Raw genomic sequence first — 128,659 nt, forward strand, 5'->3', positions numbered from 1 at the left:
GAGGCAGGAGGATCGCTTGAGGTCAGGAGTTCCAGCCTGAGCAAGAGTGAGACCCTGCCTCTACTAAAAAAAGTAGAAAGAAATTAGACAAACAACTAAAAATAGAAAAAATTAGCTGGGCATGGTGTTGCATGCTTGTAGTTCCAGCTACCCGGAAGGCTGAGGCAGGAGGATCGCTTGAGCCCAGGAGTTTGAGGTTGCTGTGAGCTAGGCTGACACCACGGCATTCTAGTCTGGGCAACAGTGTGAGACTCTGTCTCAAAAACAAACAAACAAACAAAAACAAATAAACAAACTATAAGAAAAGGCCAAAGGATGGGAAAGGGGAAGCCCAACAGAGCTAGGGCTTTGTGCTTCACTACCAGGCCACTGAAGTGAGGGCCAATCAACCCACCAGGCAGTGCCAGTGGAGCCTGTGTCTCCCTGTCCTCCACCAAATGCCATAAGAAGCCTCGGGCTCAGTGGAAGCATCTCAGGCCGCAGCACCAGCACAGTACTGCAAGGGCTATGAAAACTAAACTGCTTTGGAACTACAACCCACAAAAGTAGTCCAGATCTGTACGTTAAACCTAAAAAGGGTGACTGCTTGCTAAAATAGAAGACCTAAATAGGAGTAAGAGTCTCCTAATATAACAACCAAAGTGTCCAGGATATAATCTAAAATTACTCATCATACCAAGAACCCGGAAAACCACAATAATGAATGAGAAAAACAATCAACTGATGCCAATGCCAAGATGAATCAGATGTTGGAATTATCTGACAAAGAATTTAAAGCAGTCATCATGAAAACATTTCAACAAGCAATTTCAAATTCACTCGAAACAAATGTAGAAATAGAAAATCATAGCAAAGTTTTATAAGTTTTTTATAAACAAATGGAAATTATAGAACTGAAAAATACACTAACTAAATTAAAAACTTTGCTGAATGAACTCAATAGTAGAGTGGAGATAATAGAGGATAGAATCTGTACACTTGAAGACAGATCAATAGAACTTGCGCATTCCGAACAACAGAGAGAATACAGACTGGAAAAAAAATGAACAGAGCCTCAGGGATCTAGGAGACAAGACAAACGATACAACACTCATATCATCAGAATACCAGAAGGAGGGAAGAAGAAATGTGGGGCTGAAAAAATAATAACAGAAATAATGTCTACAAATACCCCAATTTTAACAAAAGATACAAATCTACAGAAGCTGAGAAAATCCAAATTGGTCCATACTGAGGCACATAATGATTAAACTTCTGAAAACTAGAGACAAAGAAAAAATCTTTCAAACAGCTAGAGAAAAATGATATATTACCAATAGAGAAATAGTAACTCAAATGACAGTAGATTTCTCACCTGACACCATGGCAGTCAGAAGTGAGTGGCACAATGTTTTTCAAGGGCTGAAAGAATAGAACTGTCAACTGCAAACTCCATTACCAGTGAAATTATCCTCTAGGACTGTAGGGGAAATAAAGACACCCCTAGATGAAGAAAAACTAAGAGAATTTGTTGCTAGCAGAACTATCCTTAAAGAATGGCTAAAGGAAGCTCTCCAAACATAAAGAAAAGGATAGCAGAAGAAGGTTAGAACCTTCATCAAGGAAAGAAAAAAAATGGAAAGGATAAAAATAAAAGTAAACATAATAGACTATTCATCACTTTATCAATTTCTTTAATCATATTTTATGGCTGAAGCAAAAATACTAACACCACCTGATGTGGTTCCTCAATATAGAGGAAATACTTAAGACAGTTATATTTTAAGTTTTGGGAGGATAAGGAGACATTAATGAGAGTAAGGTTTCTACACTCACTCAAAGTGATAAAATGTTGACACCAGCAGACTGTGACAAGTTATATATATATATGTGTCTGGTAATACCTAGAGCAACTGCTAAGAAAACTATACAAAGCAATTACTAAAAAATTACAAATAAATTTAAATAGCATTGTAAAAAAGGTTCAAGAAATCTACATGAAGGCAAGAAAAAAGAAACAATTAGAATGACAAACAAAGGGAACAGACAGAAAACAAGTAATAAAATGGCAGTCTACTGCCTAACATATTAATAGTTTTAAATGTATATGGTCTAAATACATCAATTAAAAGACAAAGATTGGCAGAATGAATTTTAAAAAATGACCTAGCTATATGCCATCTATAAGAAATTCACTTCAAAATAGAACACTGAAGGTAAAAAAATGGAAAAATATATATTATGTAAATATTAATCAAAAATATAATTTTGAAATTTTTATTGATATAGGAGTGGCTATATTAATATAAGATAAAGTAAAATTCAGAGCAAAGAAAATTACTAGGGACAAAGGTTGACATTACATAATGATAAAAAGGTTACTTTACCAAGAAGGTATAGCAATCCTCAATGTGTATGAACCAAACAACAGATCTTCAAAATACACGAAGCAAAACTGGTAGAGCTGAAGGGAGAAATAAACAAATCCACAATTGTCTTAGTCTATTTGTACTGTTATAACAAAATACCTAAGATTGTGTAATTTATAAACAACTGAAATTTATTTCTTATAGTTCTGGAGGTTGGGAAGTCCAAGATCAAGGCACTGGCATCTGGTGTCTGGTGAGGGCTTTCTTGCTGCATGCTCACATGGCAGTGGGGAGAACACTGTGTCCTCAAATGACAGAAGGTGGAAGGACAAAAGAGCCTGTCTAGTTCCCTCCAGCCCTTTTATAAGGTTGCTAATCTCATTCATGAGGGCTTTGCCCTCATGATTTAATCTCCTCCCAAAGACCCTCCCTCTTAATATTATCACATTGAGGTTTAAGTTCCAACATGAGTTTTGGAGGGGACACAAACATTCATAGCAACAATTATAGTTGGGGGCTTTAGGAATTCCACTGTCAGAAATTGATACAATTACTAAATAGAGAATGAACAAGGATACAGAAGAACTGAACAATACCATTAACTAACAGGATCTAGTTAATATTTATAGAACATTCCCTCCAACTAACAGTAGTAGAACACACATTGAAGTTGTGTGTTCCATTGACACTCACCAAAATAGACCATATCCTGGGTCATAAAACAAACCTTAACAAATTTAAAAGAATTGAAATCACATAGATTATGCCCTCTGATGATAATATAATTAAAGTAGAAATCATTAAGAGAAAGACAGGGAAATCTCCAAACATTTGATTAGAAATTTAACATCATACTTCTGAATAATCCATGGGTCAAAGACAAAGTCCCAAAGAAATTAAAAGATATATATAGAACTGAATGAAAATAATCAACGTTTGTTGAACGCAACTAAAACAGTGCTGAGAGGGAAGTTTATAGCACTATGCTTACATTAGAAAAGAGGAAAGACTTCAAATCAATAATCTAAGTGGCTACCTCAAGAGACTAGAAAAAGAAAAGAAACCCAAAGCAAACAGAAGGGAGGAAATACAAATGACAAGAGCAGAAATCAAAGAAATTGAAAACAGGAAAACTATAGAGAAAAAGAATAAAACAAAGATTCTTCAAAGAAATTAATAAAATTGATAAACCTAGAGCAAGAATGATAAAGATGAAAGGAAAGAAGACACAAATCATCTTTATCAGGAATGAAACAGGGTATATCAGAACAGACTCCACAACCATTACAAAGATAATGAGAGATTACTATGAACAATTTTACACTCATAAATTCAACAATTTAGAAGAAATGAACCAATGTCTCAAAAATTACAAACTACCATACCCAAGCAAGATGAAATAGACAACATAAATAGTCCTAAAACAATTAAAGAAATTGAAGTTATAATTTTGAAATTCCTGAAAAACAAATCTCCAGGCCCAAGTGGATTAAGAATTAACACTAATCTCACACAATCTTTCCCACAAACTATGAGAGGAAGGAATACTTCCTAACTTTTTTTATGAGGCCAGGATTACCCTGATATCAAATCAAAAAACACAGCATAAAAAAATAAAGCTAAACAGCAATCTCTCATGAACTTTTACACAAGAAGCCTCAACAAATCAAATCCAACAATGTATAGACCAAGTGGGATTTCTTCCAGATATGCAAGGCTGTTTCAATATGTAAAAATCAATTATTGTAACCCACCATATAAAGAGGCTGAAGAAGAAAAACATATGATTATATAAATTGATTCAGGAAAAAACAGGTGACAAAATTCAACACTCATTCATGATAAAAACCCTCAGCACACTAGAAATGGAGATGAATTTCCTCAACCCATAAAGAGCATCTACCAATAAACTTACAGTTAGCATCATACCTAATGCTGACAAACTGGGAGCTTTCCCTCTAAGTTCTAGAGCAAGTAAGGAAAATTCGCTGTCATCCATCTTTTTCAATATAGTATTGGAAGTTCTAGCCACTGCAACAAGAAAATAAAAATACATAAAAGGCATCAAGATTGGAAAGGAAGAAATAAAACTTTCTCTATTTGTAGATGACATGATTGACAACATAGAAAATAAAATCCCAAGGAATCAAAAAAAAAAAAATTCCTGGAACTAATGATTTTAGTGAGGTCACAGGATACAAGATCAACACAAAAAAGTTTATTTCATTTCTATATACTGATGATGAATAAAAGGAAACCAAAATTTTAAAAATATAATTTATATAATAATTGATCCAAAGAACATGAAGTAGTTAGATATAAATCTAACTAAACATGTACAGAATCTATAAAACAAAAATTACAAAATTCTGAGAAAACAAATCAAAGAAGATCTAAATACTTGGAAAGACAAGCCATGTTCATGAACTGGAAGACAACACAGTAAAGGTGAAAACTCTTCCTAAATTGATCTATAGGTTTAATACAATTCTTACCAAAATCTCAGCAAGGTTTTTGGTATATGTAGACAAACTTATTCCCCAATTTACACAAAAAGATAAAAGACTATAGAATAGCCAAAACAAGTATGAAAAAGAAGAAAGTTCACTATGTGAAGGCTTACCATACGGCCACAGTAATAAAGATCACATAGATCAGTGCAATAGAATAGAGATCCCAGAAATAGATCCACACAAACATGCTTAACTACTTTTTGATTAAGGAGAAAAAGCAGTTCAGTGGAGGAAAGACAGCCTTTTCAACAAATGGTGCTAGAACAACTGGACACTCAAAAATGGACCATAGACTTAAATGTAAAACATAAACTATAAAACTTCTGGAAAAAAACACAGGAGAAAATCTTTGAGATCTAGGACTAGGCAAGATACTTTTAGACTCGACACCAAAAGACTAATGAATAAAAGCAAATTTTGATATACTAGATGTCATTAACATCAAACACTACCATTTTAGAAAAGACTATATTAAAAGGATGAAAAGACTAATTATAGACCAGGAGAAAATATTTGCAAATCACATATCCAGCAGAGGACTTTAATCTAGAATATATTTTTAAAATGTTCAAAACTTGATTTTAAAAAACAATTGACCCAATTAGAAAATAGGCAAAAGACTTGACAGGACATTTCACCAAAGATATATATATATATATATATACACACACACACACATATGTGTGTGTGTGTGTGTGTGTGTGTGTGTGTGTGTGTGTATCTCATGGCAAAAAGCACATGAAAAGATGTTCGGCCAGGCATGGTGGCTCATGCCTGTAATCCTAGCACTTTGGGTGACCAAGACAGGAGGATCACTTGAGGTCAGGAGTTTGAGACCAGCCTGAGCAAGAGTGAGACCCCATCTCTACTAAAAATAGAAAAAAAATTAGCCAGCCAACTAAAAATAGAAACAAAAAATTAGCCGGGTGTGGTTGCTCGTGCCTGTAGTCCCAGCTACTCGGGAGGCTGAGGCAGGAGGATTACTTGAGCCCAGGAGTTTGAGGTTGCTGTGAGCTAGGCTGACGCCACGGCACTCTAGCCCAGGCAACAAAGCGAGACTCTGTCTCAAAAAAAAAGAAAAGATGTTCAATATCATTAGCCATTGGGGAAATGCAAATTAAATCATGATAAGATGCCACAATTCACCTAAAACAATCAAAATAAAAAATACTGACAGTACCTATAATAGTTTCCTATTGCTACTGTAACACATTACCACAAATTTAGTGGCTTAAAACAGCCAGCACACACTTATTATCTTACAGTTCTGAAGGTCAGAAGTCCAAAATGAGTTTTGTGAGGGTGTTAGCCACCATCCATCTTCAAAGCCAGCAATGGCTGGTCAAGTCTTTCTCACATCACATCATTCTGACACTCTTTTGTCTCCCTCTGGCACATTTAAAGGACTCTTGTGACTGCATTGGGTCCATCCAGATAATCCAGAATAATCTTTTCTTAAGGTTAACTAATTAGCAACCTTAATTCCATCTGAAACCATGATTTCCCCTCACATAAGATGTTCCATAGGTTGTGAGGATTAGGACGTGGGCTTCTCTGGGGACCCTTTTTTTCTGCCTATTACAGGACCAAATGCAGGCAAGGATGCAGGGAAATTGGAGCTCATACATTGCTGGTGAGAATGTAAAATGATACAGCCACTCTGGAAAAGTTCTACAGTTTTTTATAGAGTTAAACATACACTTAAGTGTATGACCCAGCAATTGTACTCTTGGGTATTTAGCCAAAGAAATGAAATTTTATGTTCACTAAAATATATAAATATAAATATATACATGCATATATATGAATATTCTAGAAGCTTTATTTGTAATAGACAAAAAAAGGAAACTACCCAAATGTCCTTCAATGGGTGGATGGATAAACAAACTGGTATATCCATGTACCCTGGCATACTATTTGCAATAAAAAGGAATGAACTATGATACACACAACGGCAATGGACTTCAAGGTTATTATGGTGAGTGAAAAAGCCAATCTCAAAAATATACATACTGCATCATTCCATTTAGATAACATTCCTGAAACAATGTAAGTATAGCTAAGGAGAACAGACGAGTGGTTTCCAGGGAATAGGGATGGGGGATGTGCCTGTAAAGAGGCAGCTTGTGGCAGCTTGTGGGAGCCCTGTGGCCACCAAACTGTTCTGTATCTTGATTGTGTCAGCAGTTATACAAAGTTACATGTGATGAAATTGCATATAGCTACACACGCACACACACACACACACACACACACACACACACACACACACACACAAACGAGTGCATGGAATCTTAAGCTCTGTGGATTGACCAATGTCAGTCCCCTGGATTTGATGTCATGCCATAGCTTCACAAGATGTTTCCACTGGGGCAGGCTGGGGCAAGGGTGCATGGGACATTTCTTCACAACTTCTTGTAACTCTACAATTGTTTCAAGATAAGTGGTGATGGCAGCAAGATGGCTAACTGGAAGCCTCTCGTGCTCATCCCCCTCCTAAAGAAAGCCAGAACAACAACATTTTAATGAGAAAAACTGAGGGAGAGTGCCAGAGTGCATCAGAAGAATGACAGAAACTTTGGTGAGCACAGAAACTTGAAACAGCCAAATAAAGGAAGGCAGGATACGCCAGACCTGCACCACCCCATCCCCCACCTGGGATCAGCTGAGAACGAGGAGGAACTTCTCCCTACCACAAGAAGGTAAGCAGGAGGATTCCAGCAACCTTCATCAACACTTTGATCACCTAAAGACCTCACCACTGGGGTCCCCTGCAGTCCTCACAAGCACTAAACCCAGCTGAGGAAGCTGCCTGGAGTCCACATAGCTGTGTTCCTCCAAAAGAAGGAGACAATAGTGGCCCACATGGCTACTGTGCTACACCATCTTGAAATTGGAACTACAGCTGGAGTATGTCTTGCTCACAGCTCTCCATCCCTGAAGCTGAACCACCCCAGTTTGGTGGCCCAAAACCCTAAGCTGAGCTGTGGGCAGCTGTTACACCCTCCCCCAGGGGACCAAGCAGAGCTGCTCCACCTATCCCTCCCTCTAACTCTTCAGACCAGAGGTAAAGCAGTACCCTGACTCCTGGGAAAACAGTACCTTGGCTCCTTAGTCACATCTCCCTGGTGCCTAAGTTGAAGTAGCACCTTTCATCCCAGGAAATGAATGGTGCCTGGGCCTCCCATAACAGTCATGCTCCCCAGGCCTGAGCCCCTGGGGAAGTGGTGCCTTGGCTGAGCTGAGCAGCTATGTATCCCAGGGCTGAGCTTATGTAGTACCCCAAATCCCAGGGAAACAGAGCAGTGGTCAAACTGAGACACTCCACCATACAGACCAAAAAACTTTAATACCCTGCTTCCCTGGAGCTGAACTAGCTCCCTAGAGTCTGAGCTGCTGAGACATCCCTCTCCTTGAAGAGTGGCATCATTGCTGTGCTATTCTCTGCCCCCTTAGGTCCAAATGACAGCTGCGATCCACCATTCTGGGGTCACAGAGTCTGGGATACTACTGAGCCCTACCATCCCAGCAACTGGAGTTACTACTACATGGTGCTTCATCTCCTGGGACCCAAGTTGCCACTGAGCTCTATTGGTTCAGCTTCCCAAATTGCAGCCATAACTTGCTTCCCAGGCCCAAACCTCTAGAGCATCCCTTCTGTCCAGGAGTCTTCTCAGGAGTGCCCTGCCCCCTAGGGGTAGAATCACAGCTATAACCCAGCATCCTGGGCCCAAGCTGCTAGGGGCTGCCTCAGAGTCACAGGTCTTGGCTCTGTGGGCAACCTACATCCAACTGTGCCACAGAGAATAAATCTGCACTCCAAGACCCAGGTGCCACAATAGATTTACAGACCCTGAGCCTACGACCCCAGCACCACAGCCATTCCAAGCATCTGCAACTGGAACCCAGCATTGCTGCAGCTGCTTGAGAGCTGTGTCAGACCTGATGCCACAGGTCTCCCCATTGTGGTGAAAATGAGAATAGGAGGGCCCCAGAAGCCATTTACACTGAGGACATTAACATCCTACACTGCTGCCACTGCTACCACAAACTTCTACAGTGTAGGCTGCTCAGATGTCCACAGTTACTGCTGATGTTGAAAAAACCTGAAGAAGCTGCATGGAGATTATACTACTGCATCTGTGTGGAAACAGTCACCACACCGTTCCCAAATAGCACCTTAAGACCCAACTGCAAGTGAAAGACTTTCTCCTCAAAAGCCAGCCTAGAAAGTTTGGAAGTGATGATCATTCTACCATATGCACAGACATTAATGCGGGGACACAAGAAACATGAAAAAGCAAAGAAATATGACACCATCAAAGTGTCTAGTAACAGACCCCAGTGAAAAGGAAATCAATGAATTGCCAGAAAAGGAATCTAAAATAATGATCTTAAGAAAACGCAACAAGATACAAGAAAATACAAATAGATAATTCAATAAAATCAGGAAAACAATGCATGCTACGAATATAAAATTCAACAAAGATATAAATCATAAAAAGAACCAAACATAAATCCTGCAACTAAATAATTCAGTAAATGAAATAAAAAATACAATAGAGAGCTTCAACAGTAGACTTGATCAAATAGAAGAAAGAATCTCTGAACTTGAAGTTAGATTGTTTGAAAGCACTGAGTCAGAGGGGGAAAAAAAGAATTAAGAATGACAAAGGGTGAAGAAAGCCAACAAAACTTATCGGACACAATTAAGCACACAAATGTTTGTATTATGGGAATTCCAGAAGGAGAAGAGAAGGGAAAAGGTGTAGCAAACCTATTTAATGAAATAATAGCAGAAAAATTCCCAAGTCTGGGAGAGATATGGACATCCAGATCCAGGAAGCTCAAAGATTCCCAAATAGTTTAAACCCAAAGGTCCTTACCAAGGCACATTATAGTCAAATTGTCAAAAGTTAAAGACAAACAGATAATTCTAAAAACAACAAGAGAAAAGGGTCAAGTCACATATAAGGAAATCCTCATTAGACTAACTGAAGGTTTCTCTGCAGAAACCTCACAGACGAGGAGAGAATGGGATGATATATTCAAAGGAATGAAACAAAAAGAATTGTCAGCCAAGGATACTATACCCAGCAAAGTTATCCTTCAGCAATGAGGAGAAAATAATGTCTTTCACAGACAAGCAAAGATTTAGGGAATGCATCACCATTTAATTTATAAGAATGTTCAAGAGACTCCTGCATCTGGAAGTAAAAAGATGATAATTACTATTATGAAAACATACAAAAGTAGAAAATTCACAGTTTGAGCATATATACAAGGGAGAAAGAGAAAAGAATCAAATCTTATCACTACAGAAAACCACCAAACTACAAAAAAAAAAAAGAAAAAGAAAAAAAAAACAAGAGAGGAAGAAAGGAACAAAGGTACACAAAACAACCAGAAAACAATTAACAAAATGATAGGAGTAAGTCCTCTCCTAGCAATAATAATCTTGAATGTAAATGAATTAAATTCTCTACTTAAAAGATATAGACTGGCTGAATGAATAAAACACATGACTAAACTATATGCTGCTAACAAGAAATTCACCTCACCTGTAAAGACACATACAGACTGAAAGTGAAGGTTTAAAAAAAAGATATTCCACGCAAATGGAAACTAAAAGTGAGCAGGATTAGCTATACTTATATGAGATAAAACAGACTTTAAGTCAAAAACTGTAAAAAGATACAAAGAAGGTCATTATATCATGATAAAGGGATCAATTCAGCAAGAGGATATAACTATTATAAATATATATTCATCCAACACCAGAATACCCAGATATATTAAACAAACATTATTAGATTTAAAGGGAGAGATAGATTCCAATATACTAATAGGGACATCACCACCCCACTCTGAGCATTGGACAGATCACCTAGACAGAAAATCAACAAAGAAACACTGTATTTAAAATGCACTTTAGACCAAATGAACCTAACAGACATTTACAGAACATTTTATCCAACCATTGCAGAATACACATTTTTTTCATCAGCACATGGAACATTCTCCAGGATAGACCACAAGTTAGGCCACAAAACAAGTCTCAACAAATTTAAAAGAATTGATATCATATCAAATATCTTTTCTGACTACAATAAAATAAAACTAGAAATCAATAATAAGAGGAACTTTCAAAATTGTTCCTCTGGAACATGAAAACTAAACATGCTCCTGATTGACCAATGGGTCAGTGAAGAAATTAAGAAGGAAATTTTAAAATGTCTTGAAACAAATGTACCAAAACCTTTCGGATACAGCAAAACAGTATTAGAGGGAGGTTTATAGCAATAAATGCCTACAGCAAAAAAGTAAAAAGATTTCAAGAAATAATGTAATGATGCATCTCAAGGAACTAAAAAAGCAAAAACAAGCCAAATTCAAAATTAGTAGAAGAAATAATAAAGGTCAGAGGAGAAATAAAGCTGAGACTAAAAAAAATGTAAAAGAAAAAATAATATTAATGAAAAAGATCTATGAAATGAAAAATTGTTTTTTTGAAAAGATAAATAAAACTGACAAACTATTATCTAGACTAGCCAAGGGGGAAAAAAGACCCAAATAAATAAAATTAGAAATGAAAAAGGAGATATTACAACTGTTACCACAGAAATACAAAGGATCATTAGAGACTATCACACACCAACAAATTAGAAAACCTAGAAGAAATTGCTCAATTTCTGGACACATATTAATACAACCTACCAAGACTGAACTAAGAAGAAATAGAAAACCTGAACAGACTAATTATGAGTCACGAGGTTGAATCTGTAATAAAAAAAAGTCTCCCATCAAAGAAAAAAAGTCCTGCTGGGATTCTAATTGGGATTGCATTGAATCCATAGACCAGTTTGGGGCAAATTGACAGTTTACCAATATTGAGGCTTCCAATTCACAAACATGATATAGCTCTCCATTTTTTAAAGGCCTTATTTAATTTCTTCCAGCATTTTAAAAATAGGTTTTAGTGTATAGGTCCTATGCATGCCTGGTTAAATTAATTTCTATTTAATGTTTTTGATGCTTATAGGGGGACCCCCAGCTGGGCTCCACCTTGCCTGGTGTGGAGGTGACAGCGAGGGATGGGTGAGGTGGGGGAACAGCAGGGGCCACAAAATACCCCTCTGAGGAGAGGCTGAGAGGAGCCTCTCAGCTCCTTTGGTCACAGCCCATTCACCTGGTTGCCAACAGGTGCCTTTGTGGGACCTGCCACTTGTGTATACCTGGGCCCAGGACTCGACCTTCCCGCTGGCGCCTGCCTTCCCAAGTCCTGGTGGAGTAGGTCTTGGGGCCAGGGCTCCTACCTGGGGGTCTTTGGGGACCACGCGTGGTGAGCCTGTGTGCCTACAGGGAGAAGAGGAAGGAGGGAAGATCGGGGTCGAGGAGGAGCTTAGGGAAGGTGAGAGGAAGGAGAGCAGAGCCAGTCTGGGCCTGGGCAGGGCCACAGTGGTGGGGCTGAGGGCGGCCCTGCTCTCAGGGGCCTGGCCAGGTTGGGGTGTCCCTGTCTCCCAGTGCTCTTCCCTGCTCCCCCCTCTGCCTTCAGGGATTTCGGGTAAACCCAAGTACAGACCATGGCCTTTAAGATCTGGCCCCCCAGGTCCCCGGCCTCCTTTCTCATCTCTGTCTCCAGGGCCCCCTCCCCTCTGAGGGGACCCCCAGGGCTCCCCGCAAGCCCAGCCTGCTCCCCGGCCCTGCAGAGTCCAGTGGAGCCCAGTCCTCCGTGGCTTATGATGGCAGAGTCCTTCGCTTTATCTTTAGTCACTGCCTGAGTAATTTGGGGGGTTGGTGGCCTGTGTTGTTCAGTTGGGTCCCCAAAACACGGGCGTGGCTGTCTGTGGCAAGTTGGAGCCAGGCTGAGGCAGAGACAGCTGTCCACTTTGTGGCAGGATGTGGCATGTGTGGCTGTCCCACAGGCGCGAGTGCACGCCGGCTGGCAGACACACGGCCGGCCTCTGGAGCAGTGAGGGGTTCAACACCGCGCCCGTCTCCTCCAGGCCGACACTCATGTCTGGTGACAGTGGCAGGGTATTGACCAGGCCTGGGGTCTGGGCCTCGGAGCGGGGCGAGCTCTGAGCCCTGAGAGAGGTGGGGGCCTGGAGGGCTTCACGGCAGGTGGAGCAAGGCGGGATGGAGGGAGGGGGCCCCGGAGGGTCCCTCCCCACGGGGCAGGGGCAGGGGGTGGAGAGACGGCTCCTCCAACCAAAGCCCCAGCTGCCCGGGCTTCCTTGCCCCTCTTCCTTCCTTACCGGAGTGAGCCGCGGGCCCGCCCGTCTCTAACGCCGTGGGTCCGCAGGAAGCTCTTCACGGCCTCCCTCCCCTGAGGAAGCGGGGACTCTGTCCCACACGCAGCCACCCTGGCACAGAGCTCGGTGGCGCCGTGCTGTCCTACCCACCTGCTTGGCGAGGCTGTGTCCCGGGGTGAACCCGCGGCCCCTTCTTCCCGCAGGGTGTGGGTGACGGTGCCTCCTCCTTCGTGCGTGGGGCCCCTCAGCCCACCTTGCTGCCAGCACCAGACACAGGGCGCCAAGGAGACAGCCCGCCTTGGGGTTCTGGCACTTTCCACCTGCCTCGGGGTTCTCAGCTGTCACAGGAGGGATGGGTAGGACCCACCTTAGGACGTTGTTCAGGGCGGTGCTTCTCAAATGGGGCCCACCCCGGGGCTTGTGGTCCTGCAGGCGGGAGGCAGGGGGACCCGCGTCCCTCCCCAGCTCAGGTGTCGGATGCTGCGGCTGGGACCCCACGCTGAGAACCACTAAGGAGGGTTAGTGAGGAGATGTGCATGTGCCCCATAAACCCTGTGGCTGGCGACATCCCCTGGGAATCAGCACAAGCCCTGAAAAGGGGACAAGGGTGACCCCAGTTAGAGCTCTTTTTTGCTCCAAAGACAAAAAAATGACTTGACTTACCTTGGCAAAGGAGGGATGTTTATCTTGATAACAAAGAGAGTAGCATGCGTTCCGGCAGGGTGGCAGCGAGGACCCAGGATCCCTCTCCCTCCCTGTCCCTCTGTCCCTCTGGGAGTGTGTCCCTTTCCCTCCCTGTCCCTCTGTCCATCTGGGAGCGTGTCCCTCTCCCTCCCTGTCCCTCTCCCTCCCTGTCCCTCTGTCCATCTGAGCATGGCCCTCTCTCTCTGTCCCTCCTGTCTCTGCCTTTGTGTCTCTGCCAGCTTCTCACCCTCCGGCCATGGTCTCTGTCCCCACGCTGCTCCCCAGGTGCCTGCTCAGCCCTGACTGGCAGTTTGGGCACTGGTCCTACACCCCAAGACCAAGGCTCTGCTCAAGACAGGCCTCCCTGCTTCCCGGGGGCCGAGGGCGGGACGGCCCCTGTGAGGGGCAGTGGGCCTGGCCGGCGCCCCGCGGACAGCTCCCCAGCAGCTGAGTGGGTGCTTCTCGGGGCTTCAGCAGAGGCCTCCACTGAGCCGGGGGAACATGTATTTCTCTGTCCCCAGCTGATTCCCTTTCCCTGTCCCTTGCAGCGGGGCTCCAGCAGTGGCCTCTGCCCCCAGTGAGCTGTGACTCTCAGTGTCTGCCTGCCTGTCCAGTTCCGGGGTGACGGTTTGCTGTGTGATGCGCCGTTGATTCTCACTTTGCAGACACAGGTCCCTCCCCTGCTACCCCACAACTGTCAGCTGTTCCTCCCAGGCTGCGGTGGGGCTGGAGGTGCCAGGCAGATGCTGGCTGGGGAAGCAGCAAGGGACTCCCAGACTCTGGGCCCAGGTGACCTTTCCCTGAAGGCTCCTGGGAGGGGGCAGGGGGCAGGTGTGATGTGGAGGGCTGGGACACATGGCCGGCTGGCATCTCCACCTGTGTTTTCACCCAGAGTCAGCAGCAGAGAGCGCCAGACCCTACCAGGTGGCTGGACCTCTTGGCCCTGGTCCTGTAGCTGCCACCAGGCTGAGAGCCAGCAGGAGCCAGAGCTGCTGCTGGTGGGATCAGTCCTTCCTGCTGAGCCCATGGTGCTGGGGTTCTCACCTGGGGCCCCGGGCCGCCCTACTCACAGGGCCGAGGGTGATGCTGCAGGCAGGCCGGGCGCTTGCTTTCTGCTCTTGGCACAGCTGTGGGCTGATGTGAGACCATCGCAACCGCTTGGTGCTTTCTGCCTGCGATGAGGAAGTGGGCGGAGGGATAGACCCTGCTCATTCAGTCGTCCAACAGGTCATGAATGGGCACCTGTCTGCAGACCAGACAGTGAGTGGGGTGCTGCCCCCAGCCTCAGCTGGGAGAGCAGGTCCCTAAATCTGAGGAAACGGCCTTGGGCACAGCTGGCTTTGGTGGGGGGTCTGGGCTCCATCCTCGGAGTAGAGGCAGCTCCTGTCCCAGGTACCTGCCCTACAGCCCTGTCCTGCCTCTGTGTTCCACCTGGCAAATGTGGAGGAAATGCAGCCTGTGTCTGGGGACTCAGTCGCCTGAGGACAGAGTGAGGCGTGATCCCCAAGAAAGCCCCCACCCAGGGTGGAGGGAAACTTAGGGTGAAAAGAGAGGTTTCAGGCTAGGAAACTCTGGAATAAATACAACGGACAAAGGTTTGTATTCAGAATGCTCCTATAATAATGAAAGATGAACAGCTTAGTAGAATAAATGGACAAAAATACAAACAGAAAGTTCAGAGAAGAAACCTGAATGACTAATAAAAATATATAAAGATGTCCGACCTCGCCATGACAAGGACATGCATGGGCAATCCAACTTCATGCTCAGCATGACTGCAGACATTAGAAAGTCCAGGCCAGGTGTGGTGTCTCATGCCTTAATCTTGGCACTTTGGGAGACCGAGGTAGGAGGATCGCTAGAGGCCAGGAGTTTAAGACCAGCCTGGGCAACACAGCAAGACCCCATCTCTACCAAAAACAAGAGAAATTATCCAGGTGTGGTGGTGCATGCCTGCAGTCCTAGTTACTCAGAAGGCTGAGGGAGAGAGATCACTTGAGCCCAGAACTTTGAGGCTGCAGTGAGCTGTGATTGTGCCACTGCACTCCAGCCTGGGCAACAGAGCAAGATCCCATCTCTTTAAAAAGAAAAAAAAAAGCCCATTGAAATGGTGAGGAGCTGAGAACACCACACCACACTACCCCCTGTAGGAGAGCACAGGTTGCCTTGTGGCCTCGCAACTCCATTCACAGGATGTGCCCTGGGGAATCTTTCACACACAAGAATGACTGCTGCGTTGTCGTACTACTGAGAAACTGGGACCAACCTAAGTCCTCACCAGCAGAAAGTCGTTAACTGTGATGTTCACTCAGGGGAACACACCGAAGACAGCTCACAAAGGTAAGGGCAAAACAAAGGAAAGTAAGCGACAAAGACATTGATTTATACAGGTTAGAAATATATGTGTAGTAAAAAATAACATCATGGAAAATTCTGGATGGCTGTTATCTTGGGACAGAGATGAGGCGGCTAGGGGCTTGCAGGAGTCCCTGCTGCTCTGAAACTGTGAAGTGGGGACAGCAGAGCCAGCTCAGAAGGTTGCCGTCCGTTCAGGGCTTTGTACAGGGCCTCACCCAGCCACTGGTGGGTTGTTACCAGCAGAAGGGGCCAGGGTGCCCCGGAGACCCCCTGCAGGAGAGTCACCAGGGCCCTGTGCTTAGTAAATGCTATGCTGTTGCCATCTTGAAATTCTTAAAAATTTTTGTACAAGGTACCCCACATTTCCATTTTGCACTGGGCTGAACGAATTCTGTAGCCAGTCTGTGGGGTATTGGCATGCAGGATGAGGGGCTCCGCCGCCTTGGATTTTCCAAGGGGCTGCTACAGGTGCTGGGGAGGGGCGTCAGGACGGACAGAGGCTGAGCCTGCATGGAGGCTGCGGCCCTGTCCTGGGTGCCGACTAGGCCCAGAGTGTCGTCACAGGAGATGGGGTGCTCCGGGGATGCATCTGTGGGGGGTGGTTCCTGGGAGAGTCAGCGAACCTTAAGGGCGTCCTCCTTAGACACGTGAGTGCAAACTCCAGGGTGGGGCTGGAGTGGGAGCTCTTTAAAAGCAATTTGTGAAAAGGACTCTTTATTGGGAAAACATTTTTAAATTGGGTTATTGGTCTTCTATTTAGGGGAATCAATCAATACTGCCACTGTGGTCTTTATATACCACTACCCAAACTGCACCCTTCCCCAAATGATTTCTAAAGTCTGTGACGTTGGAGGAGTCCATAGAAGACCACCTCTGAACCTGACCTGCTTTTAAGAGATGAACCTCCCCAGTTGGCCCAGATTTTTTTTTTTTAGACAGGGTCTTGCCTCTGCCCAGGCTGGGGTGTAGTGGCGTGATCGCAGCTTACTGCAGCCTCAAACTCCTGGCTGCAAGTGATCTTCCCACCTTGGCCTCCCAAATGGGGGCATCACAGGAGTGAGCCATCACATTCAGCCTAAATCATCTTTTTAAAGCTTCAAAGTGTATTTTCCAAACAGCATCCTGCTAGTCTGCTCAGATCCTGGGGTATCCCAGTCTAGCCCCATCACTAACCTCATGTCCCCTGGGCACTCAGAGCAGACCTGAGACAGCAGCTCGTGGCTAACTCCGCACCCTACATGGCTGTGCAGGGCAGGATGGCACTCGCTTGGCAGGGGCAGAGTGAGGTGCTTTCAGGAGTCTAAGTCCTAGTGGTCTAGACACGGGGGCTTGAAGGACATTCAGGGAGGAGGGAAAAGGAGCTTGAAGGATGGGTCCCCAGGGACACCCGCCTTGGGAGTGAGGGGCAGGAAAGCCAAGCTCACGGGAGGGAAAAGCATCCACTGCAGGGAACACACATCCCAGGCAGTGGGTGACAATGTCTCTGTGAGTGCAGACACCTCTCCTAAGAGGACAAAATAGTTTCTCTCTTGATAATGTCACTTGACTTTTGGGTGTGCTAGTGCTGCCTTAAATTTCTGGGGACTTCCAAAGCTCAAGACGTGGTTCTCATCATTACAGGGTCGATCATTTCTGGGGTGAATGTAGAACTGTTTAGGGGTGCATGAGTTCCACCCACTGCGCAGAGCCTTGTGCATGGAAGACAGGCCGGACCCGGCTGTACCACTCTCGGAGGGTGGCGGGCAGACCAGAGCACGTTGCAAGGCTGAGGGGTGCCGTGGGGGTGTGTCTCAGCAGCAGGTGCTGCATGGGGGTGGGGAACGGTGGGTGCAGAGCTGGGTTAATGTCAGCACAGAGGTGTGAAGGTGACTCCTCTCTGAGCTAGAGGTGGAAGCAAACCGGAAAATGGTCTCATACGGAGGACAGACCAGCCCCAGGGAGGCAGATGCAGCATTCGGCACCACCAGGCCCCCTGCTCGGTGCTCACTTTCCTCCCAGGACACAACAGCCCATTGTGGCTGGGGTCTTGTCACCAGGCACCCTGAACACTTTGGGGTGGGCAGTTCGGACACCTCCTCGCCTGGCTGGGTCAGTCCAAGTGCGGACAAGCCATGGATTGTACACTTGACCACTGTCTGGATAAGGCCTGTCCCAGCCCCTCACCCAGCTCCTCCCTCTTCAGGGCTGCTGCCCTCACCCTTGGCAGACCCACGAGGGCAGTGAGCCCTTCTGCCTGGATGGCCCAGGACAGCCCCAGAAGGACGGTCACACACACTGGGCCTGAGTCTGCCTTGCACGATGTCATCACCCTGTGGTCACAAAATCTCTTCTCCATACTGTTGGACTGAGAAACAGGTGGTCACCCAGGGCTGCTGGAACCTTCCTCTCCTGAAGGCCTAGCTCCAATCTACACCCTCTGCCCTGACGGGCACCTGGGTCTCCCAGCCTCCAATGGCCCCAAACTATCTCTTCTTAAGGGCCACTATCTATGGGGTGTCCTGTGGGCCACCTGGTAAGTGAGGTCTCCCTACAAGCAATTGTTGGAGCTCAGTAGTCCCACCAGGGACCACCACTGGGGTCATAAGATGGCCCTGACCCAGCAGAGACCAAGGCTCACCTTTGCCTGCAGGAAGGGCCTTCTCCAAGCCTCCAGCCCCACCACCTGCACACCCTGTCCTTTGGCAGACCCCTCCCCACCCATGTCTTGTACAAAGTCCACGCTGGGAGGCGAGACCAGTCTCTGCAGTGCGAGGGCAGTGTCTGGCAGGCAGACCAGGCCCAATGCCTGAGTCAGGAGGCTCCTAACGGCTTCAGCACCCTCCACACCCTGCCTGGGGTCACCGCGGTGCTGATGTCTGGGTTGTTGAGGGTTTCAGTGGTTGAATGATGCAGTGTGTGTGTGTGTATGGGGCGGGGGGGTCCTCCCTGTCCCTTCCCCAACCAACAGAGTATCTGCCACATGCCAGGCCTGTGCTGGGCAACAAAGGGGACGAGAGAGTCCAAGGCAGAGTCCCATGATGAACCACCCGCTGGGACTGGGGTCTGCAGCAGCCCCTGGACGATCTCAGCCCCTGCCACTCACCTTAGGCATGGTGCTACAGAGCATGTGGCATGGCCAGGACTGCACCCGAGGCAGCTTTTCTTGCTCTTAGTTCTGGAGAGAAGGCAGGCACAGTGACCAAGCTTGGGCTAGAGGGACTGTCAGCCTCAGAAGAGCTGCTCCGAGAAGCAAGTAGGAAATTAGGAACCACTGGCCCCACAAAGGGGATAGGGCAGTGGTCTGGGCTCTTGGGCCCCCAAGCCATTGGCCACGTGGCCTTGGGAGTGTCACTTACTTCTGTGACCGTAGCACAATGAGGGGTTGAACTACAAAGTCCCTAAGGCCCTGTCTAGCTCTGGGCAAGAAAGCCTAGGGCTGAGAGGGGCAGCAAGGACACTGGCCAGGGTCACTCTCAAGGTCCAGGCATCTTTCCTGCAAGTGCCTCCTAACCTGCCCTGCTCTAGGCAGGATGGCCTTGACCCCACTTGGCAGGAGATGGCACCCCCGCCCTCAAGTGCCTGCAAAATGGCCTCATAAACCCACATAAGGGTGGCTACGTCCCCTCACCCACCCCACGTGCATCTGCAACTCCATCAACACCACCAGGAATATGGCAAACTCCAGCATGCCAGGGCTGTAGCCAGCAACCCAGCACATACCCACGTAGTGGTCCCAGCAGGCCTGAGGCAGCTGGGCTCCGCAGCAGCTGGCCCTGCCACGGGCTCTGGGTTGCCCAACCCCTCCAAGGGGCAGCTGGGCCCAGCCTGTCTCCCTGGCACAAGGCTCTCTCCACAGGCAGGGGGGCTCCTCAGGCACATGGTGTGGAGGGACGGTGGCAGATCTAAAATTCCTACCAGGCCCCTGAGACATAGGGGAGTTCAGTGATGCTGGGTCCTTTCTCTCCCTCTGAAGGCAAGGTCAGTCTGTTCAGTTTTCAGTATTAAATAAAACCAAGAAAATAAGATAAAATGAGTAAAACCATATTAGTGTGAGCTAAGGAGCTCAGTCTGAAATGGCGGAATATTAATTTTTCTCTTCACCCCTGAGACAGTGACTGCACCATCCTGACCAGGACCGGCAGGGGAGGCCCCGGGGCTTTCTGCCCACACCCACGCAGGGCGCCCCAGCGTTCAGTGGATCCTCCCTGGGGCCGCAGCCTGGGTCAGAAGCCAGTTCCCTAGACCCTTCAGACAGAGGATGGGAACTTCACTGGCCACAGGGAGTCCCGTGTTCTGGGGACACAGTCCAGTTCTTCAGGACCCTGGGCCACATGGGATGCTCTGTCTCTGACCAAAGGGGAGGGAGCTTATCAAGAGCTGGCCGGATTCCACGCTGACAACTTCTGTGCTTTCCATTCGCAAAGGAGCCATCTCGTCCTTGGCTGAGCGGGCTGCCAGCTGGCCCAGGGGGGGAGCACATTTGAGGTGGGGTGAGGGTCTGTTCCCCACGCGCATGTTCTGGGCAGTGAGTTCTCTGTGCAGCAGCTGACGCCTCCTGGACACATTTCCACACAAAACACTTCTCGACTGTTCTCCCTCCCTTACTCTTCAGGGGAAAATTATTGAAGATGCCCCTCTTTCTGATGGATTATTTCTGGGAGTTTGTTTGGCAATTCCACTCTTTAGCTTTTAAAACATTCTTCATTTAGCCAAGAAATACTTCTCACACCCCCAGCCCTGTCCCCTGTGAGGGGTCAGAGGAGGCAAAACGAGATGAGATGGATCCCCATGGAATGGGGCCAGGGGCACAGACAGGGACGGCCTAGGATGTGAGTGGGGGAAGGAGCAGGTGGCAGCCTGGGCAGGTCCTGTGTCAGACACCGGGATATTATCTTGCAGAAGCCGTGTTCCGAGGGCGCAGCGCAGGTAATGACAGGTGTGCACCTGGAGACTGAGGGCCCAGAGCCTGGCGAGTGAAGGCAGCCCCCCAGTGGAACTGATTAGAATTCTGCACTCACCTCCAGCTTTCAGGTAACAACAGAATCCCAGAACCTGCTTGAAAGCATGTAAGATCTATAGCTACATTCTTCTTTTTTTTCCTGATCAAAATCTTACGGGATTTCTGAAAGCTGTGTGAAGTCATGCCCAGGGCATTCAGACCAGATGGGAAATAAACTGCTAGGAATTTCCCACTCTGGTGTTTGCTGTGTACGTGGGCCTGGGAACTCAAGGCTACACTTCACAGGTAACGACCGCGCAAACACAGAACTGTGTCAGCAGCAAAGGTCACACACAGACCCAGAATTGTTTAGATACAGATTTATTGCAAACCAACACCGAAGAGCTGGAGCAGCTTTGCAGACTGGACACCCACTCTCCTGGGCCCCTGGACAAGGGGAATGAGTCACCCCGCTTTCCTCGGACCTCAGCTGGTGGGACTTAGTGGCCAAACTGCAGTTGTCATGTCTAAAAAGAGAAAAAAGGCAGAGTGCGCCAGTTCTGGAGGCTGGGCAGGTCCAGGGCGCTGCCTCAGGGCACGGAATCACCCGACAGACGGCGCGGTGCGCAGGGACAGGCTCCACAACCACACCGAGCACCCCACAGGGCACAGGGACCAGATGCGGGGTGGCTGCTCCTGCCACAGGGCCCATACCCAACCCTGCTCTTCCTAGACACTGGTTTATCACTTATTAAAGCAGGGCAGGGAGTGGGGAGAAATGCAACACAAAATAAAATCAGGCAGAGACAACTCACCACGGAAGTGAACAACTCTCAAAGTGTCCCAAATAACAAGGTGTAGGGCACTCTTACCCCCCTTACTCACTCCTTCTGGAAGACTGCCCATAGGGTGGGGGCTAGCTTGGGGACAAGAGAAGACAGGAGACATACACACAACTCCTGAGAGACCTCCTTTCATTGGGTAGGGAAGCTCTCATGAGACACTGGTGTGCAAATTCTAGGACCTTTGAAGGGAACTCCAGGAAAAAATGACAAAGGATTTCTCAGGACCCTTCACAGGTGACAGAGTTCTGCTCCCCAGGGTGGAGACCTCTTCAGAGGGGCCTCACCAGTTCAGTGACAGATATCAGACAACAGGGCTCTGATTCCAAGGTGGGTATTTGGGGCCCTCTGCTCTAGCTTGACAGTCGGACCCACAGAATACTTCCCAGGGATGCTTTCTTACAAGAACTATCAGCCACCACTATAAACCAGAAATCTACCCTCAAATGACAATAAACCAGCTCCCTTCTATGCAGTCCAAGGTGGAAGCCTCTGGAAGAACCAACCACCAACTTACTCTCCTATATAGCCCCTTCCCCCCAGGTATTCTCAGAGAGAGCTTGCAGGGGACAGGGTCCTCTCCCCGTGACAGCAGGCTTCCTTGGCATCTGCAGGCCTTTGTTCTTGCCGGCTGCGCGTGGTACCAGGGTGCGGAGACCTGCAGTGTGACTTATCCATGCACTGAGCTGATGGCCAAGTGGACAGCACCGGGTAGTGGCAGCACCACATTCGTGGTGATGGGCACACAGGGTGCCACTGTGAGTACTTAGGGCCCAGGCTGAAGCCCTGCCCCACACCCCACGATTGGGTCTTCGCACCTCGGCTGGAGTCGGTCAGTGGCCATGGCTCAGGGCATAAGCTCAGGGCTCCTGAGGTGGTGGCCAGTCCCTGGAGAACTGGTAGGACAGGGCCATGAGCTCCAGGAAGCACAGTCCGGCACCTGGCACAGAGGATGGGAACATGGTAGTCTTCACTTTCTCTGGCTCAGTTGTGATGAGACAATGTGCCTTCAGGCCCAGTGCAGAAAGTCCTCCTTCCAGGGGCCCCTCGAGGTCAAGGCTGCTCAGGACCTGTGCCTGACGTGCTCCGCTGATGGGCTGCTGGACATGCTGTGGTCTCCTCCTGAGGGCGCTGGCTCTCCACTCCTGCCCACGTCGTGACACAGCGTACCCAAGGTGGAGGTCTCACAGGGAGCCAAGCAGAACACCCCATGCAGTGGTGGCTGGGCTTGGTTCACCTCAGCAAGAACCAAAGCAAGGCAGCCACAGTCAGACAACAGATAGAACCTCCCAATGTCTAAAACATGCAGACAGGACTCCAGTTTCCACTGCTCTGCCCATGAGGCTGAGGCTGGCAGAGCACACTTACAAAGGCATGAGCACGACAGCGCATGAACATACCCAACAGAGGTCAAGGGGCAAGGAGTTTCCCAAAGCAGCCCCAGAGACAGCGGCACAGCATTCCACACTTGCCCTCATGCAAGCTCCAAGCCCCACACACTTCAACAACTTCAGCTTCGCCTGATAGCCCAGCAACTCCATACCCCCAACCAAAAGCAAAGCAAGCAGAACAGCATCAAAACAACAGCAAGCAAAGAGCAGGGAAGGAAACAAATGCTGCCTGCAGTGGCTGGTTGCTGTGGAGACAAAAGCACGTGATCCCAGTTTGCTGGGATGTCCTCTCCTGCATTTCAAACACCTTCACTCAGTGCCGGCCACAGTGGCCAACATCCAGCAGCTGGCCCCACACCTTCTCTCGAACAGTCTGGAGATGCAAGGTCAGGGTGGAAGGCCTGGTTCATCCTTCATAGAAAGGATGGCTAGGGGTGAACAAGACGAGCGAGTCCCTGGAATGCAGGGGGCTGAGAAGGGCAGCTGAGGACAAGGCCTCTGCCTCCCTGATGGCAAGGGTTTTCCTTTCCTTCTAGTCATTAAAACTGCACAGCCCCGGGGGAGATGTTGAACATGGCCGGGTCGAATCGCTGGCCTCGGAAGGGAGAGCCTTCAGCATCCCACCCCTTCTTCAGCATCTCATGGACTTTCTACAAACAGAAAATAGAGAGATTAAAAGAGATCGCAAAGCACTGCATACCTCCTCCCAGAGCACACTCTAACCTCAGGCAGAGCCTTCCTGCCTCCTCAGGGTCTGGGGATGCGCCTGGCAAGACCAGCTGGCCAGGGGACCACACTGCCCTGTGCAGCCTGCACCCGGGGAGGTGCTGGGGGACTGCCAACTTCTCTGCAGACTGCGCTCTCCACAGACTGAATTTCTAACCCTCCATCTTCTGTCCCCAGCAAAGCACTGGCCACTCTCTATGGTTCAACTTCTGTCCCTTTTCCACCAGGATCTCTGTCCAAATTCCGAACAGGCTATAGGACCTACAGTCCTACCAGGCACTAGCTAAGGTGCGCAGTGGGGCGTCCCGGGCCCACTGGGGTTGTAGAGAAAGTATGCTAGGCCCAGTGGGGACTAAGATATACAGAGAAAGTGGCCCAGCCCCACCAGAGACATGACTAAGGTATGCAGACAGGGTGCTGCCCCCTTTCCCAGGGAGGAAGTTCTCAGCACGGGGAACTGCATCATCAGACGATCCAGGGTTGACCCATGGTGTGACGCAGAGGAAGAGGCCGCACAATGTCCAGTGGTGGACCTGCCAGTCGGAATTCCCCATTGCTTCCTTGGAGACAGAGTTGGTTGACTGAGCTCTTCCCAGCATGTGGCCTTTCTGGAACTATCTAGTCACCAAGAGTAGAAGCAGGCCCAAGCAGTGTGACCACAGCCAGGGGATATGAGGAAGACTGTGCCCGTGAGGGAGCACTTGCATGGCTGCTGGGCCCTCCTTCCTAACAGCATCTCTGCGTCCGCCCTCCTCACCCAGCCCCGCAAGTACACTCAGGGCTGGGGATGACCTCACCTTTCTTCTGACCACAAGAGACAAAAGAGACTGCACAGGGCTAGAGGTGCCCTACCAATATGATTCATGGTCCCCGTTACAGAAAGCCCTGCAGAAAGGGCCCAGAAGACAGACATCTCTTCTTTTGCCACAAGAGTAACAGACCCGAGCAGTGTGGGTGACTTCTGGTGTCTGATGAGGCTCCTGGACTCTCAGCACCATGGCCTCTCCTTAAATAAAATACAACCTTCCTGACAAGAGGGCTTTCTTTTTCCTATTTTTAAAGCTAAGTAAGGCAGCAACAAGCATATCAAAGACACTTAATACATATTAGGGATTAATCAATATTACTTTCAACTTCTTACAGGTAACTCACATCAGAGACTTTGGAAAGACCATTTCAAGAGCAAGGTGCTGCGATGGGGTATGAGCGAGCGGCGCACACCAGGTGGCTGGGAGCAGGGAAGGCTGCAGGGAGCCGCCTGTGTGCGGCCCTGGAGGCCTGGCCTACCCCTCCACCTGTTGGAGGTGTGGTGTGGACAGTCCCCACCAAATACAAGACTGGACTAACCAGATGACCTCAGCAGGTGGCTGCACAAGGCCTCCGAACCCCCTCAATGGAGCCCAAGACGGCTGGAGGGCAAGTGACAGCTGTGGAGCACTGCAGCCACCACACCCTGGGAACTAGGTGGCTGGGTGGAGACCCAGCATAGGAAGCTGACAGTGTAAACTGCAAATTAGGAGACTTGATCTTATAAGGAAGTCAGTCCAGGGTGCCAGGGTCAGTGCTCAGACCTTTCCTGGGGCAAAGGTGGAGAGTAGGCGTTCAGTCTATGACCAGAGACCACGCTAATGCCGGTATCTGCCTGTGTAACGTCACAGCTATTGACGGTTGGGGTCAGTCCCACCAGGCTGGAGAGATCGCAGACATAGCCCCATCTGAGCGCAGACTGAGCCATGGCACCTGTACACCCCACACTCCTTTCCTAGATGGGGGAACTCTGTGTAAAAGAAATTAAATTAGGGAAAAGATGAAGGGCATCAAATTTGTTGACTTTGGAAAGAAGTTATGATACTGACATAAAAGAATTTAAAACAATAAGAGAAAAGTGTTGTTACTTCAAAATAAAAATGCTTCAAAGTACACAGCATCTGTGGCATTAGAAGCATAATTTGAAATTGTGGCAAATTTAGAAGACTCGGAGTTCACACCATAAATGGGCATCGCTGCCAGAGTGCGCTGGTAGCTGTGACTGCGCCGCCGTGCACGGCAGATGGCGGCTGACATGGGAACCTGGCCCTTTTCCATTCTCACTACGAGGCCTGGTGATCCCAGCGAAGCGACCCTGACCACAGAGCTCTCAAGAGGGTCCCTCCTGTGAGGTATCCCTGATGACAACTGAGCAAAATGTGGCTAAACTGCTACATGAGGCTACGTAAGGGCACAGACCTACCTTTCGAGGTCTGTTTCTGCATTCAGCTAAAAAAAAAAAAAGGCGGTTACAATCACTAAGGATGTTTTACATGGAACCTCTGATTTACTTAGGGCTCCGAGGTTTTGAAGATCCTTCCCCAGGCCCTGTCAAGCGCAGAGAGGAGTTGAGACTTCGGCAGCAGCACCAGGCAGGTACTCAGACACACAATCATCCCTGAGCTACCACACGCTCTAGCTGTGGGCCAGCGACCTGGAGGCTCCCTGGCTGTTGAAGAGCAGGTCAGCCCTGGTAAGGGGGTCACCTCGGGCCCTACACCTTCGCACAACCAGCCCTGGGCTCCTGCATGTCACTGAAGGTCTCCCGTGCTCTGGGTGCCGTGCTCTGGGCAGGGACACACATGCCCTTAAGGGTCAGCATGCTGTCTGGCCCACGGCAAGTCCGTAGCAGAATACATTTGGATTCAAAACACAGAGCTCGTTCCACTAGACCATAGTGTCTTCAAGATTCTTCTTTGGATCCTTCCTAACTGGGTCACTGCCCAGTCCCTGGGCTCCCCAGTGCTGGGTCACAAGCAGCTGTACATTGGGTACAGGCGAGCCCCCCATGGCCTGTCACAGGGACCTTCTGTTCTACATTGGGCTCTGTAGTACCCTGGGGGCCAGGAAGGCAGCTTGCCCAGAGGACACCAACTCAGAATGGGGTGACAGGGAACAGAGAAGACACCAGCTGCACTCTGGGATGTCACATGTATGCACACATGCACACAGTGCACACGTATGGTGTGTGGCACCACCATCTCCCTCCTCTTGAGGCTGGTCTGCGCCAGGCTGGCAGTGAAGATCTTGGTGTGAGTTTGGGGCCCAAAACCTTGCCTTGCCTGGAATGAACAGACCACCCTGTTCCTGGTCCTGGGCAGCAGGCTGTGTGACAACCACCAGAGTAAGAGGCCCTCAGGCCTTCAGGAATGGAGAGACAAGAGCAGCCAGTTGCTGGGGAGGATTATCGATGAGACTGCAAAGCAAAACTGAAATATTCTTTGGAGAAGATAAGATTAAAATGGCTGGAATCTTAGTGCCATGAAGGCAGATCTGTGTCTGTCCTCCTCACTGACATGCCTTGGAGAAGGGCAAGAGTAGGCAATGTCAGGGCATCAGCACAGAATGTAAAATCGGGGGTCGGGGAGAGTGAGAGGAAGGTCAAGGAGAGGAAAGGATACAAGGGAGGGAAAAACGAAACAGGAAGAAAAGAGAGAGGAAGGAGAAAAGAAAAAAGAGGGCAGGGTCAGCTGGAGCCGCAACACCCTGTGCATGTCTTGGCACTAATGGCAACTCCCACGACAAGCAGGGATTACTGCTGGTTTTGCCTTTTGACTTTTATGTTCTGAAAGAGACAAAATCACAAGAAATTTGAGGACTTAGAGATGAAAACAGTCATAGAGCATCCTAGCTTCTGCCATGTCCCACAGCTAATGTCTATAGAAGGTCTTACTGAGCTCTGACAAATGCACAAACACAGTTCAAACCACAACAAATAATTTTTATCGCTTATCTATAACAAAGACTCAGTGTTGGTGTCTGGGGAAGATTTGAGGAACCACCTGCCCTTGGTCCCTCTATCCATCCTGTGGCACAAAGGGGTGATTAGTAAGACTTCCTTCTCACTCATCCAAGGCAGTGGGCGTCTATGTTCATGTTCTCTAGCCAAAACAGACTCTTCCCCGAAGGTCAACTTGTGAATACATTTCAGCCCTTCTGTAGACAGAGCACTGAATCTGGGCACAGAGTAGATAGACCCCTTGTGTCCCTGTCCCCAACTGCTACCATGAGAAGCCCCACCCATAGGGCAAGGGTTCAAAGACTGGACTTTCATCTAGTGACTACAGGCAAACACGGCATAACTGGACTGAAATGTGACCAGGTAGGTCTGGCTGTCTAAGTAGCTGAGCTGATCTGAGCAAGCGCTGCAGTACTGCCTGAGGCCACCATAACCTGTGCAGGGACATGGGCCAAGCAAGGGTGTCCTTCAACCTCACTGTGCCCTAGGGTGGAAAAGGGGGCCAAGCCGAGAGGAACATTCTCTCCTATGGAGATTCAGGCCAGGGCAGGTGGGGATAGGAGAACAGAAAGATCCGAAATCAGATGCGAGGTCAATCCCACCCCTGCTGCTTGAGCTGCTGCGGGACCCTGAACACATTCTGTGACCTCAATAACTCAACATTTCTATTGTAAAAAGTAGATGGTCTTTTCAGGGCTGTGTAGGTCCCCAGCCTGGCTGTGTGTAGTAAGTGCTTACTACATGTGGCAGGCATGGCACTCCCCTCCACAGGCTCCTTGACCTCACAGGAGCAGGATGGGCTTGTCTGAGAAGACAGGTGAGAGTGGACACACACAGTGGCAGGGCTTGCAGAACCACCGAGGGGGCACGTGCCATACCAGAGGGCAAGACTGGAATAATTCAAATAAACCACAAAGTAAGGCTCCTCCAAAAGACCAACAGGAAAACATGTGAGTCTGAGTGGCTTTGGGAGGCGGGGGATGCCTGTGTTTATGGAACAAAATTAAGGAGACCGGCCCATGCCCAGCAGCTGGCCCATCCCCGTGGACTACAGGTTGCACTTGGTCCACGCGCCCTGCCATGCTGTGTATATGGGACATGGGGAGTTAAAAATAATCTGAGGAAAGCTACCCTTTCTTCCCCAAATAGCTACTCTTGGGATTATTAAAATAGGAAGAACAAATGTATACATCCAATTAATCATTGTTTGCCACACGCGTACTCCGCACTGGGTGCCATGCTGGTCAGACATGAACCTTCTTCCTCCTGCTCCCCAACCTGCCACCGACCTCACAAAGTCCTCACACACAGGCCTGACATCTGGAAACTGGCCCTGTGGCCTGGCTCCCTTCCCTCCTCCACCGAGGGTCCAGGGGAAGAGAGGAGGAGACACACGTGGCTGAGGCACAACGGTGAGAGCCATCAATACATTCCAGGTTACCAGGCTCGTGTGAGCAGTGCACTTCTCAAGACACCCTTCAAGGCCCTGCTACCTGGGCTCTTGGCGTATGTGTGAGAATATGGCTGGAAGCCCAGAGTGCCCTGTCCTCGGGCAGTGATCACGGGACAAGAGTAGGTAAGACAGGTCCCTTGCTGAACCGGGACACAGCAGGGCAGCCCATCCACACACCCTCTTCTTCCCCACCAGCATTGCCAACCCCTCTGCTGCTGGTTGGCCTTGTCACCAGCATCACAAGGGCCCAAAGGGCGGGCTCTCCAGGAGGACTGCTGTGCTCGTACCAGCTCATGGCTCTGCGGCTTGCCCTGCAGCTTCTGGTGATAGTCGAAGGTGAGCCTGTCCAGCACCGCCTGCTCCTCCTCATCCACAGTGGCCATGGAGCGCTCCTTGTTGATCTTGTCAATGTCGATGGGTTCCTCTCCCTCCAGGATAGCATTCCACCAGTACTCACCCACCTTGCTCAGGTTCACCTGGGGACAAGCAGGGCAGAGACCTGCATCAGGGTCAGGAGACACAGCAGAGCCAGGGCTGGGGAAAAGCACAGCCTGCTGAGGGACAGGCACCCAGCCTGAGCCCAGGACCAACTGCACAAAGGGCAGTGGCGGACAGGAAGGGGTGCCAGGATCCAAGGCAGGATCCTCCAAGCCTGGGGATGCATCTGCTGCCTGTGCTAACACATCCCGGTGAAGAGCTGGGCTAGACGTGGGGCATTTGAGGGGACTGACATTCTGGTAAGTGCCTTTGTCCTTCTTCACCAAGCCCTCGATCCTCAGAGACAGGACAATGCCCAACCTGAGCGCTCACCTCGCCCACTCTCACTGAGAGGGGATGTTTTCCAAGATCTCTGATACACCGCCCCCCCACCCCACCCCACCCTCGTGCCAGGACCTGCCCCAGGCCATCCCAGCCTGCCACCTACCACCTGCCACACAAGGCCCCACGGTAGCTCTTATCAACCACCTCCCTCTTCAATGATCTTTCTTGTTTCCATGACCTACCTTCTTGGGAAGAAGCTGGGAACTGTGAGGGCTCAGCTCGATGCACCACAGAATCTACCAGGGACCCCTCACCCCTTGAACAGAGCACTCCAGGGGCCCCACCCCACTCCCTCCCTGGGCCAGGCTTGCTGCATGACAGGTCCTCCAGCCCCAGGCCTTGAACCTCCAATGGTTCGTGAAGGAGGAGCCACCATAAAGAGCCACCCCAAACCTTGGGCACCACTGTGGGGATGGCACAGATTCACCCCTGTTCAAGGGAACCAGCAGCCACCCACTCATGATGCAGCCTGTATTGGGGTCTGGGAAATTCATGTCATTACCACAAAAACCCAAACCCAAGTGGAACGGCTGCATGGGAGCAAACATGAGAGGTGTTGTGTGAAGTTGGTGCCCAAGTGCCCCTGGCTATTTGGCCTGTTGCAGGAACACAGGGGACACACTATCCCCCATGATCAATGGTCATGGGGTCACACAGACAGCAAGGACACTGGCTGAATGCTCCATGGTCAGCGCTGAGCTCACTGGGAAATTCTTGGGTTTGCTCACTTTGTCCTAGAACTGTCCATTCTCTGATAGGATGAAAACACTAAGTTATTCATAGAAAAAGGGAAAAGGCAGCAAAGAGCCAGCAAGCAAGAACAGCTCTCACCCACGGAGATGCAGCCACCAGGAGGAGACTTACTGACCAGGTGGGTGAACCCTGACAAGCGACACACAGGGTAATGTTGACAGCTGGGAGGCCACAGTGAATCAGCAGGATACCCTGTGCCCCAGGAAGAGCACTGGGGACTCCGGCATTCACAGGCTTGAAAGCAGTGTCCTAACGCAGCATCTCCTGCCTCTCTACCTCCAAGCCCTGCTGCCCAAACCCACCAACACCACAGAACACACTCGGTGCCTGACCCTGCAGAGCCAGCGGTTGGTCCCAAGAATGCTCTCTACTAATGAGGAAGGTGGGCACTGATGAGGTGTGGGAGGGCATGCAGTGGAGATTTTCCACTACTGGGAAAGGACAAAAAGCTGCAATCATGATCTGACACCGCATCTCAGAAATCTTCTCCTTGTCTCATGTTCCCGGTGCAAACGGGGAGTTGAGAATGGTGGTCCCCCTGCCCAACCCCGCCAGCTCTGCCCAGTAAATAGTGCTGTTCTGCAGTGCCCAATTTCAATTTAGAATAAAGTTTCCATTTCCAGACACTCTGCTCAGATGGTCTGTCACAGACTTTACAGTCTGGGGGGAACCTGACTCACCCTCAGAGACCCCAACGCTGAGAACTTCACCCTGTCTTATAGAGCTGATGTGACAAAAAACCTTACAAGTGGAAGATACATTGTCTTCCCTATTCCAGGAAAGACTCTGAGGAACTGCAGATCTCTGGAAAGAAGAGATCCTTTAAGTTTTTCACTTTTATCTTCACTAGTAATTAACATTATTAAAATCTACATATCAAGTCCTGTAAAATGCATACCATTATCTGTATTTAAAAATAAAGACAAACCTTTGGAAGTTAGGGCCGTTCCTAGATAGCCCAGCGTGAAGAAGCAGGACAGAGCCACACTCAAGCTAACAGCCCCACCAACAGCACTGCGAGGCCAGGGGACCGACCCACATACTATCCAGGGGACTCTGCCACTGCTCTCGGGCCTTTTTATACACCCCGTGGGGTTTCATGGTCCAGGTCCAGACTCACACCCAGACTTCAGGACTTTGTGGGCACAGTGGGAGACAGATCTGAAGATAATGAACCTATGCCCAGAAGGAGGGAGGGGGCTCACCCCTGAATCCTGTGTCCACATGTATACTTCACAAACCCAACAAAAATCAAGAGGAGGCTGGGCAAGGTGGCTTAGGCCTGTAATCCTAGCACTCTGGGAGGCCCACAAGAAAGGACTGCTTAAGGTCAGGAGTTCAAGACCAGCCTGAGCAAGAGCAAGACCCCATCTCTACTAAAAATAGAAAAAATTAGCTGGGTGTGGAGGTGTATGCCTGTAATCCCAGCTACTTGGGAGACTGAGGCAGAAGGATCACTTGAGCCCAGGAGTTTGAGGTTGCAGTGTCCAGGCAAAAGAGTGAGACCCTGTCTCAAAAAAAAAAAAAAAATCGAGATGAGTCCTGCACTACTTTTTCATCAGAAATATTTGATCTGTAGTTAGATTTCATAAAATTTACAATTGAAAGAATAGATTCAAATGCTCCAAAATACTTAAAAGTTTTCCAATATCTAAATCAAGTAGTTTTAAAATAAAAATTAAAAATTCAGTTCCTCATTCATGTGAGCTACACGTCAAGTGCTCACTCAGCCGCCACACATGGTTAATGGCTACTGCACTTGCCAAGATGGCTCTCCTTGCTCCCATACATCACCACGTGTACTAAAATACACTAATGTATTTTAGTAGCAGATGTGAGCCCACTTTGTTTGAAAAAACATTTTTTAAATTGAGGCAAAATTTATATAACATGAAATTTACCATTCAAAAGTGGATAATTCGGCCAGGCGTGGTGGCTCACGCCTGTAATTCTAGCACTCTGGGAGGCCAAGGCGGGAGGATCACTCGAGGTCAGGAGTTTGAGATCAGCCTGAGCAAGAGAGGGACCCCGTCTCTACTAAAAATAGAAAGACATGATCTGGACAGCTAAAAATATATATAGAAGAAAAAATTAGCCGGACATGGTGGCACATGCTTGTAGTCCCAGCTACTCGGGAAGCCGAGGCAGGAGGATCACTTAAGCCCAGGAGTTTGAGGTTGCTGTGAGCTAGGCTGACGCCACGGCACTCTAGCCCAGGCAACAGAGCGAAACTCTGTCTCAAAAAAAAAAAAATTAAAAAGTGGACAATTCAATGGCATTTAGTACATTCACAATGATGTGCAACCATCACCTCTATCTAGTTCCAAAACATTTCATCACCCCAAAAAGAAGCCCTATACCTATTCGCAGTTGATCCCCACTTTGCCCTACGCCTTCCCCTAATGGCCCGCCTCCATCCAGCCCCTGGCAATTATTAATGATTGTGTCTCTATAGATTTGCCTGTTCTGGACATTTCACACAAATGGAATCACACAGCATCTGTCTTTTTGTGACTGGCTTATTTCACTTAGCATAATGTCCTCAATGTTCATCCATGTTGCAGCATGAATCAGAACTCATTTCTTTTTCAGTTCCAGCGAAATAACAAGACCTCATCACTACGAAAAATAAAACTAACTAGCTCGGCATGGTGGCATGTGCCAGTAGTCCCAGCTACTCAGGAGGCTGAAGCAGGAGGATCGTTTGAACCCAGGAGTCCAAGGCTGCTGTGAGCTACAATGGCATCACTGCACTCTAACCCAGGAAACGGAGCGAGATCCTATCTCTAAAAACAAACAAACAAAAAAGAAACAAAGAAAAAGAAGAAAAAAAGAACTTCATACATTTTAAGGCTGAATAATATTCCACTACATGGAATATTACACATGTTTATCCATTGATGGACATTTAAGGTGTCTCCACTTTTTGCTACTGTAAATAACGATGCTATGAACATTCATGCATTCTGTTCAAGTCCCTGCTTTCTATTCTTTTGAGCATTTACCTAGGAGTGGAACTGCTGGGTCATATCATCGTTCTATGATTAACTTTTTGAAGACCCGCCATACTGTTTTCCACAGCAGCTGCACCACTTAAATTCCCACCAGCAATGCATAAGGGTTCCCATTCTCCATATCCTCAGTCAATGACACTTGTTATCTTCTGTTTTTTGATAACAGCCATCCTCATGGGTGTGGCTGGCACCACTGGTCCTTCATCCTGACCGCATGCAGACAGGCCTGCCTTCTCTGTCTTCTGGCACTGCTCTGTAATTCAGTGGCCTGCCTTTAGCCCTGAGAGAGCAGACAAGACCCAAGGCATCTTCTATAGAGGTTCTTGTGAAAGCTCTGGAAGACCAAGGTCTCATTTGCAAAATTTTATTAATCCTGCAGGGCCATTTTCTGACACCTGGTGCAGGATGCAGTGCCAAGAGAACACAGGTAAAATGTTCCCCAGATGGAGTTCCCTATCTAAAAATAACACATGGGATAAAGTAGTCCATTTTGTTTTTGTTTTTTTATTTTAACATTTTGTTACTTTTTTAAAAGGCGGGTTTGTGGAGAAATAGTTTGCACATAGTAAAACTCACCCTTTTTTGATTACATCTCCATGAGCTACCGTCAACCCGAACCTCAAAAGCCCCACTTCCCTTTGCCCATGATGCTTGTTTTGCCATCTAGTGTGTGTCTGTGTTCAGAATGTCTCACACACAGAATCACACAGCCTGCAGCCATGTGTGCATCTGCTTCCTCCTCCGAGCATGGGGCCTCTGACACTTGGAAACACCATGCTCCATAATACGAGAAGACCACACCCCATCTCATCCAGTGCTTGGTACTGTCTTTCTAGCAGCCATTCTAATAGGTGTCAAGGGGCATCTCATTAGAGGTTTTTTGGTTTGTTTGGTGTTTTTTTGAGACAGGGTCTCACTCTGTTGTTTGGGCTGGAGTGCAGTGGCGTCATCATAGTTCACTGTAGCCTCATACTCCTGGGTTCAAACGATCCTCCTGACTCAGTCTCCTGGATATACCACCAGGCTGGGCTAATTTTTTTTCTATTTTTTGTGGAAATAGGATCTTGATATGTTGCTCAGACTGGTCTTGAACACCTGGCCTCAAGCAATCCTCCTGCCTCAGCCTCCCAGGATTATAGGTGTGAGCCACCGCGCCTGTCTCACTGTGGTTTTGACTCGTATTCCCCTTAAAGATTCATGATGTTCAGCTTCTCATGTGCTTATTGGCCATCTCATTTTTTTTAACATTTTGTTTGGAAATAATTTCAAGCTTAAAGTTGTTAGAATAAGACAAGTATAAAGATACCCATACAGCAATTTGGCAGTTGTGTGTCTACACACAACTAGCTTGCTGTGCATTTGTAATGCATGTATAATATATAATAACACAGTATCTTCTCTGAACCATTTAAGAGAAGGTTGTATCCATCATGGCCCTTTGCCCCAAGTTACTTCCTGAAGATAAGGAAGTCCTTTTATGTTTTATGGAACACCGTCCAGTCTAGGGTCCTTACAGCATCTTGGAGGTCCTGTCCCCTTTAATTTGGGACACTTCTACAGCATTCCTCTTTCCTCAGTGTCCCCTCCTGATTAACTCAAGTGTGCAGGCCCAGCAGGACCTACATATGTCCCACCTGCAGGCACACGACATCCACACCCCTTGGTGGGTAGCTCACTCAGGTCACTTGGCCAAGATAAAGTCTGACGTCTCTATTATAGTTACTGGTTCTCAAACACTGTCCTCCATGGAACCCCCTGGCACAGCACTTGCCTGGTCCTGTTTCCCCCGCAAGGGCTAGAAAATGATGACTTTCTGGCTCCAGTCCCTCCACACAGACCAGTGGCTTAAACGCCTTACTAAAGCAAGCGTCTTCTCTGCAATGAAGTTATTTATTATTTGCTGTCAGTACTGACTCCTGGATTCCTGACCTCTCAATGGCTTATAACTCATTACCATCCTTAATTAAGCTGGTTTCAGATGGTCCCAGACAAGGTTGCTGGAGGTCACTGTGACCTTGTGGCACCCCATCACTTCCTTGGCATGTTCTCACTTTCCAGCATAAGATGCTCCAGGTTCCCCTTGTATCTTACCCAGTCCCAGTCCTATAATCCATTTCTCTGAGGAACCCCAGACTGCAGGCTGAACAGTGTTCCCACTATGTCCTCACAGAAACTTCAACCTCAACGTGAATAAACTTACCTCAGCATCCCCCGATCTGTGCTGATGACTCACCAGCATTTATATCCCTTTCCTTCCTTAGTAACGGAACCTCATTTCTATTCAGGGAAGCAATGTGCCCAGTGAGGACGACTTTACTCCTCACAGCTGCCCGTGTGATCAAGCTTGGGCCAATGAGGCCTACGGGAACGCTGTGGGATGTTCCTTCCGGGAAGGCACCTCGGAACGAAGGCAGATAGCGGGGTGAGACAACAGAACGTGGTGGAGGTCCAGGGCACCTGCTCAGCACCTGCTGCCAGGGGAATGCGGGCCATACCCGGGCGGACCCGACTTCTCAGGACATGCCACCAGTCAGCACAGTTATGGGCCATCTCCTGGTTTTTAATGTTGTCAACTATTTCTTTGAGTTTAAAAATTAGAAACAAAATTAAGACATTGTATAAGCCAGACAGGACATGCCATGGTCTGGGAGTGGCTGGAAGGCCCGTGTGCTCTAGGGAGAGGGGACAATAAAGCGATGCTGAGCTGTGCTCCCTCTCCTCCCGCCTCATAGAAAGGCGGAGCCTGCCCCATCCACAAAGAAACAGCATCAGCTCTGCTCTGCTCAGCACACTGCTTCCACTCACGCTGAACAGGCTGCCTCGGGCTACTGCCTTCTGTTGAATCCCTAAGCTTCCGCTCCTCCCTACTAGAATAGATGAGAAGCATGCTGGTTCCTCCTGAAAAACACTGAGGGCTCTCCAGTGATGGTGTTTGCACTGAAGGCATGAGGGCTCACGTTTCATTTTACATGCTAATTTCCAGGCTTTGGGCTCTTGCCAAAATGCCAAAGTAATTTAATCTGCAGTTTCCACTCTGAATTTATGAAGAAATATGTTTTTTTTTTTTTTTTGAGACAGAGTCTCACTTTGTTGCCCGGGCTAGAGTGAGTGCCGTGGCATCAGCCTAGCTCACAGCAACCTCAGACTCCTGGGCTTAAGCGATCCTACTGCCTCAGCCTCCCGAGTAGCTGGGACTACAGGCATGCGCCACCATGCCCGGCTAATTTTTTTGTATATATATATTTTTAGTTGGCCAGATAATTTCTTTCTATTTTTGGTAGAGACGGGGTCTCACTCTTGCTCAGGCTGGTCTCGAACTCCTGACCTCGAGCGATCCACCCGCCTCGGCCTCCCAGAGCTAGGATTACAGGCATGAGCCACCGCGCCCGGCCAAGAAATATGTTAAGTAATCCATAAGGACAGCCTCATGGGGCCAGGAAAGGTTGCCAAGACTCTGGATGGTGGCTCACCAATGAGGAAAAGTAGACAATAAACCACTCATCCTCACTTCATCCTCACAATTGTTCCAAGAGGAACAATTGGTGCTATCTAGATAAACTAGCAAAGAAAAATGAAAATTAAAACTCCACTGTTGGTGGGACATGGGGAAACAGTTACACATGTCATTGGCAACACCCCAGAAACAATTCATCCTCCAGGGAGAACGACACGGCAAACAGCTCATGGACTATAACTGCCCTGGAATTCCACTTTTGAGAAATAATAACCTAAATCAAGGGGGAGGGGTGAATACAGCTTGTACAAAAACACTCACAGGGATCAAAAATCATAAACAAATACATTACAGTGAGTTTTAAAGCCTGAGCTTCAAAGTTCTACTTCTCAAAGAATACTTTAGAGCTATTTCACTGATTTCCAATGACTTGCGTGTGCATTGTCAGTATATGAAGGTGTATGTGGAATGGCGTTCAACTCACATACAGCTATGATAATCATCTCAAACACAGCCATGTCCACGAGCCCCTGCAACAGAGGGTGGCCCTGCCTGCCTGCAGCTGCCCACAGCAGTGCAGAGGGCAGCCTGTCAGCTCCCCTGACTGCAGGAAGAAACGAGGACAATGCGCAAATCAACTGCCTGGCTTCTGGGACGGAACGAGCCATCGGGAAAAGGAGCTGGTGCTGTTGCCACGGCTGATTTTACATCTCGGTAACCAAGAAAGGAGCTTGCCTCAGTCAAGAAATCTCATTTAACATTCTGAAGCGTGGGAGGGAGGGAGGGAGGCAAGATCTGTCATACGGTTTTAGCTGCCACCCCTGCCTGCCCTGACTGGCTGATGTGGGATCCACAACACAGAGAGGAGGTTGCGTGGAAGGCAGCTGGGAAGTGAGGGGCATGTCTGCACTGGCCTACTGGGAGGTCAGAAGGTCAGAAGCTCTAACCAGGAGTCTGGGGACAGACATGGGGGTGGGGGGTGGCAGCAGAGCTCCAGATACCATCTCTCTCCATCCCTCTTGTCTCATGAGGCCGGGCTGCACAGCTGTGATGTGATGGGGGCCCTGCCTGCACTAGTGTTCTGGGGCTGCCCTAACATAGACTTTACCATAGACTGGGGACTTAAAGCAAGACAGATGCATTCTCTTCCATCTTCTGCATACCAGAACCTGGAAATCAAGGTGTCAGCAGGGGCACACTCCTGTGGAGAGACTAGGGGAGGATCCTTCCTGCCATTTCCAGCTTCTGGTGGTTCCAGGTGTTCCTGGGCTTTTGGCTGCATCATTCCTTCTCTACCCCATCTTCACACGGCCTTCTCTCTTTTGTGTCTATCTGTGACCTCTTCTGTTTCTTATAAGGATGGTTGTCACCAGACTTAGGGCCCACCTGGATAATCCAGGATGCTTTCATCTTGAGATCCTTAATCATATCTGCAACGACCCTTTTTCCAAATAAGGCTACATTCACAGGATATCTTCTGGGGCCCTTTAGACCAGAGCCCTCAACTTACTTTCCTTAACCACTCCCAGTACCTGCACAGGGTTGGGCACTTAATGGTAAGAAACCAACAAACATCTGGAGATCAACCAGACTAGGGTGCTCAGCCTTGTCTGAAGGATGAGAAATGGAAGTCCAGCAAGGCTAAAGTGAAGACCAAAGCGAGGTAGCTGGTTGGCAGGGGGATGTCACCTAAAGCCAGGCCCCTTGATTCATATGCAGCTCCTCTGTGTCTACAGCTTCAAGGGACACAGTGCACCAGGTTCCACATAGCAGATGCTATGTGGCAAATGGAAGACAAACAGGATCTTTGTAGCAATTTGCTTATGGATTTATAATTATTATTTCAGATATGTGATCAGAGAAAAAATACGGCCCCGAAGGGTCACAGGTAAATAAATAATTAAATCAAGAACACAACAAACCCCTTAGTTCCCATAAATAGTAATGTTTCTATGATATATTCTGAATTTACTGCTCTAGAGGCTACATGGTTAGGAAGGGGGTGGAGTCAGGCAGATTCTCGCATGGGAAGAAAACTCCAATGCTCTACAAAACTCCTCTTTTTTTTTTTTGAGACAGAGTCTCGCTTTGTTGCCTGGGCTAGAGTGAGTGCCGTGGTGTCAGCCTAGCTCACAGCAACCTCAAACTCCTGGGCTTAAGCGATCCTACTGTCTCAGCCTCCCTAGTAGCTGGGACTACAGGCATGTGCCACCACGCCCGGCTAATTTTTTCTATATAGATTTTTAGCTGTCCAAATCATTTCTTTCTATTTTTGGTAGAGACGGTGTCTCACTCTTGCTCAGGCTGGTCTCGAACTCCTGACCTCCAGCGATCCACCCGTCTCGGCCTCCCAGAGTGCTAGGATTACAGGCGTGAGCCACCGCGCCCGGCCCAAAACTCCTCTTTTTTCAAGGACTTTATTTCTCACAGGTGAAGCTGCATTAGGAATGCAAAGCCATCTATTGAGAATACAGGCACTACTACTTATGTAGTATCTCAATTCTAGACGGATTTTCTACCCTACTCCCGCCAGATTTAGTGGAGAACGTACCAAAGCCATGTTCATGGGCGATGACAGGCACCCCTTGGTCTGCAGCTGGTTCTGCTTTATTTCTATATACTCTCTGAGTAGCAGGTGCTTGGCCAAAGCAAACTACAAACCTAAGGCTGCCAGGGCACAAGTGAAGCCTAGGCTGAAGCAGAATACACACACATGTGGGCACAGGCTTGGGAGGTCACACTGTAGCTCAGGGGGCCCTGGTATAAGAGTGGGACATCCAGTCATCCTCTCTAGGCACAGTGCCCCCAACCTACCTTGTGGCTGCACCTCACATTTACCTGACATGGGGAACCCACACTGAAACATACATGCCTCTGAAAAACCACAAACACACAAAAAAAGTAACATGGCTTTGGAATATCCATGAAGTAGTCAGGGTCACCTCTATCAACAAAAATCCTTAAGAGGAGAGCTATATAGTAATAATTACATACCTACAGAAATAATATAATGTAAAAGAAATCATTGGTACATCGATTATAATCACAACAGATTCCGAATACAGTGGCTATGGGCTCAGAGACCAGTGACTAAGACTGGCTTCTGTGTCAAAGCATGTATAAAGTACAACCAGACCATGTGGAGAAGGCTCACCAAGAGCTCCCAACTCAGAGGGAGCCCGCATGAGAGAATTGAGACTCACTCCACACTGTGCACAGAGTTCAAACAATGGAAGGCAGAAGAGTCAAGGCCACTATTTTAAGGCAGCACTGTCACTGACCTCTCAGTCCATGGAGTCAGCAGCCCCAGGATCACAGGACTGCCAATGCAGTCTGGGCAGCTAGAGTAGCCAGGGCTGTCCCTGCAGGGGGCGAGGCAGCCACTGCTCATGCCCTCCTACCTGCAGAGCCATGTGAAACTCAAGTGAGGCAGAGGCCATGAGGACACCTGTGAATGTTAAATATGATACAAAGGAAAGGAACTGGTGGTGCTCACAGGAGCCCACAGCTTGGGAAAAGGCTATAAGATTCATATGTTGGGAGTGAAGGGACAAGGGACTGAGCTGCCAGGTGATGGGGATATCATCACAGCATTCACAGGCAGGAGAAGAGCACTTGTCTAGCCTCTGGTTGCTGAATGCCACCCAGCAGGGGAAGCACAACAGAGCAAGATTTAGAACAAGAACTGTTGCCATCTGCCACTGGCCATCAGCAGAGGTGGGCCCTGGGTGGCCAGGCAAGTCAGAACCAGGGACAGGCCAAACCCAGCCCCATTGCTGGAAACTCCACACACCACATGTGGGGCCTCAGAAGACCCTGTTTATGATGAAACACTCACTAGGAGAGGGAGTGGTCAGGGCCATGGCAGCACCAAGAAGCATGCTGTCTGTGCCAAGGGCAGCTCCACCACCGTGCAGCCCAGAGTGAGCTCCACCTTCTAGACTTGATAGTGAGACCAGGGTTAAGACTGGTCCAGGTTCCCACGGCACAGACAAAATATTCTTCATTCAGTCCCTGGCCCACATGTCCTTCCAAGCATGAGGGCAGCCAGGACAGAGCTACTGTGGGTCTGAAGAGGCGGTCTGTCCCCTGCTTGTCAGTACTGGCCAGGGCAGCCCAGAGAGAAGCCTACCCCCAACCAAGCATGTCCTAAAACTGAAGAAACTGAAACAGATAATTTGTTTCTTTATTGCATACATATTTACTGCACAAATGAAGAATATGTCTGTATACAATTCTGAAGTTTTTTGTCCAAAGACTTATTATTTTTCTTTTCATCTTTATTTCTTTTACCATGCCCTGGTTAAGCCCCTCAGTAGGAAGAAAGAGGAAACAAGTTAGTCCAAAATCTGTTGCACCTTGATTTTTCTGTAGGAGGCCTCCACTTGGGCACCAGCACAGTCACCACTGACAGGGTTCAAAGCTCTCACAGGATAAAGCTGGGTGCAGTGGCCACACACCTATAATCCCAGCTACTTGACAGGCTAAAGCAAGAGGATTGCTTGAGCCCAGGAGTTCAAGACCAGCCTGGGCAACATAATGAGACCCAGTCTTTTAAAAAAAAAAAAAAAAAAAAAAAAAAGGAAAGAAAGGAAGGACAGGAAAAGAAGAGAAAAGAAAGCAGCAGCTCTCACAGGGAAGAGGGGACACGCCACCAACAGATCTGCCCACGGGTGCAGCCCAATTGGTGAGAGTCTGTTAACTGGCCACACGTGAGCTATTCATTTGGCTTCATTCCTTAATCTCACTGTCATGAACTCTTACCTATGCCTTGCCAGCAGCTGGGTGAGGAGAGCTGCTGGTCAAATGAAGTCTGTTTGTCTGAATTTATTAACTCTGCACTCTCCAGACTGGCATCTGTGAAAACCAACCTGCCTTTTCAATTTACTTGTTTTTGTCTTAAATGTAAAGAGAGAGAAGCTCTCGGAAATGACCAGGATCTCAAGGGGCCAGAGCTCAAGGGTCTGGGGAAGTGCACTGTAAGCAGTGTGCAAAATGCTTAGGAAAGTCCTTCTGCCCCAACTGCTAAAATTAACAACACTGCTCAAGTATAAAGAGACTCATTGGTCAAAAGGGGGATCACAGCAGGTTCAAAGTCCACCTGGGAGCTCTGTACACAGGTGTCCACACTTACCAAAACGCACTTCCCCGGCTCGAGGCTCCAGAGAGAACTCTCAGTGTTGATCTTGTGGGTGAGCTTCCCTTCCATGAGGACGCGCTCCCCATTTTCCTCCAGCATGGCCACACGGATGGAGCCACTGCTAAGGGCCACCGAGACCTGAGAACACAGAAGAAAATCATCTCCACTGTGAGGCTGACCACTGGCATGCAGTACAGCGGGAGGGATGATGGTTTCCAAGGTACCTGGCCACACACCACAACAGTGTCATTGGGACCACCAGGCACCTCAGTGAAGAAAACCGTACTGGCCTAATTTACACTCAGAGAAGGCCACAAATGGTCAACTCCTTTAGGTAAATGCACCAGAAAACCTTGGTAATGTAAGGTACTGTGGTGGAAGCTGTTAGTTTTCTACCCAAATCTCTTCCCCGTTCTTCAGTTAGGGGAGATCAATTCTCACAGCAGAGGGCAAGCAGAAAAGACAGGGAGACAGGTGGTGGGTGCTTCCCCCTCACCTCCCCTTGTGGCTATCTGGAAGCAACCAAGAAAGCTGAGCAGCCACGTATCTGACGTACCCACCCCAGGACCGCTGTGCAAGGGACAACCACTGCCTCTTCCTTCCATGAGCCATCGCACTGCTGTGTGACTACAGCTTGGTCACAAAGACCCAGACCAGTTCCTTTGGTTTTGCATTTTGTCTTGGTTCTTTATGAAACCCAGCCTCTCCAAGCCTCAGTTCGCACCCCTCCCTCTGAGCTAGTCCTGGCAGAGACTGCCCATGTACCCTCCTCACTGCCCTGGGGATACCTCTCCCTGCTGGGAGCACGGTTCCCTTTCCTTCATACCATCTATCCCAGCCAATAAGATTGCATCCCAGGAGGTTTGTAAGGTCAGTAATTAGGAGAGGAAAGAAAACAAAACTCTTGTTTACATAAGTGTTTTGTAAAGTAAAAATCTTTTTATAATATACTAAATAGACACTGGAGGCCAGTACTTAAAACTTTTTTCTAATAGGTATGTGGAATCAAACCAATTTGGAAGCTACTCTCCCATGTCACTCAGTAGATGGCTCATTAAATGCTTATAAAATAATTGAAGAAAAACCCCTGAAGAAAAAACTCTCAAACCTACAGATTTTTTGAAATAGCGCTTAGTATTTGCCAATGAAATTCAACACTGTAACCTAACTGTAGCTTAAATATTCATAAATTTAAAAAGGAAATGGGAGACACGATGGGTGGCAGCCACCACCATTAGGCCGTTCAACCTAAGTGAAAGAGGATTTCTAGGCTGTGCAGTGAGCAGTCCAAGGTGGCAGAAGGCTACCTACCAGGTGAACACAGCCAGGACGTTCCAATGGCCATGGGCTGCACCGCCAGGTTCACATGCAGACTCCAAGGAGGCATCCTCCCATGAGACTGTAGTTCCACTTATACTGACTTTTGGTGGGAGAATTTACTGTGGAAAAGACTGTTTTCTTGGCTGGTCCTGTCCAGCGATGGGCACAAATGAGCTTTGGTCCCTACCTTCTAACAGCAAGAGGAACATGAGCAAATGTGACAGTGGCCCCACTCACTCCTGAAAGGATCCAGACATGTTGGGCCACGTATAACCATGAACTTGCATGATATGGAAACCTGACACAGATGGCCAAGGCCCCTCAGTCCTGGCCTCCCAAAAACAAGCTCACTTAACAGATATAATTCTCCCAGCCAGCTCTACATAACACGATAATTTCCAAATTTGGGCAAGCTTCTCACATTGCCTACCCAGGGGAATGAACCAATTCATCAAGGGAGAAAACCAGACAAGGGATACTTCTGGGGAGCCAGTTGAAGACATCACACTGGGAACAGGCAGTCCTCTCTCTGACCTCCTGTGGCCTGCATAAATGACAGACACAAAGAGAAAAACCCCAGACAGCAAAAGATGTGAAGTGGGAGGTCAAGAGCAGATGGGATGTCAACAAATCTGCTGACGACAGTATGAGGAGAGGAGTGGGGGGCAGATCCTACAGGGCAGGGGACATCTGGAAGTCATAGCTACATGGGCTCTGGCAGGGAGTCAGCAGGTATAGAGGGCAGGAGTGAGGACAGTGGCATATATGGGAACAGCTATGCCCCCTGGAAGACCTATCAGAAGGGACAGCAATCCTACTGTTTGCTACAGAGCAACAGAGAGCCCTGCTCCAAAGACAGTGACCAGGAGCCTGAGGAACCACCTGGTAGGAATGCCCACACCCCAGGTGAAGTCCTGCTCACTCAAGCACTAAGACAGCCAAGGCCCCATACCCTGTAAAACAAATCTGACTGGTTGATCCACTCAGCTCTCAGTGGTGGTGAGAGAAGCCGACCTCAGACACACCATGGAGAAACCATCAATACTGTCCCTCACTCAAGAGAATGGGAAAAAAGGTTTTTTAATAAAAAAAAAAAAACTACTAGGAAACTGAGGATCACATCTTATCAGAAAAAACAGCCACATGAAAACAAAGGTAAAAAAAAAACAAAAACAAAGATCACAGAGCTATTTAGGAAAAAAGATATTCTTCAATGCTCCTTACTTTACAAAAAAAGAAAAGAAAAAAAACAATAAAAAAAAATCTAAAATATTTCCACTTTGTATCTTCACAGAGATCTGAGAAAATACTGTATCTACAGAACCAGAATAAAATATGAAAATAGAACAATTATATCAGAAAGAAAAAACATAAGAATTTAAAATATAGTAGCTAAAATAAAAATTTCAATAGAAATGCTGGAAGATGAAGTTAAATCAAGGTAGAGACAGGAATCAATTCAGGCAATCAAATTGGCATTCCAGAAATTAAGACAGTAATATAAGAGAATTTTCTAGAGCTAAAGAACAATATGCCTTCAGATTGAAAAGACCCACTAACAGCTGAACAGAATGAATGAAAGATGACTTATACAAACTCATGAAATTTCATAACACTGAATGTTTAAACAAAAAGGTCCTAAAAGTGCCAAAGAGGAGGAGAAAAAGTTTACTCACAAAGAACCTGAATGGAAGAGATTTCAAAAATCAATAACACTGGATGTAAGAAGCCAAGAGAAAAGCCTTCAATCTTCTAAGGGGAGAATTATTTTTAAGCTAGAATTCTATACACATCCAACTGTGAAATAAGTGAAAGGCTAAAATAAATACATTTTACAATATACAGTCTGCATTTACCACAAATCATTTTGAGAAAAACAAAATGAGGATGAAAACTGAAAAAGAGGAATATCCAACTTGGATCCAAAAATCAGTGCATTTAATCTAGAATTGCAGGAAGAAAGTTCCAGGATGGTAGGTACACAGAACTGGAGATAATTAGTCCAGACTGAAGTTTAGGAAGAAAGCTCAAGAAAGGGATTTCTAGACAATACATATAGTATCAATGAGAAACTGGGTGATTCTGAGGTTATGATGAAAGTATACTATTTTTGACAAGATAAAAGGGCAGCAAGAACCGTCAGGAAAATATAAACTATATAAGAAATTCCTGATCCAAACTTATGTCAGTGAAAATGGTAGAGTAAAGGCCTCCAAAAGAGCTCCACAAAAGCAACCAAAAAATTAGCAAAAATTGTGAATATCAACTTCTTACGAACTTTGGAAACTAACTAAAGGTTTGCAGGAAATCAACCAAAGGTTTACAGGAAACCAGGGAGCACTAATTCAATCAAAACAACCACCTCAGTAAGAACACTGAGCTCTGTGACGTTATCACTTGTCCTACACCCACCCCCACTCTCCAGACCCTTGGCAGCTCACATTCTTGGTGTAGACTAGCAGCCATCAGGAGGCGCAAAACAGAGCCAGATCTCTTTCAAAGCTTCAGTCCCAAAGAACTGTCATTATTTGACCTGTCCAATGGTTCCCCACTTACAAGACTATTTTTGACTGGACTCAGAAAAGCCTTTTCCCAGGGTAGTGTTTGTTGAAAACAATTATAGGCAAGTGTTTTAACTTTGTAGCTGCTTGCAGTGGTGGCTCACAATTGAGGCAAATCAAAGGAAAATGTGGGGAATAAAATGTCTGTGGGGGCTTTGAAAAGCTCTGACATATTCCTGGGAATCTAGAAGGATGTATGAATATATAGGGCTCAGTGCACGCTCAGGAAAAACCTGAGAAAGCCTTGAGCTCTCATCTTTGGCTGATCTTGACTCTACATGAGCAGGAAGTGAAGGCTAAGGCAGAGTTTTCAACTGCTAGGCTAAATGCTGAAGGTGTGCCCCAATATGTACATGGAGCCGCTCCACAAAGACTGACATATTTATGGTACCAAGGGTTTAAGAAATTCTCTATCCAATAATTATCTAACCACTAAGTTCACCAAGTAGAGATTTTATTGGCCACACACAAAAGAAAGAAGACAGACTTTACAGAATAAGTTGAGAAAAATCATTAAACAAACAAATAAGAACAATTACAACAAGCACCAACAACAACCAACCATGGAGAGAAAGGAGCATCTGATTTCCAGAGTTGTTGCATTGTTATTTAAAATACTCAGTTTCCAACAAAAAAAATTATGAGACTTGCAAAGAAAAAAGCATGGTCCATACACATGGGAAAGAAAACAATAAACTCTGTCTTTTAGGAAGCCCACGTATGGGCTTTTAGTAGAAAACAGTCTATAAAACAGCTATTAATATTTTGAATATGTTCAAAGTGCTAAAGAAAACCATGAAAAAAGAACTAAAGGAAAGTACGCGAATTAAGTCTCACAAATAGAGACTATCAATAAAGAGATGGAATTAAAAATAAAAAAAGAACCTAATACAAATTCTGGAGTTCAAAAGTAATTGGAAAAAAAAAAAGAAAAATTCACTACAGGGGCTCAAAAGCAGATTTCAGCATTTAGAAGAAAGAATGAGCAAACTTGAAGATAGGTCAGTTGAAATTACCCAGTCTGAGGAAGAGAAAAAAAAAAGTTCTTCTTTTTCTCTTTTATCTAACTTAAAAAACAATTGCATGAAGCACAAAAATAACAGCTCAAAAGAGTAGGCAACATGAGCTATACAGAAGCAATTTTTTAGACATAAAATTAAGTTGGCATTAATCTGAAGTAAATTGTTATAAAATACAATGTTAATTGTAATCCCCAGGGCAGACACTAAATGTTTTTTAAAAAGCCTCCAAAAATATAGTTTAAAAACATCAAGGGAATTAAAACATTATACTACAAAATACCTATTTAACACAAAAGAAAGCAGTAATAAAGGAACAGCAGAACAAAAATAAGGAACAAAATTCTCAAAACTTACTACAAAGCTACAGTAATCAAAACAGTGGCAAAAAATACACACATGTATAGATTAATGGCATAGAATTAAAAGTCCAGTAACAAATCCATATATTTATGGTCAATTGACTTTAGACAAGAGTACCAAGACAATTCGATAAGGGGAGAATAGTCTATACAACCAATTGTACCATGACAAAAAGAATGAAATTGGCCTACTACCTCAGAATGAAGTCAAACCACTACCACTACCTCATATCATGTAATAAAATTTTCAACTCAAAATGTATCAAAGACCTAAATGTAAGAACTAAAGTTAAAACTCTGAGAAGAAAATATAAGAGTAAATCTTTGTCATCTTGGGTTAGACAGTGGTTTCTTAGATACGACACCAAAAGCACCAGCAACCAAAGGAAAAAAAAAAATGGATAAATTAGACTTTATCAAATTTAAAACTTGTGCTTCAAAGGACACTATCAAGAAAGTGAAAAGACAACCCATAGGAGAAAGTATCTGCAAATCATGTATCTGAAAGGTGTAGTATCTAGAATGTGTAAAGAACTCTTAAAACTCAACAATAAATAGACAAACAACCCAATTAAAACATGAAGAGAAGATTGAACAGGTACTTCTCCAAAGAAGATATACAAGTGGACAGTAAGTACACGAAAAGATGCTCAACATTATTAGTCATGAGGGAAATGCAAATCAAAACCACAATGAAATACTACTTCATATCCAGTAGAATAGGTACAATTAAAAAAAAAAAAAAACACCAAAAAACAAAATAGACAATAACAAGTGTTGGTGAGGATATGGAGAAATGTGGACCCTCATACATTTCTGGTGGAAATGTAAAATATAAAATGGCACAGGCTCTTTAGAAAACAGTCTGGAAGGTCCTCAAAAAGTTAATTATAGAGATACCATATGATCCAGCAAATCCACCCCTAGGTATATGCCCAAGAGAACGGAAAACGTATGTCCACATATGGGTGGTAAGGGAAAGACTGGGGTGCAAATGGGTGCACAGTGGGGAATACAGAGACGCCTCCTTCTCTCCAGGCTCATCCTGCAGGGCATGAGATGCTGGTGAAGGACATGCGAGACAGTCTGAATAGAGGTTGAGACCACCTTAGAAATGATCTTGTGGCACATTTATGTTTGGGGAGATGCCTTCACAGGCTAAAGGTTGTCACCCCAAGGTTCTGATGAAAACCCTACCACCAAGGGCCCTCTAAGACTAGGAGTGCTACCCAGCAAGCTGAGCAATGTGTCCCTTAACCGAATAATAAATAAGATAAAGATACACACGTAAGTATACTTTGTGTAGATATATCCAAAAAACACATCCACATTTACTAAACAAAATTAAAGTTATATATTCAATACAAGAACTGGTTTAAAACCCACAGCTGGTTTTAAACCCACTGGTTTAAAACTCCCCACCAATACCCAACACAGACCTTATCCACATACAATAATTTGCAACAGATGGTGTGTACAATCTAGAACATTTCTTTCAATCACAATTTTTAAAAACCAACACTAGGGTCCATTTGTTGTTTCAGTTATATCTAATTTTGTCCAACTTCCTGCTTCAGCCTCCTGAATAGCTGAGACTACAGGCATGTGGCACCTGACTTGGCTAATTTTTCGATTTTTTGTAGAAAACTCGCTGTTGCCCAGGCTGGTCTCCAACTCCTAGCCTCAAGCAATCCTTCTACCTTGGCCTCCCAAAATGTTAGGATTACAGGCATGAGCCACCACACCCCCAGCCTCCACTTGTATTTTTTTAACAGTTGCATTTTGGAGTGCCTTTACCTAATCAAATATAATAGGAAGATCAATTCCAAGTGATAAAATTCATAGCATTAGGCTGTTGTTTTTAACAAAAGAGAGAGGCCCAAATTGCCATGGAGAAGGGCCTTCTATGAGGAAAACAAATCATTTCTGTAACAATTAAACCTGAAACCCTTAGCAGAATTTAGACAAAACTACTCAAATAGGGTAAGAAGATCAAGTGGATTATAAGGCAGCAAAAGTTCAAATGACTGACCATCAAAGAAACTCTACCCAAAATGCAATCTATTCCTTTCTAATTCTGATTCAATTCTAGAAGCCACTAAAAAATTAAAAAGGACTGATTAATTTGACTACATAAATATTAGTAGGCTCTGCAAGGAAAAAACATAAACCAACTCAAAAGATCAACAACAAAATGGGACAACGTATCTGCAATATGTATTACAAAGGTCTAATCTTTCTAATATATACAGAGCTCCTAAAAATCAGTAAGAAAAAGTACAACAAACTAATAGAAAATGGGCAAAAGATATAATCAGTTCAAAGGAAAGGCACATGTAGAAAGACACTCCACCTCACTCTAAGAAATACAAATTCATACTATACCTAGATGCTATTTTTTACCTATTCAAATTATAAAACCCAAAAGTTTGATAACATACTATTGACAGCAAATTTGTGAAAAACCAAGGACTCTTGTACATAGCTGATGAGCATGTAAGTTACTATAACCCCTATGGAAGGTAATTCGGAAATACTTACAGAAATTAGAAATATATATACCTTTCAATCTAGCAACTGCACTTCATAGAATTTATTCTACATGTAAATGCACACATGCAAATGAAGTTTGCTGAAAGGCATCACTGTTTTATTGTTTATCAATTTTTAACACCAAAAAACTGGAAATAGACTAGATGTCCATTAACAGGGGACTGGTTTAATAACCAGGCTGTTGCTTCAAGGGGGCAAAAGTAAAGAACGGTAGCCCCAGGAATGAGGGGTGATGGGCTTGGGGCACTTGAGCCAGAAGACCAGGGAAAGCAAGGTCTACAGAGAATTTACTGGGCACCTCTCAGGCAGTGGGCCTATGGAGGTAAACAGAAGAGACCAGAGCTGCTCTGGTAGGGCCAGGCCAACACTGGGCAGGGGCAGTGAGGTCATCTCAGTAAGTGGGATGCACCATCTGTGCTAAAGGTAGGGATGAGGAAATATATGTTCGTACTTGATTATATATGCATAAATATCTGAAATATCCCCCAAACCAGTTACACGATAACTTAGGTCAGGACTGGGGGCTCAGTATAGAACAGAAGAACACAGAAGTAGAACAGGGATTTTTTCTCATTGTACATGTTTATGCTTTCAAACATGTAAATGTGTAATGCATTCAAAAATTAGGTTAATTAAAAACTAAAGTAGATAAATGCAGCCTATTAGCCTTTTCTATTCTGGAAGTTTCCTATAATAAAAAGTGTTCCTACATTTTTTTCAAAACGAGTTCTAAGAAGGGAATGCCACATGTTATGAAGCTTTCAGCACAAATTACAGCACCTGCATCAAGCTCAGAGGCAAAGTATCACCATAAATCTAAGCCTGGGCATCAGTAAGAGCCATACAAGACACACCTAGGGACTAAAGTGCCATTCCAGAAGATTCCTGCGGTGGGGACAGAGACTGCAGCAGCAGGGCAAGTGCGCGCATCAGCCTGCAGGACCACCCACAATCTACCAGAGGAAGGAGATTTAGGAGGAAACAGGTTCACATGTTATTCAATGACAGCCAATTATGACTTCATTTGCAATAATACCATGGCATTTTCCACACAAAAGACAGTTGATAAAACAGGGTAGGAAAGGGAAGGGCCTCTGGGTTCTGGTCTCTGCTCTGCCACCACTTCACCAGGAGAGTTTTCTCATCTGCAAAATGAGAGGTTAAACTAAAAATCTCTGGAGTTCAACTTTCGGAAACATTGAAATCCTCTGAATCATTGAAATGCTAGGTTTATAACCACCCTGGTCTGACATGAGCAATCACATAAACATCTATGTCATGAACTCAAAAGTTCCTTGTACCTATTCTGTGGGTACAGAGGAAAAAGAAGGGAAGTCAGCTGCTTTTCCTAAACAGAGCAGAGTGGATGGAGCAGAGATCATGGTGAAGGAAAGACCTAACCATATTTTACTAATGCATGAAATAAAAGCTTCATTTTGAGAAGTTCTTCTTCAGATTTACCAGCATGATGATTTTTTTTAAATGTTGCATGTAAAATGAGAACACTTTCTATTTTTCTTCTGAAGAACATAAAGCATTATGCACACACTCTCATTTGTCTCCCACCACCCCTGAGAGGCAAGTGTAACCTATTTCTACAGAAATCTATTTCTCCAGAAAAGGGATCAACGAAAGAGACCAGGAGAGGCACAGCTCTGAGAATACCAGCATCAAGCCTCAGCTGGAGAGCAGAGGGCCTGACTCTCCTGCAATGCTCTATCCCACAGCCCCAACACAAACACAGAGCTGCCTGCACAAAGCCCCTCAATCACAACCAGAATAAATTCTGATTTTAACTGCTGAGTTGGTGCAGCCAGGGCTACCATCATGATGATATCTGCTAGATGCCACAGACAAAAACCAAAAATAAACACTGCTGACAGGCAGCCGTGACAGGTACACTTAGGGAACAACTGGAAAGGAGTCAATCCAGAAAGCGCAACTCTCAGGAAAAACCCTTAGACCAGCAAAATCCAAGAAATACAAAATAAACTTAATTCCAAAGTTTTAAGTGAGGCATGACTAAAACTCCTAGATCACTAAGAAACTGAGAGACCAAGAATTTTTCAACCACGTAGGAGATGAAGCACAACACTAAGGCAGGTCACCATGACAAATTAAGTCAGTGAGTGTCACAAAAAGCCAATACAAAATTAATCAGTGGCTGACATGAGAAGCCCCTTCCTTCCATGCTTCTGTCCTGGTCTTATAACCAAACTTCACCTTCAAGCCTTCTCTGAGGTGGGAGGAAGCACCCGCTCCAGAGTGAGCCTCGAACCTGGCCTGGCTCTTGTTGGCTGGGACCCTGCACACACAGCTCTCAGCAGCCCTTGGGGCTATACAGTGCCTGCACAATGTCAGGAGGACTGGAGGGGACAAGTCACTGCTCCAAGGCACACAGAAAACATTATGTCAGTGCTGGTCAAATACACCAATCACCCAGTTTTACGTTCCGCACCATGCTTGCCCCCACCTAGAATTACCTTGCTTATTTATTTGCTGACTTACTGCCTGTGGCCCACTGGGATATAGCTCTGGACCAGCAATCTTGTCAGTCTTGGTGACCTCACACGCCTAGCTCCTGGGACAGAGCACGGTCCAGGTGCTCCAAAAATGTCTAATGCAGAATGAGCCAAACCCAGGGTTATCCTTGATGAAAGAAGAGCCACATCATTCTCGAGGTCACATTACATGACAAAGTGCATGTGAAAGAGGTGTAGCTCTGAATTTGAAACAAGACATAGGGCAGGACCCTCACAACACAGTGCCCACCACAGAGCAGAATCATGGCGTCAACCATGATTAGCTGGCAAGCTCATCTGAGACACCATTTCCAGAGGGGAGTTGTCTCAGGTAGCTGTGCAAAGTACATAGCAAAAGCTGTTAGGTAACTTAGGTCTCCTGAGTCAAAGAAAGAGACAATAAGTAGTTTTAGGTTGGGCCTAATAAAAATCCTTTCAGGGAAATCCCCAGAGGTTCATGGAGCAGTTTACAAGACAGATAAAGGACCAGGAAGCTGTAATTTTTTTAGCCAAGTTAATGAAGCATGATAACACTTTCCATAATTTATACAACTATATAACATAGGATCCAGCAATCCTACCAAAAAATGAAATGGAAATCAATACCTATCCTACTCAAACCCCAAGAAGATGCTGGGTAAACTATTTGGGCAGGGCAACTAGCACCTGCTCCTGACCTATTAAAAACAGACAAGAAGTAGGCCGGGAGCAGCGGCTCATGCCTGTAATCCTAGCACTCTGGTAGGCTGAGGAGGGAGACTCACTTGAGCTCAGGAGTTCGATACCAGCCTGAGCAAGAGCGAGACCCCCATCTCTAATAAAAATAGAAAAATAAGCTGGGCATGGTGGCGCATACCTGTAGTCCCAGCTACTCAGGAGGCTGAAGCAGGAGGACCGCTTAAGCCCAGGCATTTGCAGTTGCAGTGAGCTGTAATGACACCACTGCACTCCAGCCTGGGTGAGAGAGTAAGACTCTGTCTCCAAAAAAAAAAACAGAAGTAGACATTGAAAGCTGGAATTCTGTGTGAATAATCCCTAGTGATCTGGTCTGACTTGGATGCTAAACTTACGATTCTAGGGGTCACCAGGTGCTAGTAAGAGAGCTATTGGGATGGCAGGGGGGAGGAAGGGAGAACTGAGCTGATGGTTATTTCCTGCTGAAGCAGGGCCACTTGCAACTCACTGATCCACATCCATGGTCTTTGTTCCATTACCAGCCAGGGAGTGTGTCCTGTCTTTTGGGCCACAGAATGAGTTGCATTCGTCTCACACCAGCCGTTTCTTACTAGATGTCACAGTCTTTTAGGACTGCCACGGACTCCGCCCATACTCCTATACACAGGGCAGGTTCAGGGCATGTCTGCCTGTTTCGAGTGGAACTCGGAGAGCTAGTGAGAGATGGCAGAGGAAGTGGCTGTAGAGTGGGGAGGCACAGGACAGAAGGGCCAGAGGGACTGGGATTGAGGCTGGCGGTCTTACTGTTACACGTAGGGTGTGCGGTGCCAGCCAGGCTGCCCACACTGTACAGAATGAGTTGCTTCCTGAAAACACACACGCAACTCAACTTCTGTGTTATATGCTCCAGTCCAGTCTCTCCTTCTAAGAAGCCAGGAGCGTAGCCCAAAGGGAAAAGTATGAGCTTTAGAAGCAGACACACCTGAATCAAACCACAGCTTTGCCATGTCATTTATTCATTCATTCATTCAAAAACTATCTATAGGGCTCACTGTTCCAGGCATAATGACGAGGGACACAACACCGTGTATTTCTCATGTCAACTTGGATAATTTAGTGACTTTTCTCAGCCTCAATCTCTCATCTATAAAATAGACATTACTTACTCTGCAGGTTGCAGGTTCGCATGAAGATTGAAATAAGGATACAACTTCTGGCATATATCAAATTTTTTTTATATTGTGGAGTTGAATTATGTAATTTGCTATTTTGTATTGTTACATGAGGTTTTTTTAAAATAAAGCCTACTTATTTATAACCTATGAGGATGTTACTCTTATCAAAGTTTCCTGAGTAAACATCTCTCTCCCACTAAAAGATTAAACTTCCATTCACTCACACTCATTAAATGGAGGTTTCAGAAACCTTAAGTTTCTGAAACTCAAGTTGTGAATGTTACAGCTACACCCTGATGTGAGTCCCTGCTCCATGGAAGAGCACTGCAGCACACAAACCTAGAGGCCCCCTTCATCCTGTGACCTGAGTTCTTTGCCTCTCAGGACTACTGGCTGGGGCTTCAGTGGGTCTCATAATTGACCTGACTTGACTTAAAGGGGGGTGAAGGGAGTGTGGATGAAGAAAAAGAAGCACTTTTATGTTTGTTTTTGAGGGGAGAAGAGGCCCACAGCGTGGCAGCTGGCACCAAGGAAGCTGAAAGAGTTCTCCATGAGGCCCCTGTGAGACGTGGCACAGCTGTCCTCTGTGGGCAGCATGAACTACAGGCCCAGCCATCTTGCCCCTGAGTGGTTAGGGAGGCACAGAGAGCGACACTAGAGTGCTGGTCCTGGCAGGGATGGAACACTCTCTGAGGACCCCAAGTCAACCTTAGAAAGGAAGACCTGGGGACAGGGAAGCTTACCATCAGCACACAAGTGTCCTATGTGAATAGAAAGAAATGAACAGATAGCAAGGAAAGCAAGTGGGGACCCTGGGGCAGGCTGAGCCTGTCCCTCCCTCTCTCTTGTGCAGCTATCTCACTGCCCTGTGGGGACTGCAGGGTCTAAGAGTTCTCTTTCTCTCATGATTAAAGGTCCTGGGGAATTACATCATAAGCCTTTCATCTCTGTGATATACAGTTCATCACCACACACAGGGAGATGGTGCCCACTGTGTCACTTTGCCTAAGGTGAGTTTACTGGACCCTGGGCTGGCAAAGCCAGGAAACTCACATGACAGATGCTATGTAAATACACCTTAGCTATCACTGACAGTTTAGTTGATAGGACTTTTCTTAGGGAGACTGAAGGCAGAGTTAATCTTTAGGAAAAATGTAGACTTCACCAAGGTAATGTTTGAGTATTCCCTTGTAAACCTAGAGGCTGGCCATCTCTAATGGGGGCCCCAAGAGTATCTGTGACTTTGTTTAGTAAAAGAGGACAGCACATCAGATTCGTGGGCTTCTCTCGTGGGCCACATGCACATCTTGGTGTCAAATGCTGCTCAGAGAACAGGGCTCACTGTCTCCTAAGGGGAGCCTTCTACAGACCAGCTGGGAGGACCTCGCGGACAGAAGGAGGGAAGTGAGGATGGTGCACGAAGCCCACTCCTGGGACAGGAGAAGGAACATGCCTCACACCCTAAAGCCCATCCAAACCCTCCCTCAACAATGCTGGATTCTTCCCGCAACAGCTCCATCCAGCTTGGGTGAAGTCATCCCCGCCTCCCCCCGAGGCAGTTACCTGCTTCCCCTTCACCACGTGCTTGGGCACTGGGACTCTGACTTCCAGGTCGGTGTAGTCCTGTGACCAGGTATAGTTCTCACGGACAGCACCATTGTAACTGTCAGGGTTTTTCTGGAACTGCTCCTGAATCCTGAGAAAGAATAAGAAAGGTTAAGATGCCTACTAGGCAGACACGAGCAGAGGACCCCACCACAGCCCGGCACATGCCATTCCTACATCCTGAAGGAGTGACTAACTTGAGTTTCACCTCAAGCTCACCTGCTTTTGTATCTGCAAACTCCCTCTTTTTTGGGTGATTTCCTTTCTGACCCTTCTACATAGTCTCCCAGGAAATCACAGGACAAGGGAAAAGCTACAGAGAAGACACTCAAGTGCGGCATCCCTGAGTTTCGGAAAAGTATCTGCGACCACGATCAAAGCACAGGCTGGTCTTGCTGCCTTCACAATAGGGACCTTGTGAGTAAGATCCTTGGGCTCATGGGTGCTTGGTTTTCTTATAAACTGCTGGTCAGGGCCCACCTTTAAAAAAAAAAAAAAAAGCCAAAACAGTTTCATCCTGCAGCTGCTAAACTTCAATCCTAATTCAACCCCTGGTCTCTAGTTTCTCCCAGTAAATAAATCAAAGCCAAAGGAGCTACGTTAACATCATATATATCATTATTAAGATGTAAGCAATACATGTAATGAGACAGCCTAAAAAACCAATCAACCAAATCCTATTGTAGATGCCTGTTACAAACATAGCACAGATGCAAATAGGCCTAGCCAAGAAGCTGATGTTAAAAATATTTTCCATAAAACTTAACAATGTTAATAATATAAACACTATATAAAAATAAGTTTAGACTCCCAAGTCCATTATAGTGACAGACAAAAGCCTAGTCATGAAGGAGGCAGCAGCTGTGAACACAGAGCATTCCAACAGCGGGCACAGCTCCGTCAATTGGGCCTGCTCAGAGACCAGTAGACGACACCTGGCAGGGAGAGTGCCCCACGGGCCCACAAACAACGGGTGCACTGTAATTCCACTCACACAGGAAAAGACAAAACCATGTGTACATCTGTGTAGATGCACATACGAGACAAGGGTGGGGAAGGGGTAAAGAGGACACACTTTCTCTGGCCAAAGTTCTAAGACAGAATATATTTACCTACAGTTGCTATGCCCTGCCCACTGTATATGCGTGAGGCTGGGCCTCTACCACAGAACAATTTCTCAATGCTGCATAACTGGTAACTGTTAAGAGCTGAACTATGTTCCCCAAAATGTTATGTTGGCGTCTTAACCCCCAGAATGTGATATTACTTGGAAATAGGGTCTTTACAGGGGTGATCTAGTTACAGTGAGGTCATTAGGGTGGATCCTAATCCAGCATGACTGGTATCCTTAAAAGGGGACTTTGGACACAGAGACAAACATGCACAAGGAAGACTACGCGAAGAAGGCCACGTGAAGAGATTGGAGTGATGTGTCTACAGGCCAAGGAATGTCAAGGACTGTCGGCCACCACGTGAAGTTGCAAGAGGCCAGGAAGGATCTCCCTGAGGGCCTTCAGAAGGAACACAGTCCAGATGACACCTTGATCCTGAACTTCCCACCTCAGAAGTGTGAGAGAATCAACATCTGTTGTTTAAGCCACCTATTTTGCGGTACTTTTTTGCAGCAACCCGAGTAAACACAGTAGCTAAGGAAACTGATTCCAATCAGAGGTGATATTCAAAACTCAGCATATCGGCAGGACTAGGCATTGACTAATTAGAAGGGATGCCAGCCTGAAACTGCCCACACAGGCAGGCCACTGTGGGGCACAGTGGTGAAATATGGGAACCAAAAGCCACACAGGAAGCCCAGCTCAATGGCACAAGAAACCACAGTAGGGGGAAGGAAACTAAAGAATGGTCAATACCTTGAAAACAGGCAGCAAAAGAAAGATTAGTCTAGACATAACCAATAAAGTGTTTTCAAAGACTATTTAGTGATATGGAAAAAGCTTTCAATATGTTATAAAATTGAAAAAAGGGTATATGACTTTTAAGTATGGTATGGCTTCAGTTTCTAAGAGAAATATATATACATACTTTACACACACATATGAAAAAGACTGAAAGGAGGCACATTAAATCTTTGTGGTTATCTCTGGTCGTGGAATAACAAGAAATCTGGCTTTCTTCTTTGTATCTAGGTATTATCCAAATTCCCTAAAACAAGTAGACATTTTTATAACCAAGAGAAAAACAGTTCTCTTTAAAAACTGTTGATGAGACAGTGGTGTGCCCTACAGTCCCTACACCCAGGAGCCCTCCTAGGGCCTGACCCCTGGAATAGGGTGCGGAGGAGCTGGGTACAGCAGGAGAGACTCACCCAGTCCCCGAGTTTCCAAGGGATCCTTCCACATGAGCACCAACAGCAGCTTAAAGCTCATATCTGATATGGATACACCTGAACCTGTAGAGAATATCTCCAAAAGAACAATAGGTAGCAGCAGCTCCTCTACAGCTGAGAACTGGGAAGAGACTTCCTTCTCACTGACAGCCTTGTGTACATACTACCATTGAAAATAATAAAAATTATGAAAACAGGTAATTTTAATTATTCCCATACACGCAAAATGAAGACCAACATGGCCCTAGTATTTGACAGAGATCAGGGAATAAACATGAAGACTCTTCAAAAGTTGGGGAAGAAACGGTTCTGTCAAGAGAGGAGAAAGAGCACAACGGGGGAGGGAGGGCACCTTGGGGATGCTGCTTCCAACAACACAGCAGTCTCTCGGCCCACACCACCGGTGACGCCCACACATGCTCTGCCTCTTCCAGGGCTAAGGGCTGCCAGTCTCAGCCTGGGAGGGGCAGGGAGGCGGGATGACATCTGCCACCCTCACCCCCACACCCTGCCACCAAAGCTGTGTGCTTGTGGAGGGGGCTCTGACCACATAGGACCCGCCTCGCTTTGTCCTCCCAGTGTCCTCAGTAGCCCCAGCCCCAGCTCCCCCTGCATAGAACCTGCAGCTTCCTTCCAAAGGAGGCAGGAGAATCACTCCTAAAACAGCCCTAGCAAGTTGTTGGGTGCTTTTTTTAACACTCTGAATCCATATTCTCTTTAAATAAAGTTGATTATTTCCAGCCGACAGTATGTAAAAATAAGCGTCCTGTCAAGTGCAGGTGTCTCTGGCCCCCACTGTGCCACCATCGGTCACCCCTGCAGCTGTGGGCCTGGGCAGGCAGTGGGAGGCGGGGGAGCAAGCAGTGATGCTTCAGCACCAAGGGTGGGAGTAGGAAAGTGAGTCAGCAGCCAGGTTGCAGATTATGGAGTAGGTCTCACTGTGGCTCCCACTCCTGATGAGCTGGGATAACAAGGTTCTAAACGTGTTAAAGGAAAATCACAGAACAGGCTCCCACTGCTTGCCAGGTGCTGTGGGCAGCAGGGCCCTCTGTCTCCTTGAGGACAGGCCCTGACTGCCAGACCCTTCCTGGCAGACTGCAGGCCTGGGTGCTGCTGAGTGCGATGAGTTGGGTACCAGGGTCACCTGCACAGGAAGAGCTGGAGGCACCCTTGCCAGGAGTCACCATAATGCAGGCAAGCAGGAGTGGGGGGGTCACACCTGGTCGGGATCCTGACCCACCCAGTCTGCCTGTTCAAGTGCTGCTACTAGGAACAAAAGGCCCTCTGTTCTTTTGTTTGTCCTTCTTGATGTAGCACAAAGGTTACCACCTCTGTACATTGATGACAATGTCCCCATCACTCTCATTTCCCTCAGTTATCCCAGGTGTGAGAGCTGTCATCATACCTTACCACCCACCTGTTGACTCTATTGCCACCTGTGCCCTCAGGGGAGGTACTGCAACACGTATGTGCAACGTGCATACGTTGAAGTCCAAACTCCTAAGGTGATGGTATTAGGAGGTAGGGCCTTTGGGAGGTGATTGGGTCAGGAGGATGGAGCCCTCATTAGTGGGATTACTGCCCTTATAAAGGAGGCTCCAAAGAGCTCCCTCACCCTTTCCACCATGTGAAGACACAGCAAGAAAACATAAGTCTGTGAACCAGAAAGTAGGCCCTCACCAGATACCAAATCTGCTGGTGCCTTGATCTTGGACTTGCAGCCCCCAGATCTGTGAGAAATACTTAGGTTATTAAGTAGGAAATGCCCAATTTCCTTACGTACTAAGTTTGGCAGTTGACATCTTTGATATTTCACTTTGACACTTTTTGTTTTATTTTTATTGTGAAGGTACACCCTCATTCTTTCAAATGCACAGTTTGGCTTGTGATTATCTTTCAAATTTTTGCTTAGAGCAATTTCTGTGAAACCATGGATAAAATAAAAAATTCCTGTTATTTTTTAATATGAGTTCCATCGTGGAACCAATGCTGTGCAGACAGTTCAAAATATCAACGAAGTGTTTGGGAGGGATGTGGATAATGAACACACAGTACGTTGATGGTTTCAGAAATTCTGTTCTGGTGATTTTAATCTTGAAAACGAGCCACATGGGCAACCTGAGACAAAGGTGGATAATGATGAAAGGTGGATGATAATGAAAGCTGTAGTGAAAGTGAATCCATCTCAACCTACACGTGAATTAGCACCAAGGTTTGACGTTACTATTCCAACAATACTGGACCGTTTGAAACAAATGGGCAAGGAAAAAAAGCCAGATAGATGAGTTCCACATGAATTAAACAAGCATCAGAAGAGAAATCATCTGGAAGTTTGCCTTTCTTTGCTGTCACGACATAAAGGCAAATCATTTCTACACCATATTGTTACATGTGATGAAAAATGGATTCTTTTTGACAATCACAAGCATTCAGCACAAGGGTTGAATAAAGATGAAGTGCCAAACATAGTCTAAAAGCGAATAATCATTATAAAAAGCTAATGATGTCTATTTGGTGGCTGGCATTATTCACTAGATCTTCATGAAACCTGGTCAATCGATTGCAGAGGATGTCTATTGCAACCAGTTGGACAAAATGATAAGGATGCTTACAACTAAGCAGCTGAGATTGGTTATTAGAGACAGGCCAGTCCTCTTGCAAGACAACACTCGACTAGATGTTGCACAAACAACGCTGCTCAAACTACAGCAGCTGGACTTGGAAACTCTCTGTCATCCACTGTATTCACCAGACCTTGTACCAACTGACTACCGCTTCTTTCAGGCTTTGGACCACTTCTTGCAAGGAAAAATACTCAGTTCTCAACAAGGCGTGCAAACTGCCTTTTCTTGATTTCATCACCACTTGCTCTCCAGGCTTTTTCGCTACTGGCATAAACAAGCTACCGTTAAGATGGCAAAACTGTGTCGATAGTTTAGGCTCATACTTTGGTTAATTGCACTGCTTCTTGTTTGAGACATAATAAACTACACTTTTGATTCGAAATCAGACATTCCATATCTAATGATCTAAATAAATTTCTGCTGTTCATAAGCCATCCATCTATGGTATTTTGTTATAGCAGCCCAAATGAACTAAGACAGTGTGTCTATGTGACATGTGTGGGTGGTATGTACATGTGGCATATGTGTAGTGCATGTGTATGGTATGTGTGTTATGTGGGGGGTATATGCATGTGTGTGTGGTGCATGCGTGCAGTATGTGTGGTGTGTGCATGTGCATGGTGTGGACAAGTATGCATGGAGAATGTGTATATGCACGTGTGTGATCTGTGTGTCGTCGTTATAAGGCAGCTAGCAGACCACGCCTCACTCTCTCCCATCATACTCTCGCCTCTTTTCTATCATTTCCTTCTCATTTCACTGACCTTGCACATCCCACACCTGGATGGGAGTCACAGCCACAGCACCCCTCTCGACTTCTTCTCATGCCACTGTGACCATGCTGTCCTCAAAAGCTTCTATGGCTCCATGGCCCAGGAGACAAAGCCCAAGATCTCAGCAAGGTACTTAAGGCAGCCCACGGGTGAGTCGTCCCAGTTCCTCCCTCCCTTTTTCCTCCTGCTCCCACAAATGAATCCTCCTCCTCCTCTGTCAACTCTTTCCTGCCTATGCTCAGTCAGTTTCAATTCAAGATTTACCCAAACTTTCCTCCTTGTGGAAATGCAGTGAATTTTCCTCTGAGTTTGTTAATTTTTGAGGCTTTATAAAATGATCATTGTTATAAAAATGCCCCACCCTTGAGGCCTACTGCCCTGCCTCTCTGAAGCCTAACACTCATGGTCTGCCAGGCCCACTTCCAGCTTCTTGGCTACATCTTCCTAGGAGCATCCACTCATGCTGCTCTCAGTGCTCTGACATGACACCATGCCTGGGCCCCAGCCCCCAGCTGCCAGGTCTCCAATGACCCAGAAACAGCCTGAGCCTTGGCCTTTACCTCTGCAGTCTTCAACCTTCTCACAAAGGGGTAGGGGCAGGCCAGTCACCACTCCTGGGCTTACACACAGACAAGCAGCTCATGCTGATCAGCCCTCCTGGGACCCTGGCCAGGGCATCTCTGCAGAGCAGTGCCTCCCTGTCTCCTGCATGGCTTCCGCTGACACTCCCTACTTGACAGGCTTCTTTTACTGCTGTGTACATGTTAGTTCTAGGTTCATGCTTCTTCACTAAAGTGGACATGACCCCTCATCAGGCCAATGCTGTGGACACCACATGACCTCATCAGCCAGCCACACATCAGTCTCAGTGCCACCCCAGCAGCTACCCCAAGCCACAGGCTCTGGTCTCGGGGTACCCTACAACTCAGTGCCTCCAGGCCAGTCCTCCGGCAGTCAAGCAGTTTCCCTGAATGCTCTGCGTCCACAATATTCAAACCTGAGGTCAAGCCTGGCTTCGGTGTGCTGTGTGCATCAACCACATAATGGTGAGTAGGTCACTTGGCCTCTCTGTGCCTTGGTCTGCTGACCAAGAGGGGAACATTAATAGCATCTATCCCAAAAGGTAGCCATGAGGAATGAGACAATCCATGTAAAATAGCTAGAACAAGATCTTGTGACACTCAGTGTTTCTATTCTTACTCAGTGCTTTCCCATTAGAAATTCTTTGGCTATGGAGAGAAGACTCATCGAGAAACTTTTATGAATAAGGGATGATTCTTGAACTCCCTGAGACATTTACAGAGATAAGTTATACATTTTGCCAGTCCCCAATCTGGGGCCAGAATGCACAGGATGAATCTAAGCTATCTGTCCTCCCAGCAAGCAGAAAACCATCAAAGACCAAGAGGGTCGCGCTGAAAGGACACATGAGCCAATTTCAAGAGGCTCCCTGCTGACCAAAGATGGGACAATCTGAGCATCAAAAAGAATAAAGTCCACAATAGACTGAAGCACACAACATATTAAAAATCCTTGAGTTCAGAAAACAAAAACCCCATGGGTCACCTTTGGTGACCAGAGTACAACTCAATCTGAAAATTCATCAATAAAATGGTTCTGTAGGAACTATAACTTCAGAAAAGTCAAGTCCCTAAATAAAAATTCCAGATAATAAACAAAGAAGGTAAGACAGAATGAGAATATCACAATCTTGCAATACGTAATAAAAACAACTGAGTCTGGTAACTTTCCTCCATGGTTGCTGAGCACCAGTTGAAAACCTGAGGGAGAACCTGTGATGGAATGATCCAGAACACCCCAAACATCTGCAATGCAGACACCACACACCTCCTGAGAGGACCCACCTGTGAGGTACTCTGGCCTGCAACACGGGGCCTCAAATTCATTCCACCTACAGGTCTAAATACCAGTTTACAGGGAAGATGAGAGGCAGAGTAGCACGACCACCAAAACCAGGAGCATGTAGCCAGACAAATGCAGAACCTGTGAACTATACCAGACAAAGCCCCAAGTTTCTTTAACAAATAAATGGCATGGGATAAAAAGAGAGAACAGGAATTATTCTAAATTAAGAGATTTATAAGACCTATCAACCAAACTCAATATTTGGACCTTGCTGGAATGCTAACTTGAAAAAAACCAACTGTAAAAAAAAAAACAGTTTTGAGACAATCAGGGAAAAGTGAACACACATTGGGTATTAGATGACTGTAAGGAATTAGAAATTTATAAGATATGATAATTACATTAAATTTAAGGTCTTATTTTTTACTGAAGTGTTTATGGGTGAAATTATGTGATGTCTGGGATTTGTTCTATCAAAAACAAAACCAAAAAAAAGTCTGGGGGTAGGGAGAAAGATGAAACAAGAACCATGACATGTTGCTAAGTGATGAAGCAGGGTGAAAGTTTTGTGGGCGTTCATTATGCTATTCCCTCCTTTTTGTGTATTTTTGGGAATCTGAAAAATGTGACTTGGCTATACAACCAGGAGTGGAAATGCTGGGTCAAAGAGTGCATACATGTCCAACTTTAAGAGATAATGCCAAGCCGTCTTCCAAAGGGACTGCCCCAATTTACTCTTACCAGCAATGTGAATGATGCTAGAGACCCGGAGGATCCATGCTTCATACCGTCAGACTTTGTGAAATCTTGCCAATTATATATATGTAAAAACAGTATCTCAGTATAGTCTTAATTCACATTTCCCTGCTTAATAATGGTGCTAAATTATCTTCATATACTTACTGGCCACATGTCTCTTCTGTGAAATTCCTGCTTATGTCTTTTGCTATGTTTCTTTTATCTGTTATTTCCTTGATTTGTGGAAGTTCTTTATATATTTTGACAGGAATTCTTTGTTGGTTTTATAATTTATAAATACCTTCTCCTAGTTTATAAGTTGTCTTCATACTTTAAGATGTTTATCTGGTCAATACAAGTTCTTCATTTTAATAATCAAATGCACTTGATCTTTTATGTCCATGCTTTCATATTGTCACAACTCCTTTCTTCCTCAAGGTCTTAAAGAGTCATGTCAATTTTCTACCAAGAATACACTCTTATAATTTTTTATTCTCTACTTGTCTAGAGTCATCACCTCCTTTACATTCAACCTTTGTTTCTTTGTGCATTCTCCTTTCTTCTCTTGATCAGTTGTACCAAAACTGTGTCTGTTTTGATGTTTTTTGTTTTTTTTTTTTTTTCGAAGAACTAACTTTTGCCTCTTTTGCCTTTGAAGATCTTCTGGATTATACCATTTAACCCACATGAGGAACAGAGAGGAGTCTACCCAGGACCACCCTGTCACTGACCTGACTCTGTTCAGTTTTGCCCCATAGGCTGCTGTGCTCTTAGCAGGGCCCTCAGGGGATGGGGTAGCAAGGCTTCTTCCTGTCCCAGAGTTGCATGTACCTGGCCAGGAGACTGAACACTGATTAGTCAAAAAGGCTCACTTTAATAAAAAATTCTTTAAGACGTATACTTTGAAAATTTGTTTTACATTTTTAAATTAATTGTAGCTACAGATAAAAAATATTAGATGATTCTATATTTACCAAAAATAAATAAGGCAAGGTACCCAGAGTCACTCATAATATGCCAATGAATAATTCAATAGGCTTAAATGCAAATTTAGGGAATACTTTTGACAATCTACACCATATGGTCAGCCAAAATGAGCAAAATCAATCAATATTTACTATAAAACTATTATAATTAACTAAAAATGGAAGTTTGTAAAGTGAGACTTTTCTTAAATCAGGTTAATTATTTTAACAAGGGAAAGAGGCATTACATTTTTTATAAGTACATAAATGTGAAATATATTTTTAAAACAAAAATTAGATAATCTACTCCATAAATATGTCAATATAGGAATTCTAAATTATGTAAGCATCTTAGTCTTTAACTTGACTTTCTTTTCCTGTTCATTCAAAATCAGAAAAATTAAGAGCAGCTTTACTATTTCAATTCCCAAGACTTTTCAAATGAGAAATAATTAGGCCAAAGAAAACTACTAGCACTCAGACCTATTGTACCTATAGTATCAAAAAGGACACATCCTAGCAACACAACAATTGCTTGGAAATGTTATTCTCAGAAGTGGAGAAAATACAAAAGGCACAGGTGCCTACAGCATCACATCAGACAATGAAGGTGAATGAAACAGAGATCCAAGTAACCTCAGACAGATGCTGGGGAGGAATCCATACCTGGCTCTGCCATCATCAACACGAGCTTGTTCTTAAAGTCTCCTGCCCAGGCAATGGCTTGACTATCAGCAACTTTTCAGAGAGCTGTAAACTCTTCAGTGGGCGTAAACTCTTCCACAGCTTACACTCTGGACTCTGAATCCCTCCCCTTAAAATCATAGCCTTGCGGTTTCCACCAATCCGGGACTGCCCTCACCCAGTCCTAATCAAGACCCCCATTGCCACCCTACACCCAGTCCTAATCAAGACCTGAACCTACACCAAATCCTAATTTGAACCCCACCCTACACCTAGTCCTAATCCACACCCCACCCTCAAGAGAGGGCTAGGAGAAGGGGACTATAAACTTTAATATACCACTGGAAGATGTACACAAAACACTGTTTTTCAAAGCGTAGGTATAAAACTTACTTAGCAGAGAAGAACAGAACAAAATGGAATGGAAACATGCAAGATGCATTGCACAGAAAAAGATCAAGCTCTGTTTTGTGAAACTGCCACTATGTAGGTATGTGTGTACTGGGGAGCCCAGTTACATGCATTTCTCACTATCACTACAGGTCACAGCCAAAGTTTGAAAGCCACTGCCCATGAAAACCTATCACATATGCAGGTGAGAAGGTAAGAACAGCAGTTCTCACTGCACCATGGTGAGGAGATAGCCACTTAGTCAGGAGGAGGCCACAAAGCCAGGAGAAAGCCCACATCAGAGACAATCTAATGTCCAGAGAGAGAATGAACAAAATAACAGTAGGGACCACCACAGCAATTACAAGCAGTACATGAGGATGAGTAACTCAAAAATACAGACACCAGGAGAAGCAGCAGGTGAGCACTGAGGGCTATTAAGTTAGGGGGAAAAAGGACGCACCTATCATTATTGGGAAGGAGATGAGAAGGAAACTGGGGGCTCATATGCACAGTAGCCACAGAAGTGAGCACACGGGGTCCCGTTGGCCAGCAACTTGTCAGGGACACATCTACTCTGTGACATAGAGCTCACCTATTAAAAGAGATTTGCTAAATGCAGGTGACAGCTCATACTTTAACATACACCCAGAGAGAAAGACAAAAGTAAAGAGGCATGTGTGCACAGCAAGGTAGTAAACACATATCCATGTCCTGGCTTGGTCCACTGACAGGCCTAGAAGCAGGAGCAACGTGCCCTCTGAGTGCCCAGATCTTAGTTTCTAAATACCATTCTCCAATAAAGGGAATCAGACTCCTTGGAGAGTAACTGATTCTAGGACTGGAACAGAAAAAAAACAAAATGAGTCCAGAGCCTCTTGTAGTGCCAGAAAGTAAGGAATTGCTGTGGAAAAAAGTAATGTAGGCACATCAACGGACACAGGAGCTAACCTAAGAGAGCTCATGATGGCCAGAGCTGGAACAGTGTAGGCAACACAAAACTAAAGAATGAAAGAACTACCCATTAGTCCATATTAATATAAATAACTGAATAAGTAACAAATGAATGAATGAATGGGGGAAGGAGACAAAGCTTCCTTACAGAAGAATTCCAATTAAAAATGTAGGAGTTAGGGAAATAGGAAATTGCCATTAAAACATCATAATAATTGTTGCAGGCAAAAAGAACCACTGATGATGCTAACATGAGTGGGCGGGACTTTAAGGAAAAACAGGATATTTGCAAAACCTCTAAGTATCTTCCCCAAAATATTTATCAAGTACTTGTGGTGGTTTTAACACATGCTAAGAATTTAACAAATTCTTTGAACTCCTCTGTCTTCCTGGAGGTACAATTAATTGCCCAACCCTGGAGTGGGGGCTGGACTTAGTGGCTCCAATGGACAGAGAACAGAAAGGGGACACAAGTCACGTGTTGGGGCAGAAACCTGGCCAACAGGCCTCAGCCAAGCGATCCAGGCTAACATCTGTAATAACTCATGTTGACATTGTGCACTCCTGTCGTGATGTGATGAGAAGGGCACACCACCCCTGTGGTCTTCCTCCCCAAATCCTAGCCCTGGTCTAATCATGAGAAAACACCAAACACAAATTGGGAACATTCTACAACATGACTGACCTCTTTGAAAGTGTGAATGCAGGTCATAAAAAACAAAAAAGACAGAAACTGTCACAGACTGAAGGTGATGAGATATGATGGCTAAATGAAAGGTGGATCCTAGATCCAATTCTGGAATAGAAAAGGGACACTAACTAGTGGGAAAATCAGAATAAAAAAAAAGCTATGGTTAATAATATTGTATTGATGCTAATTAGTTTCAACAAATACACCATGCTAACATTCAGAGAAGGGAGAGGTTTATATCTGCAGCTGTGACAATTCAGGCCATGGGGTTCAAGCCAGCCCAGAGTTCGAATCCTGGGGTTCAGCTCATACTAGCTGTGTTATCTGAGCCAATTCTTCAATCTCATTAAAACATCAATTTCCTCATCTGTAAAATGGGAACAACAATGATCCCAACTCTTACACTGCTGTGAGGCTTACGAGCTCTTACGCGTCCTCATGCACCATGAGTTTCTCTCACCAATGCAAGATTACTAATAAGACCAGAGTTAACAGTTCATTTCCTTCCCTTGCTACTGAATCATAGTCTAACAAAAAGGTTCAGCATCATTTCAACCCAAGATTACTGTATTCACTCTTTTTTTTCCTCCTTTTCCTCCCATCTCTCCCATACTTCTCCAGTCCCATCAATTTTGAGAAGCAAATAAAAGGGCTTTTTCCTTCTGCATAATTTCCCTGCTGGCTGCCACTGTTCACACAGCACTTGATATAGCAAATTCTGGCAACGTTTTCCCATTTGCTTTATCTAAAAGGTTGTTACTTACTGCTCCTGCTGTTTTGGGGGCGAAAATGTTAGTGATCTACCAAAAGGGCTTTCCACAAATAACGAGGTGTGTTTTCACAACAGTCAGTATGTGATACTGAGGGCACCATTATGTTAGTTTCTTAACTTTACTCACAGTATGGCATTGATAGATTTTAAAGGATTCTTAGCCTAAGTTGCTTTGATATGACTAGTAAGATGGTCTTTTGTTTTCTTAGGGATATCATATCCTGGGAGGACTTCCAGTATCAAGACCACCCAATCTGCTAGGGGAAAATAAACTCCACATCGTCCAATTTTGCCTCCTGCAACAATAGCACAACTTACTCTCTCTGGAGTATGACAGCACCAGGCACCCTACATGCGGCCTATCCAAGGACTTGCCATGCCCTATCTATCTTTCCCGCCTTACCTGCCCTGCCCAGGTACTGGCCTCTTTGTGCCACCTTCACCGCTAGCACTGCCCACACTTGGATCCCAGGCCCCAAGACAAGGATCCACGGCCAGTCTGCATATCAGAGCCAGCCCCACTGGCCACTCAACAAGTACTGGGCCAGCACCGGCCAAGTACCTGTCTTGTAGGCACACCAGGGACACAGGCAGGAGCAACATGGGACTCACAAACTTGAAGTTAATCAAAAGTGTGCAAGTGGCCCTCAGAACCTCTGGTTGGCAGAGAAGGCCCCTGGGAGGAGCTAGACATTCACACTGAGGTCTGATAAATGACAAGACAGGACCTACTATCAAGATTGCAGGGACAAGCAGCCCAGGGAGCTGCTCAAAGTCCTTTGTTCATGGAAACAGCATTAACAGGGGGCTCAGTTTTGCTACCAACTCACTATGCCCTTAAGCTCTTGCCTGTGTTTTCATACCTATAACATGGGGATACATGAGTACCTACCTCTGAGATGTTACTGGGGTTAATAAGTGAATAGATACAACACACCTCAGAACAGGGTCTGGCTCAGGGTAAGTGTTAGCTGTGGTCACCAGTGTAACCATCATTAATATTCTAAATAATGCAGTTTATTAATACCCCTAATACTGTTATCATTAAAGAGGAGCAGCTGTCATACTAGGCAAGATCAGCATAGGACTATTTAAACCAGAGTTCAGAATTTGATCAAAAAGTGATCACAAGTCACTGCACGGTTGGAATAGGAAGCAACATTATTTGGTTGTTTTAAAATGTCACCACACAGCTGCCACGTGGAGAATGGACTACACAATGCTGAAGGGAGTGAATCCGGAAGGTGTTTCGGGGCAATCACACTGGAGACCAAAGGAAAGCCTAAGGCTGTGAGGATCCGCAGGAGGGTAAAACATCTGAGGGACTCAGGGCAGAGCCAAAGACACTCAAATCTGAAGCGGGGAGGAGGGGGGCTGAAGGTGGGAGGAGCCAGGATGACTCACCAAGGTTGAGGCTCACCTCCCCTCATCCACCTTCTCCTGTCACACCTCACTGATCCAATCACTTTCCTCTTAACCCTTCATCCTGTAACAAAACTGAACTTCCTCCTAAGCACATGAGGGGTGAACTCTCCCTGCTTCTTTACAGCTCCTTTACATACAACACCATGACATCAAATGATGATGATATTCACACAGAAAGCAGCCATTTTGTTTATTGGTTTATTTCATGTTTATTTTGCAGTCATGAGATCCTGTCATGGGAGCCCCACATGAGATTATAAACTTCTAAAAAAAGAACAATCACATCCAACACAGTTTCTAACACACTCTACATACAGGTGAAAAAAGCTTTGAACCCATTCAATATAAAGAACAGAACTCAAAGGATAGGTACTGCACGCTATGAGATTGAACACTAATCTTTTTTTTTTTTTTTTTGAGACAGAGTCTCACTCTGTTGCCCAGACTACAGTGAGTGCCGTGGCGTCAGCCTAGCTCACAGCAACCTCAAACTCCTGGGCTTAAGCGATCCTACTGCCTCAGCCTCCCGAGTAGCTGGGACTACAGGCATGTACCACTATGCCCAGCTAATTTTTTCTGTATATATTTTTAGTTAGCCAGATAATTTCTTTCTAATTTTAGTAGAGACGGGGTCTCGCTGTTGCTCAGGCTGGTCTCAAACTCCTGACCTCAAGCGATCCTCCCTCCTCGGCCTCCCAGAGTGCTAGAATTACAGGCATGAGCCACCACACCTGGCCGAACACTAATCTTACAGAAGATGTTCCACATTTGTTTCCTTCAAATTATCAGCTTTCCTAGCACATTTAACAAGACTCAAGAAACCAAAGTCTGAGCTTTGTTTTCAATTTTACAAGAACATTTCTGGAATTCTAAGAACTGAATGGTGTCTAGTCCAATGTCCTCGACTATCCTGGTGAAAACCTGGAACGCAGGTTCTGCTCAAGATGGTGGTGAGGAGCCCCTACTGTGGCTTGAGGCTGGTCTTCAGTTTTCCTGGGAGGTGGTTCCTCTTAAAGTCAGCCTTCTTTATGGGCACTAGCCTCCTCTCATTACACCCTGAAACACTTGTGTTTATAAGCAAAAATGTACAACTGGAATTCAAGAGTATAATGTATGAAATTCTAATAAGAGTGAGATTCCGGGTGTGTTCATCTAAGACTAATGCATTTAGACACCTCTTAGCTTCAAGAAAAGTTACCACAAGAAGAGACAAGATTGTTTCATAAGCAAAACCAGAAGGTCCACTGTATTGAGAACAGAAGTTCCAGAATAAGGAAGGCTCAGGTTAGCACATTACAGTCTCAGCGTCCCCACCTGCCACTTTTACCTTCTCACCTCACTGCCTCCTATCACCTGCTCCCAGGCCTGGAATCCAAAAAAGAAAACCAAAAAAATAAAAAATAAAAAAAAAAGGAAAAGCGGCCTCTCTGCCCCTCTTATTTCTGGGAAAGCACCCAGATAAACACAACTTTTGCTCCCTCCAAGCCTTGTCCATTCCCAGCGCAGGTGCCCCAGGCCTAAGGAACAGAAAGCCCTCCTGGTAGGGAGACAGTGCTCAGTCACTGAGGATCCTCACAAAGGTGCGGCATTCATACATATTTACAAAGACAAAATCCCAACGAACTCAGGAGTTTGCTGTTTAATAGAATCTTACAGTAAATCCTTTTGGTAAAGAGAAAAATTACTCCGACAGACCAAAGCTCCTTTACTAATTGAAAGCTTACATAACACAACTTTTTTGACATTAATTAGCACACGCCCACTATCAGTAATGCGGAGTCCCATGGGCCTGTGAAGTGCTTCTGCTCCCACCCCCAAGGGACCCTGTGCCAAAAGTATCACTTGGCACATCCCCAAGCTGTTCTTCCCACTGACTCCTTGCCCTCATGCCTCACCATTCCATAAAATCAGTCAAACACAAGGACTTACAATCTTCTTTCAATCAGCCTTTTGTTCAGACTGCTGCCTTCTTCTTCCTTTTATTCCCAGCGAAATGTCCTGAAATGTCCTTTCCTACCAGCATGCCTCACTCTGAACTCTCTGCCCATCAGGACTGACTTCCAAGCATCAAAACCAAACTTGCCTTTTTGTAGTTTTTGTCCATCTGGTGTCTCCACAACATCTTACATCAATGCCCCTTGGACTCCCCAAGCCCTGTCCTCTACCCCGCCTCCTCCCTCCTCCTCCACCCCACCTGTTTCCCCTTCCTCCACCCCACCTTCTCCCCTCCCCCACCCGACCTGTCCCCCAACCCACTCCCCATTCCTTCATCCCCACCTGCTCTCCCTCTCTTCCACCCCCACCTAGTTCCCTTTGGCTAACCTGTCCTGTGCACCCCCTCAAGCACCAAGTAACATAGCCCTATCCCTGTATTTTCCACACACACCCCTGAACCACTGCCTATTGTATATCCTTTCTGTATCCCCTACTTCATCCACTATGACTGCTGCCTAGCTTTCCAATAAATCTGAACATAATACTCTTGCGTTAGAAACCACTGGTTATCCCAATTTCTAAAGATAAGCCCCAATTCTTTAGCATGAATCAGGGGCTTAGCAGTGCAGAGACATGCACAGTATGGTCCCTGCCAGCCTCATCCCAGCTCTTCCCCCAGAGTCAGTGCCTCTTTAATGTATCGTGCATGTGCATAGATTATTCTTGCTGACCAGCTGCTTGCCCCTTCTTAACTGCTAACCCCCAATGCCATCTTCCTTGTAAAGTCTCTCCAAGTTTCCCCCACTGTTTCTGGGCTTTTCCTGTTTGCTTTGGTTTTGCAGGGGAGGCAGGGTGATTGTTGGGCACAGTGGTCGGCACGCCTAGACAGAGTTTAACACAATACAGTCACACATTCGGCATGGAATTGGGTATAGCAGCTCTAAGCTAATGTGAAGTTCTACAAAACAATGAAGTCCCTAATGAGAAAGTGAGCAATCAAGGCAAAGCGGTTTTACATGTCAGATTTGTTTAATGCAAGGGACATCTTTCAAGAATTCCAGATAGGCTGGGTGCAGTGGCGCACACCTGTAATCCCAGCACTCTGAGAAGCTGCGGCGGGAGGACTGCTTGAGCTCAGGAGTTCAAGACCAGCCTGAGCAAGAGCGAGACCCCGTCTGCACTAAAAAAAATAGAAAAAATAAGCCAGGCAACTAAAAATAGAAAAAAAAATTAGTCAGGCGTGGTGGCACATACCTGTAGTCCTAGCTACCCTGGAGGCTCAGGCAGGAGGATCGCTTGACCCCAGGAGTTTGAGGTTGCTGTGAGTTAGGCTGACACCACAGCATTCTAGCCTGGGCGACAGAGCGAGACTCTGTCTCAAAAAAAAAAAAAAAAAAGAATTCCAGATAAAGAACAGAAAACAGTACCATTTAGTGTTTTTTTTTGTTTTTTTTTGTTTTTTTTTTTTTTTTTTTTGAGACAGAGTGTCACTTTGTTGCCCGGGCTAGAGTGAGTGCCGTGGCGTCAGCCTCGCTCACAGCAACCTCAAACTCCTGGGTTTAAGCAATCCTACTGCCTCAGCCTCCCGAGTAGCTGGGACTACAGGCATGTGCCACCATGCCCGGCTAATTTTTTCTATATATATTTTTAGTTGTCCAGATAGTTTATTTCTATTTTTAGTAGAGACGGGGTCTCGCTCAGGCTGGTCTTGAACTCCTGACCTTGAGCGATCCACCCGCCTCGGCCTCCCAGAGGGCTAGGATTACAGGCGTGAGCCACCGCGCCCGGCCCCATTTAGTGTTTAAGGACACAGACTCTAGCGTCAAAAATCCCTGCTCGACCACTGGCTAGCAATACAACCTTGGAATATCCTGGCTCTCTAACCCTCAGTTTGCTCATCAGTAAAATGGGGGAAACGATACCTCCACTGCAGAAGTGGTACAGGGCTCAGCTGAGACAACATACTAGCTGTATCTGACATTACTGCACACTTACCTAAGAGTCCATGCCAGTTCAATTATTATCCCCAATTGACACATGAGGCTGGACTATTCAAGTCCAGGCAGACATTCTTCGCCCAGCCTGCGACCTCTGAATGCTACTGCCCTCAGCTACTGAGTGTGTGTGTGGTCATATTCTCAAGACGACAAAATGGGCTTTCCCCATGATCATCTTGGGGCCTTGGTCAGAGTGCTGCTGTTTTCACCTCCTAAAACAATAGTTCAACTTAGTAGGGAATGGCCATCCCAGAGAACAGCAATTGCAACCATCAGCGACAAAGCATCATGGCAGCATCCACGTCAGCTAGCTTAAATCTTTGCAAACAGTATTTTTCCGTTCTCATTAGTTAGAGACTGCCAGAAAATTTTAGCTGTGAACAGAATGAAGACAGGCTGGAGAAACAGTCCTACTATTTATAAAGTCTCGGTGTTAGCCAATTTGATCCTCTTCTGCATATAAATGGGCTAAGATCCTCCAGGCAAGCCTGTTCTGAGGATGGCTGGACAGCTGGCAGGGACACCCCAAGACCCAGGCCACAGGCTCCCCAACTGGGTCCTTCTGATGCCCAGGGTGTGACTGTGCTTTGTTTTATTGATTTACATCTGACATTTGGGTAGGGGCAACACTCACTTTTTATTGCCTCAATTAAAAAAGTGTTTCAGAGGAACATCTTTGACTAATGTATAAATTTGCAATCCCCATACTATTACCTTTTTAACTAGCAGACCTAGATACTCCATCAAATGTAATTATATAATTTGACTGAAAATCAGAAAAGTAAATAAAACAATGCCTCAGAAATCCAGCCCAGTTTTTGGCAACGTTCATTATGTTCATTTAAGAATTCTCTGTAGTGAATTATGTAAAAGTCTTTAGATAAGTACAGCTGCAATGAAACAAATGTCAGAAAGTCATCTTTGACAGAGAGCATTTACTTAGGCTGCCGAGAAAAAGCAATTAGTTCTTGCCTTAGAAAAAGCCTAACAAAGAGATGCTTTGCTGTGGTGCTATTTCATTCCCTGGGGACAGGGCTGGTGGGAGGAGACCTGAAACACATCTTTAAGGTACTTACTGAAGTCCCATCTCAACAAGGGATGGTCCATGCTAGTTTGACAGCCACAACCTTCACCTGACAAAGCCAATTGTCTCCATACAGAGACAATAAAAATGCTTCTTTAAATGATGAGCCTGAGCAGCCTATCCTCAACGCCAGAAAACACTGTAATAAAGGCCTTCTGTAGAAGGCTTCCAAATGTTTGCCATCTGCTATGGTTTGACTGTGTCTCTTCCAAAATTCATGTGTGGAAACTTAATGGTCAATATGATGGTATTAACAGGTGACTGGGCCAAGAGGGCTCCGCCCTCATGAATGGATTATAAAAAAAGCTTCACGCAGCATTCCTCTCTCCTCTTTCATTCTTTCTGCCATGTGAGGACACAGCAGTCCACCCCATCAGAATACAGCAACAGGTGCCATCTTGGAAGCAGAGGGCAGCCCTCACCAGACAATTGAATCTGCCAATGCTTGGATCTTGGACTGCCAAGCCTCAAGAACTGTGGGAGAATAAATTTCTGTTCTGTATAAACTACCCCATCTCAGGTATTCTGTTATAGCAGCACAAATGAACTGAGACACCATCCTTATGTTAGCCACCCTCAAAGCCATGGGTGATGCCAGATTCACACAAAGGACCAGGGACACATAACATCAAGGGGAAGGGACTAAGAAAGAGGGACAGGCTGTCAGCAAGGGGTACCTCTGCCTCGGCACATAGGACCACACATAGGATTGACCACAACCCTGGAGGATTGTTATCTCCACAAAACAGAGGCTCTCAGAGGCCAAAGGAATGGTCCAAAGTCACATACTCTAAGTGGCTGTGCCAAATTCTGGCCTTGCCCCAGTTCTACAGACCAAAATGCATCTGTCAGGCCCCTGCCTACCCCCACCATGCTCAGGACCTGAACCCAGGCTTCCTCACTGCACACTTGGCTTCCTGACACTCACCAGCACTGCTGCAGTCTGCTCCCATGTGCCTTCAGCCTCCATTCTCCTTGGCCTTAATAGGCTTCTCTCATTTCCTTCACTGCGCTCCTGCCTGCCTGTCCCAATTTCAAGAGTCTAGCAGGCAGAAACTAGAGTTAATTCCTGATCTGTGCAGCACACAATGTACATGGACAATGCCAAGGTCTCTAAGAGCCATGGGCAGCCTGTTTGTCTGTCTCCAGTTACACCTGAGGACAAGCGGCCCTGCCTGCCCCAGAGGAGATGTGAAAAGTGACTGGTGACCCAAACCAGAGGCTTTCCTCAGAGCCCCAGAAGACCTGCCCAAGGTAATGGAGAAACAGTGTGATGTAATTTTGCCTTAAGCTTAATTCACACATGATAATGCTATACTTCCCAATGTTGCTGGAACTGAGAGAAGCCTCTTTGGCTTCCTTGATTCTCACCCAGAACCACAATTGAACCACAATCAACATTAGCATCAAGGTGAAATCAAATGCCACGATATAGGAACTGTCTCCACCGAACAATTTAGTCTAAACTGAGTGACACATTCCTGAGATCCTGTTCAGCACCGGCAGCCACAGAGACCTACTCCGGACCCCTGTGGCCCTGCTCCAGCTCAGATGGGAAGCTGAACATGGACTGCCTGCCACCTCTACTCTCCCATCCTCATTCCAAAAGAATTCAGAGAGGGGGGAAAAATAATTCATAGGTCTTTCTAAGGATGTGCTCGCTTTGTTCAGAGTATCAAGGGAAATCACAGTGACTCAATGCATGGTGGTCTGAGCTTGGGCAACAGGGAGAATGGTAGGATTCTTCCTAGAGAAAGGAGCTCAGGAAGCTGAGGTGGTCCCCTGTAGATCTGTAGGGCATGAGGATAATTAAACTGCACGTTAAACTAGGACCAAACATAGAGGCAGGGAGCAGGGAACAGAGGTCAGAGTGAACCACAGATGTGTGGCTATGGGCTCAAGGAGTAGATGGGCTCTCTAAGGAAGAAGACTGCAGAAAGAACAAAGAAAATGGCAGACTACAGACATAATCTTGAGAACACCCACGTTTACAGGGTGGAAAGACAACAAGCCTAAGAAATAGGCTGAACGACTAATCACTGGAGAGGAAGAAAATCAGAGGAGCACACAAGCCAAACACATTTGTTTCAAGGAGAAGGGGCAGCTGACAGCATCAAATATGAGAGGAGATCAAGAAAGGGAAGTCTAAGGAAAGACCACTCATTCTAACCTTAAGGAAGTTGTCCACAGCTGGTGAGGGAGCCACTGTATTAACTTGAAACAGCAGAAATCAAACTGCTGGCATCAGCCCAAGAGTAGAAGACAAGAACTGGGTGCAATTGAGGGCAAAAAACGAAAGCATAAGGCAAAATGAAAGGGAATAATATGCTCGATGGGAAACAAGGCAGAAGAAGGTATTAGATAAAGAGGCTTGGCATGCAAAGAGGCAAAAGACAAAGTAAACAGGAAAGAACATATAAAAGTTCAGTGAAGAAATGTTAGTACTTTCAACAAATTATGCTGACATAACTGGACATCCATATACAAAAAAAGAGGACCTTTAAGCCATACCTTGCATATACTAAAAATAACTCAAAATGGATCACAGACCTAAATATAAAACCTAAAACTATAGACCTCCTAATAGAAAACAAGGAAAAATTTTTGTGACTTTGAGTTAGGTAAAGATTTCCTAGATGTGACACCAAAAACATGATCCATAAAAGAACAAATTGATATACTTATACTTTGCACTTCATCAAAATTAAGAACTTCTGTTCTTTGAAAGGCAATGTCAAGAAAATGAAAAGATAATCTCAAGACTGAGAGAAGAATATTTGCATGTCACATATCTGACAAAGTACCTGGATCCAGAATATACAGAGAACTCTCAAAATTAAGAAAACAACCCAATTTTTAAAAATGGACAAAAGGTTTGAACAGACATTTCACCAAAGAAAATATAAGGGACTGCAAAATCATTGCTTATTAGAGAAACGCAAATTCAAAACACAATGAAATACTATTATGCACCTATGAGAATGTCTAAACTTATTAATAAAACACCAAATGCTGGTTAAGATGAGGAACAACCAGAACTTTGACACATACTAGTGCGGCTGTAAAATGTACAGCACTCTGCAAAACAATCTGGCGCCTGCCACAGGGCACAGCCATTCCACTCCTAGATTATTCACCCAGAGAAATGAATTGTTTGTCCACATAAAGACTTCTATACAAATGTTCGTAGCAGCTTTATTTGTAATAGCCAAAAGGCAAAAACAACCCAAATATCCATCAATAGATGAATGTATAAACAATAGCAAGCAACAAAAAGGAAATTATTGATATACACACATAACACAGATGAATCTCAAAATAATTATCCTGAAAGAAACCAGAACAAAAAAAGTAAATACTTTGGATATTTGTGTACTCATGTTCGTAACAACATTGCTCACAATAGCTGAAACGTGGAAGCAACCCAAACGTCTATCAATGAATGAATGGATAAACAAAATGTAGTATATTTATATGATAGAATATTATTCAGCCTTAAAAAGTAGGAAGGTGGGCACAGTGGCACATGTTTGCAATCCTACCAAATCCTACCATATTGGTAGGCTGAGGTAGGACAATCACTCAAGGAAAGGAGTTTGAGACCAGCCTGAGCAACATAGCAAGACCCATCTCTACAAAAAAAATTTTTTAATTAGCTGGGTATGGTGGTGTATGCCTGTAGTCCCAGCTACTCAGGCTTGCCTGAGCCCAGGAGTTTGAAGTTACAGGAAGGTATGATGACACCACTGCACTCTAGCCCTGGCAACAGACTAAAACCCTCTCTCCAAAAAAAGAAAAAAAAGAGGAAGTAAATTCTGACATATGCTACACTATGGACAAACCTTGAAGACACTGTGTTAAATGAAATAAGCCAGGCACACACACAAAAAATCATTATATGATTGCACTTATATGAGGTATCCAGAGGAGTCAGATTCATAGAGATAGAAAATAGAATAGTGGTTGCCAGGAGCTGGAGGGAGGAGGAAGGGGAGTCACTATTTAACGGACAGAGTTTCAGTTTCAGAACAGATGAAAAAAGTTCTGGAGCTGCATGGTGGTGATGGCTACAAAACCATGTAAATGTACTTAATGCCACAGAACTGTACACTGGAAAATGGTTAAGATGGTAAATTTTATGCTATGCGCATTTTACCACAATTTTTTAAAACTAAATAACTTTTTAAATACATACTGTATGATTCCATTTATATAATCTAGAAAACATAAACTAATCTATCATGACAGAAAGCAGAGCGGTGGCTATCTAAGGATGGGGATGGAGGTGGAAGGATGGGCAGCAGGAGGGAGTTCAAGGAAACTTCTGAGGATGAAGACTGTTCATCAGCTTAATTGTGGTAATGATTTCACAGGCGTGTACGTATGTCAAAACTCATCGAACTGTACATTTTAAATACATGCAGTTTAGCATATAAGAAAATAAAATGGGCTAAGTTGAAAAGAAGGTGGGTAGAGAGGAGGGATAAAAAGAGCAGAGGAAGCCAGAGCAGTACTTGTGGTTGACAGAGTCATCTCTAAAGAAAAAAAGAAAGCAAAGTATTCACTGTGGACTTTGGCATGATCTCATGAATAAAATCAAAGGCTGTTTGTGTAGAGAAGTCATCTGTGGAGAAGGAAAAAAGGCACAGAGGAAAGTATCACTGATGAGGGCAAAAGTGTCCTCCATGCGCCAGGTGGACAGCGGGGGCTATGTTTCAATACTAAATACGAACCTGAGTCAAGGGCAGCTCAGGAGAGAGGGAGCCCACCCAGAGTTTCCAGGACAGGCAACCAAGAATAAAAAGGTCCCAGGGACAAAAGAAAAGGGACTCCTTGACTGAGAGAAGCAGGCAAAACCAGGGTGTGGAGACCCTGTTGAAAGGAATTTAAAAATATCTAAATAAAATGGGATGGTATCCCAAGTTCATGGATTAGAATATTTAAATATTGTTAAGATGGCGATGTTCCCAAAACTGACATACAGAGTCAATGCAGTACTTACCAATATCTCCTACTGGCTTCTTTGCAGAAATTGACAACCTGATTCTAAAAGGCATATGGAAGTGTAAGGAATTCAGAATAGCCAAAATAATCTTGAAATAGGAGTACAAAGTTGAAGGACTCATACTTCCCAATTTGAAAGCTTACTAACAAAGACTAATCAAAAAGTATGGTACTGGCATAGGGAATATAGATCAATAGACTTGAGAGCCTAAAAATAAACCCTCAAATTTATAGCTGATTTTCAACAAGGGTACCAAGTCAATTCAACAGGGAAAAAAATAGTTTTTTCAACAAATGGTGCCAAGACAACTGCATAGTCACATGTGAAAAAGTGAAGTTAAATCCTTACCTCACACTCTATTCAAAAATTAACTCAAAATGGATCAAAGACCTACATGCGAGAGTTAAAGTTATAGAAGTCTTTAAAAAATATATAAATCTTTGTGATCTTAGGTTAGGCAATGATTTCTTCAATATAACACCAAAAGCACAAGTCAAAAAAAAAAAAGATAAATTAGACTTCATCAAAATTGAAAACTTTTGTACTTCAAAGGACACTATCAAGAAAGTGAAGACAACTCAAAGAATGAGAAAAAATATTTGAAAATTATATATGTAACACAGGATTTATATCTATAATATATAAAGATGATTAAACAATCTGAATAAGTATTTCTCCAAAGAAGATATACAAATGGCCAATAAGCTCATGAAAAAAATACAGATTTTTAGTCACTAGAATAATGCAAATGAAAACCACTTCGTACCCACTAGAATCGCTATGATCAAAAAGACAGATAACAACAAATTTTGGCAAGGATGTGGAGGAACTGGAACCCTCATAGATTACTGGTATACAACGGTGGGGAAGTTCCTCAAAAGGTAAACATGCACTCACCACATGACCCAGCAATTCCACTGCCAGGTATGTACCAGAGACAAAGGAAAACACGTCTATACAAAAGCTTATATACAAATGTTCATAGTATCATTACTCATAATAGCCAACTCAAATGCCCATTAACCACTGGATGAATACACAAAATTGAGTGTACCCATACAATGAAATATTATTCAGCCAACAAAAGCAATGAAGCACTGATACATGCTACAACATGAACTCTGAAAACATGCCATTAAGTAAAAGAAACCAGACACAAAAGGCAATATATTGTATGATTCCATCTATATGAAATGTCAAAATTGGCAAATCTATAAAGCAAAGTAGACTGGTGATTATGAGGAGCTGGGAAGTTTGGAAGAAAATAGGGAGTGATTGCTAATGCATACAAAGTTCTTTTTGGGGTAATAAAAATAGTCTGGAATTAGGTAATAGTGGTGGTTGCACGACCTTATAAACATACTAAAAACACTGAATTTTACATGATAAAGGATAAATTTTAAAATATGTGAACTATATCTCAATTTTTAAAAACTGTGAATGTGTATGTGTTGGTGTGATATGTCTGAGTGGTGTGATGTGTGAGCATGTGTGTGTGCGCATGAGCCTGCAGAAAGGCATACAAGGACACACCCCACAGTGCACTGAAATTGGCTGCAGGATTAGAAGTGGGGAGAATAAGGGTTTATTTTTACATATTTGTAGTTCACCTGTCATTGTGGCCATGTATTTTCTAATATTAAAATTACCTAATAAAGAAATAACAGGCCAGGCGCGGTGGCTCACGCCTGTAATCTTGGCACTCTGGGAGGCCGAGGCAGGAGGATCGTTAGAGATCAGGAGTTCGAGACCAGCCTGAGCAAGAGCGAGACCCCATCTCTACTAAAAATAGAAAGAAATTATCTGGACAACTAAAAATATATATAGAAAAAAATTAGCCGGGCATGGTGGCACATGCCTGTAGTGCCAGCTACTCGGGAGGCTGAGGCAGAAGGACTGCTTAACCCCAGGAGTTTGAGGTTGCTGTGAGCTAGGCTGACGCCATGGCACTCTAGCCCAGGCAACAGAGCGAGACTCTGTCTCAAAAAAAAAAAAAAAAAAAGAAATAACAAATGTAATTTTTTAAATTAGGAGGCAGCCAGGCATGGTGGCTCATGCCTGTAATCCCAGGACTTTGCAAGGCTGAGGTGGGAGGACTGCTGGAAGCCAAGAGTTTGAAACCACCCTGGGCAGCAACACAGTGAGACCCTCAACTTTACAAAAAACTTTTTTAAAAAATTAGAAGGAAATTCAACAAGATACTAATAGTGATGGCACCTCTATAATTTTCTCTATTTTCCAACTTTTCTAAATTATTTTTATAATTAATTAAATAATTGCTTTCCTAACTCTTATTCAGCTCTAACACACAGTAGGAAAGAAGACACCATTCCTAAAAAAAAAAAAAAGGCAACATAAACACTAACTACCACTATTAATGAAACTCAGGACACAAGAGATTTATGCATAATTCTCCAGGGTAACTTTCTGTAACTGAATTTAATGGAAGAAAAAAAAAGAAGCCACCTACAATGGAATGATATACCTGCTTTTAATGGGAATATTCAATGACAGTAAAATTGATCATATTCTTCAAGTTAATATGCAGTTTTAACATAATCATCAATTAAAGTCCCCAAGGGGTATAATACAGAACTTGATCAAGTCACAGTGAAATTCATCTTAAAGAAATCAAACACTATTAAAGATCAGTCTTGAGCCCTTTAGTAGACAACGGAATAGTACATTTAGCCTACAACATTAAAGGAGAGAGAAATTTCTAAAATATGACACAAAGAAAATCACTGAAGGTAAGATTGATGTGGTAAAATCCCCACACAAAATTTGGCGACTCAACTGCAAGAAGAAAAGCAGTGAATAAGAAAATGTGAAGTTTTATTTGTAAAATTCTATAGAATGGCAATACCTAGACTCTTGTCAATGAGTAAATGGAGTTAATGAGTTAACAAAGTAGGAAATACCGATGGTAAATCATTGTGTAGAAAATGTAATCTTTCTTATAAATAAAGAAATGTAAACTGTAACATGCTCATTACTTGTTATGACCAAGTATGGCTTGTCTCAGGAAAGGAAAACGTAGAAGGCCATTGTAAATAGGATCTACTGCATTAGCAGGAAGTGGGCAGTTACCACAAGACTGACTGCTAATATACTAATAATAGTATGCCAGATTCTAATACAAGCCCTTTTTAAAAAAAATCATCAGCATATATAATACTTACCACCACCAAAGCTAGACTAACCAAGAAAAGTGTGTGCAGATAGGCTATATCATCTATTTTCATTTCGGGATAGTAAATGGGGGCGTTACAAAATATTTGTTATAAAAGTAGAGCTACTAGTCTGGTAGGGTAAAGGTAGTAAGAGTTTAAGCTGAAACCTAGTTTTTACATTTTAAATAAATGGAAACTCAGTATCTTTTCGTAGAATCACCTGTCTACAGATAAACTGTTACAGGTCTGAAAAGCAAAAAGAGCCATAAGGAAAGAGAGCACATCCTAGCACAGCCACATGGCTCCATGAGAGCCATTTCTCCTCAACAGAAAAAGCTACTGCACCCACCAAGGAAAACACACTGTGTACCAACAGGACTCTCACCATTGCTCAGAGACAGTAGTACACTCAGAAAGCCACTCTACCTGTAAGATTCCATGAACTCCTGTACACGTCTAGAAATATCAGTGCAACATTATGCACTTGCAGTGTCACAGATCAGAATAACACACCTGAGCCAAGTCCTTATCTTTCAGATCAAAGTCTCAGCCAATGGCTCTCACCTCAAGGCATTACCTAAGAGTCTTCTTGCAAAACACAGCCCTTTCATTGTATGATAAATGCTGTTAGGACAACTGAGTAGCCATTTGGAAAATGATACAATTGGACCTATACCTCACAACAGAGTAAACTCCAAATGAATCAAATATAAAAATCGAAACCACACAAAGTTCATTTTCACAGAATTACAGAAAAAAATAAATGTACCACAGGAAAAATGGGTGAAATCCTTCAAAAACTCAGTGTAGAGAAATGCTTTCTAACTCTGACTCAAAATCCAAATGCAAGGGGAAAAAAAGATTGAAAAATTTTATAATACAAACATCTTAAATATTTTAAAAAACTTACTTGGCAAAAAAGAAAAATCTGTCATAAACAAAGCTGAAAGATAACCTTGTCAGGGGGAGGGAGCGCAGAATATTAATACTACAGATGAAGTTCGAATCTCCCCAATGTATCATGCATACCTAAAAACTGAAGTAAAAAAATAATAAAACACCAACAGAAAAGTAGGCAAAAGATATAAACAGAGTACTCCCCCCAAAAGATACATAATTGGCTCTTCAATACATGAAATTATGCACAACTGCACACATAATAAAAGAAGTAAACATTAAAACATCAGTGCAAGGCAGGGTACAGTGGCTTGCGACTGTAACCTTAGCATTTTGGGAGGCTGAGGCAGGAGGACTGCTTGAGCCCAGGAGTATGATGCTGCAGTGAGCTATCTTGATGCCACTATACTCCAGCCTGGGCAATACAGACAGACCATGTCTCAAAAAAAAAAAAAGAAAAGAAAAGAAAAGAAAACTCAGTGCATACCACCTTTCAGATGAGTAAATTCAAATCTTATGCACACACCTCACTAGCCAGCTGCAGAGAACAGGGCTTCTCTTACATCTTATACTGTGGTAGGAATGCAAAATGGTACATCCCTCAAGGGGGATTTGATTGCCATTATCTAACAAACTCCATAGCCATTTGCCATACAAATCCCACTTCTAGGAATTTATCCTGAAGATGCATGCCTTCAAAATTAAAATAATATATAGCACAAGGTTATCATAGTGATATCACTTATACCAACAAAATAATGAACACTGCATGAATGCCCCAACACAGAAAGCTGGCTTATCAATAAGTGATGCACAGACACACAGTGGGGCTGATGCTATAGTCAAAGAAACAGCACAGGCTGCAATGAACTGCTAGAGCAGGATTCCCAGCACATGTTCTTAGCCGAAAAATCAAAATGCAAAAGTATATAAAGTATGCTACCTTTTGTGTAAGAAATGGAAATAAGAAAAAAATGTATACATATGCATGTAGCTTTATTTGTTTAGTTTTGCAAAAAGAAAGACAGGAAGAATATACCAGAAACTAATGAAAGTCATTATCGGGGGGGGGGGGGGGGGGGGCTGGAAGCAGACAGAAGGGTCAGGAGCAAACTTTCTCTCAGGACATTTTTTCATAAAGCTTTGACTTGTGAACTCTAAAATGTTTTACATATTCAAAAAATCAAAAGAATGAAAGAAGCAAACTCTAAAATTAAACACAAATAGACACAAGTGTACCTAGCTATATATTAAATTGACAACATAACTACAAGAAAAAAGAATTAATTCAAATAACTTCTGGACAGCATTCTGATCATATCTAAGTGGGATATATTCTAATAAAAAGAACTGCAGAGAAATCTTCAGCTTTACCTGGTAGGTTTGCTGTTGATGATGATACCAGTGTTGGTATAATTCTAAACTATTCTGCTCATACTGTAAAACAGAATAAGTAAAATATTGATCCTGGAAACTGGGGTTCTCACTGTGAGAGAAAAAAGTACAAATTCAGAACAGAGAAGTAAGAGAGAGAATACTGTGATGCTGGATCTGAACCACAAGTGTCAACAGGAACTTGAGATTTTTTTAAAAAACATAATTCCTAGCTCTGTCTACTAAAAGGGTCTGGAAGCACTTAACCCCCAACCATGAGCACACCTCCTGTCCATATTCCAAATACCATCCCATTAAAACAGAACCAGAGCTTCTTGAGGAAACAGCTGGCTTCAGAGCTGAGGCAAAGAAAACACAGACAACCCTGGTACAGTCTATGCCAGAGCAAAGAAGTGCTCAAAGAATCATGGGGATGCATGACACAGAGGAGCAGTCTGGGGGGCTTCCCACTGGCCAAACCAGGAACGATCTGAGAATCAAAAGGAGTAATAACAGTAATGGATTATAACACAGAATCAAAATCCTTAATTCCACAGTAGTCCCTTAATTTAATACACGGGAAGAAAAGAATGCCAGCTAATACATGTAGACGGAATAATAGAATCTTTTAAATCATCATTTTACAATCACTGATGCTGTTACTGATACTGAGCAGAATCATCAATATATACAAAAGGCTGTGGTGGCCTCAAATTGTCTCCCTGCAACTTATTTATTAACATGATGAAAAAAGCTGAGCTGCCTCTGCAGCAGAGCCCCTCATAGATACCAACTCACCCAAGGGAGTTGATCCCAAGTCAGCCAGCAACAGTGGACACCCTATCCTCACATAGCTCCTAGCACAATGAGATGCAGTGTTGGACTAAAGTATCTTATTTGAATCTAATCATGGGGAGCAATCAGACAGACCAGGATTGTAAGACATGCTACAAAACAAATGGCCTCAACTCTACAAAAAGCCAAAGTTAGAAATGACATAAAAACCAACGACTATTCTAGATTAAGAGAGACTAGAGACACAGGATAACCAAACACAGACACAGGATCCAAATGGTCTTTGGATCCTAGATAAAAAAAACAACAGGTTTTTCAATGGTAGAATGGATTGTGTTGTAGTCATACAATTCAATATCTTATGAAAAAGAACTAAGATTCTGTTTGTGAATGGGTTTCACAAACATGAGAACAAAAGAAGTCAGACAAGAATAAGAGTACATACTGTATGATTCTATATACAAACTTCAAAATCAGGTAAAACTACCCTATGGCTATAGCGAGTTGAATGACGCCTCCCAAAAGATATAACCACATCTTAATCCCCAAAATCTGTGATTGTGATCTTAACAGGAAAAAGGGTCTTTGCAGATGTAATTAAGTTAAGGATCTTGAAATGAGATTATTCTGGATTATCTGCGTAGGCCCTAAATCCAGTGGCAAACATACTTATAAGAGACACATGGAGGAGAGATACACAGGGAGGAAGGCCATATGATGACAGAGGCAGAAAGTGGAGTGATAGTGCCACAAGCCAAGAAACACCTGGAGCCAACAGGAGCTAGAGGAAGCAAAGAAGGATCCTCTCCTAGAGGCTTCAAAGGGAGCATGGCCCTGCCAACACCTTGATTTCGCGCTCCTGGCCTCCAGGATTGAGAGAGTAAATTTCTGCTGTTTTAAGCCACCAAGTTTGTGGTGCTCTGCTACAGCAGCCTCAGGAATCAGAATAGGTGGGTAGCTGGGGGTAGGGACTAAAAAGTAGGAGACAGCATGGAGGACACTTTAATAATTGCTAGTTTTTTTAATATCTTGTTCTTGGTGGTGATTCCGTGACAATGTTTAGCTTGTAAAAATTCATCAAACTGTACTTTTAAAAAACTGCACACACTAACTGCACATACAAATGTATGTGTGATTGTCTGAGAGATGTCTTCCTGAACCACTTTCCCTGGTCACCTCTGAAGACGACCTTGAACAAGATTTGGAAGGTTTGACAGAAGCTGTAGCCATGACTATCCAAAGACTGTCACAGTCAGATGCTGTCACAGATGAGCAAGGGTCTCACTACAGCATGCTCAACTCCATTACTCTAGCTAGTGGCTTAACAGAGAAGCTTTATCTCCCAGCTCTGACTGGGACCCCTAGAGGATGGGGTTGACACAGTCCTGAATGCTGTTAGACCTGCAAGAACCTCCATTAATACTGCACAGCAGACAGAGCCAAATTTACTAAGTATTTGCAGCACATTTCACACACTGAGGCCAAGACAGACCCTATAGGTCTGGCCCTAGAGGGGTGGGTCCATGTGAGCCAATGAAAGCAGGCAGAGTGACTGACTAGATGCGGTGACTTGGGAGACGTCTAAGGATCGCATGGAGTCAGCAAGACTTGACTTCAGCAGTATGCAGGGATAACTGTGTCCCCTCAGCAGAAATCTCTGCTTTCTCTCTGAATTTACAGCTAACAGAAGGAGGAGGGAGCAGAGTTTACTTATGAAGGGGTCAACAGCCCTGCACACACCCTGCCCTCCACAATGAAGCTTCCTGATGCTGGGGAGGATGGAGCAAATGGACGAGGATAGTCAGTATTTGTGTCTCCCCAGATTCAGGAAAGTGGACAGGGCTACGACAAGAGACAAGGACGATTCAGTTACTATGACATTTTTGGCTTCTAATTTATATTTTGAAACAGAAAATAAAGTATTACTGGATAATGAGCTGCAGACCTCAAACTTCAAGTCATAATTATCCACATGAAGAAAGTCTGAAATGCAGAAAAGTGACATGAACTGGAGAGAGACATCAGAGGACTTCAGCGGGTGGCACAGGCCTGGGTACAATGGGAGTGTGTGTGTCCACAGAGCAGGATGGGAAGGAGACAGCAGGGAAGGGGGAGGGAGACAGGAGAGAAATGAGGAACAAGGGGCTCAGGAGAGAGGTGTCCTAGAAGCTGAGGAAGGAGAGAGTCTTAGAGAAAAAAGGTCCAGAGTCAAAAACCCCATCAAGAGATCAAGGAATAGGACTAGGACAGAAGGGATCAATATGACAACAGAGGGAGGTGGGAGAGGAAGGCCTGAACATGACTTCAACAAGCTCAGTTGTGAAGGGAAGAACCTGGGTTAATCAGAAAATTTACAAGGTGACAGAGGAGTTTGTTGGCTTTTCTGGAGTTATTTTAGCACATTGTGTGTGTGCATGTGAGACTTAAACCCATTTATAAGCTGCCTGAGTCCATTTCATGCCGCTGTAACAGAATTCCACAGACTGGGTAATTCATAAAACACGGAGATTTATTTCTTACAGTTCTGGAGGCTGGGAAGTACAAGGTCAAGAGGCTGCATCTGGCAAGAGCCTTCTTTTTTTTTTGGACACAGAGTCTTACTCTGTTGCCCGGGCTCGAGTGCCGTGGCGTCAGCCTAGCTTACAGCAACCTCAAACTCCTGGGCTTAAGCAATCCTTCTGCCTCAGCCTCCTGGGTAGCTGGGACTACAGGCACGCGCCGCCATGCTCAACTAATTTTTTTCTATATATTTTTAGTTGTCCAGCTAATCTCCTTCTATTTTTAGTAGAGATGGGGTTTCGTTCCTGCTGAGACTGGTCTCAAACTCCTGACCTCCAGCGATTGTCCTGCCTCGGCCTCCTAGAGTGCTAGGATTACAGGTGTGTGCCACTTCGCCCAGCCTTGCAAGAGCCTTCTTGTTGCACCATCCCATGGTGGAAGGCAGAAGGGCAAAAAAAGCATGAGAGTGAGCATGTGCAAGAAAGGGGGGAAGGAAGAGGAGGGGAGGAGGAAGGGAAGGGAGTTAAACCCATCCTTTCATCAGGAACCCATTCACATAATAACAGCATTAATCCATTCGTGAGGGCAGAGCCCCCATAACTTAATCACATCCAAACCAAAGCATAAGCTAAAGGGAAAAACAATTAGAGAGGAAAACATGAATGATCAGAGGCTGGCTAGACAGGGGCTCCAACATTCAGGTCTGAGCCAAGAGGAAGACACATCCCCTGACAGGGTTAGGAGGGAGAGATGCCCAGAAACCCCAGCCAGCTCTAGTTTGTCTTCGCAAACACTGAAAGACAATGTGGTTGGGGTACAACAGAACGATCTCCTCCCCTCCACCCCAATACACACATGTAACTCAACTCACTTGAACCAAAGTGGCATCAAGCCCAGAGAGAAGAAGAGAGAGTAGATACTTGGCTTGGGGGAACAGGCTGATGACAACCACAGAGGACAGGGAGACGGTATTCCCTGAGAACTACAGCAGGCATATTCCACCCCCTGCCAAGGCCCCCACAGTGTCTAGAGACCAGCAGCAGAAAACTGATGCAACATCCAGACAAGCTAATAGGAACCTCAAATACAAAATGAACACACAGCTAAGCATCCCCAAACCCTGAGAAAGGGGCACTAAATTCTACACCTAAAGAGGTGATGCTGCAGGACACAAAGCAACAGAACTCCAGAATAGGCACAATCAACAGCCTCCAAGTGGTGTGGGTATAAGAATCGACCAGTGATCTTAAACATTAAAAACTAAGATCACTAAAATTTAAATAATAAAACTCAAAATGCGAACCCAAGAACAATGGTTATCTCTGGGAAAGCACTAGGATTGAGGGTTGATCAAAAGGGGTCTTCAGTTTTACCTCTTCACAAAAGGAATGTACTTTTACTTAAAAAAAAAAAATCAATGCCCATTTTCAAAGAAATATGTTTTCTGGATGAAATGAGAATTCAATACTTCTACAACCTTTCAGGTAGTATGAATGACCAAAAGAATCATTTTCTAAATTAAGCTCCTCCAAATAACTGCCCCTCAAAACAGTAGCAGGCCATCTAGAAAGGAGAAGAGTGCCACAGTCCCATTAATTTGGGCTAAATGACACATTTTTCACTTCAGGACCTCTGGGTTAGAATGACATGGCACAGACAAATCATTCACCCATGTCTCAGAGAACATCAGCCACAGAATAATGTACCTTGACAAGGAGACCACCAAATCTTTACATAAGCTTTAATTCTTTATTATCCTATGGACCAATACCCTCTAAGAACCGTTCCTTGGGTTTTAGATTAAGATTCTCAACAATGCTGACATTCAACACAGAATTTCTTTTTTTTTTCCGCCCACCCCCTAACAGAATTTCAACCCTCTTTTCCTTATTCTAAATCCCCTGCTCTTACAGTGCCACAGACAATAACCCACATCCATTTGGGGGGGAGGGGGATTGAGGAGTTTGAAACCTTTTTAACAAGTACTGCAACAGCAATTTTTAACTCATGTCATTTATTTAGGAAATTCTATTTTAACTGTATGTATTTACAGTACGGCAAAGAAATGCACAGGCAGAAGTGCCTAGGGCTTGCATGAGCCGAGCCCAGGGCCCCAGAAGCGGAGGCCTGTGCTCTGCTCCAACTTAGGGGCACCACAGCCACTGCAAACACATGCCCTACACCAGCTGGTGCCACATACCCCGGACATCCCCAGGGCACTTTCAATTCCTTTAGTCTTTTTGTTTTTTACATATATTTCCTAATTTTGCTCTACACTACTGCTAAAGAAATTTTCAGTATTTTTAAAAATCTCACAGTCATCTCTGTTTAGTCACCATTCTCCTATTATTCTACCAGAAATGAGGCTGAGAGACTACATACAAAGACAGCCGGAGTACAGTTCACAGTTCACGCAGTAAGACATTGTCAACACCTCAAGGCCCGTGCACACAAAGTGGAAGAACAATGGGCAGCCATTCTAGAGACAGACACTTAGTGAGGCTGAAGCAGCTGAGCAGTGTATACAGCACACTATTATCCATGGAAAAGTTAAAATCTAAAAAGTAGGGGGATGCGGGATGTTGATCGTGGAGGCGTAGGGGAAGAGGGTATATGGGAACTCCCTGCAAAAAAATAAGGTCTATTTTTTTTTTAAAGGTAGGGAGAGAGGCATAAATAAGTATGCTTATATTTTCATAGACTATCTCCTGACTGGTACACAGGACACTGGTAACAGCAGTCACTTAAGGGTAAGGTGGATACTCAGTTACCTCTCTCTGTGGAGAGCAGAACAGGGCCAAGACCATGGGCAAAAAGATCACCATAGTTCCACAACACGCTCTCCCATACTTCCTGAATTGCTTTTGAGATACATATATGTATGTGTGTGTGTGTGTGTGTGTGTACGTGTATATACATATGCATGCAGCATTTTTTAAAACACCAGTTAAAAAAAAAAAACCATATAAGGAAACACAGAAAGTTCCAGAATAGGAGGGGTACAAGAGAGTCAAATCTAAATAAAGGCCATGGCAGCAAAATTACAGGAGCCTGGCTCCAAAGACACAAAGCCAACCTCAAGAGCATAGTATTTGGAGGAAATCACCACTGGATTGGGCAGCACAGAAGCCTGAGTAGCACGGCCACTCCAAACAGGACATCTCAGTGGCTTAAGAAAGACACTGGCTGCCAGAAGTCTGCACTGCACCTCCTCCAGAAGGAAAGACAGCCACCCAGGGCCAATCTGAGAAGGAAAAAAGCTAAAAAATGGGGAAAAGTCTGAGAATCCTCACTTCCAGAGCCACCTTAAATGTGAAAATAGCCGAGCACAGTGGCTCACGCCTGTAATCCTAGCACTCCAGCCTGTAATCCTAGCACTCCGAGAGGCCAAGGCGGGCGCATCGTTTGAGCTCAGGAGTTCGAGACCAGCCTGAGCAAGAGTGAGACCCCGTCTCTACTAAAAAAACAGAAAGAAATTAGCTGGACAGCTAAAAATATATATAGAGAGAAAAAATTAGCCAGGCATGAGTGGCGCATGCCTGTAATCCTGGCTACTCGGGAGGCTGAGGCAGAAGGATTTCTTGAGACCAGGAGTTTGAGGTTGCTGTGAACTAGGCTGATGCCACAGCACTCTAGCCCGGGCAACAGAGACTCTGTCTCAAAAAAAATAAAAAATTAAAAATTAAAAAAAAAATCTGAAAACACTCAGCAGGCACAAAAAGCCCCTCAAGAGGACACCACCACACTGCTGGCAGAGGGCCACACCCACACACCCAAACACCCTCCTGGGGCCACTGTTCCTGGTTTCCTTCCTTATTCTGAGTTCTGGGAGGTACCTAAGTGGGTTTTACTGCTTGTTTTCCTTAGGGTGAGAAACAGTTTTCTGCTTTTCTTATTTAAGACCCAATACAATCAGCAGGGGGTTCAAAGGCCTCAGGAAGAAGGCTGCTAGTCATCACACCAATCTGTGCAGCACCACCCTGCCAGCCACACGGGTACCAGGCTCAGCCACATGGTTTCAGGCTCAGCCATGCTGCCTTCAAAAATGAGAGGAAACACAGATCTGGAGGTTTGTTCTCCTGGGTGAACCTGAGCATCCAAAGTGGCATTTTTCCTGCTTTATTCAGCTTTTCACTAAGGACACCCAGATAACACTAAAGTGTTTTCTAGGTCATGGCTAGGCCTACCTACCCACTTACTAGGAAGCTCTGGGTGAGTCTGCAAAGTAGGAGGCTGGCTGGTTGGGACATGGAGGAGAAAGTATGCAAACAGCGCTGCTCCCATGAACTGCCAGGTCACAAAGCCCCATAGGGTGGGGGGACACATGAGCAGCCCAGACTTGTGTTTCAGACTCTGCCCTGCAGGTAATGGGAAGAGAGCACTGGCCCTCCCAGGAAAAGATTCTGGTCTAAGCCTATGGTGGGGCTTGGCCACCAGCACTGAAGACTAACAGGGTCCTGGCTGGTTTCCTTCCCCACGTCCACCCTCAGCAGCCCTCAGCAGTGAGGTCTCCTGCCACCATTTCCACCCGCTAGAGGGCAGACTGGGCCTATTACAGGGCCTGCTGAGCCAGCACCCCACCCCTACCGAAGAATGGGTCATAAAGACACGAGTTATGCCAGAAAAGTAGGGAAGAGAGGAGTCCCTTTCAATGCACCACACAATAATACCACCCACAGATCAGTGTGAAATTTTGCTTTCAGAAGCAGAATCTGCCTAGACAGAATCAGGACTGCTCATTTAACTTGGGGACAGCAAAGCGCCCACTCCAAAACTTCTGCTAGTGGGTGGCCAGAAAGAAGCCTTTCTCCCTCCCTTCCTGACTCAAACTGTACAACAGCTCAAGGGAACAAGGAGAGAAGTCAGAGGCTCCCTCTGCATTAGCCAGAGGCTGAGCCCCTTGATCAGGCTGGCAGGCGAGAGGATGGGGCAGGCTGGCACTCCTAAATCCTATTTGCCCCAAGGCCCTGAAATACATATTTATTCCATAAATACTCGCTGAATCTAAGAACCAAACCTAGCACTTAGCTTATGCTGAAAGCTTTAATTATACTATCTGATTTAACCCTTACAACAACCCTCTAATTATTATGACACTATATTATATATGAGAAAACTACACCCCAATGAGAAAAATTCCCCAATGAGGGAATTTTCCCAAGGCCAGATAGCTTATCAGTGTCAGAGCTGGCAACTGAATGTAGGGTTTGTTGACTTGAAGTTTCACACTCTCACTCCCATACCATACATTTTTTTAAATAATTTATTTATTTTTGAGACAGAGTCTCATTCTGTTGCCCAGGCTAGAGTGCCCTAGTGTCAGCCTAGCTCACAGCAACCTCAAACTCCTAGGCTCAAGTGATCCTCCTGCCTCAGCCTCCCAAGTAGCTGGGACTACAGGCATGCACCACCATGCCCGGCTAATTTTTTGTACATATTTTTAGTTGTCCAGATAATTTCTATTTTTTTTTAGTAGAGACAGGGTCTCGCTCTTGCTCAGGCTGGTCTTGAACTCCTGAGCTCAAATGATCCGCCCGCCTCGGCCTCCCAGAGTGCTAGGATCACAGTCATGAGCCACCACACCCAGCCCATACCATAAATTTTTCAAAAGGGGAAAAAAGGCTGGAATCAGGAAAAATTCCAGAAAAGTTGAATGTGATGGTTTCAGAGGGTAAAGAAGCAAAACACTAAAAGGGCAGGAGACAAGTGCCTTCCTTGCTCGTCTGCTGGGAGAGCCTAGAAGCATAACACCCCAGCACCAACAAACACACCAGGCCCAGCTCTTGGTTTCTAACCCCAGTCTCCAATCAAAACACCAAGGCTTCTTGGGGAGATCCACTCCACAGCTGGGGCAGGAAAAGAACATAAACCTGGAACATCCTGTGGTACAAGAAAGTAAAGAAGTGCTAGAAAATGATGGGAACACGGTACAAGGAAAAGGCAACTAGAAGAAGCCACTTGAGCATTAAAATAATAAGATCATAACCTATGGAATAAATATCCATGAATACACAGTGATAAAAACAAACAATGAATGAATAAATAAATAAGTAGAGGAGAGAGAAAAGCTCTTGCTTACAGCATGTTAAACAAGAATAATGGGATGCCACTGTTTTGGACTGAGGTCCTGCACGAGGGCCCAGCATACCAGACCAAATCAGAATGGAGGTAATCAAACTGAATTTTGAAATGAGCCAGTTTTCAAAAAAACAGGAGATATGGTCAACCTGAGACAGCATAAGGAAGTTCCCTCTGTTTTAACCCTGCAAGGAAAGCGACTGTGAAACTATCCATCGCTTTTTGTTCTCTCTGCTTTCCTTAGCCTTTTTCTGCCTATAAAGCAGAAAACACCTCCCCTGTTCAGCTCATAGGAACATTCATTCTATTACAGAATGAAGTATTGCCTGATTCTAGAATCACAAATAAAAAGCTAACTAAATTTTTAAGCTAAAGTTGTTATGTGTCTTTTGACAAGTATAGTTCCAATTATTAATAATAAATGTAGAAATAATGATGGAAACAGAAAATCATTTAGCAAACATCACAGTAATAAGTGTTTCTGGGAAGAATGGTCAGTGGTTGCTAAGATTAGGGGGGAAAAGTATGTTGAGAAACAAGTCTCAAAGTATCTCCCCACAAGGTACTTATTAATTACAAAGGGGAAACATAGTAACCCCACAGTGGAAAATAATAACAGCCACCACTTCAGCCAAATGATCTCAGTAAGTATTACAGGAATGGGACAAATCAACACCATGAGCCTCCTGATATGATGCACCAAGGACATAATGTCACTTCTCTGGTATTCTTGCCAAATATATTTAATGTGAATATAGTCATAAGGAAGTATCAGACAAAACCATACTGAGGGATATTCCACCAAAAAAAAAAAAGAAGAAGAAAAGAAAGAAAAGAATGGAAAGCAAAGAAAAAAGAAAAGAAAAAGGCTAGTTCTTTAAAAGTGTCAAGGTCATGAGAAGACAAGGACTAAGAAACTGTCCCAGATAAAGGAGACTGAAGACATGCAACCATGAATACAATGACAATAACAGACTGAACCCTGGACCAAGGAAAAAGGACACAACTGGAACAAGTGGACTCTGAACAAGATCCACAGATGAGCCTAATATAAGTCCCTGGTTATAAAAGACACTAACATTTGGTGAAGCTGGGTGAAGGATATATGGAAATTCTTCGCATGATTTTTGCAATTTTTATGGTAGATCTGAATTATCTAAAAATCAAAGTTTGGGTTTTTTTTAAATACCAAAAAATAAATAGATATTGACAGTTGTATGAGAGAGAGCATATGCTAGTCCTCAGTTGGCTAAGAATGACTCCACACCATGGCAGCCAGCATCCAGGCCACAGACCTGACCCTCACTCTTCAGAACCCCACAGCTGCTGTTTAAAGAACCAGACCTCCACAGGCTCCAAATCTGATTCCTCAGCTCCCAGGACTCAGAGCAAGTCACCTGAGATGACCTATTCCAGGAAGTCTCAGAGAAAACTCTACAGGACACAGCTGTCCACACACGTGGGCTCTGCTTGAGGTACCCCCACATCGCCCAGTCACTCAGAAGGCACTTCCACAGCAAATTCCTAAGCTTAATAAAGAGATATGAAAACTCAGATCACTCCAAATCCCTCACAGTGTGGCTCAGAGCTCAAGGCTGTGTGGACCAAAGTCTGCACAGTCCTGGGCTTCTGTCCCTTGGGGGCTACAAGCTAGCAGGCAAGGGAAAGAAGGGCAAGAACACAAACAACAAAACCAGAAGGGCAGCTGACAGCTCAGCACAATGGCAAGAGAATGGAGAAATGGCCTTAGGACACTACTATTGAGTTCAAAGCATGACCCTGAGTTGCCTGAAGAACACAGAGAAGTACAGAACATAAACACATGTGAAAACATAAGAAAAATTAAATGTTTTTGGATACTGGCATTAATGAGATATGTTAAAATTCAAAGGTTGATCATTTTTAACATGACTTTTAACTTCAATCATTCATTCATTCATTCATTCAGCTGTTTACTGAGTGCCAACTATGTGGCAGGTTCTAGAATCCACAGTGAACAAGATAGACTAAGTCCCTGCCTCACATGGAGAAGATAGACGATACCTAGTGAGTAGATATGCAGTCGTCCCTCGGTATCTGCAGGGGATTGATTCCAGGACCCCCGTGGATACCAAAATGGTCAGATGCTCCTGGTATAATGATATAAAATGATGTCATATGTGCATATAACCCATGCACATCCTCCTGTATACTTCATCGCTAGATTACTTGGTATAGCTAAAACAATGTAAACGGTACATAAACACTTGTTATACTGTTATTTTTATTTGTATTATGTTTTATCATTGTATTTTTTTTTTAATATTTTCAGTCCACAGTTGATTGGGTCCACGGATGCAAAACCTGGGGATACAGAAACCAGGGAGACAGAGGGCCGACTACAATAATCAGCTTAAGCCCAGGTGATCTAGGCCAGTCCTGCCCCCATCCCTTCCTGTCAACTTCCCTCCTCCTGACTTCTCTGCTGACAGAATGAGCAGGGTGGGCACGAGTAGCCAAGGGAGAAGATCCACAAAGGGAAGTTTGCAAGGGACAGGCACGTAGAGAGGTGGGAATGTTTACAACTCTCACCCACAGGACAGAGACCGAAGGACCAACTGCCCAGGGAGACACAAAGGCCACCACACAGCAGAGGTGGCACAGAGACTTTAGATATGACTCTCAGTAGGAAGGGGCAGCAAAGACCCAAAAAAACATGTGTCCAGGATTTTCAGTGCTCATCAGGACTCCAGGAACGAACCAAAGTGAGCTACAGCAGCAAGTCTGATCGAAGGGTTGTTGCACCTATCACAGCAGCTTCCCAGGTTTGTCTCGATGTCTCGATCGTCTGACCTCAACCTGCTTGCTCATATACCTCATTCTCCTGGCCCTCTCCTCAGTCTCCTAGGCAGAGAATCCTCATTTCATAGCCTCCTCATGTTATGACACCCAGGTCTCAATCCTTGGACTTCTTTCCCCCTCCATCCACATTCACTGCCTCAGTGATCTTACCTAATCTATGGTTACATGCATCTAAACACTATTGTTTTTCAATGCTCATTCTAGTCCCCACTCTCCCCAGAACTCTAGACCCTTTGACCCAGTAATTCCTGTTGTGGGAATTCATACACATGTTCCAAGAGACACGTACAAGCAAATTCACTGCGGCATCATCTGTAACACTGGCAGATTGGTAACAACTTAAATACACACCCCCTTGGGGACTCACTAAATAATGTTAAGATCTACATGGTGGAATACTATATGGCTACTCTGTTTTGCATTGTTATAAAGGAAATATCTGAGGCAGGGTAATTTATAAAGAGGTTTATTTGGCTTACATCTCTGCAGACTTGTACAAGAAGCACTGCGTTAGTATCTGGTTCTGGTGAGGGCTTCAGGGAGATTCCAATCAAGACAGAAGGTGGAGGTGGAGCAAGCATGTCACACGGTGAAAGAAGGAGCAAGAGAGAGAGGAGATGGTGCCAGGCTCTTTTAAACAACCAACTCTTACATGAACTAATAAAGTGAGAAATCACTTATTATCATGGGGAGGGCACCAAGCCATTCATGAGGGATCCACCCTCACGATCCAAACACCTCCCACCAGACCCCATATTCAACACTGGAGATCAAATTTCAGCATGAGATTTGGAGGGGCCAAACATCCAAATGATATTAGCAGCTAAGAAAAATCTTGACCACACATCAGAGTCACCTGGAAACCTTCTGAAAATCCAGGCATGCCATAGAAGCCACACCCAGACCAATTAAATCAGATCTCTAGAGCAGGGGCCCAGGAATCTGCATTTTAACACTGCTACACTAGAAAAAAAAAATTTTTTCCTTGGGGCCACGGTGTTTTATTACAAAAATAGAATAAAAATTTCAAAAACGAAATAATCCTTTCTAATTTAATGAAAAATTTGTTATTTTTTATTGTTTTCTGTACGTGAGTCATATGCAACTTGAAAAACACTTCACAGGGCTCAAGGTAAAGAGACGTGTGAGTTACATATACTTCACGAGGCCCCGGGGTCAATACTAGCATTAGTTAAATACAACTCACATGGCAGTTAATGTGTTCAAGCCCCTAGTGACTGCAAGGACAGCTGCAGTGAAGAATCTCATGGCAAATCACCCAAGAACAAACCAGGTTCCACTGCTCAACAATATGAGCCTGGGTCAGTTTCCCTAACTGTAAAATGGAAACGCAACAGACCTGCCTCAGAGTTGAGAGGACAGTGAAACACCTATGCGCACCCTAAGGGGAAGGGTGCCCTGCAACAGGAAGTACTCCGTGTCAGCTGCTTTTCAAATGCAAGTGTTCACAGCACATTCCAGGGATGTGACAAAGTCAGCACACGTGTTTTTTTTGTGTATGTGTGTACTATATAAAATAGTGAAAAAATACATATACATATATAATATAATAATTTTACAAAGGGAGCTATTAACAACAGTCATTTCTAGAAAGAATCACTTACATTATATACTCTCCTAACTTTCAAAAATGTTACCCTATCAAAATTGCAAAGATGTGGAATCAACCCAAGTGCCCATCAATTCATGACTAGATTAATAAAATGTGGTGTATGTACACCATGGAGAATTACTCAGCCATTAAAAAAAATGAATTAATACCTTTTGCAACAATCTGGATGGAAATGGGGGCCATCTCCTAAGTGAAGTATTGCAAAAATGGAAAAACAAACACCAAATGTACTTTCTATTAAACTGGAATGAACTAATCAGCACTCATGTGCACAGATGGAAGGAAAACTCAATGGAAATCATGCAGGTGGGAGCGGGGAGGAAGGGATGGTTGAAATCAAATCTAACAGGTACAATGTACACTATCTGGGTGATGGGCACACTTACAACTTTGACTCAAGCAGTACAAAAGCAATCCATGTAACAAAACATTTGTTTCCCCATGATATTCTGAAATAAATTAAATAAATAAATAAAAGTTGTAATTAACAGCTCTGGCTTATGAGTGTAATTTACCTGGGCTCAAATCCTAATCCATTGCTACCAGTGTGTGATGTTGGAAAAACATTTAAATTCCAAAAAAAAATGTTACCCTGAATCCAACTCCAACTTACAGGAAAATAGGACAGAGGACATGCTAAATCACACCACAGATAACAATCAGCAAAATCCAGACAGAGGGCCAGCCACGGTGGCTCACACCTGTAATTCCAGAACTTTGGGACACTGAGGCAGGAGGATCGCTTAAGGCCAGGAGTTTGAAGACCAGCTTGGGCAACGTAGAAAGACACCCAGCTCTACAAAAAATTTTTTAAAAATTAGCAGGTGTGGTGGCACATGCCTGTAGTCCCAGCTACTCCAGAGGCTGAGGCAAGAGGACTGCCTGAGTCCAGGAGTTTGAGACTGCAGTGAGCTATGATCGTGCCACTGCACTCCAGCCTGGACGACAGAGTAAGGCCTTGTCTCAAAAAAAAAAAAAAAAAATCCAGACAGAGGGAAATTTTAAATGAACAACTTGATTTCTTTTAACAAATAAATTTCAAGGAAATGAAAAAGAGAAAAACAGAGGGTCAAGTATGAGCCATGGGTGTTTGGAGCCTTATTTGTACACAACCCTTTTAAAAAAATAATTAGGACATATAAGAAAACTGGAAGTTTAAACACTGGCTGAAAACATTTATAGATAAAACGATATGAGAATTTGTTTCAAAATAACACAGGAGGGAGAGAAGTAGGCTGTTGCTGCGATTAGGCAGTGAGCACAAAAGGAGTCATATTCTTCTCTCTACTATGGTTTGTTTTTTAAATTCTGTCTAGTAAATTTTTGTGAGGTACATGTTACCTTTTCAATATAAAAAAAAACACGCTAGCATAAAAATGTAACTATTGCTATAGAAAAATATTAAATAAAGGTTGCTTATTTTAAAAGAAGTTGGTTAGTTTTAAAAAGTGTATCTCAGAAAGTCTGGTAATAGTTGCTTTTTTCTTAATACAGCAAAGGAAATAAATCCGTGTTTAGTCCACTGAGGTAGTATTGCTTCAATTCCCAATAACTCTCTGGCCTTACCTTCTAACTGTATGATTTTAAGCAAATCACTAGACCGTTGTACATCTCAATTTCCTCATCTGTAAAAAGGAAGCAGATCATTTGTTCTCAGTATTTTGAAATACACATTTTTTCCAGAGGAACTCCCCCCACCCGGTGATTCTATACACCTCTTCCTCCTCCCCAACCTGCGTGCTCCCTGAGACTCCTCCAACTCTGACAGGTTAGGATTCCAGGTCGTTTTCTTACTTAGCTTCAATATCCAACAATCTCAAAATAAACCACTACTTTCTAAAAGTGAAGGCTACAACCTTCACTGCAAAATAAAAATAAAATAAATTGCAAAATAAAAAAAAAATGCAACGTTTCTAAAGAGAAAAGAAGTCCTCCTAACAACCTAAATCAGGTTTTCCTGACTTGTGATTTAAATCAAATCCTTTGGAGGCCTCTTACACCTGAGCTTCCTTAAAGAAGGAGCAGTTTGAGGGCGAATCATTGGAAAGATGCAATAGCAGCTATGATACGAGATGAGGCGTGGTCCACAGATGGCTGAATCTAAAGGGAAACAGGCAGACATCCCTCAACCCCTGGCTTTCTATTCCTTCTTCTCTCTCCTTGTATAATACCCAACACACACCCTTGTCCAAGAACAAGAGCAACTTTAGGCACACAACGCTCAGCAGTGTATACCACAAATTCAAAATCAGCAAAAGGAATGCAGGAAATGCTTAGGATACAACGTTCAGCAAAAAAGAAGGCACCGTGTAAGAGAGTTTTAGAAATATATATATGTATGCATGTTTATATGCATAAGAAAAACTAAAGAAAATATCCCAAAAAGTTAATAGAGAGTGGTTGGGATTTTTTTTCTTTCTTTATATACTTGTCTGTGTTTTCCAAATATTGTACATTCAGTGTAGTCAGAAAGAAAATGAAAATCTTTTTCTTTTGAAGAGAAATAATAATAGCTAGTGATTACTTGAGTGTTCACTCCATCAGAATTACACTAAGCAGTTCTTAAGGATTTACTTCATTCAATCCTCACCATAGCCTATGGGGTGGGTACTCTGATTATGGCCCCATGGCTCTACAAAGGGGCCTCCTGCAATGGGCACCTGAAAAAGCCTCAGCTAGGAAAGGAAGAATCTGCTTAAAGACAAACGACGGAACCCAACTTTCTCAGGCAGTGTGAGACTGCACACAGAGAGAAGTCCCAGGCCCAGAGTACAGGCTCCTTTCTGTTCTCCTGACAGCCCACCTGAGGGACATCAAGGGGCACAGACATCATGATAAGTGGGTTAGTGCTGTAGAATAATGTTTGTGTCCCCCCTATTCATACGTTGAAGTCTTAACCTCCAAGGTGATGATATTTGGAGGTGGGGACTTTGGGGATAACAGGTCATGAACGAGATTAGTGCCCGTATAAAAGAGGCATTTGCCCTGTCTGCCATGTGAGGACTCCGCGAGAAGAGAGAAGTCTAAGAACCAAGAAGTGGGCCCTCACCAGACATGGAATCTGCTGGCACCTTGGACTTTCAACCTCCAGAACTGCATATTATAAATGTCTGTTGTTTATAAGCCACCAGGCTATGGTATTTTTGTTATAGCAGCCCAAGCTGACTAAGGCAGTAAACAAAACCAAAGAGACACTAAGAAACAGAACCCAGCATGCACTGAAGTGATCACTTCACACAGGGCTAGGAGGTGAGAAAAGCAGAGTAAATCTCTGTCCCCAATAACTGATGATGCAGGAACAGCCAGCCATAAAGAAACAAGGTGAAAAGGAGTGTACAGTCAGAGGAGGCACAGCTACCTACTGGGGAGAGCAGAGGGACGGAGTGCTGGGAAGACTTTGCTGATGAGGTGGAAATAGACAAGACTGTCAAGGAAAATGAAGAGCGCCCACACTGGGGAGGCCACGTGAGGAGGGAAAAGCCTGAAGAAGCTTAAGTATCAGCCATGGACATTATTAGGAAAACTGAAATATCTCTTCCAAATAATGTCATTCCCTTCCCAAGAAGCACCTAGATCCCTGTAACAGATGGGGCACAAAGGCCACAGCACGCAAAGCAAGAGAATATACTGAACAGTTTCCTCAGATACTATGCTTGACCAGGCTTGTCAAACAGTTCCATGATACCCTCTTTGCTGCCACTACTCTGCTTCCCCGTCCAGGGCAGGAGGGATAGCCTGGTTGCACAAGGGCCCACAGTGTTGCCCATTCAACACCAACAGCATAGGAGTACTCTGTCCATCATCAAGGAAAAAAAGACACCCAGTCTCAGCACTCAGGACAAAGAAAACTGTTCCCAGGCAGTAACTGACATTCTTATTGCTACTTCCCCCCCCCCTTTTTGTTTTTTAAAGAATTCTGCGAGTGATTTATAAAGGGAAAAGCCCAGAACCCTATTAGAGATTTTCGTCAGCACCAGCAAATGCAAAGTCATCATCCCACTGCCTACAGCAACACCTGCAGGTCGAGAGCCTGAACTGCAGGTGCTATGACTGTTGACACCTGACAGCCTATGCCAAGGAAACCAACACCAAACCCTACTGTGATGGAATCCAAGAGGTGAACCCTAACAGGCAGCTCTTGAGAGGTAGCTGATTAGCAACTATAACACAAGGTGCTACAGACTTTGTGCCCCTCGCTCCTTCCACAGTATTAATCATGTCTATAGGCACTGATCACCCAGTCAAGTATTAATACAACATAACCATTAAGACTCAAACAGCACTTTTTACAAAGTCTTTACTATGGACAACTCTAAAAACTGTAAAGTATCCTTACAGAATGTAAGCACATACTCCAAAGCTATCAGCAAACAGGGAAATTTCTGTATGCACAAATTCTCTCTCTTCTCTGAGGAATAAACACTGGGGTGGAAGCATTTCTGCTCTTCACTTGGCGCGTCCTGGCGACAGGAGGGCAGGAGCAAGAATAAAATTCAAGGCATTTGTAGCTTACTAGTTGGGGAGGTGCTAAAAACAGAGTAATCGTGAAAGTAGGTCAAGATAAAATTTCTCTCAAATTTCCCCCAAATCACCCAAAAAATACTGTGAATGAGATCTGTACATAATTATGTATAAATAACAATGCATACTGCAAAAACTTTAGGGCAGAACACAGGTCCAAGCTTGCCAGGGCCTGGGAGTGAGGACAGGAGATGACTACAAAGAGGCACAATGGAGTCGGGTACTAATAGAAATGCCATCTATCTTGACTGTGGTGGTGGCTACAAGACTATATTTTTCCAAAGTCATAAACTGTCCAAAAAGAGTAAATTGTACTGTTATGTAAATTATACTTTAATAAAACACGAAACAAAGAAATTATACTGTATATAATTAACAGCTTATAATAAAAATACATATAAAATATAAATGCATAAATTTTTACTACCCTGTTTAATTTTTTTTCCCCCAGCACCTATGCTGAATTTTTAAAATTAAGTAAGCATATGATGTGACTTTACTATAGAATAAGAGAAGGAAGTGTGTGCCTAATACTGGGTAGAACCACCAGCAAATGTGTCAAACAGGAGTCATCAGAATCTAAGATCTAGAACTAGATCTAAGATCTAGACCCTAGGTAACTGATTTCAGACAGAACTGATTTCGCCCAGAATGGGCTTCTGTGTGGTCTTTTAAAGAGTAACTATCTTAAATTACTCAACAACAGAACTGCAGATCCATTGTGTACACCGATGGAGGAACTTGGGATACAGCTACATGCAGAACAAGGAAAAGGATGGTCTTTCACATTCCATATTCAGATCTGCTAAAAAACTGCATTGCAGGTGTAACTAGAGATCTATGCCACAACTTCCTGTTTTGTTCATGGAAAACTAGTAATTGAAGGCTAAGAATGTTCCAGTCCTTGAAGTGCTAGATGATCAGGATTCTCGCAGTACCAGTCTAATCTGAAGGAGCGAAGGCTACTGCTACAGTTTGGATGTTTGTCCCCTTTCAAACCTCATGTTGACATCTGATCCCAATCTTGGACATGGGGCCTAATGGGAGGTGTTTAAGTCATGGGCATAGAGTCCTCATGAATGGATTAATGCTCTCCCTAGGGATAGGGAGTGAGTTCTTTTATTAGTTCCCACAAGAGCTGGCTGTTTAAAAAAAGCCTGACACCTCCCTCTCCTCTCTATTTTCCTCTCTCACTATGTGATCTCTGCACAGGCCAGCTCTACTTTGCCTCGCACCATGAGTGGAAGCAGCCCGAAGCCCTCACAAGAAACATGAAGCACCATGCTCTTCTTGTACAGCCTATAGAACCATGAGCCTCTTTTCTTTCTTTCTTTTTTTTTTTTTTTTTTTTGAGGCAGAGTCTTGCTCTGTTGCCCCTGGCTAGAGTGCCATGGCATCAGCTTAGCTCACAGTAACCTCAAACTCCTGGGCTCAAGTGATCTTCCTGCCTCAGCCTCCTGACTAACTGGGACTACAAGCGCTCGCCACCACACCCACCTAATTTCTTTCTATTTTTAGTAGAGACAGGGTCTCACTCTTGCTCAGGCTGGTCTTGAACTCCTGACCTCAGGCGATCCTCCCACCTCAGCCTCCCAGAGTGCTAGGATTACAGGCATGAGCCACCATGCCTGGCATAAACCTCTTTTCTTTATAAATTACCCAGCCTCTGGTATTGTTTTACAGCAACACTAGACAGCTACCAAGCAGAAAGGTTAACTTTCCTGAAACTCATCCAAGTTTCCACATTCTATACTTATTACTAGGGTAGAACTCGCAAAACTAACTCTAATTCTAATCCGGAACACAACTCATTGGTTCAAGAATTTAAAAATTAGGGTCTCTACAAGACAGGAAGATAGCTATTCTAGTCTATTATTCAGAACCAAAAATAAATGCCCTTTTTAAATATCTTAGAAATTATAAAAGGAATGCAAAAAATTAATAAAACAAAATGTATGCTCATTGTGGAAAAACTAGAAAATAGGCCAGGTGCAGTGGCTCATACCTATAAACTTAGCACTTTGGGAGGCCAAGGTAGGAAGATTGCTTGAGGCCAGGAGTTCAAGACCAGCCTGAGCAACAGAGGGAGAACCCATCTCTACAAAAATTAAAAAAAAAAAAAAAAATTAGCAAGGCATGGTGGTACACACCTATCATCCCAGCTACTCAGGAGGCTGAGGCAGGAGGAACATTGAGTCCAGGAGTGTGAGGTTGCAGTGAGCTATGATGACTCCACTGCACTTAGCCCAGGTGACAGAGAGTGAGATCTTGTTAAAGAAAGAAAAAAAAAGAAATGAAGGAAGGAAAGAAGAAAGGCAGGCAGGAAGGAAGGAAGGCAGGCAGGCAGGCAGGCAGGGAGGGAGGGAGGGAAGAGAAAATAGAGTAATGGACAAAGATGAAAATGAAGAACAATCATAATTACACTACTGTGAGTACCACTATTGATAATTTATTACCTTTCAGGCTTTTTCTCTGCATATATATAATTTTAAATGTTTTTCAAATTTGATATTAGACTGTGCAATTGGAATCTTCTTCTCACTTAATATTATATCATAAAAATATCTGTGTAAGTCAAGGTTCAACCACAGAAACAGAACCAGAAATAGATACAATCAGCCCTCAATATTCATGAGTTTCACATCCATGGGTTCTGCATCTGCAGATTCAACAACAGCAGATCGAAAATATTCCCCCAAAAATGGATGCTTTCATCGATACTGAATATGTACAGACATTTACTTGTCATTATTTCCTAAACAATGCAGTATAACAACTATTTACACAGCATTTAGATTGTATTGGGGATTATAAGTAACCTAGAGATGATTTAAAGTATATGGGAGGATATGCATACGTCATATGCCAAATACTATACCATTTTATATAAGGGATCTGAGTAAACATGTTGGTATCCAGGGGGGGTCCTGGAATCCATTCCCCATGATACCAAGGGATGACTGTATTTACTAAGAGATATATTGCAAGGAATTGGCTTACATGATTGGCTAGCTAGACCAGTCCAAAATCCACATGGCAGGCCACTGTGGAACTCTCCAGAAAATCAGTGCAGCTGCTGTCCACAGGAGAAATTTCTTCTGCTTCAGGGGAGCCTCTGCTCTACTTTTCAGGCTTTCAGCTGATGGATCACACCCACTCAGATAACCTAGGACAATCACTCTTACTTACAGTCAACTGATTATAGACTTTGATCACATCTAAAAAATACCATCACAGCAACACCCAGATGAGTATTTGATTGAATAATTGGGGACTACAGCCTAGCCAAATTGACACACAAAACTGACCATCACAATATCCAAGTCAGTAATCCTTAAAAACATTTTATAAAGGCCAGGCATGGCCGGGCGTGGTGGCTCATGCCTGTAATCCTAGCACTCTGGGAGGCCGAGGCGGGTGGATCGTTTGAGCTCAGGAGTTCGAGACCAGCCTGAGCAACAGTGAGACCCCGTCTCTACTAAAAATAGAAAGAAATTATATGAACAGCTAAAAATATATATATAGAAAAATTAGCTGGGCGTGGTGGCGCATGCCTGTAGTCCCAGCTACTCGGGAGGCTGAGGCAGTTGAATTGCTTGAGCCCAGGAGTCTGAGGTTGCTGTGAGCTAGGCTGACGCCATGGCACTCTACCCCAGGCAACAGAGTGAGACTCTGTCTCCAAAAAAAAAAAAAAAAGGCCAGGCATGGTTGCTCATGCCTATAATCTCAGAACCTTGGGAGGCCAAGGCAGGACGATGACTTGAAGCTAAGAGTTTGAGACCAGCCTGGGTAACATAGCAAGCCCCAGTCTCCACAAAACATTTTTTTAAAACAGCCAGGCATAGTGGCACATGCCTATAGTGCTAGCTACTCAGGAGGCTGAGCCAGGAAGCTGAGCCAGGGGATCATTTCATGTGAGTCCAGGAATTCGAGGCTGCAGCGAGCTATGATCGTACCACTGTACTCCAGCCTGAGTGACAGAATGAAACCCTGTCTCTAAAAAAATAAATAAATTAAGTAAACACATTTTATAAATGTATTTATCTATTCCCTTACTATAAAAACTCAGCAGTCTTCCAAAATTTTGCTGACATAAATAATGCTAGAATAAATAAAACTGAAGTTAATGCTAGATTGAATGTTTGTGTCCCAAAATTCATGTTAAATCTTAAACCCAATACAAAGGTATTAGAATACCTTTATAAAAGAGACTCTAGATAGCTCCTTCACCGCTTCTACTATATGAGGACACAGAAAGATGGCCTATGAACCAGAAAGTGGGCCCTTAGCAGACGGTGAATCTGCTAGCAACTTGATCCTGGACCTCAAGCCTCCAGAATTGTAAGCAATAAATTTCTGTTGTCTGTAAGCCACCAAGCTTTAGTATTTTGTTAGAGCAGACTGACCAGATTAAGACAAACATCTTTATATATTCAGTTTTCATTTTCTTATCTTATTATTTTATAGAAGTACTACTGCTAAGAAGGAACTACACATAGAAAGAACCCCAGAAAATTGCACAGGGTCCCCTAGAGTCATTGGCTGAATACTAAACTGCACATGTGTAAAGTGTGACTCCATGAGACAGGGAGGACAACTCCTGGATAACTGACTTTGACAATTCCTAGAGCTCACACAGGGCTGGAAGATGTTCAACTTTCAAACAGCCAGAATGGAAAAGACTTCATTGAACAGCTGGAGCATTCAGGAGAGATCCCCAAAAAGGCCATGTCTTAGAAGAATAAACTAGCCCTGGAATAAAGGTACCCTAGAAACATCTTAACAAAGCTAAAAAAACAAGCTTCTAAAAGATCATTTGATCTGCAAATAAATTAATTGCCTGTAAGAACAAAACTGAACAATCTTTGAAGGACGAAAACAAAATCCAGAGACTCAACAACATAGCATTCATAATGTCTAGCATCCAATCAAAAATTACCAGACATTTAAAGAAGAAAGAAAATGTGATCCAAAATCAGGAGAAACCTTGGTCAATAGAAACAAACCAAGAAATGACAGAGATAATGAAATTAGCAGATAAAGATTTTAAACAGCTATAACAAATACACTAAAGAATTTAAACGAAAACAAGGATAGAAACAGAAGCCATAAGAAAGAGTCAAAAGGAACTTGGAGAGCTGAGAATACAATATCTGAGGCCAGGCGCAGTGGCTCAACCTGTAATCCTAGCACTCTGAGAGGCTGAGGCAGGAGGATCACCTGAGGCTAGGAGTTTAAGACAAGCAAGAGCAAGATCCTGCCTCTACAAAAAATAGAAAAATTAGCCAGGCGTGATGGTACACACCTGTAGTACTAGTATTCAGAAGGCTGAGGCAGGAGGATCACTTGAGCCCTGGAGTCCAAGGTTGCAGTAAGCTGTGATAAGGCCACTGCACTCCACCCTAGGCAACAGGGCAAGACTCTGTCTCAAAAACAAAAACAAACAAACAAAAAAAACCAACAACATCTGAAATTAAAAATTTACTAGATGAGTTTAACTAAAGATTAGAAACTAAAGGAGAAAAGACAGTAAACTTGAAGACAGGGCAATAGAAACTATTCCAAAGGAAGCACAAAGAGAAATGAGACTTAAGGGGTTAGGGAGGAAAGAGCCTGAAAAAAGCTCAAAAGTCCCTAAGCAGTATAAACAAAAAGAAAACCACACCAGAGCAAATTATAATCAAACTGTTAAAACTAATGATAAACAGAATATCTTAAAAGCAGCTGGGGGGTAAGGAATGGGGATATATCACATACAGGGGAACAAAGAATGCCTACTCACTTCTCGTCAGAAACAAAGCAACCCAGAAAACAACAGAATGATATTCTTTAAAAATGCTGAAAGAAAAAAAGCATCAACCTGAAATTCTATATCTGGCAAAAGTATTCTCAGAAATGGAAGATGAAATAAAGACATTTTCAGTAAACAAAAGCTGAAAGCATTCATTACCAGCAGACATGCACTAAAAGAAATATTAAAAAAAGTTCTTCAAGCTAAAAGGAAATAATAGATCTCTGCCCTCCCCACCCTATGCCTCCCACTTCCAGACTCTAAACCCTTATTTTGTCCCTTCTCAATTAGAGATCCATACTCAAGACCTCCTCACCTTCTCCTTCAACTTGGTTCACCCATCTAACAATTGTTTTCTCTGAACTCCATTATTTAGCTTGGCCTTTAAGACTGCAGTCTTGCCCCATCCTATCTTTACAAAACTTAGTTTCTCTTACTCCATATTTTAGCAGTCATTCCAAGGTGTTCACTTTGCTTCCTTAACTAGAAACTAAACTCAAAAACTCCCCAAAAACAGGTCAGAGAGAGAGTGCAAAGAGTGGGAAGAACAGAAGAGCAGTCAAGGTAGCAGGGGAACAAGTCCTACCAAAGAAGAAAGAAAGTAGATTTTCCTAAAAACAAAGCAGGCCAGGAGGATCACTATCTGGCAGATAATGTCAAAATTCCCACACAGGACATATCAGATCCTCTTACTCAGACCGCAGGGGAGGACTGCATAACTAAGTTTAGAGTAGCCGGGAAACATAACTCTTGAAAAATGAGTCTAAGTACAGGACAGGGAAACTGTGTCATACTCAAGCATTACCACTCATCAGGTGCTTGACCACTGGTTCATTTAAAATTCACAATAGCCCGATAAGGCCTTAAGGCTAGTACTATAATTATCACTTCCACTTTATAAAGTAGAAAACCAAGACACAAAAAAGTTATTTGCTTGCCCAAGAATACATTCAGGAAGCGGCAGAGCCAGGATGTGAATCCAGTCTATGTAAGACCGCCTCCTCAGGTGTTCATTATACCTCAAGCACAGTGGGAGGATCCCAGCAGTGCTCCTGCAGGGAGAAAAACACAAAAGACTCTGGACACTGAGGCTAAGCTTCTACACACAGATAAAGTCAGGTCTTTGTGGGGGGAGCCAAGTGCTCAAATTTTGGCTCTGGCTCTCAACTGGTTGTATGACTGTCAACAGATTATTACCTTACCTTATAAGGGAGCAAAAGAAAGAACACTGAAGCCAAATGACTTCCCATCCTATGTAACAGAAGGACTGTAATGCAGTTTGCAAATATTAAGAGCTAAATAAATGCTGAGATAAAGAATTGGTGTGTTACAAAATAAGAATGAATAATGGACAAACCCCACTACCAGATGCCACGCAAGAAAGAAGGAAGCTGCAAAACAGGAATTCCTACCTGGGAAGAGCTTGTGGTTCCCTAGGGACTTCAGAAGCATCAGCCACTGCTCCTGGAGCCTCTGCCTCCTCTGAGTCATGGGCAACCTCCTGCACAGTGTCCTGTGTGCCTGGAGGCTGCACTTTCTCTTCCAGAGATCCACCCAATTCTGTGGTAGGGTCAATCTCTATTTCCTGGACTGGTACTGGGACCAGCTCCTTCTCGGCTGCAGCGGCCACAGCCTTGGCCTCTTCCTCTTCCTTTCTTCTGATTTTCTCTTCAAGTTCCTTCCTCCTCTTCTCATCATCTTGACGGGCCATGTGGTCAAAGGTTTTAAATACCTAAAATCAAACAGTAATCCAGCAATCAGTTCATCTGCCCAGCAAAGTACCACACATTCTATAGAAATGTGGCAAAAGCTGGTAAGGAGAAAACCAGAAAGCAGTAGGCCAAAAAGTTTTCCCATTGGCAAAATGGAAATGCCCTGCAATTTCACCAAAAGCGGACAGGAAAACACTCTTTTTAACAGCAGGGTTCTAAAATCAACAAAATCAAAAATTTACAAGCCAAGGCTACCAATATTTACAATACCTCAAGGATGCATCGCTAGATGATCTTAGCTGTCATTATTTTTACAGACCCCAAACAGTCTTGTTCACAATGCAAGGAACACACTGACCCGGTACTGTGGGCTATAAAGGCACCAAAAATTATGGCCCCAAAAATTCAGACTCACAAATAAAAGATGAAAATGTTGAATTTCAATCCACAAAATGCACGAGGCTTACTGAACTGCTGCTATCTTTCACCAAATAGCAAGGGCTGAAGGGAGCTATGGGCATTCAATTCAATAAACATCCACTATATGCCTATAATCTGCAAGGAACACACACACAAAAAAATCAAAATGACAGCTCCTGCCTTCTAAGAACTCAAAATCCTGGTATGTAGACAAGTCCTTAACCTTTTCTGGGACACAGTCACACCCATGAAGGTGCTGAGACCTTTCCACCAAAAAAGTACAGTCAAGATAGACCCACACATGACAACTCTGTTACAAGTGGGGTATGATAGATCCCTCGATACCCTGTCAGACTGTAGGTGGGAATGAGCATTTCTGATAAAAGAAATCTAAGGAGCCTTCATGGAACAAAGAGAGTCTCAATTAGACCTTGAATGAGGGGCACATCTTCCATAGGAAACCACTGGAGAAAATGCCACAGCTCCAAGAATACACTTAAAGAAACAGCAAGAGTTCCTGCAATAGCTAGAGGGAAGAAGGATGACAGATCAACCTGGGAAAATGGGTGGGAGTCAGAGTCAAAAGGGCTAGAATGCAGACAGGTATCAAATAACAATGTTCTGTGGGCTGCACAGGAAGACAGAACAAAAGGGTGCTAACATATGAACTGTGCCAAATGCTTCTATAAACATTCTTTCAAGCCCCTCACAAAAATCCTGTGAAGATGACAGCATCAATATTTCAAAGATGAGGAAAAATAAGGCTTGAAAAGATTAAGCAACTTACCCAAGGTCCAGCCAGCAAAAGAAAAAAGTAAAAAAATACATGGGAAGCACCAAACTGCTAGGAGATGATGTAGGCAGAGGAAAATCAATAAAATCCTAAAGGTTAAAAACTGGAAACGACACCAGACCCACTTGTACTTCTGTAGATAATCTGAAGTCCTGACTCACTTCTAACATCCATGTTTCCAACACTTTGGGTCCTTTGCCCTCAGAGCTGCTCATCCTCCTGATGCCCCAGGTCTTCATCTTAACTCCACATGAGCAAAGCAACAACAAGGACTCTCTCATAACACCTGGGACTTCTAACACTGGACTCACCCAGGCCCTCAAGACCTAATGGTCCTCACGATGTCCACTGCCTCTATTCACTCAGTACATCCAACTTCCTCTAACTTGTCTATCCACACCACTAGGAAGCTCTCTCACATCCCTATGGACACCTCAATCTCTACATGTTCTCAGTACTCATTCTAAATCACAGAATCTCAGAGCTAGAAAAGACCTCCAATCTGTGACTTCCAATTAACCTTCTCAGCTGATAAGATGTGAAATGACTCTCCCAAAATTTCCCAAAAAGTTGCATAAGGAATAGGATATAGTCAGGTTTCTCAATTCTCATGTCAAGGACTTCTCCTAAGCAACACTTCTCAAATTCAACTCCAGAACACAGATTTGTCAAATGTAATGAATGGCATGTCATTCTAAACTCTTCTTGTCTCAAAACATGCTAACATAATTTTGAAGTGGAATGCAATTTTCACATGCATCATTTCTGCTGAGCTTATTCAAGCTGTGCATCTAGACCATGCAAGTCCTTTAGAATTAGTAGGAAAAGTATGAGAAGCCTTACGCTATACCAACAGTCCACTCTCCGAAATAGCAGGGGAAAGCTTTCAAGTTCTAGAACAGTGAAGCCCAACACTGCCATCCAAACCCTCTCTGCCTAATTTTAGCAGAGCCACAGAAAAGAGTCTTATGCCATCAAGTCAGGGCAGAAAAAGAAAACTATTAAGAGACAGATGAGGCCGGGCGTGGTAGCTCACGCCTGTAATCCTAGCACTTGGGAGGCCGAAGCGGGCGGATCGTTTGAGCTCAGGAGTTCGAGACCAGCAAGAGCAAGACCCCATCTTTACCAAAAAAAAATAAAAATAAAAAAATAAAAAAAAAGAGGCAGATGAGTAGGGGTATGGGGTCAAGAGAGCTGTGCTGGTACCAAGTCACTCAATCTGATTCAATAGTGTAATGTCCTACCCACAACAAAACCGTTGCCAATACAGAAATCACCTTTACAAGCCTCCTGCCAAATGAGCTTCTGTGGATAAAAGAACAGGTTCCCAGGATTCACCCTGATCTACCCAACCAAGATATCCAGGGAATATGTGTTTTTAAAAGTTCTTTGGGCAGCCAGGCGAGATGGTTCACACCTGTAATCCTAGCACTCTGGGAGGCTGAGGTGGAAGGATTGCTTGAGCTCAGGAGTTCAAGACCAGTCTGAGCAAGAGCGAGACCCTGTCTCTACTAAGAAAATAGAAAAAATTAGTTGGGCAACTAAAAATAGGAAAAAAAAATTTAACCAGGCGTGGTGGCACATACCTGTAGTCCCAGCTACTCAGGAGGCTGTGGCAGGAGGACTGCTTGAGCCCAGGAGCTTGGGGTTGCTGTGAGCTAAGCTGACGCCATGGCACTCTAGCCCGGACGACAGAGCGAGACTCTGTCTCAAAAAATAAAATAAAAAGTAAAAAAATAAAAATAATAAAAGTTCCTTGGGCAATGCCGATTGTTGAGAATCACTTCCAGAAAGCACAACATCCCTCTTAACCATCTGCTGGAGACTGTCACCTTGGTTTCTGTGAAACTTACTACCTACCCTTCACTGTGATCATTCCTCAAGACCTGTCCTCTACCTTTGGCTCTTCTCTCTCCCTCAGACCACTCCAGTTGCCCCATCTCCTGCCAGATCCAGTCCTGTGATTCCAAGAGCCTATAGACAGGGACTCTTGTCTGCAATTTCAAGTTCAACTTGTCTAAAACTAAAATTTTTCCCCTAAACCCAGATGACAGTTCAAGTTAATGCATTACTATTATTCCAGTCACCCAAGTTTGAAACTTTGGACCATCTTTGACTCATCCCTCTCCTTCCTATGTCCCTGCTCCCCACTTCCACTGCTTCATTACACTGGTCACCAAACCCTAACCTATAGGAGTGTCTTAAGCTACAAGGTGTTTTATAAATAGTTACCAGACAAATGAGCATACTATCTCTGTCAGTTCATCCATGAAACAAGGACAAAGACCAACGTCTCAGGTTGTTAAGGGTTAAATAAGATAATACCCCAGAATGTAAAACACCTGATACTAGTACATACTAGGTACTCAGTATATGTTCCTTTCTCCTCCATACCTTTCTGCAAACCACAATCATCCCAGACAAAAGTGTTCTCATCCTACTATGGAATGGTTAAATGATACAGTAGAAATATTCGGAATCAAAAAAACAAAGTTTTGAGTTCCAGCTCTATGATGAACTAGTTGTGTGTTCTTGGTCAAATTACTTAACCTTGCTGAATTGGTACATCAAGTTCAACCTTATCCAGTTCACAGAGCACTGTGAAGATGAAATGACAGGACTTCATTAAACTGCCATAAGGTCCTGCTAAAGGCTACCTCCAACAGCTCTCTGATCATTCAGATGGCACTTGGGCCACTGATAAAGACAAGGAATAGCCTTAAGTTCTGAAATTGAACCCCAATAGAGCCCCATCCCCAGCCCTCATTTGACCATATTACCTTGGTAGTTATGGAGACATTCTAAACTTTGGTTTTTTCCTGAAGGCACTGTAGAAAGTAACACGTGATCAACCCGTAGCTTGCAGTAAGACTTCAGGAGGTAACATTTGAGGCACTTTATAAACTGTAAAGTGCCAGAGCACTGTGGGAGGTATCAGTGTTTCTATCTTCTCACGTTTCTATAAATAGGCTCAAAGTGCTTGGCTGAATACTTTCCCTCAATCTCATCAAAAGTCCCACCTACAAAACCATATTGATTTCTCAACCATTTCCTTTCCTTCTAACAGGTTCTGTCACATAATTGGCCTTGCAGAATTCTCTATTACTTTCCGTGTTTTCTCTCCTTACCTCTAAGTTTTACAAGGAGAGAGAAACCATTAAACAGCCACACCACCAGTGCCTGTGGCAGCTGACAGCGCAACTACATTCAGTAAAAGCTTGCTCACTATTACAATACATTCAGAGGTGCAACTTCACTGAATGAGTACTAATAGCGCTTCACACATACAATATATCTAAACCGGGTTACATTTAAGTCCAACTGAAAACTTAATACTCATTACAGTGATTGTTTTCGACCTGGGAAGTCACATTTCAAACAAGCGGCCACACCCACTGATCAACACAAAGCCACTGTCAACCCTGCCACCTCCAGAGAGTGGTAGTTCATGGTGATACAGGTTTCTGTTGTAAGTAGCATTCCTTCTGTTTGGCCTGCACGGATTTCACTCCTGACTAGAAGCCCCCAGCACCGTGACGGGTATGCTTTGCGCTTTGCGCCATTCTAAGTAGGGCCCTCAACAGCCGGCTGGCTGCTTCGGACACCTCAGGACGTCCTGGGCAGGCCCCGGCTGCTCCCTCAGCAGAATAACCTGATATCCGATCTACGCTTCAAATTTCTAAAGCCATTCTCACAGGCTCACCCCTAGGACCCCAGGTAAAGGAGAAAACAGGCTGGGAAAGCTTGGAGGGGCGGCCGTGCGGGGGCAGGGAGTCGGGGCAGGCGCCGGGGGCGGCGGTTTCCCAGGCCGCAGGCCCGCCCGCCTCACCTGCAGCACTAGGGCCTGTGCGGCCCCGGGCGGGAAGCCCATGCGGTCCGATGGGTGGCGCAGCAGGCGATAGAAATCAGTCTTGCGGTAGAGGAAGCCGAAGAGCACGCGCAGGAAGTCCTGGACATTGCCCACGTGCTGCAGGATGCCCAGCAAGGCCTGGTCATACAGCTCGGCTGCCCCGTTCTCCATGTCGCCGCCCGGCCAAGGGACGATGCACACTGCGGGCACCGCCTCAGACCGGCCTACGGGCCACTTCCGGCGTGCGCGACTAACGGCTCCGCCGGACTGCGCGGTCGCGGAACTTCTGGTCCGCCTTCGTGGGGCCCAGTGGCCCGGGGCTGCTTTCCCCGGGCCCTGCCGACACACTGCGCTTTATCCTCTGGCGGCCCTCGCTAAAAGCGCCCAACGTGGGCCGCAAACGGGGTTCCTACGCGCAGGGAGGCCCGTGGCTGCTGCGCTAGGGACGTCTAGACGCCTTATGTGAAGCGGGCGGAAGAATTGTGGTGAGAGAAGCGTCACGTGATGCTCAGGGTTTGTCACATGGTCTGTGGATCTTTGCTTGTTTCTGAGTATCCTGAGCCAGTAGTAAAAGCTGGGGCTGCGGTGAGGTTTTTGTTAGTGGGCCAGGTAAGGGAAAATGCGTGTATGTGGGTAGTATGGATTTTTTTTTTTTTTTGAGACAGAGTCTCGCTCTGTGACCCTGGGTATAGTGCAGTGGCGTCATGGTAGCTCGCTCAAACTCCTGGGCTCAAGCGATCTTCTTGCCTCAGCCTCCTGGGTAGCTGCGACTAGCTGGCACTATGGGCGCCAGCCAGCAGGCCTGGCTAATTTTTCTACTCTTAGAGATGAGTCTTGCTCTTGCTGTAACTCGAGCTCAAGCAATCCTGCTGCCTGGGCCTTCCAGAGTGCTAGGATTACAGGCGTGAGCCACCGTGCACATCATATGTACGTGTTATTAGTATCTCTCAAAGTATAATCTTGAAAAAGTTAAAAATGTGACACTTATACAAATATATAATGAACACATGTCCAAGATTTATTCAACAAATTAATTTATGAAGGAACCAGTGCTATGGTAAAGCTGGTTCAAAGAGTATTTTGAGGAACTGGGTATTTGTAAACATTTTGAGAAAACGTTAGCATAAGATTGTTAGGTTGGATACAAAGCTGGCTGATGTTCTGCAAGATGATAAAACCATAGGTCATCTTTTCTAGTGGATAGAAATGATTTGCACCTCTACTGAACTAAATTGGACAAGTTAACATATATCTTCATGGTGTATGGGCTATAATAAACTGTAAATAAAATCAGACTTGGGTAAATTACGCTACAACAGGGGTTCTCAAACGTTTTCGATTTAAGAACTATTGATGCTCTTAAAATTTGTTGACTCCAAAGAACTTTTGTTTATATGAGTTATGGTTATCAATATTTACCATATTAGAAATTAAAACTTAGAAAATTAAAATATTTATTCATTTTTAAATAACTATAAAATACATTACATGTTAGCATACTTTTATGAAAAAATGTTCTTCAAAGCAATGAAAGTTTAGTCAGCCAGGCCCTGGGGAGGCTGAGGGAAGAGAGGATCGCTTGAGCCTAGGAGTTCGAGGTTGCTGTGAGCTAGGCTGTCACCACGGCACTCGAGCCCAAGCAACAGAGTGAAACTCTGTCTCAAAAAAAAAGAAAAAAAAAGTTTAGTGAAAAGAGTAGCATACTTTTACATTTTGGAAATCTCTTTAATGTCTGTGTTTGTAGAAGACAGATTCTCACATCTGCTTCTGCATTCACTGCATTACAATATGTTTTAATTGAAGTATATATATAAAAAATCCAATCACACAGATAGGTAGTTACAAATGAGAGGCCTGTTTTGTCATTTCAAATAAATTTGGATATTTGTCTTTAAAAGTACATTAAAATTCTGCAAGTGGTAGTTTCTTAAAGGTTATTTGCAATATGGAATCTAAAACCATATCAGTAAATTTTTCCTACTCTGTTGTATTAATATTTATTGCTCTTCTATGCACTTTGAATAGATCTTTACATAAGTACATGATTTTGTACCATCATGCAGTAGTCATTTGAAAATGTCGGTCCATTTTGTTTGTTACACAGCTCTTTCCAAATGTTCACTCATTTCATTAAGCAATATTAAAAAATCACATTTGTTAGAAGCACCACTAAACTCATCAGAGAAGTCTTTAATTATTGAGAAGCTGTCAAGGTTTGGAGGCAGGATATGGGTTTTTTAAAAATTCTAATTTTAGCTTAAAAATGTGAACTTTATTATTGACAATAGATACTATCAATTGTTTTCCTTGACATAACAGGCTCACTTCATTCTGTCATTCAGGTAAAAATGGTACTTCCTGAAAAGAGGTTCAGCTCACTCAACTGGCAACTTAATTGCACAAGTGCTTTGCAAGCAACCATTGTCCTTCAATATGAAGCAGAAGTATCTTATGCATACTTGTCTGTTAATCACACAGAATATTAACAAGACTTGTTTTCAAGTGTCAAATTATAATTTTAACACAGAAGCATTATTAAATAAAACTGGCAATTTTTGAACTATAAATGGATGGCAGTGAAGAATATGCCTACTAGTAGAGTTTGGTACCTTTTATGGACTGAATGTTCCCCCTACAAAATTCATATGTTAAAGCCCTAATCCCCAATGTGACTATATTTGGAGTCACACTGGTGATTGGGAGGGCCTTTAGAAGGCAATTATGGGGGGCCCTAACCTGATAGAAGTGGTATCCTTACAACAGGGAGAGATACTAGTGATCTTGCTCTGTGCACACACAGAAGAAAGGCCATGTTATGACACAGTGAAATTGCTGCAAGCCAGGAAGAGAATCCTCACCAGATTCTAATATCTTGATCTTGGACTTCTGGCTTCCAGAGCTATAAAAGAATAAATGTGTGTTGTTTAAGCCACCCACGTTTGTGGTACTTTGTGACAGCAGCCCTAGCAAACTGGTGTAGTGCTACTGCCTTGATTCCTGCTAAGACACTTGCACTTTTACCCACCATTATTATTGCACCATTATTGCAAATGTCAACATGGTAAAACAAATAACAAACTATTAATAGTATTGTTATTTTGACCTTGGAGACCCCCCAGGGACCACATACTACACTCTGAGAACCACTGCCCTAGAAAATTAGTGAATCCAGGGGGGAGCCTGTTCTAACACCTCAGTATGACTTTGAAAAGAATGCAGCCATCTTCTTGCTAAATTTCAAAGTTTTGAATAATTTCCTCTAGTATCATAAGTATCACAAGAAATATAAGACATACCTCTGAAGAGGGGAAATCAAGAGAAACGGGAGTATAGAATACAAAGGCTTACTTTTGCATTTGATACCATATGCATGCATGCATTACATATTCAAAAAGTAAGTAAAATAATTTTAAAAATTGAGTGGAAAGCTAAACAATCTTACAATACAATCCAGCAATCATGCTCTTATGTATTTACTGGCTTGAAAATTATGTCCACTCAAAACTCTACATTCAAATGTTTATTGCAGCTTTACTCATAACTGCCAAAAACTAGAAACATCCAAGGTGCCCTCAATAGGTGAATGGATAAGCAAACTGATACTTTCACACAATGAAGTACTATTCAGTAATAAGAAGGAATAAGCTATCAATCACCAAAAAGATAGGGGACCCAGGTGCAGTGGCTCACGCCTATAATCCCAGCACTTTGCGAGGTAAAGGCAGGAAGATCACTTGAGACCAGGAGTTCAAGGCCACCCTGGGCAACATAGCAAGACCCAGTGTCTACAAAAAATTAAAAATTAGACAGGTGTGGTGGCACACACCTGTAGTCCCAGCTACCTGGGAGGCTGAGGCAAGGGGATCACTTGAGCCCAGGAGTTTGAGGCTGCAGTGAACTATGCTCATGCCACTGCACTCCAGCCTGGGAAACAGAGCAAGACTCTGTCTCTAAAATAAATAAAATTACATATATGTGTGTATGTGTTTATATATCTTAAATGTATATTGCTAAGAGACAGAAGCCAGTCTGCAAAAGCTACCACCCAATTATATGACATTCTGAAAAAGGAAAAATATAGAAACAGTATAAGATCAGTGGTTGCCAGGGTTTGGGTGTGAGAAAAGTTTGAATAGGTGAAGCACAGAGAACTTTTTAGGATTAATGCTATTCTATATGATATTAATAATAGATACATGACACTATGCATTTGTCAAAACTCAGAAATTTACATAGAGTGAACCTTAGTGCATGCAGTTTTTTAAAAAATATCACTTAGGAGATTGGGGGATCCCAGAATGGGGTGCAAAATGTGACAATACAATCTGTATTACAAATGTATGAAAAAAACCCACTGAAGGTGGTGGAAAGAGATGTTGACCTACATAACTTTGGAAATGAGTGGAGTCTGTAAAACTGAAGACAAAAGGAATTGTGTATATGCACTGAACTCTAGTTGATAAAGTTATTTCCTGTGGGAATATGGGTTATCAATTCTGAAACCACTAGATGTATATAGTGGAAATGAACAATTCGGTAAATGATTGTGGGTGGTGGGAGCCACGTTTCCTACTGGTGGAGTGAGAGGTTGTAAGTAAGCAAGGTACAGAGGCTAGAATGATCCATGTGGTGATAGATCAGAATTGCAGACATCAGTATGAATTCATGTTTAGCTTACTATACACACAGATGACTACATATAGAAATATTAATAAAATGCACATATATTCAGGTTTTTGTACACACATTACATTTCCTTGCTTTCTGCTGAGGGGGTCCAGAAGCGACAATGCCCCTGTAGCAATGAGTATACCTTGTCCCCAGATCTTGGTTTCTAATATCATTCTCCAACAGAAGAAACAAGGGCTCCTTGGAGAAATAGCTGAGTCTAGGACTGGGGCAGAAAATATACAAGATAAGCCTAGAGCATCTCATAGTGCCTCAAAGTAAGGAGGTGGGTTTTTTTTAAAAAAAAAAAAAACAAAAACAAAACAAAAAGCCACAATGATGGGGATATGACAAAGGGATAGGAGACAACTTTAAGAGTTTCCAATGGCCAAAGCTGGGACAATTTGAGCAACAAAATAATGTAGTATTTTAGAACCCAAAGTACAAAATAAATATCTATGAGTCCATACTGATATAGATATAAATATTTTGATATATATTGGTATGTATATGACATATTTAAATCCTACTGAATAGAGAAGTAGAGGAGAATAGGCAAATTTGCTGTTAGAAGAATCCCAAATAATTTATAAAGATACTCTGCCCTCAAGGAGGTGAAGCATGCCTCCACACTCCTTATGTTGGGATGAACATAGTGACTCTTCCTAATGGTAGAGTATGGAAAGGGAAAAAAAGAGTAACTTTACAGTGGATGAACCTGACATGGACGACCTCAGCCAGATGATCAAGGTCAACATCAACAGTTATAAGTCATGTTGATAGTATGTATCCTTGATATGATGTAGTAAGAATGGCACTTTACCTCTGTGGTTTTCCTCCCAAAAACCCATAACCCAGTCTAATCATGAGAAAAACATCAGACAAACCCCAATTGAGGGACATCCTACAAAATACCTAGCAAGTACTCATCAAAACTCAAGGTCATCAAAAACAATGAAAGTCTGAGATAACCGTCACAGCCAAAAAGAACCTAAAGGGATGTGACAAGTAAGTGCCATGTGGGATTCTGAGTAGGGTCCTGGAATAGAAAAAGGACATTAGGTAAAAATTAAGGAAGTTGAAATAAAGTATGGACTTTCGTGAGTAGTTATTATTGATATTGGTGCATTAGTTGTGAAAAATGAACCATATTAATATGTGAATTTTTGAAATTATTTTATTTACTTTTTGAATAGGTAATGCATGCACGTGGTATCAAATACAAAAGTAAGTCTCCCTCCTGTTTTATACTTCAGTTTCCCTTCTGCATCCTGAACACATTGGTGTGGGGGCTGGACCCCCAAGGCCTTGGGCAGCCCTGCCCCCATAGCTTTGCTGGGATTAGGCCATGCATAGCTCTCTTTAGGTGGAGTCTCATGACTGCAGCTCTCCTAACCTGGGATTGCACACTGGTAGCTCTACAGTTCTAGGGTCACAGTGGTGGCTCTACCCCTGCAACTCTACTTAGTCATTGCCCTGGTGTGGACTTTCTGCAGAAGCTCTGACGCCACATTTCCCTTCAGCATTGCCTTAGTGGGGACTCTCTGTGGTGGCTCCACCCACCTGTGATAAGTTTCTATCTGGGCCCCCAGGGTGTTTGATGCATCCTTTGAAATCTAGGTAGAAGCCACTATGACTGGATAGCTCATGCTCTCTGCATGTCTGCAGAGTTAGCACCATGTGGATGCTGCCAAGGCTTACTGCTTGTGCCCTTCAGAACAGCAGCCGAAGCTGCACCTGGGCCCACTTGAGCCGCAGCTGGGGCAGCTGAGGAGCACTGTGCCAGAATTTGGAGAACAGAGTTCCGAGGCACCTCTGGGTAGTAAGCCCACAGAGGGCACCCCAGGCCTGTCCTCCAAAACCATCCTGCCCTCCTAGAGTTTCTAGGCCTGTGATAGGAGGGGCAGCCTCAAAAATCTCTGAAATTTTGGGGGTCTTTCTCCCATTGTCCTTGTGAATAGCATCTGGCTCCGTTGTATTACATGATGCTCTCTTTAGCAAACAGTCTCTGAGACACACCCTGGGGCATCAGTGAGTTGTGAGACAACTTTATCTGGTCTAATATACATGTAATCAGAGTTCCTGAGGTTTGGTGTGGGGGATTAAAAAATAGTTGAGGCTGGGCATGGTGGCTCATGCCTGTAATCCTAGCATTCTGGGAGGCCGAGGTGGGAGGATCTCTTGAGCTCAGGAGTTTGAGACCAGCCTGAGCAACAGCGAGACCCCGTCTCTACTAAAAAGTAGAAAAAGTAGAAAAAATTAGGCAGGTGGGGTGATGCTCACCTGTAGTCCCAGGTACTTGGGAGGCTAAGGCAGGAGGCTGCTGTGAGCTAGTCTGGTGCCATGGCACTCTAGCCTGGGTGACAGAGTTTTATAAAATGTATTTATTATCAAATTAGTTAATTAATTAATTAAAAATATTTGTATAAAATGACTGAAAAAGTTCCAAATTTATTTAAATTACAAACCCATGATCCAAGAAGCTCAGTAAACCCCAAATCACAAGAAGCAAGAAAATGACAACAAGGAACATACTCATCAAATTGCTTTAAAGTGGTCATATAGAGAAAAATCTTAAAAGTAGATAGAGAAAAAAGACAAATTATGTACCAAGGATAATACAAGAATAACAGTAGACTTCTTGAAAACAATGAGAGTCCAAGGACAATGGAGAAACATCCATTAAAGTATTGAAAGAAAATGTCAAACCACAATTCTATTCTGTGCAAAAATATCTCACAAAAATGCATGAAAAATGGAGGCTTTCTTGGAAATGCAAAAGTTGAAAGAAGTCATCTCTAGCAGACCTGCACTACAAAAAAATGTTAAATGATGTACTTCAGGGAGAAGGAAAATGACATAAGGTAAAAATTTTGATATATACAAATGAAGAGCACAAAAAATAGAGAAGTATAAAAGACTAGTTTTATTAATTAAAAAATCTCTTTGAAAGGTATCTGACTAAAAGAAAAATAATAACAGTATTCTGAGGTTTATAACATGTGGAAGAAAAATATATTACAACAATAGTACAAAGGCCAAGAGGGAGGAAATAAAAGGACACTGTTGTAAGATTTTTATGCTGCATCTGAAGTGGTATAATGTATTTGAAGGTAAACTGTGATAAGTTAGAGATTATCTATAAACTCTAAAGAAAGTACTGAAAAAAAAAGAGTGATCACATAAGTAAACAAAGGAAATGAGGTGGAATCATACAAACTACTCAATAAATTCCAAAGAAGACAGAAAAAGTGGAACAAATAACAAGATGATAGATTTAAAGCCGTATCAATAATCATAGATTAGGGGTGGAACAAGATGGCCAAAGAGAAAGCTCCAGTGATTGTCCTTCTGCACGAAGAACAAAATCAACAACTACCCACACAAGGAATCACCTTCAGAAGAACAAAAATCAAGTGAGCAATCATACTACCTGGTTTTAACATATCAAGGAAAGAGGCACTGAGGTGGGCAGAAAAGACAATCTTTTATTGCCTATGCCACCCCTTCCCCATCCCCCAGCAGTGCCCTGCCAGCATGCCAAGTAGAGAGAGAATCTCTGTGCCCAGGAGAGGGAGAGTGAAGTGTTTGTGGGACTTTGCATTGAAACTCAGGGCCACCATGGCACAGGAGAACACAGCACAGGGCAGAATTCTGTCAGTGCCTGCGGAAGGAGCATTTAGACTGGCCCAGCCAGAGGGAAATCAGCCCCACCACCAGCTGACAAAAAGCAGCCTGAGGCCTGGATTAAATTCGTAAAGCAGTCAGGCCACAAAGGCTGCAGTCCTCAGGCAATTCCGGTGGCTATGCTGGCTCAGAGCTGGTGGTCCTGGGCTGCACCTAACCCAGTAAGACACCAGTGATGGAGGCCAAGCCAGTACCTTTGTTACCCCTCCCCTACAGGCAGCATGACTCGAGGAGTCTTGTTCCACTTGAGGAAAGTAAAGGGTAGAGTTTAGAAGACTTTGTTTTGCAACTTGAGTACCAGCTCAGCCACAGTAAATAAAGTACTAAGCAGACTCCTGAAGCCTGACTCCAGGCCTTAACTCCTAGATGGCATTTCTGGACCCACCCTGGGCCAGAAGGGAATATGCTACCCTGAAGGAAAGGACCCTGTACAGGCAGAATTCGCCACCTGCTAAGTAAAGAGCCCTTGGGCTTTGAATAAACATCAGAGGTAGCCAGGCAACAGTCATCATGGGCTTTGGGTGAGAATGGGCTGCCTTCCAGTGTGACCTGGCACAAGTGGCCATGACAAGTGCCACATCACTCCTCCCCCAACTCCAGCATCGTAGCACAGAAAGTGAGGGAAGAGCATGAGAGACTTTACTTTGCAATCCAAGGAATTCTCCTGTGTCTTACCCAACTCCCCCAAGGTGGTAGGAACCACCAGGAATCTGCAAGGTCACAGCATTACGGGGCTTGGAGCACCCCCAGTGCTGATACAGCTACAGTGACCAAAGACTTAGATCACAACACTTAATTCCCTTTAAATATTTGGAAAGCCTTCTCAGGAAGGATGGGTTCAAACAAGCCCAGACTGTGAAGATTAAAATAAACACCTAACTCTCCCATGCCCAGACATCAACAAACATCCACAGACATCAAGAACATCCAGGAAGACATGACCTCACCAAATGAACTAAATAAGGTATCAGTGAGCAATCCTGAAGTGATGGAGATATATGACCTTTCAGACAAAGAATTCAAAATAGCTGTCCTGAAGAAGTTCAGTGAACTTCAAGACAATGCAGAGAAAGAATTCAGAAGCCTATGAGGGAAATTTAACAAAGAGATTGAAATAATTTTAAAAAATCAAGCAGAAATTCTGGAGCTTAAGAATTCAATTGATAAACTGAGAAATGCATCAGAGTATCTCAACAGCAGAATTGACCAAGCATAAGAAAGAATTAGTGAACTTGAAGACAAACTATTTCAACATACACATTCAGAAGAGAAAAAAGAATTAAAAAGGATGAAGCATGCCTCTAAGATCTAGAAAATAGCCTCAAAAGGACGAATCTAAGAGTTATTGACCTTAAAGAGGAAGTAGAGAGAGAGATTGGGGTAGAAAGATTGCTCAAAGAAATAATAAGAGAGAACTTTCCAAACCTAGAGAAAGATATCACTATTCAGGTATACGAAGGTAATAGAACACCAGGCAGATTTACCCAAACAAGGCTATCTCCAGGAATTTAATAATCAAGCTTCCAGAGGTCACAGATAAAGAAAAGATCTTAAAGGAAGCAAGAAAAAAGAAAAAAATATATATAAAGGAGCTCCAATACATCTGGCAGCAGACTTCACAGTGGAAACCTTACAAGCCAGGAGAGAGTGGCATGATATATTCAAAGTGCTGAAGGAAAAAACCTTAACCGTGGAATATTATCTCCTGCAAAAATATCCTTCAGACATGGAGAAATAAAGACTTTCCCAGACAGACAAAAGCTGAGGGATTTCATCAACACCAGACATGTCCTACAAAAAATGCTAAAAGGAATTCTTCAATCGGAAAGAAAAGAATGTTAATGAACAATAGGAAATCAGCTGAAGGTATACAATTCACTAGTAGTGATAAGTATACAAATACAGAATATTGCTGTATATGTGGTATATAAACCACTTATATCTTGAGTAGGAAGACTAAAAGACAAACCTATCAAAAACAACTACAACTTTTTGAGATATAGATAGTATAAAAAGATATAGACGGAAACAACAAGAAGTTATAAAAGCAGTAAGGATGGAGTTAAAGGGTAGGATTTCTGTCAGATTTCTCTTTGATTGTTTGTTTGCAGAGTTGTTATATGTTTAAAATAATTGGCTATAAATTTTTTCTGCAAGCTTCATGGTAACCTCAAATCAAAAAACCTACAGCAGATGCACAAAAAATAAAAAGCAAGAAATTAAAACACATTACCAGAGAAAATAATTTTTAACAAAGGAAGACAGAAGGAAGGAAGGAAGGATGGAAGGGAGGGAGGAAGGGAGGGAGACAAAACAACCAGAAATCAAATAACAACATGACAGGCATAAGTCCTTACCTATCAATAATAACATCAAATAGGAATGCACTAAACTCTCCAAAGACATAGTGGCTGAATGGATTAAGAAAACAAGAGCCAAATGTATGTTGTCTGCAAGAAACACATTTCATCTATAAAGACACACATAGGCTGAAAATAAAGGGATGGAAAAATATATTCAATGCAAATGGAAACCAAAAAAGAGCAGGAGTACCTATACTTATATCAGATAAAATAGATATCAAGACAAAAACTGTAAAAAGAGACAAAGAAGATCATTGATAAAGGAGTCACTTCAGCAAGAGGATATAACAATTCTAAATATTCATCCACCAAACACTGGAGCATTCAGATATATAAAGCAAATATTTTCAGAGCTAAAGAGAGAGATAGACTCTGATATGATAATGGTTGGAGATCAGAATGCTCTACTTTCAAGATTGGACAGATCATACAGACAGAAAATCAGCAAAGAAACACTGATCATAATCTGCACTATAGACCAAATGGACCTAATAGATATTTATAAAATGTTTCATCCAACAGCTGCAGAATACATGTTCTTCTCCTCAGCTCATGGATAATTCTCAAGGATAGACCAAATGTTAGGCCATAAAACAAGTCTTAAAAATTTCAATAAAATTGAAATCATACCAAGCATTTTCTCTGACTACCATGGACTAAAACTAGAAATCAATAAAAAATGAATATTAGAAAATATACAAAATGTGGAAATTAAACAATATGTTCCTGAAGGACCAGTGGGTCAATGAAAAGATTAAGAAAGAAATTTTAAAGTTTCTCAAATGAAAATAAAAACACAACCTATCAAAACCTAAGGGAGACAGAAAAAACAGTAATAAGAGGAAAGTTACAGCAATAAGTGCCTACATCAAAAAAGTAGAAAGGTTCAAATAAACAACCTAATGATGCATCTCAAAGAATGAGGAAAACTACAACAAACCAAACCCAAAATTAGTAGAAGAAAAGTAATGATAAAGATATTGAAACAAAAAAAATCAACATAAGAGAGAAGACCCAAATAAATAAAATCAGAGATGAAAAAGGAGACATTACAACTGATACTGTAGAAATCCAGAGGATCATTAGAG

General features: G+C 44.1%; 1 protein-coding gene across 3 annotated transcripts; it reads right to left on the minus strand.

Annotated features, from left to right (window-relative positions):
* Positions 1-21,795: 21,795 nt before the first annotated feature.
* NUDCD3 (NudC domain containing 3) lies at positions 21,796-117,307 on the minus strand. Of its 3 annotated transcripts, XR_006738294.1 has the most exons (7): positions 116,833-117,307; positions 111,491-111,810; positions 56,188-56,320; positions 42,432-42,575; positions 29,542-29,730; positions 25,607-27,627; positions 23,891-23,959 (listed from the first exon to the last, which is right to left on the minus strand). XR_006738294.1 is itself a non-coding variant. In XM_045565204.1 (6 exons), the coding sequence occupies exons 1-6, from the start codon at positions 117,022-117,024 to the stop codon at positions 23,849-23,851; spliced, it is 1,089 nt and encodes a 362-aa protein (XP_045421160.1). In that variant the 5' UTR covers positions 117,025-117,303; the 3' UTR covers positions 21,796-23,848. The 3 variants fall into 3 exon arrangements, 2 of the variants coding, with proteins under 2 accessions (XP_045421160.1, XP_045421161.1); XM_045565204.1 differs by lacking the exon at positions 25,607-27,627 and having other exon boundaries at positions 21,796-23,959; positions 116,833-117,303; XM_045565205.1 differs by having other exon boundaries at positions 23,866-27,627.
* Positions 117,308-128,659: the final 11,352 nt, after the last annotated feature.

Source organism: Lemur catta, chromosome 11 (assembly GCF_020740605.2).
Source record: "Lemur catta isolate mLemCat1 chromosome 11, mLemCat1.pri, whole genome shotgun sequence".
NCBI classification, from domain to species: Eukaryota; Metazoa; Chordata; class Mammalia; order Primates; family Lemuridae; genus Lemur; species Lemur catta.

What these genes read in the sequence shown, in the direction of transcription:
- NUDCD3 (XM_045565204.1), bottom strand. Translation starts at nt 117,024, where the DNA reads ATGGAGAACGGGGCAGCCGAGCTGTATGACCAGGCCTTGCTGGGCATC. An exon ending in GAACCACAAGCTCTTCCCAG is followed by an intron (nt 56,321 to 111,490) that starts GTAGGAATTCCT and finishes ATTCTTTCTCAG; the next exon opens with GATTCAGGAGCAGTTCCAGA. An exon ending in ACGTGGTGAAGGGGAAGCAG is followed by an intron (nt 42,576 to 56,187) that starts GTAACTGCCTCG and finishes CTGTGTTCTCAG; the next exon opens with GTCTCGGTGGCCCTTAGCAG.